Source organism: Neolamprologus multifasciatus, chromosome 13 (assembly GCF_963576455.1).
Source record: "Neolamprologus multifasciatus chromosome 13, fNeoMul1.2, whole genome shotgun sequence".
Taxonomy (NCBI): domain Eukaryota; kingdom Metazoa; phylum Chordata; class Actinopteri; order Cichliformes; family Cichlidae; genus Neolamprologus; species Neolamprologus multifasciatus.
In genome coordinates, this window is record NC_140451.1 from 29,111,277 (window position 1) to 29,255,455 (window position 144,179).

The 144,179-nt window shown below is 38.5% G+C and overlaps 1 long non-coding RNA gene across 1 annotated transcript; it reads right to left on the reverse strand.

Annotated features, from left to right (window-relative positions):
- Positions 1-22,273: 22,273 nt before the first annotated feature.
- Positions 22,274-102,770, reverse strand: LOC146505748 (uncharacterized). The gene is made up of 3 exons (XR_014877593.1): positions 102,222-102,770; positions 23,421-23,527; positions 22,274-23,280 (listed from the first exon to the last, which is right to left on the reverse strand). It is a non-coding gene; the product is annotated as an uncharacterized LOC146505748 (long non-coding RNA).
- Between the last annotated feature and the right edge of the window lie 41,409 nt (positions 102,771-144,179).

Consider the following 144,179-nt stretch of genomic DNA (forward strand, 5'->3'; position numbering starts at 1 on the left):
TAGGAGCTGTGGTCTTACAAGAAGCAACTACAAACTCTTTTCTTTGTTAATGTTCTGGTATTTTGTTGTGAAGCACTTTGTGATCTCTGTCTTGAAAGATGCAATATAAATAAAATTTTACTTTAATTATTTTACTTCCTCTGTCAAGATAATAAGGTGCTATTTTTAAGCTATGACATGCCCTGATTAGTCACGATTTTATATTCAATGAGAAAGATTTTAAATAAAATTCTGAATTCAGCAGGAAGCCAATGAAGGGAAGGTAATATCAAAGAAATACTGCCTCTTTCTAGTCCCAGTTCGTACTCTCACTGTAGCATCCTGGATCAGCTATAACATAGAATTAATTCTTTGTTCTCAAGACAAAAAATGTGACTAAATTACAATAATTCCTATATGAGTAAATATGGGTTTGGTCACTAGCCCAACATATGTATGTGTGTGTGTATTTTGTGGGTAGCTGTGATTAAGAGCTACAGGAAAATAAAGTATGGTGCCTTGATTTTTTGTGTGTTAGTGCTCAGTATCACTGCTGGGATGGGTTGGAGGGCAGAAATATGTTTTGAGCTCTGGGTTTATTGTCCTTTTAAGGAGCTCATTAACTTCTATGGTCTTACGTCTGTGGCATTATTTAAGTTTGCTAAGAGCTTGACTCATTTAAAACGATTTACATCATTTTTCTATTTAATGCAGTATTTCATCCTTATGCAATAGAAAAAGGGCTCTGGCTAAGAAATGTTTTCTTTATGTTACAAACCTTTGGATATATGTACTGAATGGACTTCTTTTATAACATAATATAACAAAGTTAAGACTTTATAGGTGTGCTTTGCTCTTATTTCTGAGGCTGAACATTTAGCATAGCAATTTTGTAATGATGAAGCTGCTCTTCTGCTGAAGGTGCAGTGAAGTGAGGGAAAGAGAGTGCTCAGGGTTATAAAAAGACAGAGGAAGACTTTAGATGTCAAAGTTAAATGCAATTCAGTCTCCGCACTCTGACAGGTGTGTAATGTATAGCTCAAAGAACACGATATGAACAATGGGCGTGGATAATCTAGAAACATGTTAAAGTACTGCACAAGACAAAAAGGTGAAGGTTAGGTTTTCAATAACAAAAATATGTAAGCTTTGTCATTCTATTTTTAGACTATTCAAACCATGAGATATGTTTTATTCTCAGTTCTGTTTTGACAGTGTTGTCCTTATGTTCCCGTTGCAATATATACACTTATGTTGTCATGAAAAAATTTAAATTGCAACATATGACAAACTAGTCAAAGCATACAATCATGGTCACACTCAAATCTTTTGAAAAGACACAGCAAAGACTGACAAGCATGTGTAAAAATAAAATACCGTGAATACATATGAAACAAAACAGAAATTTGGTGTAATTATTTTTCTATAAAGAAATTTTCTTCTTTCTTACCTTCCTCCTGAGATCTCTGACTGATCCACTTCCTACTACAACTCTCAAATTTCAAGCATAAGAATTAAATAAAGAGGTGAAATCCTAATATTAAAAATCTGATGCTCCCCCAACAGCGATTGAGACTTTACTACCTGCTGGGTTTCTCTCTCCAGCTCACAGCTGGAACAAACATTACAGCCAGTGTTTTTACTCCGGTGCCTGTGTCCGTATCTGTGTTGGCAGACTTAAAAACCTACGCTGTGCCAATCTGGCACATCAGACTTGGCTCCATAACATCAAGTTTTATTGCGGGCCCTGAGAATACTGAGAGACCCTGGTAAGAGTCTGTGATAAATGAACCTCCTGGCCTACGAGCTGCTAACTGCCAGCAGAATGTCTCTGAACATTTCCTATGTCATCAGGGCTTTCTAATCACAAGGTATTCACGCCTCGATCAGCGTTTAGCTCACCCTGTGAGCAGCCGACCAGGGCGCGCGGGGAGGCATTATTTCCTGACTAGTGCTTTTCTTATGTCTGGCCTTGCCAGCAATCAATTGGCATTTCCTTTGTCTGCCACATTAAAAGACTCTGAGGTGTGTGTTTTCCTGTGCGTGTGTGAAACCAATATGAACTGACTTGCAGTGCATTCACCTGCCTGTGTATCCATTACCTGTTCACGGTAAGGAGACCGTCAAGGTTAAGGATAGTTTTGCAAAGATTTGTGCTGATGTCCGATAAGCATCTGGAAGGCAGAAAGGACTGATGGGTAATGAACCTGGCTCAGTATCATGAGTTCACCATCAAGGCTAATGAAATGTATGTACTGGATGCCCAAACCAGTTGCTTAAGCTTAAGTGACTTGGGTGAGACAAAAAGAGTCCGACAAAAGATGGCAGACAGATGAAGCACACTTCAGTCAGCTTTTTAAATGCAAGAAAAAGAGGCTTTCTGATCTATTTATGGAAAGTGACAGGTACAATTTCTATTTTCAAATCATACAAAAATGCTTGATGCTGATAACAGGAAGCAGTCAGGTATGAGTGACTGCAGTTACTGTCTCAGTTTTCTTTGTGATAGTATATTTTCACATCAGATTACACATCGACTGACATCCTTCTACCTGTGTTAACATTCATGGATCACATTGCAATAAGTCGTGTAGTGAGTTAGAGGGAAAAGACTAAAGTGTAACTCAACCTCAGAAAGTACATATGTTCAAAATTTTGTTTGGCGCATATTTCACAGCCATGCCTTCAATCATAGCTGGACTGGCCATCGGGCATACCGGGCATTTGCCCGGTGGGCCGCTGGCGATATTTTGTTTTTATGGGCTGATCGATTTTTTATTTTTTTTTGGAAGGGTATAAATAATGAAAGGTGTTGGATTGGCCAATTGGTCATGATCGACTCTGGGCTGGACCAATTACAGCCGAGGAGGTCGGATGCACCCGCCCCCTTGTTTACCAATCTTATAGACGAACTAAAGAAAATGGAGAACAAAAAAAAGGAAAGGAGGTGCAGAAAAAATTAGGGCCAAAAAGAAACAAGCCCTTCAGGCAGACGCTGCCAAATGTGTAAAAATAACTGAATTGTTTGGTGGTAGCTATGGCATCGCTTCCACAGATTTAGCAACATCAGCAAGTGGTGGAGGCCAGCAGGTGGATAAGGGAAAGGGGAGGCAAGAGGAGGAGAGACCCGAGGCGGCTGCCGGCTATTGCAGTTAATAATACAACAGCTTCTTGCCATTTTTTGTGTTTCTTTTTATCACTGTGTAACTGAGTTCAATTGAAAGCCTGCGTTCGCTAGTACCTCTTGCCACAAGTTCCCAGAATTCTTTGCGGTTTTACCCCTGAATGACGTCACATTTTTGGTGGGCCAGTCTCTAGTCAAAATGCCCGGGCCGATTTTTTGTCCCAGTCCAGCCATGCCTTCAATTACATACAGATTTGTGTGCATTGGCAATGCAGATTCCTTCATGATTTTTTAAATAATTTACTGTCAGTTGAGGTAAAGTGTCAGATATTGTGCCAGAAATTACACACGCACTAAGAAAGAAACTTGGCTTCCAGTTAATTTAAGAATGATCAACACAGTTTAGAAAATGCAGGCAGTAATTTTGTCTTTTTACTAGCTGTGAAGCTTACTGCTATTTTCAGGTGAAAACAAATGAATCCCACACTTTCAGGAGTGAAAGATCACACTAAAAAGAGATAGTCAGGTTTCTTTTTTTTTGTTCTGTTTTTACACTCAGATTGTTGGCCAGAATGAGATGCAATCAGTTTTAGGATATTTAATCAACGACAAATCAGCCAGAGAGCAATGAAAGGTTAAATAACTGCCGACGATGCAAAGTTAGTCAGTCCCATTTACTCAACTTTCTCAGAGGTAAAGTTGGGTAAATGTTCACCAGTCTGCAAATACTGTGTCTATCAACTGTGGAACAATTTCAGAAAAAAATCATCTTCAATGCAAAATTGCAAAGAGAATATCACATCGTCTGCAGTACATAATATCATCAAAAGAGTCCAAGAATCCATGAAAAATCTTGTTGCACAAGTGACCAGACTGAGAATTAATGCCCAGGATTTCTGAGCTACCAGAGGCGCTGCATTAAAAACAGGCATGGCTGTGTCATGGAAATACCTGTATGGAGTCTGGAACAATTCTAGAAATCACTGTCTGTGAACAAAGTTTGCTGGGGCGCCACAAATGCAGGTTAAAGCTCAATCTTGTGAGGAAGAAGCCATATGGAAACATGATCCAGAAATTCTACCATAATTACTGAGCCAGAGCTCATTTAAAATGGACCAAGGCAAACGATGAACTGAAATTTAAAATCTTATGGAAAACATGAACACCGTGTCTTCATGGCTGAAGATCAGAGCGACCATCAAGCTTGTTATCTTGGATGTAATGGGGGTCATTAGTACCTATGGAACCAGCAGCTTGCAGACCTTGAAAGGCACCATAAACATTAATAGGTACCTAAAGGTTTCAAAGCAACATATGTTCCCTTCCAGAAATCTTTTTGCATATTTAAGCGAGAGAATACTACATCACATCTAAAACAACAGCATGGCTTTGCAGTAGAGAAGTCTGAGTGCTCAGCTGGCCTACCTGCAGTCCAGCCTTTCACCAACTGAAAACATTAAGAGCATCATGAAATGAAAAATATGACAAAGGAGACCCAGTGCCATTGTGCAGCTAGAATCCCATATCAGACAAAAATGGGAAAATATTCCCTTCCCAATAACCACTCTGCTCAGTTCACCTGTGTTTATAGAGGCGATGCTACACACAGTGCTAAACATGGCCAACTTTTCTGAGACTTGCTGCTGTCATCAAATTCAATATAATATACAATTTCTTCTTAAAATTGTACATTTTCTCAGTTTAAATATATTTAATATATATATTCATATATTTCCTCTGTTCTATTGTGAATAAAATATGGATTTGCAGATTGTGTTGTTTTTTTACATGGTTACAGAGCTTGGACTGTCTGCTAGTGACCAATACAGCACTATAGATGCTGCATCAGCTTATAGAGTTGTGGAATTGTACAAAGTCAGAAAAAATGTATTTACACGTGAAAATATTATGAAAAAGCAACTAAATAAGCAAAATATAAACATATTTTAAAGGAGGCAAAGTTGAAGAAGGGTCCAGCTACAATTCATTTGGACATAATGCAAATATAATGCACATGTTAATGACTGGTGTAAAGGGAGCCAGTGTGTTTTAATGACACTGGGTTGGCTGATGACATGCTCTTGCAGCAGTGACACAAATGTAACATATAAATGATTGTACCATAATTTTTAATTTCCCCAGGGAGGTTATTACAGTATTATCTAGATGTATATTCATCACCCTTTTCCTCTCTCTCTCCGGTGGCCAACATCTTCATTACACTTTTCTTCCCTTGATCTCCTTCTTGTCTCTATGCTGGCATCTTTCTCAGTGTTTTCACTTCATTCCACTCTCTCTTCCAGCATCCCCTGCTTGCTTTCATTTTCCCGTACCCATATTCACAAGCTCTCTTTCTCATATGTTCTGTCAGTATCAGTCTTCTTCCCCCTTCCTTCCCACAATGGCAAAGGTCACAATGGGTAGCAATGACATTGCTTATCTTAGTTATTTTGTTGTCATGGCACCCCTAAAGCAAATGGCATGACAGGCTAACAGAGTTCCAGATGATTTGAGCATTCATTAATAAAAACAGTTTTAATGGCTGGTCACATACAATTTTTTGTACTTCTCTCTTTTTATTTATTTATTAATTTACTCAGTTATTTAATATAAAGTCATAGTAAAAAGAAAGCACAGCCTCTGTTAATGAGAAGGTTTACATATCAGGACAAAAGATATGTCTTAAATTGTCCTTACCAGGTCTTTAAATGTCTTTAAAAGGAAAATACAACAACATGTCATATAAGAGTCTCCGTTTTCTTAAAAAGAAAAACAAAACATATTAAAATACAAAAACAGCAGAAAAACTAGACATTCTAGGTAACTAGGTATAGGTATTGTAGAGCTTATAGAGCCATCTTCAGCAGCAATACCCTAAAACATGTACTTGGGATCATCATTCTGTTAAATGGCCCAATTTTGTCCAAGCTTTAGGTGTTGGACAGATGGCATCACATTTAACTCCGGAAAACTTTGGTATATAGAAAGGTCATTGTTGACCCAATGTGCCCAAGTCCTGTCGCTGCAAATCTAAATCCCAAATCTAATCTGAGGGAAAGATCAGAACAATGACAAAAGGAAAACAATATTTACTGCTGATAGGCAACCATAGTCAACTATATATCATCTGACTTGACGTTTACTTTAGCTTTTATTCTTGAAAACATCAGCATTCGACTTTAATGTTTGCTCCTGACTGTTTAAAAAAACATCCAGCCACAGGAGCTATTTATCAGCTGCAAACAGAACTGTTTGAACAATGACAAATGCGTTTATGCTTCCTCAGTCTCAGATTATCCAGAAGATGAACATTGTTTAAAGCATGTGTTGTTTCATAACTCGTACATAATTTTCTCTGAAATAAAAGAGATACACTGGATCTCTTCAAGTTAAAAATAATGATGGTGTCAGATTGAAGTTATTACTGGTAGCCTGAGGCTATCCAAATTGGATTTGATGTGAAAAATCAATTAGTTTACCAATCTGTAAATCGTGTGGCTGCTTATACGGACAGACGCTATCAGGAATATATTTGAAGTGGTTTATAAGGGAACTAATCTGTAATTCAGTGGTCCGTTTTTCATGATTGAATATGACATGACTAAAAATGGATTCACCACAGAAATTAATCTCTTTCAGACCAATGGCATTTGCTGTAGAGCAATTACAAGTGATAAAAATGCTAATAGGTGAGCTAATAAGTATACTCATTAATAAAACATATAATAAGTAATATATCTTTTTTAAGAAGTCTTTTTTTCAGGGTTTTTTCTAAAAAAATCTGTAGTTCTGCAACATTCTCTGTATAAATAATGTAAAAAGGCTGATTTTCGGGAAATCGCCTAAAGCAATGCAATTAAAGTATAAAAAGAATTAAAAGCAAGTCCTTTCCCCGAGCTTGTGATGTAGCTATTCTATCACTTGTTTTATTAATGCCAGTCTTATCTGCTTCTCTGTCTCTGAATCACTTTGCGACAAACAGAGTTTGTTCTATGAATACAATTGACTTTCAGGGGACTTGTGAATCACAAATGAAAACAAGAAAACTTTCTATCAACAGCAGCTTGAGGGTGAGTCAGAGATAGCAGAGGCCCAGTGCACACTTAGGGCTGTTGTCTTATTCCCTACATAAGAGGTTATTTGGACACACAAACAAGTCAAAGACCGACTGCAATGTTCTCTGAGTGGAACGTTTTGATTTTTGAATTGGCTCCTTTTGACATATTGAGAATCTTGGAACAGGCAATTTTGCAAAAAATGATAGAAAAGGTTGGTGGGGAGTTACTGACAGAGGAGAGGCGGGTGGTGGTGAAAAGAGTTGTAAACAGAAAATCTAAAGTTACAGAAGACAGGGGGCAGAAACAAGAGAGAAGCTGAAAATACTAAATGGAGAAAAGTGGGACCAAGTAAAACTAATAGTAAACGTTGAGTGGGAATGACAGTAAAAACCAAGATTGCAACAATCAATAAATCCAGAAAAAGATGGATGGATTTATTGAATGGTAGGAGGTGTATACATCTCCCAGCATCTGTTACAGGTGCCTTTTTTAAGACTGTAATCAACAAAAGTGTGACATTCCCATTGATTATTACAGATTTTGAGAAAGTGAGCAACCTATTTTAGATATCTTTATTCATTATTGCGTCATCACATTGTAGCATCTCAAAATTATCTCAAGGGACTACATTTGATTGAACGCTGAAAAGCTGTAAACATTGCTTGAAAAATAATAAATAAATTAATAAATTGTGTCACCCTTGTAATGGTGGTGCAGGCTGGAAATGCACTTGCCCACATGAGAATGTGTAAACTAGGACATGAATCAGCTGGTGCTATTTCCAGTCTTACATTTTCAAGTAATAACATGTATTACATTTGAAGAAATGTTTAGCTTATTTGAGAGTTTAGAAATGTGTTAGATAGGATGTAGAATTATTGTAGAGACACTGACACTGCCCTGGATGTAATTAACGCCTGAGTGTGTCATAAACTTAGGAGTAGATTTTTAGGAGACCCTCCCCCACTTGAACTGTGAAAGTAAGACAAAAAGGAGTTAACCCTTTAAAGCCGGTCGGAGCGGGCACGCTCAGTTTTGCATAACTATTTTTAAACCCCGGTAGCACTGCAACCACGTAAGCTAGCGCAATAATTTTTTTTGCATATGAAACCTGAGGAGTTCTACTTACATCTTATGCCATCAGCTTGTCCTCGGTCACAGTTTCCTTCCACATATAGCTTTGCAAAAACTGCATAAAAAACACTTGCAGCAACAAAAACATAATATTCCAGAAACACGCTTTGCCGATCCGATCAGCTGTTTGTAACACTTCCTACGTCCATCAGCGTGAACTATCGCATGTCCGCCATGTCCTGCCCGAAACCGGAAGTGACGTCATTTTGCGGAAATGTAGTTTTTTACTATCAGGGCCTTGTGAGCCTATACTGGTGTTTTTAAAAGTTATGTTTGACTTTATGACTTTCTGTGTCATTTCTGGGATGCTTAGGACTCATATTGCACTGCTGGAAATAGTTTATTTTGATGCATATGCTGTTATTTTGCAAATTTGCACTATAATATTTATTTTCGTTTTTCCTGCAGTGTATAAAAATTGGTGTATTTCAAAAATAAAACTATGAAGACACTCAAAATAAATTTCCTGTGGTGGGAAACTATTTTGTGCAACTTTTTGTATTTACAGTTTTGAGGGATAAGCCTCTTAAATTTCTCTAACTAGAAATATATGTTAAAAAAACAAAAACGATTTTCAATTATTTGTAGTTTTTTGCACTTTTTTGCAATTTATGTAATTACTATGCACTTAATGCATACATATTATTAAAATTTGGGCTATAATGGTTGTATTGATGTATATCAACTTGAAATGCTCCCAAAAATGGCTCCACAGCATGTAAAAATATAATATAAGCTCTGGCGGACTTGGTTCTATGGTAGGTCCTAAAGGGTTAATGTTGAGTAGAAATTCCCCAGGGTGCTCTGGAAGGGAGATGGACCTTTAGGAAGTCACGTACGCAGAGGTACATACACATATATACACATGCACTCACACACAGGAATGCACACACGCAGGCACTCACGTGCTCGCACACACACAAACATGTAAACATAGTGCTTAGTTTTATGGCACCTCGCAGAGGGCTTAGAAGGGGGGTCACATATACAAAACTGTGTGTAACAGACAAAGGAGTTGAGATCTGCAGAGGAACTCCGGAGTCCTGTACATCTCCCTTCTAGAAGGTGTAATCAATGAGTGTCGATTAATAAAAGTGTTGTGAATTGACTACTGAGTCCCGGTGTTCTTTCTGGAGGCCTGAGGAATCTATGAACCGTGTGAAACTGCTTTCGTAACACATTGTATATAAAAAAAATGAAATTAAATAAAGGCTGAAATCAGTCACACACACACACAGATAGAAAAGACACACTGGCAAGAATCAGTCAAGCTGTTAAGGATAAATATGATTGATGCCAAGAGAGCTGCTTTCAGAGCCAGCTGACTGTCCCAGGATATTTGCGTGGCTGTGGCAAGTGTTTATATTACAACACACTACTAAGTCTTTCAGCTCCCAAAATTGAGAGTACATGCGTGAACTTATTTGCATGAGTATTTCTTGCAGGTGTATGGCCATATACTATGATCAAATAGTCAATACATAGTTAAAATAGGTGACTAAAAGGCATGTTGATGACTGTTTTTCTGCCATTATTTGCAACATCATTACACCAAACAGAGATATAGTGCTTTAAAAGTTATGAAATCACTTTAATGTATTGTTTAAATGAAATCTGAAAGGAAGGGTGTATGTATTCTAAACAGGTAAAGATTTTTTTTAATTAAATATAACTAACAAATGAATAATAATGACCAAATGCCAGCTTTCTCTGAGGTAGATAAGTGCAAGACGCTGGCTGAATACATCAGCACTGAGCAGTTTATTGTTTGGCCTGTCATTTGTTCTTAATGGATATTTTAATGGCTGTTTCATCTCCTCCACTCAGTTTTGCTATTACAGAGAGAGGGTGAAAAAGAAGGTAAAAAGGAGATGGAGAAAATAAAAAAGGATAAAGAAGGATGAAATGAATATTTGATTGGGGCAAAAGGAGAAAGATGAGAAGAGGGGAAAAAAGTTAACCATGTCTTCTCTTTCCAAGAGTGCTGTAAACTGCTGTTCTTTGCACTTGTAGCCATTTGGAGAATGGATTGCAGTGGTTTCAGGATCAGTGGTTTATTGTGAAATGTAATCATCAGTGGTGCAAACCGAGGGCTGGTTTATTTGACCACAGCTGACCAGGTCTGCATTATTGAAGAATCCTCTCGTTGGAAATGATAGTCTGCTAATTGGATTTCTCCAGACCCCACAATCCCCCACCAATTTAAAGCAGCCTCAGTACTGGTCTGTATGTATCTCCCTTGGATTGCAATATTATCTTGTTAGCCTCTTCCTTCCGGTTTATTTTCAGTTTCTCTTTTTTACACTTTATCTCTCATTATTCTTTATTCCATGTGTTTCAGATCTAGCTAACCAACCAACCAATCCTTATTATTTCATATCTTTCAGCACCTTTCTATCGAGAGCAGCTTGAGTGGGTCAGAGCTAGCAGAGGCCCGGTGCACACTCAGGGCTGTTTTCTTATTCCCTACATAAGAGATTATTTGGACGGATTAACAAGCACCTTCTTGTTTGCGCCATTATCTTCATTCATTTAAGTTGCAATGAGAGGCTTTTGACTGGGTCGAGCCTATTTGCCTATCTTGTACACAGCACACCTTACAGTACGTCTTATAGCCAGAAACTGTGATGGTATCTTTGACTACCCTGGAAAATGTGTATCCTTTTTAATCAGTGGTGTTGGTGAAACTGCTGAAATCCAAGTTTCACAACGGAAACTAATTTCCCAAAAGTCACGTGGCTGCATCCATCATTTTTTAGAAACTACCTATAGTAGATGTTTTGGGAAACCCGACAGTAGAACTGGCATCAAATTTAAGCAATGTACTGCTGTGGACAAGAATAATATCAGCCTCAAACTGTCTAATCTTCACCATGGCTACACTGCTCTGAGTGCTTTCTCTTATTAGGAATTTAGTCAATGAACACAAGCCAGTACCTCAGAATTGCTGAACATTACAAGGTTTTGGGTGCTTATTCATAAGTCTGACACCATTGTCGCATTCAACAGGGATTTATGGGGGTTAAATAGGGGTCAGAAGTAACCCATAAGAAATCCATGTACTTTAAAAAGTGCGATAACTGTGAAATATTATCTTGAAATTGAGACACACTTTGAACTTTCACAGAATGAAAGGGGACTCTGTGGTCTGTGGATACTAACTTTGATAGCTCCTACCACTGAATTTAATATTCCATATGTTCAAAACGCTGTTCAACTAATTATCCAAAAACAATTTTACTTCTGGTTTGGATTAAGTATGTTTTGATGCCCTTTTTTTTGTTTGTTTTGCTCAATTTTGATTCTGGTGATGACACAGTGATGCTAAAATGTTTGCACAGTTAAAGGCTGTGAAGTAATTGGTGAAACCTCGTCCACTCTGGAAGTTTTCTTTCCTTAGACTGAGAGGCTCCCATTGAGAAAAAAACATGATACCAGATGCAAAGAAACCCCAGTTATTATCTTTCATTTGTTTAATTTGTTTGTGTTGTGCACATGCACCACTAGTTTGTACCCTGGGGAGATAGTTTGCTTGTATTATTAAGAGAAATATAATGAAATGCAGCCAATATATGAAGTTCAAAAACTTTACCTTTTACATACAGTATTTATGTATACGACTTCTTATTAGTATCATTTGTATTATTATGTATAAATATTGCTTGTTCCAATTTGTTGGGATGCCAAAAGAGCAAGACATCTTCTTTATGTAATCCATGACCCCCCCCCCCCCCTTCTATTTCCGTGTTTATTTCTTTTGCAGTAGGTTACCATCAATTCAAACGGAGCCATCTTACATCCCAGCTTATTTTTCAACAGCACTCTACAAGATGGACGGTGTTATGAAAGGCTTTTTCAAAGGCCAAAAGTCCCTTTTATTGAAAACCGTTTGTTCTGTGAAATGTATTCACAAAACCTGCCACAGTCCCTCCTGTGTGCTATGAGCCGTGCATTCTAATAGATGGTCATAAATGAGAGAATTAATAATTGACATCCTGCATGAAGAAGCTTTAATGAGTGTTGGTCTGAGCCAGTAGCCCTTGGGGGAAAATAAACAACGTATTTATTAAATAAAATGGAACATGACGAAGGTTGTCACGCTCGGCCGGGTTCCTTTTTAGGATCCCCTTTGTTAATTGTTAAAGCTGATCATGTGTGACGTAACAGCTTGTAGGAGACACAAGTGATCTGGTTACATAATGCAAAACTGTTGAGGTTACCGTGATATTTTATAGATGGATCCATCAATACAGCCATGTATAGTAATCGTGGTCCAGTTGAAGGACTGACTGCTACAGTATGTATTTGTCTCTATGTTTGTGTTTCATACGCCTGAAATAGAAAGGAAACGTGTGGGTGTGTTATTGATCACAGACAGGTAATCACCTGCTGCAATCCTTAATTACATATATAGATTGGCTGAGGACATACAAGTAGCTGTGGTTCTACACCTTCCAATCTCAATTGCAAGGTCACTGCAATGACAGTAACACTAACATGTAGCTCCCTTGCAATGCAGTTAATATAGTTGAATATCAGCAACTGGCAAAAGCTTTTTCCCCCACAGCAATGCAAGTATAGGGTAAAAGAAAGAAAAGGATCGTTAAGATTAATAAGATTAATTAAGGGATGATTCCCAAGCTGTGTGATCCTCTGCACATCCTAGAAAGCTAAGCAAAAGCCTGCTTATTCATTCATTCATTCATTCATGTGTAAAATGAAAAAATGAGACAATAGTGGACTGAAATGTTTAGTTTTAATTTCATGATCTTCTCCTCTATGATTACATGTTTTCATGGAGACACGCAAAACCATGCAGATTTTTGGGAGAATCCATTTTCCATCCAGATTCCGTTCACACATGCTTAAATAGCTGTACCACTAAAAAAAAATGCTGCCTGGTATATCACTGACGATTCTGTGCTGCATTGTATTTTTTTTCAATGGCTTGGTTTAATAATGATGCATTGTGACGACTGTGATTTCCCCCAACACACGTTCTCTGTGCTTCTCTTGGTGACAACATTGCGGTGTGACAGTTTCTTGTTGTTCTGACGTCTGTGTTTCCCCTCAGCTTTCACTCTCAGCTTGTAAGAGTTTAACCAGCGGCTCCCTGTGAGCTCAAGTGTAATTACAACAGCAATAACATCAGCTCAGCTGTTTTGTCTGACAAGAAAACTACTTTGCAAACACAGACATACTTGTTATACTTAATTAAGGTTTGGATTTGTGTGTGTGTTGTACCAGTAAGGTTTTGCTGTCCGCGTCAGTGTATTGTATGTAAAGGTATATATGTGTAATTACTTTGTTGCTCTTTGTGTCTCCTGTATGACATAAATATATGAGCAAGAACATTAACATAGGAGCATTTATCTCTTTGTTTGTGTTCTCGCACAATAATTCATTAGTCACGGCTGCTGTAAAGGAAAACAAGATAATTATTATCTTTATCAGTACAAATATTTGGTCACACAGCACTTTTCTACTGTGCCTCAGCACTTTATACAGCATGCCTTTTCCAACCATTCACAAAAGCACTTTTTTCTATGTATTTTTTTTTTTCCATGAGATGCTTTGTGTCTAACACTCTCATTCATCGGATCTTCCTCAAGGATATTTGGCATGCAGGCTAACGTAGCCAGGGATTAAACCACCAACCTTTCAATTAGTAGATGACCTGTGTTACGTCCTGAGCTACAGCTACTGCAGAACTACTTTTTTTTGGTTTTCATTGTGTGGACAAGCATACAACATTGAATCACTTCTGTAAAATAAAAGACATTGATGGAGCAACCCTGCAAGCTAATTCAGTGTGTGTGTGTGTGTGTGTATGCATGCATGTATGCGTATGCATGTATGCATATATATATATATATTAGGGGTGCAACGATACACAAAATTCACGGTTCGGTTCGGTTCGATACTTTGGTGTCACGGTTCGATATTTTTTCGATACAAAAAAAATGTTCATGCCTTTTTATTAATTTGTCATTTATTAAATTTTCACGGCACATTCTGCACCACATCTCTGTGCGTTCATCATTTGTTTGAAGCCAGCTCACCTCCTGCAACCACTTTTCCGAGAATACGCGCTTCTTTTGTGGTTCGGACTCCTTCTGACATTTCTTTGGAGGTGGAGGAACATCACAGTAATTGCTTAAAGGAGCTTCTTCGACATCTTTAAGAGCTCTGTCTGTCCTCCTCCAGAAAATCTTAAGTACGCAAACACGCGTTGCAACTTCTTATCTTGTGCGGGTTTTTATTTTGACAGCGAATGCGCACCTGCGGACCACTTATGTGCAGCCCTGGTTATTTAGCTCGTCATATTGCAGCCACAAAAATTCTTTTGTCCATGAAACCATAAAGCTGCTCTTTCTTTTTGCCTTATAGTCTGATTTGTCATAACGTTTCCGTTTTGTGGTAAGCTTTTCTTTGGCTGTCACTTCTTCACCCTGACCTGTCTTATTTGGCTCAGCAGAACTAAAATATATATCCTGCTGCTTTTACACACGCACTAACATAACGCTCAGCGATTCTCTGCGCGATCAACCGCTCACATGTTTAAGCTGCAGGAGATTTCACTTGTCATGTTTGCATAGTAAGCTAACGATTGATAAGACGATGTCAGAGGAATTGGTGCGCAAATTATCATCACTCACCAATCAGTACTGTCGCTCTCTATACACAGTTCACGCGATTGCAAAGTGAAAGCAAAAAACAAGCGCAAATTCAAACGCGATTTCAGTATGTCACATATTGACAGTGGCCGATGCCAATGACATAATTACCCAGATACATTTCCGAAAGAATGCAAAAGCATTGACATATATTTTTCCTTCCTACGATAGGCCGACGGGCAGGGCAGAGATAGATTTTGGTAGCCCGACTGGAAAAAAGCCCCAGGACGTCGGGCTAGCGATTTTGCGAGCCCTGTATCTGATTGAGGAATCACTCATCTTTGGAAAAGAGAGTTTATTATGGAGAAATGTCTCTTTCCAAAATAAAAGCTATACTATACGCTTCTTCTGGGCTATATTCTCAGCAGCATATTAAACATATCAGGTCCCCATAAGGAGAATCATGTGCTAACGGCTGTCTAAATGACTCGGGTAACGTTTGTAGCATGCCTGCTTGTTTTTGTCTGCTTCCACTTGTCTTTGCACTAGGATGATGTCCGAGTAAATGTGCAGTCATATTGGTTGTGTTCCCACTAGTGCTGTCAGCGTTAATCTGAAATGACATTAACGTCACAACACGGCAAATCTCCATTAACGAGCTACCGCGGATCACCTCATGAGTGGGGCTGGAAGACGTCAACACATTAACGAGCTAACTGCGCTAACACACTAGTTCCCACCAATTGAGCATTGCTGGCACATCCAACATACTGTTTTACTTTTGTCCATGACTCGCTTACCTTCAGGGTCATACATCACATGAAAACCAAAATAGTTCCAAACGCCAGATCTGAATGAGGGTGGGGGAGGTTCAATTTGCCATGTTGCAACTAGCCTAGCTTCTGTCTCGCTAGCTTGCCCTGCGCTCAGTGAATCTGTGTTCGACTACGCCGCCTAGGCTGCACTGTCGAGCGCAGATCCACTGAGCGCTCAACACAGACAGCATCGTCAGAAGGAAAGTTGATAAAATAAATTAAAAATGTTGTATCGTTCGATACATATGCGTACCGAACCGAAAGCACTGTATCGAACGGTTCGATATCGATACGAGTATCGTTGCACCCCTAATATATATATATATATATATATATATATATATAGATATATAGATATATAGATATAGATATAGATGATATATATATAGATATAGATATAGATGATATATATATATATGATAGATATATGATATAATTATATATATATGATAGATATATGATATAATTATATATATATATATATATATATATATATAATTATATCATATATCTATCATATATATATATATATATCATCTATATATATATATATATATATCATCTATATATATATATATATATATCATCTATATATATATATATCATCTATATATATATATATATATATATATATATATATATATATATATATATATATATATATATATATAGATATATATATATATATAGATATATATATATAGAGAGAGATATATATATATATATATATATGTAGATATAGATATAGATAGATAGATATGAATAATCAGAAGGTAGAAAAGGTAAAGGGGAAGAGAAATAAGTTCAAAAAAGCAAAAGCTAGAATATGAAATATGGATATGAAAATATGGGGGAGGAAATACTCTTACAAAGAGAGGGAACCACTGAATTTTCCCAGAAGGCCTTTGAGTATGGAAATTTCATTAGTAATTGATCCAAAATGCACTGAAGCACACATGCTTAAAAAAAAAAAGAAGAAGAAAAAAGACTACATTAATTTTCATTGCAGACACTGTGGGGCTTCAATGGTTTCAGACTGAAATTATTTTGAAGCTTTATGCTCCCAGACATTAGTATTGAGTTTGGTATTACTTTTCAACTTTTAAGACAAATTACATCTCAATGAGTACTTACACACAAGTAATACCAACAAAAAAGAGAAAAGCTGTCAGGAAGTTGTGAAATCCAATGACTGTCAAACCTGCCATTTTGGAATTTGAAATAAATGAATAAATATAAGCTGTCTTTTTATTACTGATATTCTGTTTGTAAATGATTAACAAAGCAAATGGAAGTGGAGGGGCTGGTACATATCCACTGTAAGACAGGTGTGACCTGTTGTAGAAATGAAGGGCAGAAAGAGCAGGATCAGGCGATGGGCAAGGAAGGGAACCTTTTAGGCACAGACTGATGGGGAGATGGATATGATCCCAAAATCTATGCGTCAGTTTCCTTTACCAAGTTTATATATAGACTTATATATTAAAAACAGATGTAGAGTGTCACTGAAAATTAAAACAACACTTCAAATTGCCAAAAATTAGATTAAACACATGCTCTGAAAAAGATTGCTATGTGCAGGTCTGGTGTCGAAACTTTCTGTAGAGTTTTCTCTAAGCTCAGTTTTTCGTTATCTCAGATTCTATTACATGACCGATCTACTAAAGCTCCAAACAAAAAGTTAGAAAAAACTGTAAGGAAGTGGTTATTCCGAGCACAATGTTGTGTTGATGTAACATAATTAGAAAATAAAGTTTGATCTGAAGATATTTCATACACTTCCAAACTCTTGCCTGGCAGTGTTAACCCTTTAAAACCAGTCAGAGCGGCACGCTCCGTTTTGCGTAACTATTTTTAAATCCCGGTAGCTCTGCAACCACGTGAGCTAGCGCAATAATTTTTTTTGCATATGAAACCGGAGGAGTTGTACTTACATCTTATGCCATCAGCTTGTCCTCGGTCACAGTTTCCTTCCACATAAAGCTTTGCAAAAACTGCATAAAAAGCACTTGCAGCAACAAAAACGTAATATTCCAGAAACACGCTTTGCCGATCCGATCAGCTGTTCATAACACTTCCTACGTTGGAATAGACGTTAGCACGAACTATCGCATGTCCGCCATTACCTGCCCGAAACCGGAAGTGACGTCATGACGCGAAATGTAGTTTTTTACCTCCAGGGCCTATACAAGCATATACTGGTGTTTTTAAAAGTTATCTTTGACTTTATGACTTTCTGTGTCGTTTCTGGGATGCTTAGGACTCATATTGCACTGCTGGAAATAGTTTATTTTGATGCATATGCTTTTTTTTTTGCAAATTTGCATTATAATATTTATTTTTGTTTTTCCTGCAGTATATAAAAATTGGTGTATTTCAAAAATAAAACTATGAAGACACTTAAAATAAATTTCCTGTGGTGGGAAACTATTTTGTGCAACTTTTTTGTATTTACAGTTTTGAGGGATAAGCCTCTTAAAATTCTCTAACTAGAAATATATGTTAAAAAAAGAAAAACGATTTTCAATTTTTTTGTAGTTTATTGCACTTTTTTGCAATTTATGTAATTACTGTGCACTTAATGCAGACATATTATTATAATTTAGGCTGTAATGGTTGTATTGATGTATAGCAACTTGAAATGCTCCCAAAAATGGCTCCACAGCATGTAAAAATATAATATCAGCTCTGGCGGACTTGGTTCTATGGTAGGTCTTAAAGTGTTAACTGCACAGACTAGAACACACAGCTAAAAACTTCTGTTTATACTCATCCAGTTTCCATTATTGTGTAACATAATGATAGCAATTATCAGAATTGTCTTTCCATTTTTTTCTTTTTAACTTCCCCAGATGGATGAAAATCGCAAGAAAAAGGTCTGGGTAAGGGTCTCAAGTAGCACTATGACTTTTTGCAAAACAGCCAACTAGAATTAAAATATGCTGTTTGAAAATGCAGCCTGTAGCTCCATTAAAAAAAGCTTGGAGCTGCCAGTGGCTCTCGGTGTGAAGAGAACAACCTGGTAATGAACTGTCAATTAGCCTGGATAACAAAGCTAACAAGATGAGACATAGGGACGCAGACACGGTGGATGTGTGTATGTGTGTCAGCAAGGGATGGGAATTATATGTTTGATGTTTTGCCGTTGTATGCATTAATGTGTGTTATGAACAGTAGTGGGCAGGTGTGTATTTGTCCGTGTCTTTGTATCTGTCTGTTGACAGCCTGAGAAGCTGACCCAGTAAGTGTCAGACCTGATTTGTCAGCATGTTGTACAGTGTGAGCATATTTATGTGTCAGTATGATCAGAAAGAAAAAAAGGGAGACAGACTTAACTTGACTAATGAAGCTAACAAGACACAGCCTCCTGTGTGTATGTGACCAGGAAAGAACAGAGACGTAATATGAGCATCTGCAGTGCTTGTTATACACTGTAATTTGATTTATGCAGATAATGTAGGTGTTAATCTGACTATTCAATTTAATTTTATTTATATAGCTCCAAATCACAAAAACAGTTGCATTAAGGCGCTTTACATTGTGAAGTAAACACCCTACAATAACACAAAGAAAATAGAAAACCCCAATCACATGGCCCCCTATAAGCAAGCTCTTTGGCGAGAGACTAACAATAAGTAATCAATAAATGCAGAGAGGTGTATAAACACACAGTGAGTGAGAAAGTAACTGAAGAAGAAGGCTCAAACGCTCAAAAGTTTGGTTATACTTTACGAGAACGGATGACAACGGGGCAACTTCCAATACTTGCAAAGTAGATATTTCATTTAAGGGAGGAAACACTACGAATATGCAAAAGCATTTGCTCACAAAACACGCGATGACCTTAAATGAATGTCGTGTTTTCAATTCCGCTCCGGACTCGTGAATCTCAACCCAGCAGCAGCGGTAACGTTTGCACGTCCTCTCCCGTTAATGCGGCAGGTAAATAATCAACTAACAGTGCATATTACGTTAGCGCGATCTGCCTTATTACAAAACCTGCCATTACTGTGCATTTAGGTGACCATGATGAGAGAGACAGAGTCTGGCTCAGATGCTGGCAGTTCTCGCTGCAGTCTACCGGTAGCGTCTCCTTTCAGACCAGGATAGACGAATGTCACCGAGCAGTGACTAAGTTTGTGGTAAAAGGCTTGCACCCATTTGCCGCAGCAGATGCCCCGATTTTTGATAACTGAATGTGTTTAATTGTAGGCAGGGCCATTACTGGATATTCTTGTGTAGTTGCTACAGAATAATTTATGTTATACTTTGTTATTGCAACAGAAGAATATTTATTTTATTATTTTACATTTACAATTTTTTTTCCTGGGGACCCTGTGACACCCCATTGAAGAGCCGTAGGCTGTGGATCTCTTAAGATCTCACTGTTGGGTTTGTAAGGCCATGTTACTCCTAAATTTCTATCTTGTTCAAAGAGAAGATATAAAACAAAGTTCTAAGCTAATCGACCTTAGTGTTCTCCTTTTTTAAAAAGAATCGATAAGAGAATCGATAAAGAATCGAATCGTTAAACAGAATCGAAAATGGAATCGGAATCATGAAAATCTTATCAATACCCATCCCTACTAATGAAAAAGGGAAATTTTAAGCCAAATCTTAAAAGTAGAGATAGTGTATGTCTCCCATATCTAAATTGGAAGCTGGTTCAATAGAAGAGGGACCAGTAAACTGAAGGCTCTCCCTCTCATTTTACTTTTGAAACTATAGGAATCACCAGTAAGCCTGCAGTGTGGGACTGAAAGGCTCTGTTAGGATAATAGGGTACTATGAGATCTTTAACATATGATGGAGTCTGTTTATTTAATACCTTATATGTCAGGAGAGGGATTTTAAATTAATTTCTCAATTTAACAGGGAGAGAGACCACCTCTCTTTGTAGTCCCGGTTAGTACTCTTGCTGGATCGTTCTGAATTAACTGAGGGCTTTTCAAGGAGCTTTTAGTGCAACCCGATAATAATGAATTTCAATAGTGCTGCCTAGAAGTCTGAACTAACCAAATGAAATGAGAAAGAAAATGATGCTAAAGGGGGCTATTGTGTTAAAATATCATGTCAAAAAGTCCTGATCAAGCAACCATGAGGGATGACTTGAGAATGAGACCCCGATGTAGATCTCAGGTCAATGCTGCGAAATGGTGAAAACATGTACAGCTAATCATGGTGTAATCAAGTTGGTAGGCACAGGACAAACTGCAGCCAAATGACCAAAATAAGGTACTTTGTGACTGCAGTAAATATCAGTAGAACCACAAGCTGCCCATGAACATAAAAAGGCTACATTCATTCTTAACTGTTTTCTTTCTAGAAGGTTTCGCTTCAATCTGACTCAAATACACAATTTACCTTCAGTGCTTCAGTGTTTGCTTCCTCTAAATTCACTATTTGTTTATGTCAGCATCGCTTTTGTTTCTCTTCCATACCTTGTCTTTGCACATCCCTCATTCTTCTGTCATTTGCATGTGTGTGTTTGTGTGTCTACCAGATAACCTGTCTGAGGTACTATTGAGGTTAATGAAGGGAGACTGCATCAGGCTCCAGATCCCTTTAATAAACCTCGTCAGCTCCACCAGCCTGCTGAATGCCAATGAGTTACTCAAATGTATCGCTACACCTGTGTCAGGCAGACAGAAAAAGTCTGTGTGACAGGAAATAAGGTTTGAGTAAAGACAAGTTCAGACATTAGTAAACCGTCAGGTCATGACTGTTATTTAATGTTTAGTGATACTAAACTGACTATGGCTGTTCAAGTCCATATGGCATCAGTGTCTATATACATAACATTATTTTAGTTTTCAAACCATTTTGTCACGATGAATGATTGTTTTCTGCTATTTTACCTACTCAGTCATCGAAGGGTGTGAGGGGGCTGAGGATGATCCAAGCACAGAAGTGGCATAACTCCAGAACAAAAGAGACAAATCAAGTTACATTTCACATTAGGTTAGAGACTAAATTGTTGACACTTATATTTATATCACAACTCTGAACCAACATGGACGTAAACGATAGTTTTAGTGGTTGGAAGAGGCATACAATTGCAAGTTTGTACTTCCAGATGTATGTGACCCAGACCAGTTTTCAGTTTTATTTGTCATATGCAAGTTAGCACAGGGTCAACATTGCAATGAAATGTGTTTGACGAGCAGCAGTCACTCAGCAGCATGATACAGTAGGAGAAAATATGATAAAATATAATAAAGTAAAATAAAATATAAAAATATAAAAATAGTAAGGAGCAAAATATTAGAGAGACATGGTAAAAGAGAAAAGATGACTAAATATATATGTATCTATAAATATAAATATATGTACACGAGTGATTAAATAAGAAAATCTTGAAAAGAAATATGACGGGAGGGTAGATGGGATATTGCACAGGAATGAGCAGCAGAAAATTACAGTATTGCACTTTAAATATAAATATCAATGACAATAAAGTGAAATTACAGACTCCTGTAACGTCTGCCAGATGGTAACAAGGAGAACAGCTGATGTGCTGGGTGGCTCTGGGTGGTGGGTGACCACCTCTAAATCTGGGAATCATTTGTGTCTTCTTCAGCCTAGTACTTGCATCAATTTGTGACTGGATCACAGATGTCACACTTTTTGTGAGACTGCAAAGCATCTTTATCTTGTGCCCTTATGTATTATTTAGGGGCTTTATGTTATAATATAAGGCTCCTTGAGGCTACAATTGAATTCAATCTAACATATTGAGACAATGTCTGGTATTTTGATTGACTTTGGTTGACAAAAGATAACAGAAGAAAAGGATGGCTCCAAAACAAAAACAAAAAACAAAAAAACAAATAAGCTTCAAATTATCTGTAACTGGGTTGACCTCATAAGGATTTTAGTGAGATATAAATCCTCACTAATGACTGTGATTTCATGCCTGAGGTGCAAATATTGTAATATATCTATATCACTAAAGCACTTCTGGATGGATGCAAACTGCATTTCGTTGCCCTGTACCTGTGCATGTGCAATGACAATAAAGTTGAATTCTATTCTAAACTTGTATTTTCTGATATATTTAAGTAATCCACTAGCAGAATAAGTTAGAAATACAATTACAGACATGCAATTATTATAGGTCAATTTTTTCACGTTATGACCCAAAGGGCAGACAGAATTTCCCAGGTTGCCATTTAACATAGCATTCATATTTTTGAATCGTGGGAAGACCCTTAAGAACAAACATGTTTGTATTGCCAAATACATTTAGAATTGTTTCTGTTGGTCCCTGCCAATACGTATTATTATATTATTATTATTAAAAAGCAATTATGTTGCTTTGCACCATTTGCTATAAATGGTTACTGAATACCAGATTATAAATAAGATTATTTAAAGCAATGCAACCACATAACAATGCACTTTTTCTTTTAAGTTTTTTTTTATACTAAATTCTGGGAAAATGTTGCACAAAACATCAGTGGTATATTGCATAAATGCTTTTGTTTCTTTACCTTTTACCAGCATGAATTATTGGCCCTCAGTCAATGCTTTCCAATCTTGCAATCTTGTGTCTGGTAAAGCAAAACGTTTAAATAACTTGATGTTTTTCATAAGAGCATGTGAGAAACAGTCTCACACACTTTAATACTTCACGCTGCTTCCACTTTCAGTATTTCAATGCCAACTCTGGACACAGACAGGAGTAACTAACCTGCAGGTGATTGTTCATTTGACTGCTGCACTTCTCACTGCCCTGTGTGATTCTTCCCAACATGGAGGTATAATCTTAGAACTTCTTTTAGCGATGTGCTCCAGGGCCTGAAAAAGATAAATGAAGTGAAAAATAAAAGGTGACAGTCTTGGTGACGCACTGAACCACTCATACTATAGTGGTCAGAATGAATAAATAGCCAGTTTTTCCATTTGCAGTAGTAGCTGACAGGGACATGACAAAATCATCTGTCCCTGTGTGTACATCTGATTATGCACTTGCATTTGGAGTTAGATTGTGTTCAGCTGAAAGTCCTTCAGCACAGAAAGAGATTTGGTGGTTGCAAGAAATTAAAGAAGAACACGTAGTGCTTCTCATACTGGTGTCATCAAAGAACAGCTCTATTTTTTTCTTGGTATTTGCTACTCTCTTACTAGAGCATTCTGTATACCCTACACACACACACACACACACACACACACACACACACACACACACGTAAACACACCTGTACTTGGTGCAAGTTCCCCAATGAAATGCCTTCCTTGTACTTGAAGAAAAACTTTAAAGTAGCTCATATTTCTTTCTAGCTTGTATTCATATGAGTATAGATCTCTGCAGAGTCATACATCTAAATATGTACAGCAGACAGACAAAGAGAAAGGGAAAATAATACAAAGGAGGAGGAAGTGTAAGAGAAAGGAGGAAGGAGGGGAGAGGGAGGGCAGGAGGAAATTGTGATTGCATTCATTTTGTAGTCAGATTTATTTGTTCTGTGTCTCTAAAAGGGGGAAGGAACCATCTCCATTTAGATTGCTTTCCCTGGTAACAAAGAGGACACACACACACACGCAAATAAACTTATGCTAAGTTTCAGTCTTTTACCTCTGTTATACTGATCTAATGAAATACCAGAATACCTGTACAAAGTGTTATGTTGTGGTAGGAGGGAAAAAATCTCATTGACTACAAAAATGAATCACAATGAAATAAAAAAATCTCTCTCTTTCCCGTTTGACGCTGCGATGGACTGGCAACATGCTCGGCGTGGCCCCTGCCTTCGACTAATGTCAGCCACCCCAAATTATATATATCATCATTACTTTTTCCATATGTTTTTGTATCATGTTCATAATAGAAAATTTGGGGTAAACTTACAGTTCATGACCAAATTGTTCCATAGGAACACTGAACAATTTAGGTTTCTCGTGTGACACCATACACACATTGTTCAAGAGTTGTCCGCCATATTGGATCTGATTCAATCACCGGCTGCTATGGAAAAATCTGGAGGGTACTGGCTGTAGATGGGTGAAACTGGTTGCAAAGAAGTTGCAATCAAGGTCACTGACTGGTCTGTAGGTCTGTATGAACGGCGGGGTGTGCCAGTGGTTTAAGAAACAGGACCCTGAAGTAGACCCAGAGGAACACAAGGCGAGCCTTTATTGTGGCTGATGGCACAAGAAAAATATGAAACTAGGAAAACTAAGAAGACTATGAACACTGTGTTAACTAGGAATTCTATGAAACAGTGAAACAACGAGGAAAACCTATGAAGTCTGTGGTGTGAATAACAGACGACGTGACAATAACTGAACAGAAACACACTAACTAAATGCACACAAGGGTGATTAGGGGGAGTGAAAACACATGAGGAAACAGCTGAAAAACATGAACCTAATGATGCTACAGGAAGTGAAACTAAACACAATGAAGAAAGAACACAAGACTCTTTCAAAATATAACAGGAAACATGGAAAAAAATATAATAACCAACAAAATAAAAAAACTAAAATACACAAAACACTGGGTCACAGACCTAGTACAGTGACAGTCAGCTTCCAGCAACCACTTGTAAGCAGTCGAGAAATACTTTTTTTTCACGACTGATTTCACATTGTCACCTTGATTGGCACTTCTCCAACGCAGTCACATCACAACAAAACCTCAAAAGATCTCATATGCTGTTTTGAACCTTTATTGTATTTCCGTGTGCAACCATCTTTGAAAGACTAAATAATGGTTTTAAGATCAAATAATGCACTCAGTGCAAACCAACAAACACCCTGTTAAACTTGTGTCCTTGCACATGGAATGCACCTCTAAAAGATGCAAAATCAGAAAATGAATAAATTAATCTAACCAATGTAGAGTTGTAGGTGAAATGAACAAAATAATACCTAAAAGTGTCAGGATCATTTTAAAAATAAACAGACAAACAAATAGACACATTAAAGAAGCTAAAAAAAATTCTGCATTTCTTCTTATATCATTCAGCCTTTAATTAAGTCGTCATTTTTAGCGATTTCTTAATGAATTCTGTACAAAAACCTAAGCAAACCAAACCAAGAGCTGACGTGGAGCGAGGTCTATGATCCACTGACCTTCAAACAGACTAAAAGTATGTGGCGTGGACAATAACAAGCCTGACAATATTAATACATTATACCCATTGAATTTACAATATACCCCCCAATGTTGTATGTTGCTATGTTACTTATCAATATGTTACTTACCATTCACCTAGTAAAGTTTGGTAAATGTAGAATACATTTCACTTGAAAAGTCTGACCTTTGTTCTTCATAGTTACTCTACAGTGATTCTTTAATATAAATATTTCAAAAGTTTAATTTGCCATTCTTCCACATAAATAAAATAGACTAGGTTATCAAAGTTTTTTTTCTCTTCACTATCATCATTCCCCCACAGTCAAGCTTTCTTTTATTCAAGGTTTCATTAAAATAGTAAAATTGAGTTGTCAGTTGTCAGAACAGTAAAAAGGTGTCCAGTGTAACATCATTTAACTGAAGAATTAATTAACTCTCGCTGGCAGTATTTATAATATGTGAGGGCAGAGGGTTGCTCTGTAGTTTTTAAGTATCACAGAGTTCGTCTGCAGAATAATTCAGCTGTTGAATGAAGCCTTTTTTCCCCTCTCAAACAATGTCGATGTGTGTTCAGGGTACAGAGTGATTGCAACGAGAAAGCTTGACCTGAAACTGAAAGTAGGCAGAGAGCACTACAATTGTCTACATAGTAAAAAGCTGCAAAGTGAAAGAGAAGCAGATCCGGGGCTTTTCTTTCTTTCAAAGTATACTGTCATGACATGGATTTGTGATTTTACAATTGCTAAAATTAAAGTTTTCATCATGTTCAAAACACATACCACAAAAATATAATTGTATTTAGATATAGAATTATGAGTAAAGGTACTATAATTTGAACCATCACTAGCAATTTTTTATTATTTGGTGACACTTACTGAGGCTAAAATGCTGAGTTTTGAAACATGTTGCAGCAGTACTTGTATACATTTATCTTTCATGTGACATTTAGGAAAATTTTATGACTGGGGATGAATCTGAATGACAGGATTTCTTGAATTTTGTACTTGCAACATGAAGGGGAAATATTAGCATTCTTACACACCAAGCTAGCATTAAAGTAAACTTGTCTACTAAACATCGGAATAATAGCGATTGTTCCTAGACTAGAATAACTGTACTTTTAAAAACAAACAAACAAAACTGTATAAGATATCTTGATGCATTCTCAATCATCCAGGAAAATAAATCTCCAAAAGTTGATTCTGTTCATCTGGACGTAGCGTTTTGTGGGAGAAACGTTTCGTCACTCATCCAAGTGACTTCTTCAGTCTCAGCTGACTGCAGGTTTCCAATCTTATAAACAGTACATTTGCATAATGACTGAAACCAGCCCACTGAAGGAACAATGGGCTGTGAGGTCAGTTCCTTAATCTTAATTATGCAAATTCTCATGACCATTGATCAACAACCACTGACCAAAACCCACTGATCAAAGACCACTGATCAATGGCCATGAGTACCATTCACAGAGAGTTGGGGAATGGCTGCAATCACAGCATTGTAAGATGGCGAAAGATGTACCCTTAGGCCCCCTCCTCGATTCAGAGATGGTCTTTCCCTTTTCACGTAAATGGCCTCCTTGACTTCACGCTCAAACCAGCGTTCTTCCCTGTCCAGGATGTGTACATCCTCATCCTTGAAAGAGTGTCCACTAGCCTGTAGGTGTAAATAGACTGCAGAGTCCTGGCCTGATGAGGTAGCTCTTCTGTGTTGTGCCATCCGCTTCGCCAGAGGTTGTTTGGTTTCCCCGATATATAAATCCTGGCAATCCTCCTGGCACTTAACAGCGTACACTATGTTACTCTGTTTGTGTCGGGGGACCCGATCCTTGGGGTGGACCAATTATTTTTTTTTTTTGATTAAGGAACTGACCTCACAGCCCATTGTTCCTTCAGTGGGCTGGTTTCAGTCATTATGCAAATGTACTGTTTATAAGGTTGGGGAAACCTGCAGTCAGCTGAGACTGAAGAAGTCACTTGGATGAGTGACAAAACCTTTCTCCCACAAAACGCTACGTCCAGATGAACAGAATCAACTTTTGGAGATGTGTAAGATATCATTCAGATACATTGTGAATGTAATTTAAAAACACCCGTTGTTATTATTGGGCAATAAATGGCATGAAATTGGTTAAAATTGAGCTGTTAAGAGTTAAGGCTGATATACCCCAATGTCACAGTATATGAAACACAAAACGGAAAATTTTGTATTATTCATGCCATTTTCTGCAACCTTGGTGAATGACACAGGAAGCTGTTTTGTGGATAAAAGCCTGGATTGGTTACTTTATTTTTGCTATTCTTTCAGCATTTTATGAGGTCAATCCTTGAGAATCTAATGCAAAAATATTCTGATCATATGTTTCAAGTCATTACAGCTTTTCTTTTTAAACTGATATGTTCAGTTCCGTCAGTTCTGCCATCTGGATGGAGTTTCTAAAGGTACATATCAGCGAGAAAAGTATTAAATAATTTGGCAGTAGTATAATAGCGTGGGCCATTGTTGGATAATGGAATATCATGCTAACTGGTTTATTTGAGGCAGCAAAAATCTTCACTGGCAGAATTGTATCTAGTTTGTGTAAACAGTTTCATCAATTTAAAAACCTTCAAAATTCTGAATTACCGTGTTAACACAACCGATGGGACATCACAGAGAGGAAGGACTGGAGAGGTGACGAGACGTAGAGAGAGGAAAACGATGAGCGTGTTGAGAAGCAGATGAGAGAGGAGATATAATGATGCAAGTACCCGAGATAAGTGACTTCCATCTGAGGTTGGCAGGCCCTGAACGCACACACTGGCACACAAAACCTATGCACCGTCCTGCTGTGCAGAGCCCGTGTGCCACATGACAAATGTTAGCTCTTTTCTCAGCTTGTTTACAACACTGGCACTTTTCAATTAGCTGGGCAAATGGACACACATACACACACACAAATATGCACACGCATATATTACCATGCTGACAAAGAGGCAGGCCACACAATAGCACCACAAACACACTGGAAGCCTATTTTTTAGAAGAGAAAGCTATCAGTTGAGGATATAAACAACAGAGGCAATAGCGCAAATGAGCTGCTGCAAACAAACGGACAAACAAATTCCCTGAAAATCATCCAAATAAGGCACACACACACACACACACACACACACAGAGAGGTTTTGTGTATCTCTGTGTGTAAATTCAGTTCAATTCAATTGAGTTCAGTTCAGTTCAATTGTTACCTCAACAGGATTTATATTGTACGGTAAAGACCCTGCAATATAAAGAATGTTTTTTAAAGAGAAAAACCCAACAATCAAACAACAGCAAGCACTTGGCGACAGAGGGAGCAAAAAACTCCTTTAACAGGGAGAAGCAGGCTCGGGACGGGTGAGTCATCTACCATGACCAGCTGAGGGTGAGGGGAGAAAGAGACATGTCACAAATTCAAACTCATACGCACACACTTCCAAGTCCTTCCGTCTGAAGAACAAAAAGTCACACCATCCCACAATTACATGAATGAATTTGCGTGTGATAAAATAAAACTGCATAGCAGTCATTTGTGTGTGTGTGTTTGTTGCTGTGGGCATGTCATATATGGCCACGCAATGACATGAAAAAGTTTAATATATGTAGACATATTGATGATTGAGGAGATCATTAAAGAAAGGATGACAGGCAGAGCTTGGTTACTGCACGTGGCACGACATGATGGACGAAAAGGAAAAAACACTCTGTAATGATTTAAGGAAACTGCCTTGTTATTCAGCTGCCATTGTATGATAGCAGGCTGTTCTTTCCTTTGTCTTTATCATTGTCATTGAACACAACACACAAAGCCACAGTATGCATCTGTACGTATGCAATACTCTGAGCATGATGCACTGATCAAATATACACAAAATTAGAAACATATTTAATTGCTTGACTCTTGCACAGTGGGAACAAAGTGTGCCTGCTAGGTGTTACCCACAGGTAAGGTGAGATTCTTACCACTCTCTCAATGAAAGAGTACAGGCTACAATAAAAGGAAAAGATGAGGTTTTGGGGGTATTTTTAACTGTTTTTGACTCCTGATGTGGATGTGCTACATATCTGTATAATGTTTTATTATGCTTTTTCTTGTTTAATCCCAATTTGAAAACATTTTACAATATTAACATGACGTTATTAATCTTAAAAATTCATAGATCAAAAAGTGTTATCTAATGAAACTACCAACGAAATTCCATTAATAATCAATTTAATGGTAAATCAAATAAACATAGACGAACTTTAAATTGTCCTATTGCAGTTAATGTGTTTTTTTATTCACTAAAATTATGGACTAAGGTGTGAATTACAGAATTTTTAAAGAAAACATGGACACGACTTTAATCAAAACACTTGTTCAACCCCAGAACATCATAAATATGAATGTTGATATCATCCCAGCAATGACAAAACAATTAATGAACGAGCAGTTCATGCTCTCAAATCATTTATTTGTTTTCTTTCTCTTGAGATAACAGCCTTCATTTGTTCTGGGCATTTCAGCAGAGCCGTGTAAACTAGTTCTTACAAAAGGCATCAAACGTGCACCATTCAGTTTTACTTTGTTTCCTCTCCTCTCTGTTCCATTCCTCTCCTGCTGTGTCTCTAATCCAGTGCCACCACCACCCTCCAACCCCCCACTTCCTTTCTCCCTGCTCCCCTTGCATTCTCATCCATTTAAAAATGTATGTTTGTACAGCTGTGGTGATGTGGCTTTATTCTGGCTGGTTGGCAATTTTAAATTTAGAATGACCTACTTTTAAAATTGCATTTCCTTACCTATATGTTAAAAAATATATAGTGAAATAATAATAATAATAATAATAATAATTATTATTATTATTATAATTATTATAATTATTATAATTATTATAATTATTATTATTATTATTAAAGGCTGAGAGATGCCAAATTACAGAAGAACAGAACTGAAAATCTGTGGCAACTCATCTTACTTGAACCAAAAACGCAAAAGTTTTGGTTAAGATCATCAGTAAATATGAAGGTCAGAAGAAAGGCATAATAGTGAGGCTCTGTCATGGTTTGGAGTTTCATTTCTTCTGTGTTGTTTGGGATGAGATTTTGGTCTGATCTAACCCATATGGAAAAGATATATATAAATCTTATAAAGTTTGTATCTGTCTTGTGTGAAACTTGTATGAAAAGCATACAAGAGTAAAACCAGATATAAGATCCCTTGAAAAATTATATAATGAAACTTGTATGTTTTGGATACTTACTAAAACAATATATGAAAGTAATGAGAAAGTGGCCACTTTCATGAGTAAATCATGTAAGCCTTATATGATTTACTCATGAAAGAGGCCACTTTCATGAGTTAAGTCATATAAGTTTTTACTATTTCTTTTCCATATGGGAAAATTCTGTTTAGCAACAGCTTCATTGATCAGCATGACAATGATTTCAAACACACTGTCATTGCAGTAAAAGAATACCTGGATAGAATCACATACAAACACACACATCCACAATTAAGGCAGCATGGAGGGAAGTTAGCCAACTATTGGAGTTACACAAAGACGTGATGAAGAAAGGGATGCCTAAGACGTGCAGCAAGCTGCCCATATCTGAGGCCTTGGAAACTGCTAAGTGAAGACTCACAGCCTTGGCCAGCCGCTTGAAGAGGATAGAAGGATAGAAGGATAGAAGGATAGAAGGATGGAAGGATAGAAGGATGGAAGGATAGAAGCAAGAAGCCATTCCATCCAACGTGTACTCTCAGTGCCAGGGTAAGAATATGAGAACAGCAGCCCTATCAAGCTGGAGAAGAGCATATGGGAGAAGGACACAACACATTACAACAGTGCTCAGTGGCTAGTGGAGCTAAGAGCAGACCATAGAAACCTCTCTGATCCAGTAACCATCACAGTGGAAGACATCAACAAAGATCCATGAGTATATCAGTAAGATGACCACAACTGATCATATGCTCAGGCAGGAGAAACCTGAGAAAGAAGAGGAGCAAGAAGAGGGACCATTGTGAAAGGACAGGCCTCTGCTTGCCATGCACCACTGGCAGATAGAAGAAGTGGCTGATACTGAGAAGTTCTACCAATGGCTGGGCAAAGCTGAACTGAAGGACAGGACAGAGGCACTGATCATGGCAGCACAGGAACAAGCTTGAAGCACGAGATTGATTGAGATGCCATCTTCCTGCTTGAATTAGTATTGCATTTATTTATGGATCAAAAAGAGAAATTATCCACAAAGAACTAATTTAACCCCAAATGAATCACTCTGCACTTTAACATTCAAACTGTGACATTTCTTGTCATTTAAGGTCCCGCTGTTAAAAAAAATAATAGGAAAGCAGTAATTACAATTGTCCAAAAATCTGACAGGGTGTGTTATTTCTTATTAACTTATGTCTCTTTCATTTGTCCAAAAACTGACATCATCTGCTTTGCGAATAGCCTGTGTGATATTTAGGCTGACAGACATCATAAAACTCCAATAAGTGATCCTACACTGGGTGGAATGTTGATATGATTAGTATGCAAGATCCAGCAAAGCACATTCATGTTTTCCAGCTGCTTTTTCATTGCTCTTAGAAATAACTAGCACCTAACATCTTAACCTTTAAAATGATGTGAATCTTCATAGACACTCTGCTAATATTTATGCTTGCTTATTTATTTATTTTAAGCTGGGTTTAACAGTTTCAATGGTTCCCACAAATATCAGCATCTTTCACCAAAAGTAGAAATTACAATATCGCGCTCAAGGTATTCAAGACTTTTAAACCTTTGAGATGCAGAACATAGTTGAAATGTATTTGAAACTGAAGGGCAAATTTTTCTTCATATTGCCTTTATTAGTTTACCACACACACCAGCTGCTATTTAAGTTACTCGTTTCGGTCCATTATCATCTTAATGAAGGTCATTGTTTTAAAATAATGTGTCTGAAATTTCTTCCTATTGCCTTGAGTATACCTTAATAATTCAGTCACCAAAGTAAGAATAAATTTGTTCCATATTATGTGCCCTCAAACATTAACATTGATCCGAAAACTCTCAGAAAGACTTTAACCTTAAAATTTAAAAGTTTAAGATTTTGACATTTGATATTTTGCACTAAAGGTTTTCTTTGCCGGAAGCATTTAATTTCTTTCCTCACAAAATGTGATTTTTTGCATCTGATGAGATGAAATGTCTAAATGATTCAAACCACCACCAATAGCTTGTCTTTAAGTTAAATTAATTATACACTCCTTTTCTTCAAACAGTACTTCTTCAAAGTCATTAGCTGTTTCCTGCCCTCCTGTGCGTCAAACTTTGCTTTAAGTGTAAGTTCAAACATGAGGATCAGCGAGTCATGACTGATCATGACAATGGCAAACGCTGTGCTTTTCTGTTGTAATCTTCATTTTTATGCTGTTTCCACATCTAATATTCTGTGTGTATATATAATGGCTTTGCACACACTCTCCTACTATTCATCATATTTTTATGTTAAGGCCAATCCTGCTCTAATACAGTGACCTACACTCTCCATCCTTTGGGAGAGTTCATTTTCTCCATTTCATGAATAGAAGAAAAAAATACTTAAAGAAAGGCCGTCTCTCTGACTAACGTACAACAAATATGTGAATTCTAAAACTGAGAATCTGAGGTTTGTGTGAACCTGAACTTGCTCATTATGTGAAGATATATTACTGTTCAGCCCACCCCACACTGCAATTCTGTGACATACTGCTACTGTAGTATCAGAGGGATGTGCAAAAAGTTGCTCTTTGGTGTTGATGCCATCACAAACTGGCCGCTGTATTATTGGACACAGAGATAATGGTTCCCTTTTAAGCAATCTCCAAATGTGGACTGACTTTTGTTGAGCCAGTGTGGAGGTTGGAGAGATGGCAGCGGAGTAGAGGAGACAGTGGTTCATGTTTTACGTGCTTATTAATGTTGTTTGGACTTGGTTTTAGGCAGAAAAAAGAAATACATTAATTAAAAAAATGTTTTAATAGAGCAATAATGCAACACATTGCTTTACTACACCAAGTTTCTTCAATTGTCTGAATGACAGGCGAAAAACAAATTCATATATATTTATGTGTGTTTGTATGTGCATGTACACAAACAACTTCTGGAGATCTTGGACCTGATTGTGATTATAACGTGCAAGCTGTGCTGACGCTGCAAACAAGACCCTTTGCAAACATCTGCAACACAACATGCTAACACAGAGCTACACTGAAAGAATGATACTGTGCGTGTCCTCACGTTGTGTCAGTGAGAGACTTTAGCCTAAGGTTAATCTTGTTAACTGGTAATTAGGCTACATTACAAATGGCCTTCTCTGTGGAGTAAATGCATTACTTTAAAAAAAGTAACATCCCACACAATGTTCTTTATATATAAATAGCTGTGAGATAAGGCTTTTTTTTTCTTTTTTTTTGCTTTTGCAATAACCAAGGGTGTCATGACACAAACAATTATGGAACACCTTCAGAATATTTGAGAAATGCCAGTGGCTTTGAAAAAACAGCAGTACTCGATGACCTGGGTGTGATCTCTTCCTCCAGTCACATTGTGGGGTATCTTATTACTCAGTGGGCAAAAAGTAAGTCTTTAGTCATATAAACCAATAAATGTAACATTATGCTGGCACTCTCAAGCACAATGAGTGTGTGTGTGTGTTTGTTCAAACAGACATGCAATTATCTATTTATCTATTACATAGACAGAGACACAGAAAATGTCCAAAGCTCCCAACCTAGAAACGTTCCAAACACAGGAAAATAAGAAAATAAGGGAATTGCAAGCAGAGGGTGGGGTTTAAAAATACATCACCACTTCTACTGGGCCATTAGAGATGATTGTATGTTTGTATGTGTGTGTGATTATTTCACATACGCTGTAGCCACTGATTTTCCGTTGTGAAGGTCATATTTTTGTGGAAATCAAGGCTTTCTCCCAGCCTGGCTGTGACCTATTTACTGAGCTCACAGAGAATGACAGAGAGACAGACTCAGATGGGTTAAAAGTGTGTCAGGTGACATAAACAAGGATTTTTAGACTCAGTCAGCATTATAAACCGCAAACTATCATCTTTTAAAGTGTTTATTGAAGTACAAATCTGCATTGCGAATTCATACTTTCAAACTAATTTCTAAACACATCCATTCATCTTTCTTTAGTGAACTCACTAAAACAGATACATTGTGTCACAGCTCACTTAATCTTTAAAATACCCTGTGTTACTGTCTACTTTCAACCCAAACGACCTTGATGCACTGAATTGTTGAAACAGGAAAAAAATTTGGTTGGATGGGCTGAACACATGTAGTGTACTCAAATGTAGAGCAGAAGCTTACAAGTGCAGGGGTTTGTGAACCACTATGCTTTTCTACTTGTGCTCTGTCCTCTTCTTCCTGCCTTTTCCTGCCCTTTCGGTCTTCCCTTTTTCCTGCCTGTCAGCTCTGAAACAGCTATATTACTAGATTCTTAATATAAATGTGAATAATAACAGAAAAAATAATAATGATAGAAATGAATAAATAAATGGATAAAGGAAAAAATAAAAAGGATGTGAACAGAACACAACAGAAAGTGAATAATTGATTAAAAATCCATGTTGTTATGACTATTGTGTCACAGGCAACACTGACTTGTTTATTTAACTATAAATAATTAAGTTATGTTGTCACGTCACACCAGTTAACATTGGAATTGAAAGTCAAACGCTCAGTGACAGTAGCTTTAATTTGATATAAATAACTTCCTTAGCATATGTTTCAAATCACTCTTTTCCATCAAACACACACGCACTTATTTTCATATCTTAGTGAGAACATCTCACTGACATAATGCTTTACCTAGCTGCTTACCCTAACCCTAACCATCAAAAACGAATGCCTAATCCTAACCTTCAGCCTAAACCTAACCATAACCTAATTGTAACCCTGACACTAAAACCACATTTTGAGCCTCAAAAATGCCTTCAAACTCATGGGGACCGAGATTTTGCCCTTCATTAGTGATTGTAAATCCACGCAGGTACTGAAGGTTTTAATGACAAGTTTTCTTGTGTATTTGTGAATTTTCATGACCACATTGGCTACTCTCTACATTGGGCGATCACAATTGAAATTGGACCCTCTTTGCTGGCTTTCATAAAGACCACTATTAAATCTTTCCTTGTAAAGCTTGTAGGACGGTGTAGAGTAAAAATAAAAATGTTGACACTTCCACTGCATTTAAGAGCTTCAACTAATATTGCAGCCATGATTATCCCTCAGATACATTTAAAATTACAAGTAATGTTATTTACATTTTATATAGCACCACCTAGAAACTTATAATTTGCCCTACTGTTCAGTGTTTTGGAAGCCAATTTTAAACCTCATAAATTCACATTTTTTCACACAAAAACATATCAAATGTTTTAAGTGAGACAATGTATCATTTTAAGGGAAAAATGGTTTAACATAATTATTTGAATATCTTGAAAAAGTTGGCACAAGTGCAACAAAACACAAAAGTAATTGGTGACTAAAAAAAAATGTGACCAATTAGGCCAACTAGCAATTGGTCAAGAACATAACTGGGTATAAAAAAACTGCATATTGGAGAAGCAGAGTTTATCTGAAGTAAATATTACCAGAGGTTCCTTAACAAAATGCAAGGACTGAACCATTTACAGTTCATAATATCATCAAAAAAGAATCTAGAGAAATCCCTGTGTGCAACAGACAGGGCCGAAAATCAATAGTAAATGCTTTTGATCTTTAGGCCCTCGAGCAGCAGGGATTAAAAATGGGCATGGTTGTATGTTAGAAATAACCGCATAGACTCAGGAACGCTTCCAGAAATCTCTGTGAACACAGCTGACTGTGACACCTACAAATGCAATTTAATGCCATATGTGTACATGATCCAGAAACACTGCCGTCTCCTTTAACCAAAGCTCTGTCCATGCGGGAACTGCACATCTGGATAGAAAACCACACAACAGACCACTATCAGTCATGGATTGTCATGGACACTATATAACTCTACATTCATCTTGCGAGTTAAAAATCAAGAGAGTCAGCACTTTGACCAGTTGTTCTTTTTTTTTATATTTATTTTTTACTTACTGCATTTACTTAGTTCTACGGTTAGATTAAATTTAATCTACTTGTTTAAAAAAAGTTAATGATTTAAGTTCAAATAAACCTTTTTTTCCATTTGGAACAAACCCAAAGATATCTTCAGACTTTTAATTGACCACATAAACGAGTTGTACTTAGTCTACTACTTGTGTTGGTTTTCCAACACTTTCCACAATTACAAATAGTCATGAATTTAAGCTTGCCCCGTTATTTCTGGAGTTTTTTTGAGCTAGACTATCTCTACAGGTAAAGAGTATGAGCTAAGACACTTCCAAAGAGGGTTGGACTGCCTTGTGTTCCTCAGGCCGTGCTTCTTGATTCAAACCATAAGCTATTGTTGGAGCCATAGGTAGGTCACCTTCACTTCATTTCCCCACATTTGAGTGACAAGTCTGTTGAAGAAGTGTGGCTCCCTCGCGCCATTTGGATAAAGCATGGTTCCATAGTGAAAAATTGAGCTTGTTCATTTTAGATTAATTTATAATGCAAGTATGAGAACATTGAATGAACCTCACTAACAGTGTGAAACTCCAGAATGTCAAGAATATGCCACCTAAAATGCAATCGAATGTAATAGTAAATAGTTGCCACTAGATGCTCATAACTGAAATAGTTGGTGACTGAGAAACACATACGTGTGGTACTGCAGAAAATCCATCACCTGGTAAAATGTAGAGACTTTACAATTTGCAATTTAAATACCTAGAAGTTGTCATTTTTAAAATGCATTAATCAGAGCCCAACTTATAAGTGCTTAAGTCTACTGAGGCCTAGAGGTAAAAAAAAATTAATGTGTTTAAAAATTCAATTTCATTTCATTCTTGACAGAAGTTTGACCTAAACTCAGATTTCTACAAAAACTGAAACATTTAAATATGTTCTGCTATTTTATTATGTCAGTCACTGACAGTTTAATAATCGATTAAAATTTGCTCTATTGTTATTAAAAAAATAAGAAAATCAATGTCAGTGTATTTTGTATTTGCAGAACAGTTTCTGGCAAGGATGTAAATTTGCTCTCACACTTGCCTTTTAAGGTCTGATCCTTTGCAACAATTTGCAAGAATACAAAGTATTACATGCCATGTTAAACTAAAAATGTCAGCTGTAAATGGTTCCAAACAAAGGGTGTTTGACACGTATTTAAACCATTCCCCAAAAGAAAGCCCAAATCATGAGATTATTTTTAGAAATATACAGTATAGCATTTAACCAACTGACCACTTCTAACAAGCTTCTACTTTTTAAAGAACAAGGCTGTTGTTCCAAAAGGAGCTCAAGCAAAGTTTTAAAGGAATATTAAAAGATCAAACATCAAACACGTTTATTTATCATTCAAGGTGTCAACTGTCGTCTTTACCAACCTTTTACATTCTGTAGTGCCATTATTTTGGAGCATTTCAAGTTGCTATCCATTAACAGAACCATTATATCTCAGTTTTTAATACTGCGTATGTATTAAGTCCATAGTAACTACATAAATTGCCAAAAAGTACAAAAAAAAACTATAAAAATTGAAAATTTTTGTTTTTTTACATTTCTAGTTAAAGAGATGTCAGAGGTATATCCCTCAAAACTGTAAATGCAACAAAGTTGCTCAAAGATGTTTCCAACCACATGAAATTTATTTTGGGTGTCTTCATAGTTTCATTTTTGAGGTACACTAATTTTTACAAACTGCAGAAAAAACAAAAATAAATATTATTGTGCAAAATTTACAAAAAACAGCATTGGGCATCAAACTAACTATTTCCAAAAGTGCAATTTAAGTTCTAAGCATCCCAGAAACTATACAAAAAGGCAAACATTACTTTCGAAAATAAACTAAAATAAACCTTCGAAAGGCCCTATAGGGAAAAAAGTATGTTTCTATGAAAAGTCACTTCCGGTTTTTCCAGGTAAAGGCGGGGATGTGATAGTTTGCGCTGACATTTATTCCAACGTAGGAAATGCTATGAACAGCTGATCAGATCGGCAAAGCGTGTTTCTAGATTATGATGTTTTTGTTGTTGCGCTTTTTATGCGATTTTTGCAAAGTGAATGCATGCAAGTACAACTGATTTATGCAAATCAGAGCGTGCACGCTCCGATGGTCTTAAAAGGTTTACATCCATCCTTTCATCGTTCTTCTGCGGTTTGTCCACGTCTGGGTCGCAGGAGCAGCAGTCTACACAGAGCCCATATTTCACACTCCCTGGCCACCTCTTCCGACTCATCAAGCTAACGCTGGAATTTTCCCAAGACAGCCGATAGCTATAATCTCTCCAGTGTGTCCCTGTGGCAGGACACGTCTGGAACATTGCATCCAAGAGGCATCCTAATCAGGTGGTTAAACCACTTCAGCTGGCTCCTTTTGTTGTGGAGGAGGAACTGTGCTACACTGAGTCCCTATTGAATGACTCAGCCCCCCCACCCCCCTATCCTCAGCCTCTCTTCAAGCTCTATTAAATGAAAAATACATCAAAACGGGTTATGGAATGGATAATATTTAGCTAATATTAAGCTTCTGTAATGGCCTTCCCAAAACCCTGACCTCTATGCTACTGAAAATTCATGGACTTTGCTTAAAAGTCAGGTCCATGTCAGAAAACCAACCAATTTAAATGAACTATAAAGAAGAGTGGTGAAATATTCAGATCTTCAAAATAATCAGTATAATCATTCCACACTGGAAAAGCTCAAAGAAATTATTTAAAACATTATTAAAAGCTGATGAGTGCTTTTGATCACAGCTGTATATTACTATCAGAGAATGTGCTACTTTTTAAATTGCACACTTTAAATTTCTACTTTAACAACAAAGCTGTTTTCTCCCAAGGTCTTGATATAAATACAAACTTGTGCAATGTTATTTATAGAAATGAGACATACAAATTGACATTTTTTCTCCATAATGCCTTTGTGCCTGCTGCTATCTGAAGGCCTACTTTCTCTTGGCTGGGCTTTCATCCCATTCTACATCACTCAATGGGATGAAACTTCCATGCGAGCGCAAACGCTTTGTCATGGTATAGTGCGAGCCAATAGCAAAATTGGTTTCAAGTGCCATTGTTGCATCCTCTCTAAAAAACCTTTTACCTTGTACCACAAGCTGCTTGACCTCAGTTTTTATTTATAGTGTTTGGATAATTTCTTCCTTGAAGGCTTCCTTGAAACCTTTCCCCTCTATGCGATCTATTTTTATATTTTAATGCTCATGTTTGCCCTGAGAGTTAAACGATTTGAATCACCTGTCATTAGTAGTTAGATAATGCGATAAGTGGCTATTACTGTATCGTTAAGAAGCCAGTGGGTTCAGACACATGGCGATTAATAGAACAAAAGGTAAAAAGATCATAAGCCGGAGTTGCAAATGTTCACACGCTCATTCATTTCCAATATCTACATCTACACATGGTGTCACAGTGTCTCAACCTCACCTCCCCTGATAAGGATGAAATATTCTGCATGAATTAGGCTCCATTTTTCAAAACACTGTGCCACCTAGATGATTTATACGAAGCTTCATAGTCATAGACAACTAAATCTAAATTTTCTCTATGCATCTGCGACATTAAAAGTGCATGTGGGAAGAATGTGGAGACAGAATATTGTGTGTGTGTCTATGTGTGTATGTGTATCCATGGGCCTTTCAAACTTGTGTGGCTCTCGCTGAGCTGATAAGGATCACTCATTATGTGGTGAGTTAGTTCTCCACTGATGCGCGTCACAAACCTCTAGCCACATCACAACAAGCTCCTGATCTGTATTCATGGGTGGTTAACAGCTGGTGCACCTTCCCTCTGAAATATAGCAGGTGGACATCGTAAGTCTCGCTGCCTTCAGGGATGGAAAAATAAGGGTCTTACCTCAATACGACCCGCTTTAATTTGCTATTTAATTTTGATATATGATATTTTGAAATTGCCAACTATACTGTTTTTTTTAGTGAATTACATTTAGTTGCTAAATAAATCAAGTTTAGAGAAAACTGTTTCCAGATTGCCATATCATTGACTTTATCAGAGCGCTTTTTGAAAGCGACATCCTTTCTCACGTGCACCTTAGCAATGGGCACTGGAAAGTAACTGCATGACTGAAGAAGAAGAGCTTGAACATATGACTGACAACATGTGAATCAAGGGAGGCTTTTGATCTTTATAAAGGTGTTTTTTCAGGACTTTCCCCCCTCATTTATGCTTTCAGTGGCATAGGGTTTTTTCATAAATTGTAGCTGCATCTTTGCGTTTTTATACAGATAATTGCGTTTCTGCCAGTATTCACAAACTCCAGCTTTACCAGAGAACAATGGTAACTATTATCTTTGAATATAACTTAATAACAGGGGACAGTTTGAAGAACAGCTGTGCCCATAAAGAAAAACATGACAAAACACTCAGTTGTAGTTAGCAAGTGCAAAGCAAAAGGTCTGTGCAAAGTGGAGGCTGGTGTCAGAAGCAAGCTAAAACTTACATGCAGAACACAGTCCAGGGTAGGTTTGCATTGTTCATTTATTAACAATTTAACCATGTTGTAGTGAAACGGGCGATCGTGGCTCAAGAGTTGGGAGTTCGCCTTGTAATCGGAAGGTTGCTGGCTCGAGCCCCAGCTTGGACAGTCTCGGTCATTGTGTCCTTGGGCGAGACACTTCACCCGTTGCCTACTGATGGTGGTCAGAGGGCCTGGTGGCGCCAGTGTCCGGCAGCCTCACCTCTGTCAGTGCTCCCCAGGGTGGCTGTGGCTACAATGTAGCTGCCATCACCAGTGTGTGAATGGGTGGATGACTGGTTGTGTAAAGCGCTTTGGGGTCCTTAGGGACTAGAAAAGCGCTATACAAATACAGGTCATTTACCATATACCATGAAATTGATATATTAATTCATCCTTCATCCTAGATAGATTCCCTAATAACAAGACAGGCAATAAATGTGGAACTATGAAAAATTAGAATTTTTGTTGTGCTTTTATCCACCTGTGCCTGTCAGCTTTTTTATGACGCACAGCATTTCTGTAGGATTTTTGTTTTTGTCTTCTTTTGTCTGAAAGAGGACACAACCATCATGGAATACCATTTCCATAAAAGGGTGCCTGCAACAATGCCTATGTAGGTGGTGCATGGCAAAGTAACATTCACGTGGATGGCAGGAGCCAAGGTTTCTCAACTGAACATTTCCCAAAGCATCACACTGCCTCTGCTGGGTTGCCTTCTTCCAATAGCACATCCTGGTGTCAGGTGTTTCCCAGGTATGTGATGTCCACACATTCAGCCATTCAAGTGATGTAAAAGAAAATGCGATTCACCAGACCAGGCCACTTCCCTTCTTCCATTGCTCAGTGGTCCATTTCTGTTGCTCACATGTCCATTGTTGGCACGTTTGGCAGTGGACAGGAGTCAGGATGGGGACCTTGACTGGTCTGGGTGATTCAGTCCCACACAAAACAAAATGAAATCCATTATGCAATCTGACATCTTTCTATTAGAAGAAAGATTTAATTGTTGGATTGGACCACCACTGCAGATCGGCCATCAGCCCATCAACTTTGAGGACAAAATGTTCACTTGCTCACTCACTAACAGGTGTCATGATGAAGAGATAATTATTGTTATTTATGTCACCTTCCAGTGATCACAATGTTATGCCTAATGAGTGTACATTAAATCTAAGTTTTAGTCCTGCAACTAAGATGTGCATGACATCATGCACATCTAAAATTTATAATCAGGTCATGTTTTGTTCTTTCTTTAAATACTTTCTACTCCATGAGTCAAGAGTATTCAAAATGTTTTAATGTGAAATAAGTGAAAAAATACAATTTCATATTTTATGACTCTTGGGAGTTTAAGAGTCCTTCAGTTTCACTGCAAAATATATGAGTGGATTAATTTGGTTCTGATTATAGGATCATCCATCAGTGGCCTTGCTCAAGTGTCTTTGTCCAAGACACTTAACTCCTACCAGAACCGCTGACCTTCCTATGGTGCTGGGCGAGCAAAGAAATCATTCACTTCAAGGATTCAATAATATAAAAGGAAATGAAATATCTGTTAGCATGAAATAAAGCTAATTTTATAGTCAAACCCTTTTTAGTACTGCTTGTTCTCTCTCTCTCTATGTTGCATTTTTTGTAGAATCATATAGAATTTAGTATTGAGTCATATTTTCTATTTCTAAAGCTTTATACAGACACATTTTAACAGTGGTTTTTGTGGTAACCAGTGTTGGGCAAGTTACTTTGAAAAAGTACAGCACAACCTCACATGTCTGAATTTACACTTATGTTTTCATTTTGACATACTGTATTAACACAATTGATCTAAAATCAGACAAAAAACATCAAATCTGAGTAGAAAAAGTGATATTTTCACTGTAACAACCACAAACATGTTCATTGAATCATATTTCATAACCTTAAATGCAAATATAAATTGTGAATTTTAAAGTCATATGCACAAGTTTTGCAAACAACAGGTTATTTGCAGCCATTTACCTTTTACTCTTTTTTATAAATATTTCAAACTATTTACATAACAATCAGCTGTTCTGCATTCAGCAAGATGCCACAAAAAGTATTTGTGCCACTCCAAAAAAAAAATTTCTGTCCACTATAAAGGAGAACATCACAGCCCGATACCTGCAGGTCTGACAGCAGCAGGTGTATCACTCCTGTTTTCTACCTGGAGACAGCAGTCGCCTCATTGTTCTGACACACAATACAAAACTATCCACAACACTATACACTAACTACACAAGACAACACATTAACTACACACCCACATGAAAACGCTAAACGTCACAAATCTCTCAGCATCTCAAAACTCGCTCTCTCTCTCTCTCTCTCTCTCGCCGTCACTCCTAAAACTTCCCCTCTTCCCTAAACAACCAAATGTCATGTTGCCATTACGTTTTTTGATTGGTCGACATGGTGCATTTTTCCACCAACACGAACAGGCGTTTTTTGTTTTGGTTTTTTTTTACTTTTTGGTCATAAGCATGCTTGCTAGCGCTGTCCTTAGACAGCAAACGTGACGAAACTATTGAGGAAAAACACACGTATATATTGTTTATCATGACTCTGGTTTTATGTGGCCTATAAACACAATTTAAAAACTGATATATATCACCTTGTTGCTTCGTCATCTTGAAGTGGCCATGTGACCACTATATTATTCCTCAGTCAAACAGCAGCACTCATACGATTGTTTTCCCCCTAGCTCCTGGTGTTGTGCCATAAAGTGATTTGTCTACCAGAAATTGATTGCCACCCGCTGGAGCTCGCACAGCTGTAGCACCCAGATTACTTACAGCTACTTCCGTGCTACTGATATAAGCTGTGGTAACCTGAACACAGCGTCAGCCGTCTGTTTGTTGAAAAATAGTAACGCGACCACACGGCATTTTCTTGTTAGTAACAGCATTGTAACGATAGGAATAGTAATTAGTTAGATTACTCGTTACTGAAAAAAGTAACGCCATTATTCCCATTACTGCAATGCTAGTCAATAAAAGCTTTGATATTTCTTATTATGCATTTGCCTTTGCTGATGAAAGTTCACCCCCAAAAATATGTTGCTATATTCCATCATTACATTATAATTATTTAAAAAAAATGTATTTCCTATAAGCTATTTTAAAACGTGTTTGTTAATGTAATAAAAAAGATGCCTTCAGGGCAGATCATCTGGCCCATCAGTAAACCGTGTCTGATCCGTTTCTCCATATTTTATCTTCAGTTTCTCTAACCCAAATTCTGTCCCTGTCAGGCTCTAGCTGAATAATTAGTTTAAAAAAAAATAATGTAAAGTTAGGTTTTTAGCTTCTAATGAAAACTAAAGCTGGATAAAGGATCAGCATGGACATTATAAAAAATTATATACTTTGTATCAAAATTCTATTCTGTCTATGATTATGACAAAGTGGCCCAAGCTAATTAAAATTACAAGTTTTTTTTCCCCTCTTTCCATTTTTAAGATGAATATCATGATCAGCACTGATATGCTTTCATATTCATTATTATAAAAGCAGCACTAGTTCTCTCAGAGCAGAGACAAAGAAACTTAGGAGGGAATGATTCATGATCAGTTACATTTGATCAGAGAACAATTCTCGTTTTCAGAAACTTTAAATAAAAGAAATTTACCCCCCCCCCCCAAATAAATAAATAAATAAATAAAACCAACAACAAAACTTAACCAGCAACTTAACCCTTCCAACTTCCTGCTATAAAAAGTTTTGACTTTTTTAATAATCGTTCATATCCAGCAGAAATTTAGGTTTAATTAACCGCATATGTTATAATATTTCTGTTTTGTTATTAATTTCAGATATATTTATTCCATTGTTATGTCGAGCTCAGAGTGAACTAAAACATAGGGCTAAAGAAGAAAAAGTGTCTAAGGATGACTAGTCCAGTGGCAAAAATTAAATAGAATTTATTTAATAATCAACGACAGTTGAAAATGCTTTAGGGTAAGAACAACCAGAATAACAAACAAAACAGTATATTAAAGCAAGTTGTTAAACAAAATATTAACATCTAAGACGATTTCAATAGGAATAAAAATGTTAAATGATGTATGTTATGATTGTAAACTCTGGTAGAATAGCAATACTGACAAGAGCCACAATCTTTCGCTTACTGGAATACACAGGACGGAATTCTGGTAAACATGTGTAAAACTCCTGCAAAAGCAGAAGTCTTGAAAGCGATAGCCTTGAAAGCATAATTAAAGCTCTGCTCAAGTGTAAGGGTGGCATTCACCTTGTGAATTATTCCTACCACTTCAGACTAAGTCCAAACAATATTTAGGTAGTTAAAAACAACTGCAATGCACTCCAGTGCATAAAATAAAATTAAAAATCTGAATCTTTGAATGGTGGACCAGCGCAACATGTGATTTCACATTCAGGTTGTCAGGGGAAGAATGCAGGCTTTGCTTTGTAGTGGCACTAGAAAGGTGTTCCAGCTCTAAAGCTCTCTCTTGAGGTGCAATTTTTCACCACCAATTTGCTAATGAGCCCCAGAGCTCCTCAGCTGACATCCCTGGCATACTGGGCATCTTTGGGAGCGGCTGTGACACAAGTAATGGGAGTATCAGTGGGAGTAGTTGTTATGGCTGACACAAAAACTCAGAACTCCACATGGCCTCTTGCTACTTTTCCTGTAGATGACCTGCAAACAAACACCTTTCCCCAAGCTTTTAAACCACAAGCTGTTCCTTTGATGCATTTAATGGTAGTGGAGCATCACATTGAGTTAGCACCACATTTAGTTGAGCTCCATTGTGCCATGCTTCAAAAAACATGAATACAAAAAAAGCAAAGAATACGTCTATTGATCTATACTCTAGAGCTGACATAAGTCAGCATATCTATAGAAGCAGTCCAACAAAACACAATGGGGAAAATCGGAGCAGACTGACTTTCATTTCTTATACGTCACCTAGTACCTAAAATCTAGACTAAGTGCGATATTTATGATTTATATAAGCATGTCATAAAAAAGGGACTCCCTTCTTTTCCCATTCCTATAGGTTGTCGTGCCACAACACAGTTGCATTACAAAGAGTTGATTTAATATTGAATGAAGGAAGAATAGGCATAGAGGTGCAAAAGAAAAATAAAAAGTACCAACAAAGAAAACAAACTGAAATATTAACAGCTAGCTACCGTAGCACTGTTCTCAAAAGAAAACAAAAGTACATATACCCAGAATACCTGACTGCATTCTCAACATCTTAACGTGGGGAAAAATGTTTTTTTTATCAAGGTATAGGTTCTGTACACGTCAATCTTGTCCTGTGTGATGCTCTAGTATAATCAAAGACCTTTTCAAGTTGACAGTGTATAAACTAATCACCACCTGTAAAGCACAATAACCAGTTTGAGCATCGCCACCTTCTAGCATAGAGGTAAAAAAAACAAACAAACAGTCACAATCAAATACAAATAATAAAACAATATGAAAAACTTTGTAGATAAAACTGTTTCACTTCATAACTGATGTTTCCGTGATGTCCAACAACAAAGCCACTTAATACCTGATTAAACTGCCACACACAATAAAAAATAATGGCACTCTACTGCAGTAAAAGTATCATTGTACGATCATTTAGCATTTCATTATTGTGACAGAAGGAATTCACGGCCTGTTTAATTGTTTTCCTCTGCGATTCTGCACTCTCTCCAAACGTATTGCTCTTTATTTGCCTCCAAGACCATTTGTTTAACAAGTAAAGATGATAAACACAGCTAAATCTCAATAGCCAAAATAATATGGTTTATGGTTAACACTTCCAGCCTAACCATAAAAAAACAATATGGTTAAAAGCACCATTTTAAATGAGGTTTGGCTCAGAAGAGCATGTCTGGAAAGTGGAAAACTGCTCTGTGGTCAGACAAATTGAAATTTGAATTTTTAGGAAAACATAATAATGAAAGGAACCATGTGTTGTTATCAGCGTCCAATTCAAAAGCCTGGACCTTTGATGATAAGTGGGTGCATAAGTACCTATGAGTTTAGCAGCTTGAACATCTCAGAAAGTGCTAAAGCAACATACACCCCCCCATCCAGAAGAGGGCTTTTTCCAGGAAAGAGCTTGCATATTTCAGCAAGACAAAACTAAACAACATACTGTATTTATCACAAAAGTATGGCTTTATAATATAAGCCTCAAGAAAGCAATATTATTTTCCTAAAAGTACAGTAACTGGTCACCTCCATTCCCAGACGTTTACAGAGTAGTGTAAAAAGGAGGGATTCTACACAATCGTAAATGTGTCCCAACTTTTTAAAGATTTTTTTCTGACATCAAATTCAAAATGATTCAAAATGTTATGTTTCCTATGTTTGATTTTTAAAACAATATGGGTTTATGTGGTCATTGTATTCTGTTCTATAATTACATTTTATAAAGTGTAACTTTTAGGACACTAAAAAAAACTATAGTATAGTAACTTATATAACTAATATAAATAGACAACCATAACAGCAGGCATAAGAGCAAAAAAGTAGATTGTTGTGATTGTGAGTCTCTCTAGTTCCATGAAGTATTTTTCATGATGTTAGTTTATGGTCTTTTTGTTATCGAGTATGTTTCTTGTTTCTCTGACAATAGATTTAGTTTCCATTTGTAAACAACTATTTTACAAATTGTAAACAATTGTGAAGTGTTAATTGTTTTATATATAGGAATGGAAACCCTATGAAGTATGCACACTGTGCATTGACATGCGTTTAAACACAGCATGTTTTATCATTTACTGTAGTACAGAGTCATTTGTTCAGGCAGCCTTCTGTTCCTGCCCCAGTACCGGCAATTTAATGAAAATATTTTGTAATGTCCTCTATTATTTTCCAGCAAGTGTGGATATTATTGCTGATGAATGTGTTTCAGCTGCAAATTATTCCACAGAGAGAATTAAAAACTAAAACCTGCAGGCATGTTTTGTAATTTAAATAGGAGAATTACCTTCTAACTGCAACAACACTTTTCTCTCCTTTACTTCTACATTTGAAGCACCTACAAGAACTGAAGAGAAAAGGAAAGAAAAAAAAAGTATTCACACTGATTTATAGTATAATGAACAACTGTGCCGGTCTTTTGATGCTTTTTTTCCAGCTTTAAAAAAACTGATCCTTATGTTTAGTTGGATTCTATGGTGGGAGCAGACCTTTTTGACAGCTTGTCTCAACATCATGTTGGACACAGATGGGAGAGACAAGGGACGAAAACAGCAGGGGAAGGTTTCAATAAAAGGAAAAAAAAGAAGGAAATATAAGGAAAAAGGAAACATTGGATTTGATTTACTGTCATCTGCTGTGTAAAACATTGAACACTGCTGAAATGTAGCAGATTGTTACAATGTTCTTTCGCTGCTGTCTGCTTCTGTCCCCTCTTAGATGTTTTCCCTGAGTCACAACAGGATTTGTCTATCTACAGTATATATACAGAAAATCATCTATACCTATATCCAGTTTTGCATTATCTTCCACAACGATTACCTTTATAGCTCACAAAAACATTTTATTTAACCAGCAACTAAAGAACTCAAGCTTTCTGAGATCAAACAAGGTAAATCAGTAGCTGCTCCATCAGATATGCATACAGGGCTCAGATGTGAGGCACATCACTTGAAACATGCCATAAATAACTTTATCTTGATGTCCAAAACATTATAATTGCACACCATAGTAATCACATTAGGGTGTGATTAAACATTTTAAATCACAGCTGTACTTGGAACAGAGTTATCATTTGTGATCATCTTCTACTAATTAAGCTTGCAACAACAAGCGTTAGGAAAAGTGAGTGGGGCTCAGGCAGGCATCATATCCTTGCAAAAAAGTATTACACACTAATGCAGTATGGAGCAAATACAAAAACATAGACACACACAGCGTTTATAAAAATAAAAAATAAAAAATCTCCCCTCTCGAGCATGAAGGTCTCTATCCTTCAAGCTCGGGTCCTCTACCAGAGGCCTGGGAGGTTGAAGGACTGCGCTCTTCTGGACAGAGATCTCTGACGTTGTTCCTGGGATCTGTTGGAGCCACTCGCCTAGCTTGGGGGTCACTGCACCAAGCACCCGATTACCACTGGGACCACTGTTACCTTCACCCTCCACATCTTCTCGAGCTCTTCTCTGAGCCCTTGATATTTCTCCAGCTTCCCGTGTTCCTTCTTCCTGATGTTGCAGTCATTCAGTATTGCTACATCTTCCTCCGCTTGACCAGCACCAGTATGTCCGGTTGGTTAACCATCACCATCTTGTCCATCCTCAGCCCTCCTAGCTACCTCTTTGTGGTTCTCAAAGGAGCTTGCAAAGAAAAGCGTCTGGACTTCTTTAAGTTACTTGAAGACGTTTCACCTCTCATCCGAGAAGCTTCTTCAGTTCTAAGGTCAAATGGTGGAGAGTCCCAGATATAAACCTAGCGGGAGTATATCTGTCTACCAGTAGCTGGTGTTTTGTTCCTCTGGTATTCTTGCCAATTCCTGCCCCTCTCATGTATCGAACCATGTGCCTATTTATAACCTAGTGGGGGTTGACCTTAGAACTGAAGAAGCTTCTCGGATGAGAGGTGAAACGTCTTCAAGTAACTTAAAGAAGTCCACACGCTTTTCTTTGCAAGCTCCTTTGACTACGATGACCTGGATGACTGAGAACCTTCACAGACTCTTTGTGGTTCCCATTTGCCTTTGTGATTCCCAGCTACTTGTAGCTCTCCTCAATGACTGCAATGTTGCCTTCTGGTAGTTTGATCCCCTCAGTCCTAACTACTTTCCCACTCCTCATTATCATCCAAATACAATTCTCATATCCGAATGACATTCCAATGTCATTGCTGTAGATCCTGTCCATGTGGATCAGTGAATCGATGTCTTGTTCGCTCTTGGCGTACAGCTTGATGTCATCCATGTACAGGAGGTGGCTGATGATTGCTCCATTCCGTAGTCGGTATCCGTAGCCAGTCTTGTCAATGATCTCACTGAGGGGCTTCAGGCCTATGCAGCGGGGACAGAGCATCTCCTTGGTAGATCCTGCACTTGATGGTGGCTTCTGCTATGGGTTTGAAGTCGGCCTTTAGTGTTGTATGCTACATACCCATTGAGTTTCTGATGAAGGCTCTTACGGTTGATCTTGTACAGTTCTAGGCATTTCAATATACAGGTGTGGGGCATCGAGTCATAGGGCTTCTTGTTATCAATCCAGGCAGTGCACAGGTTGGTTGGTCTGGTCTTGCAGTCTCAGGTGACTGCTCTGTCTACCAGTAGCTGGTGTTTTGTTCCTCTGGTATTCTTGCCAATTCCTGCCCCTCTCATGTATCGAACCACGTGCCTATTCATCTTAGCCACTATGATGCCTGACAGGAGCATCCACGTGGTACTGAAGCAGGTTCTTGGCCAGTAGTTCGATCGGACGGGTCCCTTCTGGGGTCTTTGGGGATCAGGACTGCCCAGCCTTCAGTTAACCATTCTGGGTGTGTTGTGGACTAGCAGCTGGTTCATTTGTGTTGCCAGATGCTCATGGAGTGCAGTATTATATCTAGCTCATAGGGCAACTTTTAAAAAATGACCCTATTTTTCAGTCAAATCAGACATGGATGAAAGAATACTCTCATTCTGCTAGAATAAAATTGTACACGCTTGTTAGAGGGAAGTTTGAGGATCAAAGCTGAATTAAGCTGAAGCCTGTGTGTCAGAGTAAGAGTTTTAGTGAGTCAACTCTGTTTTATTGATTATTTTAACTACTATCAATATCAAACATTTATCCCGATGAAGCTTAAAAATGAAAATGCTGATTGTAAATTTGTGTGAATCATTGCGTGAAACCTGTTCTTGTCTTAAAGAATTTCAGCTATTTTGTACTACTGCCGATTTGTTACACAGACTGGGATGTGAGTTAATTGGGTGTTTTGGAGAACCATACAATGTTTGTTAACCTGTCAGAATGCAGGGGAGGAACAATCCGCCTTAATGCTGTGTCTGATGTTTGCAAAAAGAGTCAATGTGATTTGCTTTGTGTGAAGTCAGCCTGCAATTTTAAGGCTGCCAGCAAATGAGCAAATGCTGGCACTCACCTCACAGGTGAATCTCTTCCACACAAGCAAATACAGTACACATGCACACAGGACTTATCTGCCATGGGTGCAGAGGCATTTTACAAATGCTTGATTTTGTGATTTTCCTGGGCGTTTTGACAGCAGCTGCTCAAATCGTGACTAGTGAACACACAAAAATACCCAGCCACCCACTAACATTCACAGATGAAGACACACAAATTCGCATAAATACACATCAACGCGTGGGCCCACACACTCACACTGCATATGAATACACTCATATACATACACTAATCAACAGCTATATTCCCTGCATACAGAATATTCTGAAAATAGGCAGTTACAAACACACAGACAGGTTTTCTGTGGATCTTTATCACATACCTCAGTGCGTACAGGTTAAGTTGGAATATTGCTAGACTAGTTGGTGACTGATTGGCAACACTGGTAGGAAGAGCACAATCTGTATTCACTGACTAGTTGGCAAGTAACTCCTGGAGGTTTGTGGTTGTTGCTGGCAAGAAGGGTTCTGCAACAAAAGCCTATGTGTGATTACTTTGGTTGCTAGCAGATTTCTGCAGTCACCTGTAATTTGCATGGAAGGCACCAATTAGTCTGCAAACACTAACTAACCAGCCACGGAGCAGTAGTAAAACTTAAAAACATGTAAAATGCAAATGAGAGGTGGAGACCATTCACCTTTAAAAAAGTACCTTACCACTGGAACAGAATATGTTATATAAAAGGGCACAACTTTTATTCTAAAGGTGAAAGGTGCAAGTTTGATATGAGCTGCAGGAGATGGCAATCTGCTGACAACCAAAGCAAACACAACTAGCATGCTTCTTTTCGACTTGTTTCACCTAGCAAGAGCAAGCAACTTCTTGCAACCACTTATGGGTTGGTTGAGGATTACACATTTGTAACCTAGATACCAGTGGTTACCAGGTGGTCACTGTCCAGTCTTTCAGCCAAGGTGAGTGGGGCTTTATTAATCGATATCGCAGTGACTGCCAGCATTTTATATCGGTCTGTTTCTTTGATGCATTGAATTATAGTATTTTTGCCATATGGTAGTGACATCTATCCAATTTGATCCTCTTCTGAACCCTAGTGAATTAAATGAGGATATGCTATATTATGGGGGATAGGTTAATTGGAAAAATCCAAAGTGCCATTAGGTGTGAATGTGCGAGTGAATGTGAGCGCGACCTGTCCAGGGTGTACCCCGCCTCTCGCCCTATGACAGCTGGGATAGGTTCCAGCACCCCCCGCGACCCTGTAAAGGATAAGCGGAAGCAAATGGATGGATGGATATGCTATATTATATGAATTCTCACAGTAAAATGACACAGTGAAGCAGCTAATTGATAGCTCGCTCCCAAACTGAATAGACTACGTAGAAGAATGTTTACTATTATACTTCACAGTTTAATCGATGTCGATATAAAATACTAATGCAGTTGTAAGTGCTTGCTCTCCAGCAAAAACAGTGAAACACTATTTAATGCATTTGAACCATGACTATATCCTTCCTCCTGTCTTGCCCAGACTTTGCATTTAGGATTAACTAACCATGCTTTCTCAGTAAATATGCAAGCACAATATTTAGTACCTGAAGGCCAAACATTTTTCTCTGGGTGTGCTGCTCATATACCACTGCACAAATAAAACCAGTACACACTGCCTTAGTTTCACACACACGCTTCAGCTTAATTCAGCTTTGATCCTCAAACCTCCCTCTAACAAGCTTGTGCAATTTTATTCTAGCAGAATGAGAGTATTCTTTTATCCATGTCTGATTTGACTGAAAAAAGGGCCTTTTTTTAAAGTTGCCCTATGAGCTAGATATAATTTGGAACAAGACACAAAAACATGGGGAACATATGTAAAGGTATTATCTGATTCATATTAAATGAAACCTAGAAAACATCTTACAAGTTATTTACAGTTTTTATTCATAAATCACTATTTAATGTTATTATTGGGGAATAGAAGGGTCTGCTGGTCAGTCTAGCACCCTGGGCCAGACTGAAATATCTCAGCAGGCTTGATGCTAGTCTGATTTGGCTGTTGAACTCTGGCAATAATCGTTTTCAACTCGACCTGACATTTAAAGAATCAGACAGAAAACACTTGAGCTGGTGTTAGAGCACACAAAAAGTTACACATAACCAAGAAAAGCACAAGTAAGATGGTCACATACACAGATACACAGACAACCACCATTATGTCTAAGTAAATATATGCATCCACAAGCAGACATCTATACCGGCACAGGCACACAAAGACATAGACAGATGCAGGCAGTGACACATACACGCACAATTACCGACAGGCGGTCTCACACACAGAGAGGGAACAATCATGTCTACTTTGTTTTGCCTCCTCTTCCACCGAGGAGTGACATTTTCAGGGGCTCGGTGGGGCGGGGCTGAGGGCAGGAGGTTCAGCTATGAAAACACAAGTCAGGTGGTGAAAGAGCAAAACACAGGAACAGCAGAGAGAGAAACAGAAAGTCGGGAGAAAAAAAAACGGTGTTAAGTTAGCAAACAGGTAACGTGGCAGGTAAGACTTGCACTGAGTACAAGAGAGGCTGAGCCAGCGAGACACTCAGAGACGGAGAGAGAGTGAAAAAGAAGACAGAACGAGAGGAAGAAGAAGGGAGTGTATCAGGGGATGCCAGGTAGAATAAATTGGGTCACTTTAGCTGCCAACGCAGCAGAACAAAGTAGGAAAAGTTGAACATAAGGATATAGTAAGCTTACAGCTAACGATACCAATTACAGAATATTCTCTGTATTGAATATAAATGAAACCTACTTGAAAACATACACCATTTCTCCCATAGAAAGCATTTATACTTCAATTATCTGTGCCAACTCTGAAAGTTTAGTTGTTATACTTTCTAAGAATTACATTTTACAGAAATCAGAACAGTTTAAAGGTGGTTTGAATGACTGACATCTTCATAGCTTTGACAGAAGTCCAGATATAATCACGTCTTAAATATAAAGTGCCATTCTGGTGTGATGTTGAAGAAATCCATTAAACAAAATTGCCCGGTGTACATATTTCATAATCTTGCTATTGATCATAATTTTGCACTGTCCTCTACGTGCAGCTGCAGAATTATCCTGCAAATATATTTATGCTCATTTTTGGAAAATGTGTCTATCCTGATTTAGAGAATTGAAATGTGCAAACAGATCAGAAAATATTGCAAACATGTGTCATATAGATGATTCTGGAACATTTAGATGTCAAGGACAGTTTGTACAGATTGAGCGGGGTCTGGCTTCTGCACCCACCTACTTGGCTGCAACTGGGGACTTGCATGGTTTGCAAGATCTGAGGAGTCTTCTGACTGCTGGCACTGGAAACTGTCTTAAGAGCACATTTGTATGAGGCGTATTTGGAGCAGTGTATTCAAACTCTGGAGGTGGATGTCAACATTTCCCTGCCTGCAGTTATTTAAGCTTGGAAAGCTCTGCTTAAGAAAATGAAGAGGGGGCAAAGTCAGTCAAGATGAGGGGAATTTTTACATTGCAGCCACAGACGGTGTTCAAGTTTGGTTTCTCCCCTTTATAGATCTTCTAATGTGTTTTTCATTGATAAAAGCTAGAGCGGAATAACATTACAGTAAAGATCAAGTCCTTCATGCTTAGTTGAAAAACCTGGAAATTAATTGAAACCATAAACATTTTGTTTTGTAAGTGAGCAAACTCAGCAGAGCTCAAATAATTATTTACCCCACTGGATATTGCTCACAACCTTTACTTTTCCTCTCCTTATTGAAGCTTCTCTTTAAATCTGACTTTTTGTCTCCCTGTCCTTGTCTGTCTCATTCCATTTCTCTGCTGTATAACCCTAATGTTTGGACCTGTCTGACGAGGCCCATAGAGAACCAATTAGCTGAAGGTCTTTATGCTTTGCTGTAGAGACACTTTTGCAAAATCTGCACTTTCTCTCAGACAGTGTTCTCTGACTACCAAGATTAAAACCGGTGCTTAAAGGAAACTGGTTTGTGTGTCTAACAGATTAACAGTTTTAACAAACTGTTTTTTTAAATGAGAACCTGGAATTTATTTTAAAACAACATTTATTAGTTTCTTCAATAATTCTTTCTAATTTTGCCACCAATTTTTTTAATATCAACACTGGCAGCATGAGAGGTTCCTTTTCTTCTGAGGTTTTCTCTCCATTATTGTTGACTCTGTATATAAAGCGCATCAAGGTGACTGTTGTCATGATTTAGCACTATATAAATAAAACTGAATTGAAGTGAATGGAACTGATTTCTGTCCTCAGTTACCTCCTCCAAAACATTTTTGGGTATTATCTTTTTACCTTCACTTTAATCTTCTCAGTTTTTTTACACCAATACTAAAATACAAAAGTGTGACAAAAAAAAAAAAAGACCAGAGCACAAATGTTGTCTAAATCATTGCATTGCCTTCCACAAAAACTATTTAGCATCTATACTAAGTGATCGTGGCGATCGTGGCTCAAGAGTTGGGAGTTCGCCTTGTAATCGGAAGGTTGCCGGTTCGAGCCCCGGCTTGGACAGTCTCTGTCGTTGTGTCCTTGGGCAAGACACTTCACCTGTTGCCTACTGGTGGTGGTCAGAGGTCCCGGTGGCGCCAGTGTCCGGCAGCCTCGCCTCTGTCAGTGCGCCCCAGGGTGGCTGTGGCTACAACATAGCTTGCCATCACCAGTGTGTGAATGTGTGCGTGAATGGGTGGATGACTGATTGTGTAAAGCGCTTTGGGGTTCTTAGGGACTAGTAAAAGCGCTATACAAATACAGGCCATTTAACATTTTACCATACGTTAAGCAGTTCAGAAAAATCCGTGTAGGACAATGCGTGCATGAAAAAAATGTTGTCTTAACCTTTAAGTCTTCAAATTGTTCAGTGGCATGAAACAATTCTGCGAATCTTGGTGTGCAAAATAAATTATTTGAAATGAAGATATGTGAGGTTCTGCTGTACGTGTAAATAGGGATATTGTGCTGATTTCACCTATTACACACATTGTACAGACAACAGTCAAAAGCTTACACACACACACACACACACACACACACACACACACACACACACACCTCCCTTCTCTTCAGAACTGGGCCGCCTGGGTTCATACACTTTGAATTTGTTTCCAAATGGACTGATACCAAAGCATGTTAGACACACTAGGATGCTCTGTGGTGCAGCAACATACCTCCTGCTCAAGATTTTGTGAGTTTGACTCCAGCTTTTGGCAGCTGCCATCCAACTTCTCTCATCCCTGTTCTTTTCCCAATTTAATTTTTTCATTCTCTCTTTTTACCCCGTGTCCTAATTTTTTTTTCCCTCCAAATTTTGCCTTTCATTTCAGAGTGTTTCACTGGCACGATTCTTGTCTGCCATTGCCAGAGCCTCTTGTCTCACATTGCCTTTATAACCCTGTGTGTGTGTGTTTGTGTGTGTGTGTTAAACCGCAATCCCTTTAATCCCACTAGTAATGGTGTGTTTTGGGAGAGGTATCAGACATGACCACTGGGGTTGGTTCTTTGGCCGAGTTATATCCATGAAAAACAAGGATTCAACACATGTCCAAAAGCTTTTTGAAATCTGCTGTGGAGAATGTGTGTTTTCTAAGACACAAATTAATAGGGTTTATATTCACATAATACACAGATAACAGTTTAGAAAATAAGAAAATAACACTGATAAACTGTCGGCTTACTAAGTGCATAGACACGACTGTTATATCTGACATCTCATAGTCGTTGAGGCGTCTCCTGAAGGACATTTGACTTTTTGACAATCAATTCATCAATTTTCATAACTGTTTGACCTATTGAAGGTTAATGGGGGGACTGGAGCTTATAGCAGCTGTGATGGGGGAGAGGCCTAACACATAAAGACAAGCAGTCATGCTCAGATTCACACCTACGTCCAATTTAGAACAACCAATTGCCTAACATGCATGTATTTGAACTGTGGGAGGAAGCCAGTGTACCCCCAAACATCCCACTCAGGCAGAGGGAGAACATGCAAACTCCATACAGTGCAATGACCGCTGCTTAACTGAGCTACGAGCTGTTTGAACTGAACCTACACTTTGTCTATGCAGCACATGCAATGCTATCATCCATATGTTTTGGTTGAGTGTATGTCACCTTGAAATGGGACTTAAGAGATTAATCCTGCAGAATCTGTGCAGCACCTGTGTTGTGTTCTCATTAAATAACCTACTTAAATGTCTCTAAACTGGAGTTAAGATGTGCATGTATAAGTCAACCTCACACTTTGTAAGATAAGAGTACACTTCCTTTCTTAGGGGTAATTATTTAATCTCCATCCATCCATCCACTTCCGCTTATCCTTTTCAGGGTCGCGGGGGGCGCTGGAGCCTATCCCAGCTGTCATAGGGCGAGAGGCAGGGTACACCCTGGACAGGTCGCCAGTTTGTCGCAGGGCCAACACACAGGGACAGACAACCATTCGCACTCACATTCACTCGCACATTCACACCTAGTGGCAATTTGGATTATTCAATTAACCTATCCCCACAAGTTGCATGTCTTTGGACGGTGGGAGGAAGCCAGAGTACCCGGAGAGAACCCATGCAAACACGGGGAGAACATGCAAACTCCACACAGAAAGACCCCAGCCTGATGGTGGAATTGAACTCAGGACCTTCTTGCTGTGCGGCAACAATGCTAAAATTATTTAATCTCATTTTACTTAAATCTGCAAGAGGATCTTTGAGATCTCTGTGCACACGTTATGCGTATTGTCTATTTTTGGCTGGTTTAAAGGTCAGCATATTTATTTTATGACATAAATTAATTGTATATGTGTAAAAAAAAAAACTGGCCCTTTTTAAACCTTGTAACAAGAGATCTTGTAAAGTGAAAAGAAACTTTCAGAGCACCACTGTTGGCCAAAACAAATACAGTTAGAAGCTATGGCTAATGTTGTGTCAATGCAAGAGCATCAAGTTGTGTATAATTCCTAACTGATAATAATCTTTAAAGAAATACATGATTCACTCTTGCTTAAGTAACAATTTCATAATAGTAAGACAGCAGTGATCATTGAGCACTATCCATGAGTCTTCCAGGAGCTTTGTGTTGAGATAACATGGAAGTTGCAACGTAGAGAGAAACAGATTTTTGCACAACTACAGGTGTTTGCTCGCTTACCTAAGATGCATTTCAAAGATTCCATTTATGTATAAAAATCTGTTCTGGTGCTCAGAGTCTCGGGGTAATTAATGCAGTTAAATTAGAACAGTATGACCCAAAAGGCATCTGAAATAGCTTGATCGAAGCTTGAAAGAGAAATTGAGAACTTTTTCATTGTTTAAAATAAATACATATATAAGTGAATAGCTTATGCAGATCGCATTTTACCCCCCTTTTTGTAGGTTTTTGTTGCATATAGGTATTTTTGTGAATGTTGACTTTTAGAAGAGCCATCATTGATGGTTATCTATATGGATCATAATCTATGGTAAAGGTTATTTTTCTGAGCAGTACCATATGTAGGTGGTTTGTTACAGCAAGGTTTAGAAAATGTTTTTCTAAGAAATGGATGTCAGTGTCTTTAGGGCGTATTTTAAAAATGTTGTACACATATGTTTTCTGAAGTAAAACTCAAAAGCCTATATAATGAACGCATGACAAAGTTTACCCCAGTATCCGTGTAATCTTGTGGGTGTAGGTAGTAGATTTTTTTGACATATCTGATGCCAGTTGTACTTATAAAAGGCCCATATCTCACTCAGGAAAGTTTGACTTGTTCCAGCAAAGCACTGACATTTGAAAGTTGAGTTAACCTTTTGCCTCCCACTGTTCTGCCCTTAGGATTCAAGCACTATGAGAACTATGAAAAACTTCCACAGACTGCAAGTACTTGAAAGGTTACATGAATATGAACGTATAATTTATGTTTTTTATACAGATAAAAGATCCGCTTTTTTTTTGGTATGATAATTTTCAGAAAGCACAGTGCCAGCCCAACAACAATAACAAAGTCAAAGTGTAACTTTCAGAAATTAAATCCCACCTATACGGCTGGGAGAAAAACATGACTGTATGAGTAAGGTTTTTATAAAGTCTTTAGCAGGTATTGAAGTCACAAAACTGCACTTGACCAAGTCAAATTAAAGTCTTGGATTAAAAATACTACTCCTCAACTCCTCTTTCATTTCAGACCTGTTTAGCCTTTTGCTTTATTTTACTTACTGTATAATAATTGCACCCCCAGGAGATCGCATACGTGGCACATTGCTTCCTGCTCCATTATAATACAAGTATATTTGAGAATTTAGTTTTCATTTGCATGGTGCAATGCAAAGTTGATTAAGATTTGTGTAGCCAGGTCTGGGCTGGAATAAAAAGTCGGTTGTGGAATTTCTAGTCCAGGAGGGCCCAACATGATCAGTCGACTGATCCACCACACGTTTAACTTTTGCATAAACATGTTGCACAGTTTTGTGCAGTTCATTCAACCCGATATCAGTGTGTAATAGACACGCCGCTCAACCATGTCCATTTCACAGTTTGCCTCTCCAAAACGTAAAATGGACAAGCATGCAGAAGTTGCAGTAACAGCAGAGGAAGATATTTTATTTCAAGCCAACATGACAATAATCACAGGGAAAGACATTACTAACTCATTTGCATGTATATACATGTTAGCCACCTAGCTTAATCGTTTTTGGCGATTAAGAGCCCAGAAATGTACGTAAATGTACGTTTTTTGCTCACAACCAACTTTGTGGCTTTAAGTCTATCATCTCCCCCTGCTGGTAATGCAACTTGTGCATGTGTGTCCTTTTCACATTTTGGAGAGACAAACCGTGAAATATATTATACTAACAAAGAAAAAACGAACAGAAAAACTTAACTGACCACCCGGCAAATGTCCAGTATGTTCAGAGCTTTGCATTGACGATAGCGTACAATCATACCTCTGCCAGAAATAAGACTCTGGGCACAACAATAACCTGAATAAATTCTGATTCAGGTTAACATTATCCTTTCAAATCCTTTTTTTCTTTTAAGATTTAAAAACTTCAGTTGTAATGCTAAAAAGTAACAACAGCTTGTAAACTCCATGCAAAAACAACTTATATGGTTGATACAGACGAGATCTGCAAAGAGTGGTGCGCTCAGCCGAACGCATCATTCAATCAGAGCTCCCTGACCTGCTGTCCATCTACACCAAGCGGTGCAAGTCCAAAGCTAGGAAGATTATGATGGACCCCTCCCATCCCAACAATGGACTCTTCTCACTGTTGAGGTCTGGGAAGCGCGTCCGCTCCCTTAAGGCCAAAGCAGAGAGAAGGAGGAGGAGCTTCTTCCCCCAGGCTATCCGGGCCCTGAACCAGGTGTAGGACTGGACTCTGTAGGAGTAGGACGCACCACCACACATTTCCTATAATCCTATAATTCCTCTAATTTATAATCTTGATAATCTCTTTCTGCTATTTGCACATTTTTTACTGTAAATTTCTAAGTTAATTTGTAAAGTTTGTAGTAACCTGTAGATTGTAAGTACTGTAAAACTTTTTTTTCTGTCATTTAATGGTCGGGCATTGTACAGCTACAAGCATTTCACCCCCATGTCATACTGTGTATGGTTGTGTGTGTGTGACAAATAAAATTTGAATTTGAATTTGATATCATGGGAGGAAAGTCTTAATTGTGCAATTGAACTTATAGATTTTCTGTAGCTGTAGAATCTTACAACCACACCGCAACAGAGGACTATGCAATTACATACACTTTTTTTTAACTGCTACTTTGTTTCCACACAAAGATACAAGGAACATTTAAGACTTGATTTTTCACATCACAGTTGTTATTTTAATAGATTTCCATCTAACTGCTACCAGTTACATACTGTATGAGCTTTTTATACTTTGTGACAGGCCAGTGTCCATTTGTGATTTCAGTTCTCTCTTATATTGTATTTAAACCCATAAACACATTTGTATGTATGGACCTACTTGCAGGTGCATACGTCTATGTTATTCTGTGACAGATTTCAACTTGGCAGCCCAATAATTACTTTAGCAATGAAAAAGATAGCATTTAAATTAACTTGCAGAGCATTTAAATGGAAGTGAGAAGGCTTCCTCATTTTCTGGTAGTAATATATATCACTGTTCTTTACAGCGTAAGAGGTGACAGAGCATGGATGGAAAGAAGCAGCAGCACTGTGGCCAGTTAATGAGGCTCACCTGCACCTATAATTAAATGTCTGCCTCCCTATAAATGCTGCGGGAACAAGCGTCAACTGTAGTGTACAGCTGCTTGTCACATATTTAAAAAAAGAACAATGCTGTGCTTGTTATGCTTTTGTCTTTATCTCTTAAATATAGATGACTTTATTTGTGAGCCTTTTCAATTTGAAATATAGACTGAATATGTCTTTTTCTTTTGTTATTTCTACAGTTACTAAACTTTCCATACGATTTTCCCCCCCTAAATAGAATGTGCTCTGTCCATCATCAATTTACCATCAGGGGAAAGTTATCTGTCACTATTAGTTGATCTTCCCCTTGTCATTTTTTTTTTGAGTTTCCACCAGTGTTTCAATGACTAATAATTTTCTTCATAGTCAATGTGACAAAGTGGCTAGGACAGAAGTCATTTGCCATTTGTCACTTGTGTATATTGTTATTCTGTGTTCTGTTATCCTATAGTCTATCATAATGCTTTAATGTAAACACAGCACATGTAACCTTGGCTCTACATACTATCCCGGGTCTGTTTGTGGTAGCATTAGTTATATTCATTTCATCTGTGCAAATGTACTTAAAGCTAAATGTCACTTCATCATTAATTGATTTGAATCTTTCATTTGTTTATGTAGTTTGGTTATACTTACCATTGTGTGTTCCTCTGAACAGGTCCTATGTGTAAAACAGGTATGTGGGAATGGCCGCCCCAGTACTTCCTGATTTTATAGGATATGATGTCACTGATCATGTCAATTGGGTGTAACCAAATGAAGGGGTGTTTCTTTTGTGTAAAATTGTTTATTTCATTTAAAATAACCCCATGAGTCAGAGTAAGTGAAGAGATTGACTTTTCAAACTGTTTAGTTTGGTGAATGAGTTTGTTAAGTGGAAAAATTATTTTATTCCTGTTTCTTTGTCTAGACTATGTTATTTAGTCTACCCTGTTTTCCCAATGGTGGAGGTTAATGAGATCCAGGTGTGAGTAGAATTTTATATAAAGCAGGTGAGATTTTGACTGAGAGGTTCTTATGTTTTTGTGAAATATTTGTTGAAAGGCGACGCCAGAAAATAAAGAATACTTAAAAGAAACTTGAACAGTCTGCAGATGCTGTCTTCCTATCACCTTCCATGCTGCTTATGTCATGCTACCTCACAGTCAACAACTGGTTTTTTTTCTGACAAAAACAAGAGAATAAATAAATGAAAACTAATGCACAAGGAGAAACACTGATGAATAAAAACTAGATGAAAACATCCTGCCACTTCGCCTTGCTTCTTCATTTAAGACAGCGATAGCAGCCTGTCTAAAAATTATAATCCACTGACATCACCGCTAAGATCAGACATGAGCCAGTATGAGACATTCAGGTTGAATCCATCAGCTACACGTGTTTAAATACCTGAAACAGGGGGTTGTATATGTGCCAGACAGATATTAGCTGTCACAGCGTGATCGCATTGCAGTGGAAGTCATTTGAGTGTCAAAGGCTTGTTGTGCATAAGTCAGTATGAGGAGAAAAAGACATACGTGAAATGTTAAGCCTTCACATTCAGGCTACTTCTTATTCAGTCATAGTGAGTTTGTTTTTTGTTTTTTTATAAATTAAAAATTTTGTTTTCAAATTGCATGAATTTTCTTCTTTTGTGTGTTTGTGTCTGTGTGCGTAGCAGAGTGTCACCCCGAGAGGTGTGACTGATTCAACCAGACAATGACATTCATGTTCTAAGTAGTTTATTCTGCAGTTTCTCTTGCCTGACCCAGATAAAATGATTGTTGACCATATAATTACTCTCACTGACAGAGATTTGTTTGCATGCGTCTCTGTGTGTGTTTAAATTAGCTAACTATGTTAAATGACTGGTAAATGAAGCAGCAAATTACCGTCCTCTCCAGTTGCTCTTGTGAATTTACCCTAGCGCTACAGCAGAATTTTTTTAAACTAATATTTCTATTTTGCCTTACTGCATGTTTCACAGTATCACACTTTCCAGCAAACCTGCTGTACTGTAGAGGTCATGTAACTCATTGACCAAACAGCTCTGCTGGCCGGTCTGCCATTAGCAATATTCCATGTTAGTATCAAAAATGTATTTTGAGGGGAGAGCTCAAGTGCATTTTACTGCACGGTTGTTAAGAAAAGTCAAAGCACACTGCACTAGATTGATATGAACATCGCATTTATTTACAAAAACAGAAAGTATCAAAAACAAATAAGTAATACTGCTGATTTGTGTGTGGCAAGGTTCATTTGTTTTATATTAAAAACAAGCACTAGCTCAGGGGCGGGCAACTCCAGGCCTCGAGGGCCGGTGTCGCTGCAGGTTTTAGATGTGTCCTTGAACCAACACAGCTGATTTAAATGGCTAAATTAGCTCCTCAACATGTCCTGAAGTTCTCCAGATGCCTGGTAATGAACTAATCATGTGATTCAAGTGTGTTGACCCAAGGTGAGATCTAAAACCTGCAGGACACCGGTCCTCGGGGCCTGGAATTGCCCACTCCTGCACTAGCTAGTTTGTTGTTTTTTTTTGAGTAGAACCTTTTTCCCACCTGTTACGAACTTGCATGTTCATGTGTTTGTTTTGTGCAGGTGTTGTATCTTTTTATGTTAATTTAGCTGTGCCAGGGCCCTGCTCCGATTGGTGCGTGGATACACTGCACCGACGTGACTGGTTCCAGCTGGAGGACCCGCCCATTAAAAGGAGGCTGGAGCGCTACAGCCGGAGAGGTCCTCGCGTTTCTCCTCACGACCCAGCAGTATTCCTGTGGCAGCCGCTGGCTGCAGTGTGCTTGAAAGTTGTGGAAGTGGAGTGGGTAGGGGTGAGCTGCCGTTTCTTTTGATCACCCATTTTTCTCCTGTTTTGAGTTAGTTAAGGAGGTTAGACACTGTCTTTATTTTTGACTTTGTTTTGGTAAGGTCAGGGGTGCGGGATTTGTGTAGATTTGTTTTGTTTATTGTTTTGGCCTTGGCTCACCCTGAAGTGTTGACACTCCCGTTTTGGTTCCCTTTTTTTTTTCACATTGTAAATAAATCACGTTGAAACTAACAGATTTGTTTCCTGTGGCTGCTTGGGTCTTGGGGGGGAAGCGAGTGCCTCACTCATGTTATTGCCTGGCCCTAGACGGGTCGTAACACCACCTGTAGAAAGTAACTACTCTTATGTTATGTTTGCATTTTGTACAACATGACATGACGTGAGTACTCTGACTGTTTCCAAAGATGCCACAAAAGCTTAGTCGATATCTAAACTAAAGAGCAATTCATAGAAACATCTGTAGCAACAGTGATATTGCTGTAGAAACATAAAACATTGGTACACTGCTGAGCACATAGCCACAAGCCTGTTCTTCACTGCTTTTGTTATTTGCTGAAAAACAAACTTTGGCTGCCTGGTTGCAGTTGGCATACACTTGAGCATCACTCGCGGTCTTTTGCCATTTTTTGTTGGCATGATTGGAGGTGCTTGGGTAGATTTGATTTCATGTTTGCAGTAAATTGTTGTTTCTGACCTTGGTACAGTTTGCAATTCATCTTCACGCTGCCGTCTTTTTCCTGCAATAAATTGGAATTTGTGAGCATCTGAAATGCTATATTTTTACAGTCTTTCACACAAGCCAGAGCCAGGGGTAACACCATAGATTTTTTTTTTCCCATAACCCCGTTATGCAAATAATTATCCTACACAACTGACAGTGTCATTGTTTGATATGACACAATGATTGAAAACAATGCAAAATAGTTTTCTCAAGCACACACGGTTTGACATGAAAAGACAGAAAAAACTAGAGGTTGGAGGTGAGGAAAAAGCAAGAAAATACATTCAGCTTGGAAAGGAGACAGAGAGGAAAGACCCAGCCTACACAGAGAGAGAGGCTAGCTGTACCAACAATGAGAGGCATGGAGACACAGCACATGCCTGTAAGTCAGAGCAGCAGGTAGACGACCTCAAAGCAATAACGTTGGGAATGATAGCATATTTCTAGTATAATTGAATTTTTGTGGTGGAGCAACATTTGGATATACTTGGATTTTTTTTTAAAGTGTGTGGAATTCCAAAGACGTGTATGTGTAAGAATTTTAAGGTATATTTAAAGGGAAACCAATGCTACCATCTGACCAGCTGTAACTGAGAGATGAGGAAGCGCTACAGGGCTATAAAGTCAGCCTAGATTAATGAAAACATCCAATTTGAAATCCTAGTAGAAATACTGATTTGATATAGCGGCATAAATTACATCAGCTGAGGTTAGTGGTACGTTTGAGTTTATTGCATAGCAATGCTCAAACAAATCCCTGTGGCAGCACTGCTTTGTGTTATTACCATAAACAGAACTCAACGTAAGCTGGAAATTTACAAAAATAAATAAAAATAAAAAGACATTTAAAGAAAAAGTATCTCTGGAAAGTTACGAGTCATATCTTCAATATCCCCATATCTTTTTTATGTCAGTGATGTTTTTGAAAATTAAGATATTTAAAAAAACTGCAACCAAGATGACCTTGAGCAGCGTCTGCAGCGGGACACTGTGGCCAGTATGACTCTGGATAATCTCGATGTATGAATATGTAGAGAGAGTAAGTGCTCTGTTATATTATATATATCTGTTATCTTATATTATAAGTAACAGAAAAATAAGGAATTTATAATAATTCTGTGACAAAGAGAAACATTTAAATTACTTTCTTGTCTGACTTGCATACCTATCAGTAACTTCTTCCCAGACAAATGCAGGTGGGCTATATAAATAGAGAACATTTTAATAACAAAGATATTGTCATGAATCGCTGTGTGGAAGGCAGGAATTGGACCCAAAATGCAGGATCTTAGACACGAGGGATGAACTCAAAACCACAGCTTTATTTGCTGGCTTTATTTGCAGGGTCTGCAGCGGGACACTGAGGCCAGTATGACTCTGGATAATCTCGATGTATGAATATGTAGAGAGAGTAAGTGGGAAATGAGCCAACAGTGCTCTGTTATATTATATATATCTGTTATCTTATATTATAAGTAACAGAAAAATAATGAATTTATAATAATTCTGTGACAAAGAGAAACATTTAAATTACTTTCTTGTCTGACTTGCATACATATCAGTAACTTCTTCCCAGAAAAATGCAGGTGGGCTATATAAATAGAGAACATTTTAATAACAAAGATATTGTCATGAATCGCTGTGTGGCAGGCAGGAATTGGACCCAAAATGCAGGATCTTAGACACGAGGGATGAACTCAAAACCACAGCTTTATTTGCTGGCCGGGAAAAGCATACAAAAGCAAACTAAACTGGAAAATGACAAACTAAACTCACAGGGAGATCCACACAGCATGAGGGACGACGCGACACTGACTCAGAGAAACACAGGGTTTAAATACACTGGTTTAACGAGGGGAATGAGACACAGAAGGAGGGCACAGCTGGGAGAAATCAGAACTGACGAGACAAGGAAGCAAAGCAGGACACATAAGACACGGACCTTCAAAGTAAAACAGGAAGTATAACACAGAGACGCAAACTTGACACGGTGGAGACAGCAACTAAGAAACACAGACATAAACCATAAGGCAGAGGACTCTAAAAACCAAAACACACAGAGGGAAATACTCAGGAGACCCAGGATCCTGACAGATATTGCCTTTAATTCAAAATATTAGTTGTGGTGCCATTTCTCAGAGACAGAGGTAATGATCTGTTCCTAATGGAAATAAAAAACATAAACACAGAAAAGAGAAGTCAGATGAAAGACGAGGAAACTGAAGAGAGCACATGGGGAAAAAATAGGAACTACATAATAAAGAGAGACACATATATAGAAAGACACCATCGAGAAAGCCAAAGATTAAATGAAAACAGAAAAAAAAAGACGCAAGATAAAAAAAATCAAAAGAAAAAAATCACAGAGGCAAAAAAAAAAAAAAAATGACACCGACAAGAGGATTTGCATTCAGACTCTGTCAGACTCTATCAGCCTATTAATTAAAGCCCATCCTGATTGTTCTAAAAATGAACCAGCCAGTCGGCAGACAACGTCACATGTCATTAAGTCTCTCATTACATCTACATCAAGTCTACTGCTTTTCAAAAAACAGAAACGATTACAGCTCCAGCTATTAAATAAGGCAGAAATCATTACATGTGCTGTCAAGTCAACAGTTATTAAATAGGCCCGAAAAACGATGACAGTGATGCTGATTTTGTCTCTCATAATCGCAGCCAGACAGCACAAAGACGACAAAAAAAAAAAGAATGGGTGGGAGTAAGGGGAGAGAAAGAGTAAAAGAAAGGCTCAAAGATATGAAGGAAAGCACCCAGAAGTGTGAGAGAAAATCAAAGGCCTAACAAGCTAACAAAGTGCGATAGACAATTAGCTTTCCATGAATTCCAGACATCTGTGAGTGTCTTTTATTCTTTATTTCCACAGCATGAAATGAGACCAGATATTCCGAGCCAACATTGCCCTGCTAATTAAACAGCACAGACCGAGCTCTGGAGTGCTTTTCTCCCTTGCCATCTTTTTTCTTGGAGGCTTTGGAAACAAATATTCTGTCTGTAGCTTGTTATTTAAGAGAGCATTCAAGAAAATAACATGATGAGGTTTTTTGTTGTTGTTTTGGTTTGGTTTTTCCAAGTGTCAAAATTCTGTTCCTGGAACTAAACAGTGTTGTTGCTTGCATCTTCTCGCATGTTTGGCTTCAAGTGTATTCAAACACAGTGAATTATGGTAATTATGACCGCGAAAACATTGGAAAACATGAGTAATATTTAATAATATGGGAAGTAGTTTTATGTCAATGTGTATGAGTCATGTCAAGCATGGAGTGAATGTAATTCAAAAATGCAAAGAACAAGATGAATCAACTTCGAAAAAGAAAAAACCCTTGTGGAGATATAGAAATTCTTTTATTGCTGCCATATAATCTGCATCCTTATAATTGCATTGATAACATTCTTTACAGCATTATTTCATCTAATAATATTTCTCACAGTATTGATATTGCATTAAAGTTGTTTATTGAAGATGTCCATTTGAGGATCCTTCCATTATGTTAACTTTTATTACAAGTACGGTCAGAAGTATTTCATACACATTGCATATTTGTGCTTATTTCGAGTTGATGTTCGGTTCATTAAGGGTCTTAAGCTTCACTGGCGTGACTGTCCAGGTGATACATGCTGAGGGAGACTAGAACACAGAAGGATAACTGCAATGCATGCTTACAATACATATAACACATATAATCTAGGAATGTGTCAGGCCTGAGGCCTTAACTCATTTGGTGTCTCACTATATTTTACTCTACTTGGCAACAGATGACCAGAGTCTATAATTAGCCCCAGAGACCCTGAGGGCTTGAAGTTTATTACCTTGTATGGAAGATGTTATAGAAAAGAGAAGTTCTATGTCTGCTTATAGCTATTAAAGATGTACAAGATGTACGATTAACTGTGACTAATGTCTGGAACCTATTTTAATCTGTAATTGACGCCATGGGGGGGCGTGTACCCCACTGCGTTATAAGTATCCACAACATGTATTTTGGTCAGAAGACATATGCTGATGTTTTCTCCGGGCTGTTAATAAACTCATCGTTTGATTGCACTTTTCTGGGGCCTCCGTGGTTTGTCTCACTGCTCTACATTGATCGATTTCGCGACACCCTCTAAGGCAGTGGGTTAACTATACCCTTATTCTTTGGACCTTAGAGACCAGTATTGAAATCTGGTGACAATTTTCTGGGTAATTTGATGTAATAGTGAAGAAAAAAAAAATGAACAATGATCTTTTTAAATGCCCATTTCCATGCGTGTAACATTTCTTAGTTACTGATCACTCAGAGCTTTGGCCATCTCATATCTACAGAGAAAACAATGGCAAGCTTGAACCCAGGACCTGTCAATACTACATAGACAATAATACTGGGACAAACCCTGTAATGTCTGAATCCAGGTGTTTTTAGTCCCCTTGCAATAGTTTAATAAAATCAAGCACCGAGGTTTGAAGTCTGCCTTTACAAACATTTGTGAACGAATGGGTCAAGTTTCTGTGTTCAGAAATCACAGCAACTTGGCCATGAAGTAGTTGTTACAGTAGTAGTAGTTGCAGTCGCTGACTGCTGTGTTGCACAATGCATAATAGGTGCCGGTAAGCTGCTGAGTCAATAACTACAGAACTCTAAATCCCCTCTGGTTTTAAAATCAGAACAAAAACTGTGGGTCGAGAGCTTCCTGGCCGAGCAGCTACAGAAGGTTTAACGTGTAGGTGGCGAGGACTTTTGTCCATATTATTGCACGTGCATAATCATAAACCTGTCATTATGTAGTAACTGCTTCAATTACAGGTACAAATGTAATGAGTTAACTCAACACTAATAGCTAATAGTAAAACAAATCTCTTCCATAATAACTTTTTCCTATTTATATTCATATATATCGTACCAGGGATACAAAAGTCGGGACAACAAATGGCTTTGAACATAATAATTCAAGAAGATTATCGGTAATGAAATGAAAACTGAGCTCCTACAGTTATGAGGCCAGAAAACAATCATAATAAAATTTTATTAAATTGTATTTTTTCCTGTGAAAGTGCCACTCAAATATGTCAAACATATCTTGTGTGGCTGTTGACAGTTAACAACATCTCATATATTAAGCCCATGACAAAGCCAAAAAACGATTTTGCATTCAAGCCTAGTTTAACTATATAAGCAGCCTAAAGGCATGTTACTTGTTTCTTCTATTCCCCCATAACGTTTCTTTGAATAAGCAATTAATGTTTTTAGGAGGTTCTGACTAAATAGTACCTTTAGCAAAAAGGGTGCCTTTATAATTTCAAGAAATAAACTCACCAGGAGTATCAGTTAGTCTGCTGGTGCCAGTATTTAAGATGTTAAAGAGCAGCCAACAGAAATGTGGGCCAAGACTTTCTCTTCTTAATGCTAATAAGAAGTTCAATTATCATTAGATAATGGGTGATTGTTTCAAGATTGGATTTCTGCCCGTGTGTTTCCTCTTTTTGTCTTGAAAGTTTGCTAAACTTTAATCAAAAGTATGCCGACTACAACTAAAGTAGAAAAAGCTGCTAGTATCAAACTTGCTGCCTACAGATTCTGCATAACAATATCCCCACTGGTTGCTCTCAGGTATTATATTTGTAAAGTCTGTGGTATTTTAAGCTGAAACTTAAGAATACACATTCAAAAGAGACTTATTTAAAGAAGTATAATTTGACGCCTTTAATATCTCAGCCTACAGTGGGAAGGAATTTAAAAGTTTCACTTTTAGGCATCGCTCTGTAAACTCCTGAGTTATTGTGAAAGGTCGTAAGTGTTGAAGGTCAAAGTGGCTCGGTGTCTTGCTTATACTTGAATTCTTATTGGCACTTGAATGTGTGTGTGTGTGTGTGTGTGTGTGTGTGTGTGTGTGTGTGTGTGTGTGTTACAGAAAGCGAGAGAGAGAGAATAACAGTGTGTCAAGGTGAGAAGTCTGTCACACAGGAACGAATAAATGGAAACTTTGATGCCTCAGACCACAGGAGACACACACACAGAGGACTTCAAAGGTGCTCAGCCTGCCACTGTCCACACTCACAGTTTGTGTGTATGTGTGTGGGCAGTGAGAAGTAAAGTATTGATCCAGAAGGAGCAGTTAGGAATAGTGGTATGAGGGTAGAAAAAAAAACCCCAAAAAAACAAAGCAGACTTTAAGAAAAAAGAGGTTTCATCTTCAGTCACTATTCCACTGTAACAACTAATAACGTTCAGAAAGAATTCACACAGATTGGCATTGAAGGGCTTTTCTATGATTGCCTTCAGTTGAGGTCAAAATAGAAATCCATATCATTTTGAACTTTATTCTATTGCAGTCTTCATCTTTGTATCCCATTGAATTAGAATTAATCAAAGATGAGAACACAAACAAAACACAGCTGGGTCACTGGTTCTGATTGCAAAACAAGACCTCAGCAGCCATCCATCCACAGTGCAGACGTGTGAGGACAAAACAGAACCTGATAATTGGTAAGCACACGCCTGCAGAGGAAAGGAAATGTATTTTAAGTAACTGAATTATCAGCCTTGTGAGCCTATGAAAAAGCTGTGGATTATAAGGTCGTGGATATATAATAATTAGGTTCTAAAAAGGAAATATAATGATAGATACTGAGAAGTCATACAAAGTTAGCAAAGTGAGCTTTTCTGCAGTTACACTCTCACTGTATTAGATTCCTGGTGTACGGTGTGTGTGTGTGGTCGATAACACATGACCTAACACAAAGCCATGTCCCACCGTGACCAACAACAAAGGTAGCTAGAAGAGGAAGATGAGAGGGCAGGACAATGAGACAGAAGGACGATGACAGTAAGAGGAGAAGATAAAATGTTTGAAGGGAGAAAGGGGAAGAAGAGGAGGAAGAGAAAAGGGGGAAATGTGAGAGCAATTGTGATAACAAATGACCTGCCACAGAGTCCACATACCTGTAGCGGGGACTCTTGGAAGGAGAGAGACTTTGGACAGCAGCTATTATCACTTCAAAGCCTCACTGGGGAGTTGGAAAGTTGTCATTGACAAGGTGGATCAGTAGTTCTACAACTATTCAGTGGTGGACAGCACAGGCTTCTCATTTACCATTTAGCTACTGTGACAGGGGGAAAAAACTAACTCATATTTGGAGCACGATATAAAGCCTACGTTTGAGTGCAAGAAAAATAAAAGTAAAACAAAAATAACAATAAAATAAAGGCACTTAAAGTTACATTTGGTGCTGTCTGTATTTCTTCACATTCATTTATCTAAACCTGAACAAGAAAACTGTCCATATAGGAGCATACAGGGCACCATTATAAACATCTCTGTTCGTCATTGGTGCGTCAACACGTTCTCACTCCCAAAGCGTAACATTTTACGCTAGGTGACAAATCGTCAACATATTACGTTTTCGGCTACCCACCACGTTCCTAAATGACGACCTCGGAAAGATGAGGAAATATGAGAACCGTATGGACTCAATCTACACATGTTCGCTCTTTTTCTTCAAATCGCTTAGAAACACGCTATTTAACATCATTAAAGTTCTGGTTAAAGTCAGGAAAAAGGTTATGGTTAGGGCTAGGGATAAGGTTAGGTTTAGGGCTGGAATGCAGGGCTGGAACGTCTATTACCGCGGGAGCGTCATTGCACTGGATTTCGCCCATAACCCGCCGCGTACCATAAGAACGCCTCAGGAACGCCACGGGACGTGACAAAACGTCGGCATGTTACGCCTCGGGAGTGAGAACGGGCTGGGTGCGTCTGTGCAGTGCAGCTGAGTGGATACTGGTAATAAAGAACAGTTATAATTCAATATGACTCACAGGAAACTGCATAGCAATGCGTCACAGCAATAGTTTGAAGTAGAACCAAAGATTTTATTAAAGTTTAGTTAATATTCCATTGTCCTAAGAGCTCACCCATAACATTAAAACCACTGACAACAACTGAGTAATATTTATGATCTCATAACAACACAATGGTCTGCTTGAAACCTTGGGTACAGACATTGGTGTCAATGTTACTTTGTCACATACTAACACCTAAACACTATTACTATACTGCCATCTGCCATCGCTTGAATACAGGAGCCTCCCCCAGTAGGATAATGCTTCCCACCACAGCACGAAAACTAGAGGAATCCTTGGTGGTCCATGAAAACTTCACAAGACATTTAATCAGTCTCCCAACTCAGAGGAATACAAACTGATTAAGGAAATGCAGATTGCACATAAAAACGCCAAATCCATGGAGGCCCAAGCCACAGGAATCAAGAGAATCACTGTCAACATTACAGACACACACACTACAGGACAGCCCCTGAAGTCCTGTGTACATGTCTACAACTGCTCCTCAGTTTGTGAAGGTATCATTGCTTATATGGTCGTCATGCATAAAATAAGACTGTGTGTGCGTGAATCTGTGTGTATGTGCTTGTTTGTATCTATGTTCACATTTGTGTGTAATTTAATGTTTCACTTGCATTCACTCGCTTAGCTAATGACTCCCAGCAAAGCTGTGAAATTAGGTATGTGTTTAAAAAAACTGCAATAATAGGTGATTATTCATTGGATCTATAAGAACATCATCTTAAGGAAAACAAAGTTTGTAATTTCTGGAAGTCTTAGAAATGACTGCACCATTAGAGCGTAAAAGTGGTGGGAATTTAATTTTGCGACGTGACACAGCAGTAACAATGATTTTTACTCGCACTAATTTGTCCTTCTCAGTCAGCCGCCTCAGCTCTTTAAAAGTAGAAGAGCAACTTGTAAACAAATTTGAGCAATGTAATCCCTCATTTCAAAATATGTAATAAACAACAAAGAAAGTAAAATGACTTTTGGCACCAGTGTGTTTGTGTCACTTTTAGATCCTTGCATTGACATCATGTTAAGGCAGAGTACATGGACACATTCAACAAAGGTGAGCAATAGTGTCTAATTCATTCATTATATATGTCCACCCAAGCTGATCGCAATGGAAAGTGATAATTAAAAGGTATAAAAGTGCAAACGTCAATATTAATTAAGGCTACATTAATTTATTTAGAAACTTTAAAATACTGTGAAGAGTTGGCAAAAATAATTATAAAAGCTGTGAAATAAATTCAAACATAATCAGGTGATTTTTAAATTGTATGAATAAAGTGTCTATTGAAAGTTGGATGTGTGTGTCATAAACTGACTGTTCAGGCAGAATAGGACCCAAACGCAGACTCACTGAGGTGAAACGTGAACTCAAAAAACAAAACAAACAAACAAAAAAAAAGCACAGCTTTATTTGCTACACGAAATAACAGCACAAAACTTAAACTGGGAAATCCAATGGACTACGCACACAGGGAAGCACATGGAGAATCACACACACAACTATGAGGGAAATGGCAACACTGGACAGAAGAAAACAAAAGGCTTAAATACACATGACGAGGGAACAGGAAACTCATGGGGAACACAGCTGGGGCAAATTACCCACAACGTGACAAAAAACAAAAAAAACAAAAACAAAACGTGGCACACACAGACGGGAGACTACCAAAGTAAAACAGGAAGTAATGGGAACACGTGCACAGAGAAATGACTCAAAAGCTAAACAGAACAACCTAAGTACTATAGAATAAACTACAAACTAACAAGGTGGACTTAAACCATATTACAAAATGACAAAAACACAAAACACTGGGTCAAATATACCCAGGACCACGACGTGTGCTCTGAAACAATGGAAACAAAGTGGTCTGGGTTTTAAACAAACTTCCACAGCTTTTAGGCTGACAAATGCAGACTGCCTAAAACATTAAAGCCACTGGCAGATAACATGGACATTGATCATCCTGTTACAATGTTCTGCTGGGCATCTTTATGTGCATTGATGTGAATGTTTCTTGTGGATGTTCGTACCAACCTAAACAATCTTGCAGACCTAGCAAGAAACACCCTGTGATAACAGCCCCCTGCCATTCTCCACAAATATACAAACTGCCACACTACAAAACTTCAAGGAACCTGATAAAGAGTTCAGGTGGCTGACCCTTAGAAACTTAGACCCAGTCCAACTGAGTATCCACAGAATGAAGTTGAACGAGTAGGCCTTCATCACCAACAACTCACAGCAAAATATCAAGCAGGTGGTTTGCCATGGCTTATAAATGCAGTTGCCAACTGATTTCAATTTATTGCTTTTCACCCCTCTCATAGTTTTTGCACTAATGATCCTACATTCTTTCCCATATCATTAAAAATGTAGGAAAAACTAAAGGAGGGGTTACTTCCACCACCTTTTTCCAACTGGCTAGATATGGGAAACCTCAGATTTCACCTATCAAAGTTTAATGAGACTCATATTGCAGATGGCGTTATATCTGTTTATAATCATAAGCTGATGTTTTTATCCACTGTATACACAGACATCAATGTGACACTATGTTGGCTAAAACTTTAATGAATGAATGGATTTCTGCTGCCTGCAGCATAATGTGGTTAATTATTAAAGACATTAATTACAAAGAAGCAGAGATAGATGACGTCATAAATTGGCTGAAACGTGTCTTCATGCATCAAAGGCAAACCATGTCGCACTAGGAAAAGCAGATATAACGTACATCACGTCTACTAAAAATCTTTTTGTTCAGTTTAACACAGAATTGTCTAAAAGTAGAAAACAACAAGAACACAATGTTAAAAAGGAGATCTGCCAAGTTTAGTTGGGAGTGTTTCTTTTCTTTTTTGTGTGTAGTTAAATTTGTTGCTCCTGATTACTTTTTTAAAAACCCGTGTTCTCGGGCTATGTTACAAAGCTGCTGCCGGTACAAGTTCAGACCTTGAAAACATCGACTTACATAGGACAGAAAGGCTTGTTCAACCTTTTTGGCCAGGAATCTGAGGAAGTGAATTTGCCTCGCATCCAGGTGCCAGACTCATTAAAAAGATTTTAACATTAAGCTCCATAATAAATTTTTTCAACTGAGGACAAAAACTGAGAATATTGAATTTCGCAAAGCTCATTAAAACTCTTTACCAGTGAGTTTTACACAAACATACATTAATGAATGTAGGAAAGAGAGAGTTCTCTGAATTTAGAGATTGAACAATTGAGTAGATCAAACAGAAAAGATTAATGCAAATAGCTGACCTGATTGGCTACCTCCCTGGACTTTTTTTTTTTTTTTTGGGGGGGGGGGGTAACAATGTTTAAAACAACAATAACAATAATAATATTTATATTTATAACAAGGTGCAATAATAATTAATGTGCAATAATAACAGTGTGCAATACAAATACACTTATTCTTCTTTTTATATTACTAAGTTATTATACTGTGTTGTGTTGTTTGTGTTGCGTTGTGATGTGTCATATCGGGTCGTGTTGTGTTATATGTAGTGCCGACGTAGGACAGTTTTCCAATTTCATTGTACTATTGTACTATGTATGACTGTGCAATGACAATAAAGAGTTATCTTATCTTATCTTATCTTATCTTAATAACAAAAAAAGGTGAAGGGCTTTTTTCCCCTCTATGTGTTGTGTTTGTTTTTGTCCCTTTCTGTATGGACAGGCTGCAAATCAATTTCCCACTGGGGACAATAAAGTTACCATTGAGACAAAGAACAAAAACAACCAAAACAAACAAAAAAAACAACCCACAATCAGTCTTTATTGGCAATTCACATAATCTACATGTTTTTAAAAGCAAATGTTAACTCACTGGGTCATGGTGTAGGCATGACGGCACAGCTGCAGCATGTACCTAATCACATACTCTAACACAGGGGTGTCAAACTCAAATACACAGTGGGCCAAAATTCAAAACTGGAACAAAGTCGCGGGCTAACGTTAATATTTATTGAAAAAAAAAATCTTCCTCCAGATATAAGAATGAATCTTTTCTTATGGACTCAAACATGTTTTGCTGAAAAACTGAATGTGGAACAAGCAAAGCGTAATACTAAACAATATATATATTAGCTGTATCATACCAGTAGGCCAGCTCTGATAGTAATTTGGTATGGCTTCGCGGGCCAAATGTAATTAGGCTGCGGGCCAAATTTGGCCCGCGGGCCAGAGTTTGACACCTATGCTCTAACAGATGCTAACACATGCTCTAACAGACAGATTAAATACATTTTAGATAAACAACCATAAACAACTGGCTAAATATCTATTAGTCATTATTTTTGTTTTAGGAATCTCAGTGGCCATTTCTGTTCACAAAAACATAATTGAATAAACAACTTCTTTTTTAAAATCTCTTTTTTATGTTCTTTTATTTCTGAAGTTACCATATTTGTCTGCTGTAGGTCTCTTAGACTTTTTTCCTGTGTTGCTTCATCGTACTTTGGTTCTTTATTCTTTGTTCCCCATTCGCTTCATATGTCTTGCTTCATTTCTTATCTGCTTGTCTTCTCTCTATATATTTCCAGTCCTCCGATTTTCCAACTCTGTTGCTGTCACCTCTGTTCTCCGTTAGCCCTATGACGTATCCGTAAAAGTAGTTCTGTATATTGGACCACAAGCACTCAGCTAGTCTTTCATAACTGTCGCTCTATGTTTCTCTCTCACTCATTCTTTGTTTCCTCTCTGTCGCTATCTTTTCCTCTTCTCTGTCTCACTCTGTCTCTCCCTCTTTTCATCAACAGTGGCCTCCAAATAGCTGCAGAGTGGATTAATGATCCACTGGCTTTATATTGTGTGAGATGATGTCTGTGAGTTTTTGTGTGCATGCATGTGTGAATGCCGTCCTTGGTCAGGCATTAAGAGTTCATGTGGGAGTTGATATTAGTGTGGGCTGACAACAGCTATCCATTTCACGTGCACACACACACACAGGGATGTGCACACAGAAAGTGTAAAGGAACTGGGTTGACAAGATGGCACTAAGTTGGTGATTGCTTCAAATTTTTCATCCAGATGAAATTTTAGTCTTTACTTTGGGAATTCATTAGCTCATTTTGTGAATATGGGGATACTTCGGCTGTCATAAGTGAAATAAGAAACTCATTAATCAAAAGTATTGTATTTGCAGACGGTTGCAACAATTTAGACAATTTTAAGCCAAAGAACAATATTTTGTTGCAGTTCAAGTTTTTACGGTTGCAATGACATGAAAAAAGAAAAGAGAAAAAGATAACTGAAAAAAAACAAACAAAAAAAGAAATGGTATCTTCACCCTCAAGGAAGGTTATCTTGACTCATCTACACCCTTTATAATGCCAATAGAGCCTTATATATAAAAGATAAGAAAAAGCCAGTAAGCTTTGGCCAGAACACCTATGTGAAAGTCAATAAAGACAATGTTAAAAATGTTATTTGTGTCAAGTGTGTCAACCAGGCCCATGTATAGATAGTATTAGGAGGGTAGGATCAAATAAGTGCATCATTTTGTGGACACCATGCTAATGCTCATCTCAAGGGGGGATGAGTCGGACTACAGAGATGAGGTTAACAGATTGACTGAGTGGTGTTCAGTTAACAACCTCCAACTGAACACCACGAAAACTAAAGAACTTATTTTGGACTTCAGGAAGGGCAGAGCAGACCCGGCCCCACTCTACATTCACGGGAACTGTGTGGAGAGGGTACACTCCATGAGGTTTCTGGGCGTGCAGATCTCTGATGATCTCTCCTGGACTGCAAATACCATGGCGGTGGTAAAAAAGGCCCAGCAGTGTCTCCATTTTTTGAGAGTGCTCAGGAGGAACAACCTGGAGGAGAGGCTGCTGGTGACATTCTATAGAGCCACCATAGAGAGCATCCTAACGTACGGCATAACAACATGGTATGCAGGGTGCTCAGTTGCAGACAGGAAAGGACTGCAGAGGGTCATCAACACAGCCCAGAAGATCACTGGCTGCTCTCTGCCCAGTCTGGAGCCCATTGCAAACTCTCGGTACCTCAGCAGAGCTGGCAATATCATTAAGGACTACTCTCACCCCAGTAATCAACTGTTTGAACTATTACCGTCAGGCCGACGGTACAGGTCACATAAAACCAGGACAAACAGATTCAGGGATAGCTTCTTTCCCAGAGCTATCACCGTAGTAAATAAGCACAAAACAATTGAGCCTGCTTAACTATACCATACTTGCCATTGTCACTATATTATGCTGCTATTCATACTATCATTATATTATGCTGCTATCCTGTATATATCGTACTTATTATTGTCTGAGTACTTCGGTTGTTTTATTGTACTTTTTATATTTTACATTTATATTTATTATTGCATTTTGCACCAAGGGAGTGGCACTCCAATTTCGTTGTACTTTGTACAATGACAAAAGGCTATTCTATTCTATTCTATTCTATTCTATTCTATTCTAATAACGTTGTCTTCAGAAATTGAGAAGTTAATCTGTTTCAAGAATAACTCATGTCTGTTTTGTACCTTTGGAGTAATTTTGGCTGAAGCTTAATTCTGTTGAAAGAAACCACAGCAGTTTGTGTAACTTCTAAATATCTGTTTAAACATCGAAAGTCTTCAGAATGATCTTCTTATGCTTTCCAGCATCATGCAAATCATTAATTAATAAACTCTTTTTTGCAAGGGATTAGCCATCTCAGATGATGAGACTTCTTGTTAATAGCAAGTGTGTGTTTTTTAAGTCAAAGCAACTCTAAGTCGCCCTCAATCGTCCTCCAAGCTCACTACATACTGATAACTTGGTTGTGACCTGTGTGACCACATTGTAACACAAGAAAAACCCCCATTGGCACAAGTTTTTGAACATAATGTATGGCCCAATCCATACGTAACATTTTCCTGAATCCAACTAATTACTCTTGAGTGAAAATACGAATAAGTAGGTTTCACACCTATAATGCAAAGATTTGGACAAGATCAAGTTTTTTTCTCATTCATACTCTTTGTGTAATTTACATGTCAGTATAATTGCATTTTGAATCAATTTAAATAAAACTGTAGAAAGTTGACACTGCAGTGAAAGTAGTAACAGAAAAAAAGTTAAATAAAAACATTAAAACTGACATAAATCATCCACCTTGATCCTAAGCATGTGTCTCAGTTTTAAATATAGCGGTGTGTGTTTGCATTTTTAAATATCACTTTGTTTCCACTGTCCCTATGTACATCGAATCATTTCCGTGTGTAATCTGCATTTAGTTTCTGGTCATTTTCTATTCATGTCTAATTTTAGTTGTACATAATTGAAAGGCAGACCACATCTCCGAGTTAAGAGCGGCAATGTTCGCAAACACAAACCCGATGAATTTTACAACACCTCGTTGCACTTTACAGTGTTTTACAGCATACACAAAGACACGCATGGCTGCCCAGGGATATGCCTGCTCTGCTTGCCCTAGTTCTGGTAATAATTCCCCTCCTCTCCTCATTGGGAGCAGTCTCCCCTTCTGCTTCTCATAATTTGGCTTCTCTCTCAACTTCAACTTCTTTTCTCCTCCATCGATCGGTCTCTATTCATTGCTGTCAATTCTTTCACTCTATTTTCAACTTGATCAGTTTCATAAGGATTATGGGTCTTTTTTTGCTTTTCCCCCCCTTTTGTAATTGTGCATTAAAAACTTGTTTTCAATTAAAGTCAGACTGTAGTTACAGGGATATAGTTTTCCCAGTAATCTTTAAATAGCAAGTGATTATCATCAACTGCCCCCCAGATAAGTAGCAATGGTAATTAATCAATTAAAAAATAGCGATGGGGGTGGGTTGTCCCATCATATCTGAATACTGGCCGTCTTCCCTTTTGGCTAACCCCATTTTTCATATATGGCTGACAGCCACAGGAGGAGGAAAAGTTGAAGGCAGTGAAGAGATATCTAAATTTGTGTCTGCATCTTCAGACTCAAGATGTTTTATTGCCAGAAACGGCCTAAATCAAAGAAGAAAAAACACAAAAGGACAGACACATCGTCTTCCTTCTCACTTCAAGCCTTATCTCCTCAACTGAAGTCATGGCTCTAACACACAAAAATATGCATAAACAGGCTTATTTATGTGGATATTGTCACAATGACTTATTGTTAACAGATTAGACATGTGACCTTCCCATCTCCAGTCAGATGAAAACAGTTGGCTAAACAACAACAGCTGGTTATAACTAACATTGGTCCAGCTAATGTTACTCTCAAATGTCATAAAAAAATACAATAAAATAAAAATCACACTTTCCCCTCTAAAGAGTGAGATTATATTCTCACATTATATCAGAGTTCATTCACTAAGTGTCAGTTCAATAATGTTAGATTCACTTCAAAGACAGTTTTACTGATCCCAGCTAACAACAGGTAACAGAGGCTAACACGGGCCAGCTGCAGCTAACAGCAGCAATAACAGCAGCGCTTATCATTTGAAAAAGTGTAGAATCTACTTAACACCTCACTGCAGTATTATTGTGACTGGTTAGATGACACAGTTTGCCAGCTTTACGGACTTGTTGACTCATAACAGACTCCTTTCACAATGTTTTACAGCAGAGTAAATGTTCAAGCCGGCTTCTAACTCAGGATATAGACGACTGAAGTAAAACAGTGGGAACCCCAGTGGTGTCAGATTACTGTGTTGACAAGTCAATAAATAAGACAACACAACAAATAGGTCAGTGAATTTCCACCTCACCATGGTGGAGAAGCTTTTGTGTCCCAGTGATGCCAGGGACTATGTTGCCAGGGTTTGGCCGCCGGTAGGTTATTCCAAGGCAAACTGGTGCTGGGTGTGGGGCCAGGCAAAGAGCACTTCAAGAAACAATGAAGTGATCGTCCACGAAGTGATGTCTGACTTTACAACTTTTGCTGATGTGAAAATAGATCAAGCAGCACCCTTACCCAGTCCAATGGAATAGCTCTAGTAGCAACAACGTGTCAAAGGTACACTCCTGTTTTATGTTTTATGTGAGAAAAAGCAGCTTCATACAAAGTGGAAACAGCTTTACTTTGTGTGTAAACCCATCAAAACATTGTGTATTTCTTTGTAGTCTTACACTTCAGACACATCGTTTTTCTGGTCCATTCTGGTCAAGAAATGATGGAGTTTGTGTGGTGAATGAGTATGTGGACAAGAATGCTGAAATAGCAAATGCATGCCTGTGTGTTACAGCAGGTCAGCAGAACTTTTAGCTTGTTTTTGTGTGGTTCCAGAGCTGATGTGTATTCAGACTCTACAAGCGTAAGATTACAGGAAATTGACAGACCGACTACATGCAAAATAAAAAAATAAAAACTTATGTTTTTTGCTGCTGTTTGCTACCGTTAGTTGGTGTCAGTGAAAGTCCATCTAACATTGTTGGACTTGGACACTAAGAGAATAAACTCACCTGGTGAGTTGATATAATCAAACTGTTTCTCAGAGGGAAAGTCTGATTTTAGGACACTCAAACCTAACGTTAGCTTATAACCAGCTGTTGTCACGTCATTGTCTGCTGTGCATAGATGGGAGTAATGCGTGTCTAATCTGCTGACAATAGGTAATTGTGGCAATACTGGGAAAAACAGACACATTTTCATGTGTTAGAGCTCGGACTTTAGTTCAGGAAATTAGGCCTGAGATGAAGAGGATGAGGTGGAGATGAGGGAGAAGAGAGAGCAGTGGTGTACAAAATGAGCAAAATGTTAATCAGGCCAATAAAGTTTGAAAGAGCAATTTTTGATCTTAAATTAAAAGTAACTTGTGTTTTATGTTAAAAATCGAGGATATAATGTCCACTTTCTCTTTAGCAGTGAAATGCTGATAGTTGTTTGGCTAGCTGCACTGACACAGGGAAGTCCAACTGTTAGCCACAATGTTCAGATTTATAAAAACTTTATGAATGATGACTGTGTGGAGAAGAGTTTGTTTGAATCACCAGACCAACACACTTTACCTGGTGAGCTTTTCCTCAAGTGCAAGCAGGCACACAATCAGCTGGCACAGCAAATGTTCACAATGTGTTCTCAATGCAATAAAACCTAAACACAACCAGACAGTTTGCAACATCACAGCTTACTACACGTGCATCACACCACAAACATAACTATGGTTCTTACCAAAACACGATGGAAAATCCTAACATCCATCAGCATGTTTGCTGGGAAAGAAAAAGCCTCCAAATTACAGTCTCCTTCACTTCCTTTCCTCACTTCTAAAATGAAGTAATCCGGTCAGTGAGATGATGTTCGGGGGAAAAACAGTGCAAAATATCTGGATGTGCTTATTTTATTGCATTAAACAGCGCTGATCACATCAGCTGACTGTGCCGCTCAGTATACTCGGCCAGAGGAGGAAAGAAATCACCTGTCACCTGACTCAAACATTAGAGCTACAGTAACAGGTGGATTTTCCCATGTCAGTGCAGCTAGCCAAACAACTAGGAACCACTTACTCCTAAACAGACAGACAGTAAAAGTGTATACTTGAACACAGAGTTTATTGCTACAGCCAGTTTTAGTGTCTGTTTTCCCCTGAATTACTGGTTCTGTTACTAGTTTACCGAGTCTACCATTATTTACTTAAAGATGAGATAGCTTGGCAGGAAAACCACCTTTAGGGTCTTAGATTGGCAGCATTTCAATAAACAACCACTACTGTTGCTTTGTCAATGAGGACAATTGTAAGAATTTTCTTTTACAAACTTTATTGATTGTACTGTTATGAAATTATATGGTTTGAAAACTGAAAAACAACAAGTAGGCACAAACAAGCAAAAAATGAATAAAAAAAATCTTAAAAAAGGAAAGTTTTGATCTGTAAATGATGTAAATTTCACATCCTTCATGTTAAATCAGCTTCAACGGTGTGTCTAGACTGGAAGGGGAGGATACTGCCATGGCCTCCGTCTTTCTTGGATTATTAGCAGCGGTGGCTAACAGAGCAGAGAATGGAGTAGCCCACAGCAGTCTAGTGGTGTTGAATTGAAATGCCAGGCCAACCAATTATGTTGTCAGCACACACAGTGATGAGAGTGCACTACTGCACCACTGTGATCATTTTAGTCTGAGGGACACGGAAGGACGCAAACACAGAGACACACACAAGCGTGCACACACACCGGCCCACAGCCCGATAAATAAGGCTCATCTCGTCTCAGCGGCTCATTGCCCTGTCAGGCCAAATAAGGAGCCCTCATTTCCCCTCAGTGATGCGCGCACACACACACACACACACACACGGAAACAAACAAATACTGACATGCACACAGACTCATGCACAATAAGAAAGATTACATGTGGACAATGAGGAGAGCTGCTGAACACACAAACAAAGACACACACACACACACACACACAAGTGCTGAACCATTACATTAGTGGAGAGAGATTCAGCATGGTATACATGTGACACAACCATTACTCAATCCTGTACCCACAATGCACTGAAGTGGCAAAGGCAATCTCAAATTCCAGGGGATTGGGGCTTGTTTGTGTGCGGATTTTTTATTAAAAAAGAGAGAAGGAGAGAGAGATAGAAAGACCGGATGTTCATTTGTACTTTCATTCTTCTGTATGTTTTGTAATCTGTATCACTAAAAAAAAAAAAAAATTACTGGATTTTACAGAGCTGGCTGGTACTTGTGTGGGAGAAACTACTATAACATGTTAAAAATGCAAATCTATCAAATGTCCTATAAAAAAAAATGTCAGAATTTGACCATTTTGTTCGTTTTTCTTCTGAATGATCTTCTCGTCAAATTAATGGTATTCATAGTAACCTTAGTAAAAGCAAGTCATAGAAACCTGTCACGGCTGACCGGCTGGTGTGTTAAAGGAAAGAAACCCAAAAGCAGACAGAGAGAGGAACTGCAGCCTTTTATTGTGGCTGATAACATGAGAAGAAAAATAAAGCAAAGGGCAAAACAAACTAAAACCTGCACTGGGAAAACTAAACAATGATAACTATGACTGTGATAACTGACAGGAACATGATTCAGACCAGGTACGTGAACATGAACACGACCTGAGCTGAATCATGAAGAACGAGGAACTAGACGTGACATGGTGGGAGGGAAAACAGACAACCTGACACTGAACAAAGGAAGACAGAGGACTTAAACACACACACACACACAAACCCAGCCCCTGACAGAAACCAACTTATCGACAGGTGCATAATGCAAACTTAACTGTTTCTTTTTTTATATGCCCCAGCTCCCCACAGCAACCCTTTAATGTGTTATTCTGGAAATGGCATGCTTTAAGAAATCAAATAAAATGCATTGGCCTTGTAGCTACAGTACAACATCAAGCTTATGAACACTTTGGAATGAGAATGAATTCGGGAGACAGACACTATCTCTACTTTTAAGATTAGGCTTAAAACTTTCCTTTTTGCTAAAGCATATAGTTAGGGCTGGAGCAGGTGACCCTGAATCTTCCCTTAGTTATGCTGCAATAGACGTAGGCTGCCGGGGATTCCCATGATGCATTGAGTTTTTCCTTTCCAGTCACCTTTCTCACTCACTATGTATTAATAGACCTCTCTGTGTTGAATCATATCTGTTATTAACCTCTGTCTCTCTTCCACAGCATGTCTTTATCCTGTCTTCCTTCTCTCACCCCAACCGGTTGCAGCAGATGGCCCCGCCCCTCCCTGAGCCTGGTTCTGCCGGAGGTTTCTTCCTGTTAAAAGGGAGTTTTTCCTTCCCACTGTCGCCAAAGTGCTTGCTCATAGGGCGTCATATGATTGTTGGGTTTTTCTCTGTATCTATGAAGCGCCTTGAGGCAGTGTTGCCAACTTTGCCAGCTATATTTAGCGAGTTTTCAGACCCCGACTTTTTTTTAGAAAAAAAGTCGCTAAAAAAAAGACGTGAAAGCGCATATCGTTTTTACTCTCAACAAGCAGCGGGTGCTGTAACGCAGTCAGTTCTTCTTTTACTCTTTTACTCTTATGCTGTTTTGTGGATCACAAGGTTTAAAACTACTTATAAACACACACACACAAAGTAACTCCACCAGAGTGCCTATTTCGGGTCACTTTTGCCGGTCCAAGCCCGGGTAAAGGAGCAGGGTTGGAATTGTGACATTAAAAAACAATAATTGCTAAACGAAATTTAATTTGTAGTTCTAAATAAAATCTAAATGCATTTAGGACGTTTTTTACTCACTTTATGTCTCTTCCACGATGTTATTTATCTCTCCAACAACGTAGGTTACAATTACATTAGCATGACCAATTATGCAAATTAGGTGATGACATCATTTAGCGACTTCTAGCGACCTTTAGGACAGCCAATAGCGATTTTCCTTACTGTGGAGTTGGCAACACTGCCTTGAGGCGACTTTTGTTGTGATTTGGCGCTATATAAATAAAATTGAATTGAATTGAATAGAATACCAACTTATTAAGTTTTGAAATGGGGCCTTTACATGTCACGTAACTGTGCAATTTTGTGCGCTAAAGTCTTAATTAAAAAAATAATAAAAATGAATAAAAACAAATAATAAAATTAAAATGACTTAAAATAAGCCTTTTACATCAATTTAATTATCACTGGTAAAAATTCGCAAAAATTCTGACCTGCAAAATTACAAAAAAGTTTTTTAACAAAATAGTCTAATTAGCCTTTAGTTTGTTGTTGAGTTGGTTTCCTTCAAATCCTTTTTTCCACTCAGTGTCGATGGTCAATGTACATCTAAAGTTCCACAAAGCACAACAAGTTGAGTAAACGTATGTCTTAAACCTCCAACTAAGTAACAACCTAAATACTAATGGCTGTCTATAAATGTCACTGTGGATGTGTCTATATTCATAGAGGCAGTTATCGGCTTTTAGATGTGCTTCTGCCTCCCTAAAGCACTCTCTGCTTCTCTCTCTCTCTCTCTGCCGTAAGTGGTCCTGATGTGTCTATATTGATACCCACCTGTTTGGAGCCATTTCAGTCGCCTCTCTGTGATGAAATATGGATGCATGCCTCGCACTGTCACTTCTCCTCCTCTGAAAATGTCCCTCATGCCTATTTATTGATGTTCCCAAGAGTTATCAGTCAGCGGCTGTCCCTTTCCACCACTGTTTTTCAGATTTTTTTTTAACTATGTGTATTTCTATGTGATGAAATATAAATGCATGTCCTTTCTCTTTTTGTGCCCTTCTTTTTAGTACTTACCAGTTGTAGCTAAGTGTCTCCCTGATGAAATATGAATGTGTGGCCCCTCTCTTTTTTCTCCACCACTTACCCATTGTCTCATCTGTGGACCACTGGGGGATTAAGAAAGACGCCTGTCCACTCTTATAGCTGTGAAAGCAATCTGCTGGGCATTAATGTGGTGTTTGCCTTTGTGACGTTACCCGCAAGTGTGCATCACCGAGTCATTACATTAGCTGAACTGAAATTAAATTCATGAATCTCTGTATTGCCAAGCTATATAACCCAACTGACTGTCAACACCTGAAATTTGCTGGAAAAAAATACTTTATTTAAATTTGGCTCATCTTTCCTTCAAGTGCATCCACCAGTGTACCTCCAGATCTCTTCCAGTGGGTTTGCTACTTTTGGATTGCTGAGTGAACATCCTACTGTGCCACTCATGCCTCTGCAATGTCCACTGGCTCTTTTCCAGTGTGGCCGAGCTGCAAGTTGGCATGTTTTCATTTTGTTGATGTCGATAAACTGACAGGGAGCCCAATCTGGTGAGTGGAAGGTGGGGAGCAAAAGCTGTTTTGGTGTGGCCCAGGGGTCGGCAACTGCATGCGGCTCTTTAGTCCTTATAGTGTGGCTCCGCGTGGTTTGGGAAAATAAATTAGAAGTATTTAGCTGAAGTGTAATTTATTTATGTTAGTTTTTTTAACTTGTAGTTCTAAATTGGAAGATTATTGTGATATTGAAATATAAAAATACAATTATATTCTATTATTTTTTCATCGCTCAAAATAAGCGTCACACTCGTGGAAGCCGGTGTACCCGCCGAAACGCCGTGCAATTTATCGAGACTTTCAACCCCAGATAGACCAATTATGGCCCTTCGGATCCACATTATGTCAGCAGCTGTTCTCCTCCGTGAATTATGTTAAAAACAAACACCGCTCACGCCTCATAGATGACAGCTTACAGTCCTGTGTAAAGATGAAAGTGACTCCGTACAGCCCTGATTTGCAGACGCTGTGCGCAGAGGTTCAGGAGCAGAAGTCCCACTGTAAACATACCACAGCAGACCCGACGCTGTTTCCATGAACATGCTTTACAGCTTCTCTTGTCAGCGACCCAGGATCCCTGAGCAGTTATAATAATAATGGATTTATATAGCACTTTTCAAGGCACCCAAAGCGCTTTACAATGCCACTATTCATTCACTCTTGCATTCACACACTGGTGGAGACAGCTACGGTTGTAGCCACAGCTGCCCTGGGGGAGACTGACAGAAGCGAGGCTGCCATATCGCGCCATCGGCCCCTCTGGCCAACACCAGTAGGCAGTAGGATAAAGTGTCTTGCCCAAGGACACAACGACCAGGACAGAAAGCCCGGGGATCGAACCAGAGACCTTCTGGTTACAGATGCGCTTCCCAACGCCCCGAAGTTATGGACTTGTTATCGTGATATGTATTTGTGAGTCTATGCTTCTGTTCCGGTGTTCCACTTATTGTATGTGTAGGCGTCTGTAGGTATATGTGCGTATATATGTGTGTGTGGATGCCTAGCGCCTGCAGGCCCCGTGTGCGTGGTCCTGCTAGAGGATTGGCCACGCCTGAAGCCCCACACACACCTGCTGCTGACCAGGCTCGTCGGGGGAGCTATTTAGGAGACCGATGGAGCTCCCTCTGACACGGGATCATTGCGTGAGACTTCACGTCTTAGCTCAGTTAAAGTCTGTGAGTGTATGCCTACTGGAATACAGTGTCTTGACGGCTGCCTCTGTTATTTTCCCCTCAGGAGGAGCGTGGAACATCGGAGGGCAGCAGGCACGGTGTGTGTGGACACATGAGAGTGGAGAACACGGAGCACGGACTTTTTGAGAAGACACGACACGGGAGAGCACGGGGGTTTACTGTTATTGTTTCATTCAATGTAAATAAACAGACTGCGACTGGGTCCTCCTTTCCCCACATCCCCACGGTCTGCCAGCCAGACCGTGACGTCTCTTTATTGACCACTTTTCACACACGGTTGCTGTACGCACACAGCCGGCTGTAGCTTTTCAGCTCACAGCCCGACACATACCAACAACAGCATAGATAGCACAGACGTTAAGGCGGCGAGGCGTGATTGCGAGTGCCGCTTGGTGCCTCCCCTGCAGCGGCGCTGCAGACCACGCCCCGCCACACACATTAACCAGGTAAAATACATATTTAGGCAGAATTTTGCAAATATCTATTTTTCATCTTTTAGCAGCATAGTGCTTTTTTTCCAATTATTTTTTAAAAGTCAGGTCAAGGCTCTAAAAGCCCAAAGGCGATATAAGGGGGGCGGCTCACAACAATTTTTGTTTGCTGGATCATTTTAGTTCAGCTGGGTGTCTTTCCTTTTGTTATATTTCTTTAAGAGTTCAAAATGTGCATAAATAAAATGTAATTTTCTCATTAGCACTTCAAAGATTTCATAAGCAACACACCTTAGTTGTTCACACAAAGCATAAAGGTAAAAAACAATATATACAGTGTTATCTTCATTTTAGATGTCAAAAAGTATTTGCTGCTCCCAGTGTTTTCTTTTGCGTGGAAACCGGCTCCAAATGGATCTTTGGATGTGAAAGGTTGCTGAGCCCTGGTGTGGCCAAAAAACTCTGTTTTCAATGTGCTGTTTGTGACGGCTATCATCATTTCAGATAAATGTTCTATGTCAGACCGCTCAGGATGTTACAATAGAACTCCTTTATGACAAAACTCCCTTGGGTACAGATTCACAGTAAACAACCCCAAAACAGTGAGCATTAAACCAGCCCCACTGCTTACCTGATGCATCACCCCTGGGCTGGGTTGCGATGACAATCCACAAAAACAGCCACTGTCTGTTTGAAAGACAGTTTTGTTTCTACCAGCGGTGTGTGGTGACTTTTACAGAAAGGCAAGCAGAGGTGACACCCTAATGGAAAACCCCTGATGTCTACACAAATCTGGCATCTACAGTGAGATCACAGAGTGCACAATCCGAGTTCTGAGAAGCAAGAAAATATAGCAATTATTAATTTTATAAAAACTTCCCTTAAATATGAACGGTAAAGGGAATTTGATAGTTTTGGAGTTTAGATGGTTGCACTGTGCTTCAAGCTATTAAGTCATACTTCACTCTATTAGACATTTCCAAGACTAAGACTGAGCTCCTCAACCTTTCAGTTTGTTTTTTGTTTGCTTTTTAGTTTTCAAACCCACTCTTTTAGTAACATTTTCCAAACTCCACTTTTACTATGACTAATAGAGGTGGGAATCACCATACATCCCACGATATGATATTATTGCAATTTTTTAAAAAATATTTTGCGATATTCAGATTCTGTACATAAAGGTAAACTTTATCAATATTCATTTTATCTAATATCAAAGTCTCACACTCAGTCTTTCTCTCATTTCAGTTTTATTGTTGACAAACTGAACGGTTTGTATTACAGTCTAGTCCAACTTAACTGAATCAACCATCTGGTACAATTATAGCTATTCTGAACTATGCAATATGAAAACTATGCAGCCCCTTCAGCAACTAAAGAATTTGAAAGTAAATTAAAACAAAATATAATTTTACATTAAATAAAAAAGTTTTAAACTTAATTAAAATAAAACATGTCTTAAATTAAAATAAGTAAACTGTCATGTTTATTGCTGCCATAAAAAAAGTTAAACACATTTGGACAGTGAAGGAATGTCAGGATTCTTGCTCAGAAAAAGGAGCTGATCAACATGCTCTGAAGTCGGAGCATGTTCCAGTCCACAAAAACTTTTTTTGTAACAAAATATCGATTTCTGCTGTCCCTGTATTGATACATTATTAGCAAACAAAATATCACGATACTACACAGTATCGATTTTTTCCCCCACCCCTAATGACTAAGAGTAAACAACAACATAAACATAAATGTTAGCTGAAGCATATATTGCACAATGAAGTTGTGCAATATATGCAAAGAGCAGTAAACCCAGCAGATGAAGCACCACGAAATGTTAAGCGATTACACGACTCTTCGTAAGGAACACGTTTACCGGAGCTCAGTGTACAAAGACATTTCGGTATTTTTAGCCGAATTGTTTTTCCCTGCTCTAGTGCTGGGCCATATCTTAGGATTTCCCCCACCTCTTCAGTCCCCCTGTAACTTCATACCCATTTGGTTATACATTTTAAAGAAAGTGGGTTGTTGCTATATGGAGGGTTTAAAAAAATCCTTTTAAAAAAGGACACAAAAAGGACAGCAAAATGCCCACTTTTGTTTCATATGCCAATCTGGAGTGTCAGCAGTTTTCTCTGAGTGGAACTTCTTCCTTAGTCGACCCTTTCATCCCTGTTTTGTCATTTGTTACTTCGCTCTAGAAGAATGAGAGAGTTGGCAGTAACTGCAATGTATTATTAAATGGCCATATGTGTTTCTGCAATAATGGAACAAAGTAGAAAAGTGTTGCCTTTTTCCACGGTGCTATATCTAGATCTCTGTCACATATATACCCATCAACAGTGCCTGTAGGTACAAGGCTGAATCATAAACGCATACGCATTAATACACGCCTGATAAAAATGTCAAAGGTTCCAGCGAGATACGTGCATGCTTTTTTTTCTGACGAGATGTGGGAAAATGAAGAGGTTGAGTGAGGAAAAAGGGGAAAAGATCAAGAGAGTATCAAATAAAGTGACAGAAAACCTGCTATGTTGTGTTATTTGGAAAATGAAGAAAATAACAGCAGACTGAATTAAACAGCGCAGGTGGAAAGGAGACTTACAGAGGGTTTGAAAATCTCTATAGCAATGGAGAAATTAAACACCTAGAAACGTGAATCGATAGCTTGTTGATACTGGCAAAGAGTAAAATTTAATGTGTAATGCTAAAAGCATCAATTGTAATCCAGATAGCAATTTTAATTTCTTTTAGCTGGTTGTTTCTGAGCATTGCAGAGAAGCAAGGATAAATGAAAGAAATAAAACTACAGAACACAATTTTTTTGACATTAGGATTTTTTAATCTACGTATTTACATTTATCTTACAAAAATAAATGCAGATTGTTATGTGTGTGTAATGAACCATTTCCTCAACATTTAAACTTTTCAATTTCCTTATCAAGGGTTGTAAATGGCCTGTATTTGTATAGTGCTTTACTTAGTCCCTATGGAAAGCTCTTTACACTACATTCATCCACCCATTCACACACTGGAGATGGCAGCTACATTGTAGCTAGAGGTGGGAATCACCATACATCCCACGATACGATATTATCACAATACTTAACGCACGATACGATATTATTGCAATTTTTTAAAATATTTTGCGATATTCAGATTCTGTACATAAAGGTAAACTTTATCAATATTCATTTTATCTAATATCAAAGTCTCACACTCAGTCTTTCTCTCATTTCAGTTTTATTGTTGACAAACTGAACGTTTGTATTACAGTCTAGTCCAACTTAACTGAACGCAACCATCTGGTACAATTATAGCTATTCTGAACTATGCAGTTTATGAAAACTATGCAGCCCCTTCAGCAACTGAAGAATTTGAAAGTAAATTAAAACAAAATATAATTTTACATTAAATAAAAAAGTTTTAAACTTAATTAAAATAAAACATGTCTTAAATTAAAATAAGTAAACTGTCATGTTTATTGCTGCCAATAAAAAAGTTAAACACATTTGGACAGTGAAGGAATGTCAGGATTCTTGCTCAGAAAAAGGATCAACATGCTCTGAAGTCGGAGCGCAAAAACCTTTTTTGTAACAAAATATCGATTTCTGCCGTCCCTGTATCGATACATTATTAGCAAACAAAATATCACGATGCTACACAGTATCGATTTTTTTCCCCACCCCTAATTGTAGCCATAGCTGCCCTGGGGCACACTGACAGAGGCGAGGCTGCCGGACACTGGCGCCAACGGGCCCTCTGACCACCACCAAATCCACCAGATGGAATAAATTTCAGCGTAAAATGAGAGGATCTGCTGTGCCCTTGCCATCTAATGAATTAATAATATCTATATTAACCAGGTTTGATCTAGTTTGTGTCCCAAAATATAAGATTTCCTGTGATACAGTATGGAACTACGTTTCATGTGAAAGTGGAATGAGTCAGGTGAGATGCAGGGAAACTAATAAGTGCACAAAGGATAAACAGAATCACACACAGTTCAGTTTTGTTTTGTATAGTCCCCTCCTGGAGTGTCAGATTTAAATTTTGTACCATTGAGTTTCATATTTCCACAATGTTTAAAAGTAAAAGTCATCTTTTAAGTGTGGAGCTAATGCGAGAAAGGCCTCGAGGTAAATACGGGAAATTTTGCCCAATATTAGACTACACTGCTGTCATGATCATAGCTACAGTTTTCAGTTTCAGCAGTTGGCTCTCGTTTTATCTTTTGTGTTATCTGTATATCCAGTCCGTTTCTAATCTGGCGTATACATGCAATAACCAAGAATCTTAAAGCCAATTATGTCACAGCATGAGATGTCAGAATTCCAGTTTTAGAAGTCTTTGGATGGGACATAGAGAAAGTAGTTTGATCTAAGTAGCACATCACTAGTACTACTGTCATGTCTTTGTCCTCCAAGAGTCCTCCGTGATTCTCCGCTTTTATTTACATGTGAGAGGTTTTTATGTAGGCTGAGATTTTCTTTCACTACTTAAAATTTTAGGTAAACTTGCGTGGTACATTTTTATGTTTTGGGGACTTATCAAATCTTCATTGTGTCTGGTTTAAAATCCATAGTTGTTCAGATGTTTTGCTCCTAGATTTATCAAGAGATATTTTTTTCCTCTTCCACTGAGCGTTGCTGCTTGATGGGTTAAGCAGCAAAACAATTTCCATGATCAATTCATATTATTAAAAGTTTTGAAGCAGCTGTCTTAATTACAGAACAGCTATTAATGTAGATCGCTAATGGGTGAAAAGTTGGAGCGAATTTCCAGTGGTTGAGCGTCATTTGTGTGCCAGCCATCCAAATGACAGTAAAGGTCTTTATATGCTTTGCAGGTGTGTGCTCTAGTATTCATATTTAATCAAAGTCTTCTGAACAGATCATTTCCACCACATTTTATCATTCATTGTCTTTAATCAATGCCATTTCTCCCACTATCAATGCTCAGTGAGGCTGTCTGCATGAGCCCTCATTCACCCAAAACAGCACAATTAAAATTAGACCAAATTCTAATTAAAATGATGCTGCTTAATGGGAGCCTGTCAGTTCTGTCAGTGCAGCTAAATTAACCAAAATGAAGCGTTTATCACTTAAATGAATTACAATTGCATTACTTTAGGTGAATTAAGGGCTTGCTTTGTGTAAGAGTAGCATAACACTGCTGTTCTTTCTCATCCCATGTCTTTCAGAGACATTGATTAGCGCAAAATCAATGGGACAGTTTGTGCTCCTGCTGATGTACTCAGTCAGTTAGATTTAATCTAATTGCTGCCCGTGACTCATTTGTTAGTGACTTAAAGTCATTTATTAACACTTTCCCCCCCCTGTCATCATATCCCTACTGTATGTGTTTATTCCCCTCTCAACATCCTGTGGCTATTCATCACTCCGTCTGCTCTTATCACTGGTACTTCATCCCTCTATCCACTTTTTGCAGTGTGCAAAAAGTGCTAACACTGACCTCTAGTTATCGCCCTCTTCTTCTTCTTGTCTCCTTCCCTTCTTGTTCTCTTTCTTATACACTCCCCCCTTTGATTTCCACCTCACCCCCTCCCCAATAAAATTATGCAGTCATTACCAGGTCTTAAATTGAAGCAAATACAACCTCAGTTGAGAAACAAAACACATTACACTATGTCATTATTTACGTAAGTGAGACTAAGCCAAAATGCAGAAGCTTTGTATGAAAAGCCAAGTACGTGCCCTGATTCAATAGCTTGTAAAATAGAGGAGGAATACCTTGACATACCTTCCTGTGTGATTTAACAGTCTCTCACAGTATTGTGAAGGAAATTTGACCCATGCTTCTTTACAACACAGCTTTAGTTCACTAAGCTTTAACAGCATTCGTTTGCGAGCTCACTTAAAGTGGTGTCACAGCATTTCAATGCTACACCTTAATTCTTTTTCAGGCATTCTGTTGTAAATTGGTAGTGTCTGGTGCCATTGTCCTGCTAGATGACCCAGTTTTGGCCACGCTTTAGCACAATGGCCTCACAATTGAGTCTTGAACAGCGGTCCCCAACCCCCGGGCCTCGGACCGGTCCGTGAGCCGTTTGGTACCGGGCCGCGAGAGTTGAGGCTCAGGTGTGAAATGTATAGTTTTCAGGGTTTTTATCGGTTTTCAGCGTTATTGTGTTATCGTTTTTATCGTTTAGAATAGAATAGAATAGAATAGAATAGCCTTTATTGTCATTGTACAAAGTACAACGAAATTGGAGTGCCACTCCCTTGGTGCAAAATGCAAAATAAATATAAATGTAAAATATAAAAAGTACAATAAAACAACCGTAGTACTCAGACAATAATAAGTACAATATATACAGGATAGCAGCATAATATAGTGATAGTATGAATAGCAGCATAATATAGTGACAATGGCAAGTATAGTTAAGCAGGTTTCATTGTTTTGTGCTTATTTACTACGGTGATAGCTCTGGGAAAGAAGCTATCCCTGAATCTGTTTGTCCTGGTTTTATGTGAATTACTCTGTTTTCCTGGGTCTTTTCACGTGTGTTATGAATAAATTTTCTTTTTTTCGGTACCGGTACTAGTTTTATTTTGTTGTATTTATCCGCGACATCTTAAAGGCCGGTCCATGAAAATATTGTCGGGCATAAACCGGTCCGTGGTGCAAAAAAGGTTGGGGACCGCTGCTCTTGAATACTTCATGGTCCACCCAATGATTGCAAGGTGCCCAGGTGCTGTGACTGCAAAACCAGCCCACATAATCACCCCTGTTTCACCCCACTGAGTTTGGCAGTTGACATGAGGTGCTTGAACAGTGGTGAAAACCAAACACCATATCTGACTTTCACCAAACAAGGTGTTTTTTGTGGTGGATTCTCCTCTAAAAGTCTAGGATGTGCCAACATTTTTTTTATTAGGTTTATAGAGTTATTGAATTATGGTTAACGGTTGGTAGAATTTTTTTAACATTATCTGCCAATTACATCTGCCACCCTTCTCCAAATCTGTACCCCTACCTGCCCCCCCAAACAAAAATTTTCTAGACATGCCACTGATCACAAAGCATGCGTTTCAATTCAGCCCTCGCCTCAGTGCACACTGTGCATATTCTAAAGATCTAAGTCAGGGGTGTCCAAACTCCGGCGGCCCGCGATCCATTTTTAATTGGCCCGCAAGTAATTTTATAAATAGAATCGAATATGGCCCGCACTTCAACTTTTGCTTGAGTGTATTGCACTTCTTAGTTTTAACACCAGGGGGAGCTACTGTCGATCGAGGCAGTTGCTCCACCAAAAAGGACAATCACAGAAGAAATTTAGCCCAAGTTAGTTACTAAACATGGCAGAACCAAAGAAGCGAAAGGTAGAAAGTGAATGCAGAAAATTTCAGACATGGTGCAGATTTGCTCCTTGATCAAGTGACATTTGTCTGGATTGTTGGCACGAGTGGCGATCAGCACCGCGGCTGGATGTCCCGATTTACATACCCAGCGCAGCTGATACTCACCAGAATAATTTACTAAAATTATATGCACTCTTGTTATTAAATCCAGTTCAGTCTGCTAATGTTGATAACGGTTTCAAACGAACGTTAATAGGTGTGTTGCTAAGCCTAATAACTTAAATAACAAACTTGAAATGTGCCCGTCCCATTTTCCCCTTTATTGTTTTTTCTCTGTGCTGTAAATCTTCTGTCTAAGAAGAAATCTGCTGTTCTGAGAATGAGCTACCAAAACTTTTTCTGAATAAATCAATAAAGATCCATTTATGGAAAGCTGTGATGAAGGCAGTTTTGTCTTTAATTATATTCAACAATATAATATATTCGACCACTTGTAAGTGATTTTTCTAACTTTAATACACTAAAGTTAAGGTTATATACCTAATTTCTAGTAAGTGGCCCAGCCCCTCCTATATTTTTATGTATGTGGCCCTCAGTGAAAAAAGTTTGGACACCCCTGATCTAAGTAAAGGTAGTTTATCATGAAACCTCCTAAAATAGTTTGCATCTAATTGGAAACTTTTGCCATATTTTTAATTTGTTAGAAAATAAATAGAAAAAATATTTGAACCTAGTCATTAATCAGCAGTTAAACCAGAGAGCAGTGCATAAAAAAGTGTTTAAGGACTAAAGAAGATGTTCCAATATTTCCATATTTCTTTTGAGTAACTGGAGGTCAGACAGCATTCATCTTCACGCCTCCATGCACTACAGACACCTGAAGAAAAGTTGGGCTTTGTTTATGAAATAGCATCCGATAAATATACACCTACCAACACCCAAAGAGGTAAACACGTCAACACTCACTAACAAAGCAGCTGTAAAACTGCTTTATTTGACCATCTGGTGAGCCTGACGTGTTTATTGTGCCTCATAACCTGACAACTCTTTACTAGCGAACACAAGGCATTTGTCTCAGGAATACTCGGTGTGTGTGTTTGTGTTTGCAAAGTAGTCATACCACAGCAACACTGTGTCTGAGTTGATGTTATGTAACTATGAAATGTCATGTTCATGTAGCTAATGTCCTGTGACATGCTGGCTGGTTGAGTCCAGCACGGAGCCTAAAGCCTGCAGCTAATTTTTAATTCATTACTCTTACACACTAAAGGCTACGTATATTAATCAAACATTTAAAACCAAAGAGAAGATGAACTGAACAATAATTCACAACAACTTCATAATTTAACATAAAGAACGGTTCTCTGCAACACTTAATACAATCAAAAGACTCCACATGACATAAACTGCAACCTGCCAAAACACTGCAGCTTGATTGACACATGCCTTAGCTATAGTGTGTGTGTGAGTGTGTGTGTGTACCTGTGTATGTTTCCATCTGCACAAGGTGTTTGAGGGGGGTAATCATCAAGAAAGGAGCAATCATTCGAGGTTGTCTTTGTCTCTAATCATCCAGAGAACCCCCATAGATTCTGATGTGGGCATGTGTGGGCGCGCGCGTGTGTGTTGTGTGTCTGATTGCGTCCAATCAGCCAGAGAGCTCCCATAAACGATGTCAATGAGGCATCAATACATCAATCCACCACCACATATGCACACGGGGACAAACGTGACATCTGTCACTCAGGTGGAGGCACGGAAAATTTTCTGTGCAGATTCCCTTGAAGGAGACGGGACTTTAGTCTTTTAGTGTATCACTTGGGGACAGATTATTCTGTGAACCGCTGTGCACAATCATCAAATGTTATTTGTGCAACCAGCTACTTTACTTTAATAGCTGTATTACTTTTGATATCTGTGGTAAAACTGGGATGAATTATGAATTGATTTTTTTGTGTGTTTTTTGAAATTGAAAGGCTGATACAGTCTCTGTATTTTAATTTAAACGGAGAAAAGCAAATGACAAAAAAGTGGATGCTCTTAATTTGTCTTTTTTTGTAAGTAGAATAATATTTATTATTATTATTATTGTGATGATGATGATGATGATGATGAATAAGCACCAGATCCACTCCATGATCTTTTTACAGTTGTTTCCTGAAACTACAAAATTTGAAATATCTTTCTTTCCTTTATTTCATTTATCAACTTTGCCTATAACAAGCAAAAAAGCATATCCTGATCTTTATGGGTGATCTTCCCCTAGAGATCATCTCTTTGTGCACCTCTGGACTGGTTTACATGTTGTTGGTCTCTGGAAATCCTTTTCTAACTGGTCTGGATTTGAAAAGCCCCCAGTGTAAAAGTGTGAAGGCAGCGAGTCTGAGTAAATATTGCAGCTAATCAGGCAGACAAAGAGGAATTGTACTATAACATCCGGAATGAGTACAGTCACTTCAAATGTCACCTTGTTTATGTCATCCACTGGCAATTGCTGCTTGCCACCTTATCTTCTACATTTTGCAAGAATGTTGTTTTTGTTGGCTCTATTTGTTCAAAAAAAGAAAAGATTTGCAAAGAACAAACGGACAGAACAAACGGCAGTGCTGAAAGTAGCATGAAGTTGGATATTGCGGCTCCTCCAAAACCAACGGCTGCGGCAGGCTAAACATGGGGATACTGACGACGTGCAACAATAAACACATGAAATGCACTTCTTTTTGTTCAATTATACTGTCCAAAACCACACATCAGCACATGGGATCTAATACAAAACAAATGCACAGACCGCACAAAGAAACAGGACTGCAACTCACAAAGAGTTACAAGAATTATCATGTCAAACTGAGATATCCATGCGCAGAATCAAACTACAGCATCAAACGGTGTATCAAACTGTGCATCAAGCTGCAGTCAACAGAAAGTTTCACCCCATGCTCACTCTACCTTTCCGCTCATCAAATAGCAGGTGTGGTGATCAGGTGAATGCAACCACATTTATTATGTAATACACACCCATGAGTCATGCCCCCCAGCCGTGCACCAATACAGTGTGTGCATTAAACCAACTCCAACAAAGGAAAAACTCACATATGGCTCCTACAGTGCAGAAGGAGACAACTTTAAAGGTAACATCAACCTTTCTGACCTTGAATGCAACACATTTTTTAACGATTACTTTTTAGAGCATTTTTGCTTTTATTTTAGAGTGGCGCAGGGAAGCTTAGACAGGAAAGTGGGGAAGGAGAGGAGGGGAAAGCAAAGGTTCAGGCGACAGCAGGTCACAGGTGCCAGCAGGCCACTCTGCTGCTCTGGTAGTAGCTGAAGGATAATATTCGGTGAGACCAAGGATCAAGACTTTTGGTTCAAGTCAAAATGATTCAGACGACTCAGGAAGGGGAAGCAGCACTCTGCTCACATTGTATGTAACGGGGTGGGATGCTACTGACTAGGGCTGGGTATCGTCACTGATTTCTAGAATCGATTCAATTCCGATTCACAAGGTCCCGAATCGATTCAATCCCGATTCGATTTAATTCGATTCGATTTGAATCTGGGAAATTTTGACAGTCAGAAATATTATAATTCAGATCAGTACATTTACATATTTTTGTATCTATAAAAAGGAAGCTGACACACGCAAGACTTTATCAAAGGTGTGAGTGTCACAGCAGATGCCTTTGTGTCAAAGTAGCTGAAGATAAAACACAGAAAAACATGAAGGTGATTTTTCTGGCCTGGGATTGTATAAAAATATTCTGCAGTACATCAAAAACGAAAGAAAACCATTAATCAACACATGAACATTACCTCTGAAGTTACAGCGGTTTTATTAGACACGGCTAAGCGTTTTGCATTTTGCATAATTTTAAAAAGTTTAAATTTGTTCAATGTTGAACGGCAGAAATTGGGTTTTATTTTCGGAAGTATATAAAACGGAAAAAAAAAAACGTCGGCCGACAGCGCTGTAGACTTGTGCGTAACAAGCAAGCGAATAATGAAGAAAACAGATTTTTAGACGGGAAACTGTTCTTGAAGTACAGAGAGAGCTGTGCATCGTGGTCGAAGCAAAACAGTAAAAGTAAGAGTGAATACATGACGATGTTTATGTGAAGCGTAGTTTGGATCTTCTTTTGCTGCTGGTTTGGTCAATATTGTTTGCAGAGACATCAAACTAACAGCTTTAGAATCGGCGCATAAAGGGCGTGAACACAAAGCGCGGACCCGCCGACAGATTAGAATCAGCGAGCTGTCGGCTTTCAGCCCCGACTGTGAGAAAGGCGACATCTAATTGATTCTGATCCGCGGGTTGCGCTGTGTGTTTAAGTCTTTGTGCAGAATCCGTGTTCCTGCTCTCATTTACTGTCTTAGCTGTTTGGTGGTTGTTGGAATTTTGTGAGATTTCACCAGAGATTCTGGCATTTCGGGCAAAATAAATTTATATTAAAAAATCGATTCAGGATTTTAATGAATCGATTTTAATCGATAAATCGATTATAAAAACCCACCCCTACTACTGACCTCAACTGAGGATATAGTTGCGTGGTGGAAGGATCTTCTGTCTCCTACTGTCACACCTGAAATTGCATCCACATTGACTCGAAAGGAGTCAGAAGAAATGTGTTGCAATATAGGTACCGTACCTAACGCGTAATTGCAAATTTGAGATGACTACACACACTTTCCAAATAGCCATTGAAATTATACGAGTCCCCAGCTCAAGAACGCAAAGCAAATGTTCTGGGAGTAGATTATTACACCAGTCAGTGAATCAACCTATGCATCACAACAGCTTTTATTAGACTGTTTTATACTGTTGGAGAGGAGAAATCCTTCATGGTGACAGTGAGCGATGTGTTGATGATGTGCTATATGAAACAAGTAAACGGGCATCATGAGATTCACTTAAAATTAATATCATGTCAAGGGTAAAAAAGAAAATAAAAACAATCCTGTCCCAAGCTCCAGTGGCCACCACGTCAGGTCCAGGTATTCTTAAATAACTGCTGTCCCGAGTTGTTCACGCGGAACATTGAGTGGGTTTAATGAGAATGATGTGGAAAAACAAAAACAGTAAAACACACACACTCGCACACACCTCAGCTGTCAGTGTATACTAGGAAACGGGAAAGTATGGCACAGCAGACAGGCAAATAACAGCTCTGTGCAACAGTGAGTCCAAATGAGTTTTGATTTCTGTTTGACTCTTGTAATTGGCTGGAAATTACTTTGTTTGATCGGCAACATGTTTGTGTATGTTCACATAAAGGTACCATATTACTTAACAGACAAACGAATAGCTGCATGCCTTTAACCCTTTAAAGCCGGTCGGAGCGGGCACGCTCTGTTTTGCGTAACTATTTTTAAATCCTGGTAGCTCTGCAACCACGTAAGCTAGAGCAAGAATTTTTTTTGCATATGAAACCGGAGGAGTTGTACTTACATCTTATGCCATCAGCTTGTCCTCGGTCACAGTTTCCTTCCACATATAGCTTTGCAAAAACTGCATAAAAAGCACTTGCAGCAACAAAAATATAATATTCCAGAAACACGCTTTGCCGATCCGATCAGCTGTTCATAACACTTCCTATGGTGGAATAGAAGTCAGCGCGAACTATCGCATGTCCGCCATGACCTGCCCGAAACCGGAAGTGACGTCATTTTCGCGGAAATGTAGTTTTTTACCATCAGGGCCTCATGAACCTATACTGGTGTTTTTAAAAGTTATGTTTGACTTTATGACTTTCTGTGTCGTTTCTGGGATGCTTAGGACTCATATTGCACTGCTGGAAATAGTTTATTTTGATGCATATGCTGCTTTTTTGCAAATTTGCACTATAATATTTATTTTCGTTTTTCCTGCAGTATATAAAAATTGGTGTATTTCAAAAATAAAACTATGAAGACACTCAAAATAAATTTCCTGTGGTGGGAAACTATTTTCTGCAACTTTTTTGTATTTACAGTTTTGAGGGATAAGCCTCTTAAATTTCTCTAATTAGAAATATATGTAAAAAAACAAAAACGATTTTCAATTTTTTTGTAGTTTATTGCACTTTTTTGCAACTTATGTAATTTCTATGCACTTAATGCAGACATATTATTAAAATTTGGGCTATAATGGTTGTATTGATGTATAGCAACTTGAAATGCTCCCAAAAATGGCTCCACAACATGTAAAAATATAATATAAGCTCTGGCGGACTTGGTTCTATGGTAGGTCTTAAAGGGTTAAAAAGCTTTTAGAAGTAAGAACTCCCATATGGAAAAGATATAGATAAATCTTATAAAGTTTGTATCTGTCTTGTATGAAACTTGTATGAAAAGCATACAAGAGTGAAAACAGATATAAGATCCCTTGAAAAATTATATAATGAAACTGTTTTTGGATACTTACTGAAAAAATATATGAAAGTAATGAGAAAGTGGCCACTTTCATGAGTAAATCATATATATATATATATATGTTTTTACTATTTCTTTTCCATATGGGCTTATATTGCTTATAAATAGGTCATTCTTTTAATTGGAAGCAAAAATCACATTGTAATATAAAAACATTTAGGAATGTGACAGCATTTTTTAGTTCTTTCATTTTATACATAACTGCATTTGATGCCCTTGAAGATACAAATGCAGACAAAAACACTGATTTTGATGTGGCTCTGTTTTCATTTGCATGTGTTTGCAGCCTATGTTACCAAACCTTTGTGTCCTGCATAATTTTTGGTTTCCTGTCATTCTCTTTGTTAGTATCTTTGTACATATAAATGCATCTGCTTCCTTTGATGTTCATTTATGTGAATTTGTGTGTTTTCTCTATGACAAGCACTGCAAATCCACAGAGACCCAACCCTCCCATCTCCAGGCAGCATACAAATGGATGCTACATTTTAGTAATTGTCTGTCAGTATTGCTTTTATTTCTTATTGAATTTCATCCTATTTTTCCTTCTCTGTAATTCTCAGAGTCAAAAACGTTAATGTTACTTCATACAGCACCTTGTGCGTGTTTGTCTATTTCATCACCAATCCTGTGTGCACATATATAAATCTGACCCTGCAAACCACTGAGCATTTTTAAAACAAAAGGCATCAGCGATTAGTTTCTGATTTAACTAACCTTTAACTCACCGGCGGAATATAATATTAGCCTTTGGGCGTCAGAGCATTAGTCGATGATTGCATATGCAAACGTGCATTGCCTTTGTATCATTGCGTGATGTTTTAGAATATCAGTCAGGTATATTGTCACATTTGGCTTTATTACATTTACTAAACTGACCACAGAGCAGTGGCCTATTTGTTATTCATTTTAGATGCACTGCACATATTCAGTCATGCCACTTAGAATAAACATTTTGGTTTAAAATCTTTATGTTAGTAATATTAAGCTTGTTTAAAGCTTAAAAGGGTTACAGCTGAAAATATTTTATGTAAAGGTGATGCCTACAGCAACTGAGAAGACTACACTGTGCTTCAATTATCTACTTAGCTTAATACTATACTTTTTTAGTATCTACTTTAATTCACCTACCACAAATCATCAGTGGAGGGATACTGTGCCAAACCCTGAAACAGGCTTTTTTGTGAGTGCCTCAGTGGCATTGGCAGGGCTCAGCTGGAATGAGTCACATAGGTCTATCCTCCTGTGGGTCAAGCACACACAGGCGAAGCCATGTGACTCCAGTGCTTTGTGGATCAGGTAGTGGCCAAGAGAAGACGTCTTGCCAGTCCAATTCCCAGCTGCTCAGACTGGTTTTAGGGGCACAGAACATCACCTGTCTGGTGAGGAAGCAGCTCACAATTTTCCGTGAAGCTGAGAGATACTGTCTAGATATAGCCAGGGCTCACCTCATCACACAGCTCAAGTGCTGGAACCAATCTCCCTGAAAGGGGCTGAACCTTGTTCCACGCTGGAGTTGCACTCAGTGAGAGACGCTGAGCAGGAGTCGGTATATTAGTATTACCTCAGTTTGCTGCATGTCGATTAGGATTTTTCCTGGTAGGTGAGAGAGTTATTTCCCTGTGCAAGCAGGGAAATATACCCTGACATTTGCACTTCAGCACCAAATTTCATCTTGGATATGAGGTTCAAGACACACACAGTAGTTATACTGAAGCCTATATAGTCAGGTAAGATAGCTGATGTTAGACATCAAAGGCACAACTTAAGCTTTAAATTAACATATAAAGCAATTCCCAGATTATTCCCAGCTGCTTTGTAGCTAATCGGTCACTGAAATCTGATAGTGTATCAGTTGCACGATCTGATATCCTCGTGTTGGTGTTGTTCCCAGATCATCATACTAAAGGTTGTTCCAGGATCAACATTGCAAGTGACCAATCAGAATGTTGTGATGTCATACTTTTGCGACTTCGGGAAAAACCGGCGTAAAACAAAAAACTGTACTTAAGCTGCGAGAAACCGCCTTTGTCCGCTGATCAACGGACCCTAACCCTGACCCTTTAATAAACGCTAAGCAGAATTGATATTGTCCTTGCAACATTGGAATTTCATACATGCACGAATGGGCTGGTGCGCAAAAGAATAACGTCACAATAATGTGATTGGTCACTTGCAACGTTGAACCTGGAACAACATTTTCATGATGATCTGGGAACAACACCAACACGACGACATCAGATCATCCGTATCAGTCAGCTGTTTTCTACACATTGGTAGGATGTTAAATAGTTGTTTGCCTACTTTGTGTAACTTTTTTCCTCCGTTGCTACAAACTGCTAAGTTAAATTGTAATCCAATGACAGTACTCCTGTATGTATGCCCTTTTAAACCAAACAGGTATAAATGTCACTTTCGTCTGCTGTTCATTACGAAAGTGATTCTCGATTATTTTTCGAATGACTACTTCTTTGTAATTTACAATTTTGTCCATTTTCAGGCATTCAGTACAGACGCATTGCCAAAGTGAATGTAAAACAAAAACAAAGTAAGTGCAAAGCTAAATGTCAGTGTTTATGTTGCTTTTCTAATTTGTCAAGGCTGCGAAGAACATAATTTTGCTTGATGACTTTTCTTCTCATCAATATTCATGAGACTGTAAATGAAAGAAAAGTCATTCAGCGTAGAAGGTGAACGTATTTAGAAGGAATATAATTTAAACTAAACAATTCGATCCTGTTCTTCATTACATTCAATTCAATTCAATTCAATTTTATTTATATAGCGCCAAATCACAACAAATGTCGCCTCAAGGCGCTTCATAGATACAGAGAAAAGCCCAACAATCATATGACCCCCTATGAGCAAGCACTTTGGCGACAGTGGGAAGGAAAAACTCCCTTTTAACAGGAAGAAACCTCCGGCAGAACCAGGCTCAGGGAGGGGCGGCCATCTGCTGCGACCGGTTGGGGTGAGAGAAGGAAGACAGGATAAAGACATGCTGTGGAAGAGAGACAGAGATTAATAACAGATACGATTCAATACAGAGAGGTCTGTTAATACATAGTGAGTGAGAAAGGTGACTGGAAAGGAAAAACTCAATGCATCATGGGAATCCCCCGGCAGCCTACATCTATTGCAGCATAACTAAGGGAGGATTCAGGGTCACCTGGTCCAGCCCTAACTATATGCTTTAGCAAAAAGGAAGGTTTTAAGCCTAATCTTAAAAGTAGAGATAGTGTCTGTCTCCTGAATCCAAACTGGAAGCTGGTTCCACAGAAGAGGGGCCTGAAAACTGAAGGCTCTCCCTCCCATTCTACTTTTAAATACTCTAGGAACAACAAGTAGGCCTGCAGAGCGGGAGCGAAGTGCTCTAATAGGGTGATATGGTACTACAAGGTCATTAAGATAAGATGGGGCCTGATTATTTAAGACCTTGTATGTGAGGAGCAGGATTTTGAATTCAATTCTGGATTTAACAGGAAGCCAATGAAGGGAAGCCAAAACAGGAGAAATATGCTCTCTCCTTCTAGTCCCTGTCAGTACTCTTGCTGCAGCATTTTGGATTAACTGAAGGCTTTTCAGTGAGTTTTTTGGACATCCTGATAATAATGAATTGCAGTAGTCCAGCCTGGAAGTAATAAATGCATGAACTAGTTTTTCAGCGTCACTCTGAGACAGGATATTTCTAATTTTAGAGATGTTGCGCAAATGGAAGAACGCAGTCTTACATATTTGTTTAATATGTGCGTTGAAGGACATATCCTGGTCAAAAATGACTCCAAGGTTCCTCACAGTGTTACTGGAGGCCAAGGTAATGCCATCCAGAGTAAGAATCTGGTTAGATACCATATTTCTAAGCTTTTCAGCGCCGAGTACAATGACCTCAGTTTTATCTGAGTTAAGAAGCAGAAAGTTAGTGGCCATCCAAGTCTTTATGTCTTTAAGACATTCCTGCAGTTTAACTAATTGGTGTGTGTTATCTGGCTTCATGGACAGATAGAGCTGGGTGTCATCTGCATAGCAGTGAAAATGTATGCTATGTCTTCTAATGATGCTGCCTAGGGGAAGCATGTATAATGTAAACAGAATTGGTCCTAGCACCGAACCCTGTGGAACTCCATAATTAACCTCAGTGTGTGAAGAGGACTCTCCATTTACATGCACAAATTGGAGTCTATTAGATAGATATGATACAAACCACTGCAGTGCAATACCTGTAATACCTACAGCATGTTCTAATCGCTCTAATAGGATATTATGGTCAACAGTATCGAATGCTGCACTAAGGTCAAGAAGGACAAGCACAGAGATGAGTCCACTGTCAGAGGCCATAAGAAGATCATTTGTAACCTTCAATAAAGCTGTTTCTGTGCTGTGATGAACTCTGAAACCTGACTGAAACTCTTCAAATAAACCATTCCTCTGCAGATGATCTGTTAGCTGTTTGACAACTACTCTTTCAAGGATTTTTGATATGAAAGGAAGGTTGGAGATTGGCCTATAATTAGATTATAATTACATCCCAGCAGGTTACAAAGAGATAAGGAAAATACAAATGCCAAAACAGCAAAGATTAAACATCAACGTTTCTATTCGTTTGGAAATGCAACAGACTAAGTATGAAGTGGCTTAACAGTTTAATAATATTTAGTACCATTATGGAAACTTCAATCTCATGTGCTACTGCAGATTTAGCAGTTTGCCAGAGGGTAAGAAAAGTGATTCAGCATTCAGATGTGGCGTGAAGGGGTGGGTGGGTCCTTGTCCTACCTAACCACTCTCTCTTCATATCAAATAAATTCAGACAGACACCTATCTCGATCTAGTCAAATATATTTACTGCGGAGCTGAGGAGGCTGGAGAAGTATGATAGTGATCAGGTCAGTGGTGTGATTCATGCAGGAAATGAAATGGACACGTAGCCTACCAGACATGTCCATGTGCCCTGTGGTTAGTCACTTCAGCCACTGTTTCATTTACTAGTTCAAGTGTGAGTCTAGACAGTCTACGATTTTTATACCAAACACTCTTCAAACACTTCTTTAATAGTAATAACACATCATTTAAATAGTTAATTATGGATGTTCAGCTGAGGCAATGTAAAATGTCAACTGTGTATTTAGTTTGAAGCTCGTTAGGAGCTTTTGACAATGCTATGTTCTTTTTGTTGTGGTGAAAGAAATTTTGCAAAAGTATCCTACAACAATCGTTTTTCAATGCGTTGGTTTGACTTAACAAGTCAACAAGAAATTATAGTAATGATGATCGAGATTTCTTGCCTGACTTGTATATAACATATTTAATTTTCTCAACTCAGTCAGTAAAGAAAAAGGCACTGCCTAAATGTAAAGTCAGAACGGACGACTACAATGTCAACATGTAAGATTTGATAGGATTCACAGTGTAAAATGCTTAAATGGCTGTGACAGGTTTAACCTACAATGACAGACAACTCTTCACTCTCACATTCACATCTATGATCAGTTTAATATCTCTAGTTAACCAACTGACATGCACATCTCTGGATTTTTGTGAGTCCACACAGGCACAGGGAACACATGGAATCTCCACACAGAACCTTTCTTGGTAGATTCCTTATTTCAGTGTATTGGACACATACAGAACATCTGGACTCAGACATCTTTTATTGTTCTTAAAACCCCAGACTCTCTGTTTCCCTGATTTGTGTTATAAATTTGTATTCACCAGTCCTTGTGGTGACAAAGACAGAAAGAACGTTACTATTAGAACTGTTTTCACTGGCTCAGTAGTGCTTTATATTTCTAACAAACTGACTTTAATATTAAAATTTGGTCCCACTTACAGTATCTGTCGCTGCGATATGAAGCCAACCATGGCTTAGTTGTCCACAATATTTCACATCAATATTCTTTCCATATACAAGACAATAAAATTGTGGTTATATAATAGCAAGCGTCTGAAAAGAAAAGCAGTAAATTAACCGACAGCTGTCAGAAGCTGAGGCCATGGAAAGTAGAAGTAAGGTCAATAAGTTTAGTTTGACGTCCTGTCAAATATCACCTGCAGCCCTGAACTGGGACAGCGCTGTGACAGTGAGTGATAAATTGAACATCACTGCACTCAGAAGCACCTTGCAAGATCAAGTCTTAAAGTTCCAGCAGTTAAATGTAATACATGTACAGAAACACATTAAACTGAATCACTTTAATGTATGGGAGCACAGTGCTATCATACAGCTTCATAAAAGTGTTTCTGCTTCTAATTTAAGAAAAACTAATTTCTATTCTCTACATTTAAATATCCCACATTATAGTCAACTAAAACTGATCTGTTTGATAATGTCATGAAGGGTAAAGAGAAAGGAAATTCAAATGTAAGATGCCAGGAAGCAAAATATTACAAACTTCATATTTTATTATATTGATAGCAAAAGTATAATGACAAATCCCAGAAGGAAATAAATAAAAATCTAAATTATCTCAGAGAACCAGAATAAACATCGAGTGCACATCACGACAAACAGGATAAACAGATGCAGATATGTCAAAGACTAAGAGAAAGGATAGGGCTATAAGTACTGAGGACTAATTGAGATTAATGTCAGGAGTGGAAGGAGACACAGGTGAAAATAATGAACAAAGGGTGAAAACAGGCCAATCAGTCAAAACCAAACCATGGTTTCAGAAAAAACTTGGAAACAACCCAAAAGAAACAAAGTAAACACAGAGACAAGAAAACACTAGTGATGTTCGATTCGTGAACGAGTCGTTCAATACGCGAGAATCACTTTACTGACTCGTGAATCACGATTCACAAGCCCAACTGACTCACCAACTCATCCCTGTTGCTGTTAGCAAACTAATTCCATTAGTAGAAATATATCTAGCTTATAATTAAAATTGTGGGGTGGAAAAAAACAACAGCCAGTTTCTTAACAAAAGCATTTCTTCTCTGAACTGGAAGAAAAAACCCTGAGTAGAAGCTCACATTAAGAAAATAGCTCCTCGGTTCACAGTAGCATCGCTCTGCTAACATGCTAACAGCACATTTGAGCTACTCACCCCCTCCCTTCCTGTGCTGAATCGTAAGCGTAAGCGAATCACTCAGGACTCGCTCACCCCCTCCCTCCTGTGCTGAATCATAGAGCGAGCGAACGAATCACTCACTCACCCCCTCCCTCCTGGCTCACAGCTTCTTCTTCTTCTTGGTTGGCAACCAATGTTAAGGCGCATTACCGCCCCCTGACTCACAGCTCAGTGGACATTTAGATGAGAAAATATATATTTAACACATTTAAGGAAAATACTAATAAAATAAAAATAAACAAAATAAATGTTTATTAAGCAATTTTGATAGGAAATTGCTTAATTTTAGAAATGTTTTTGCTCGTTTTTGCTCTATAAAATAGTTGGGTTTTTTTTTTTTTTAGAATCATTCATCTTAGCAGTAGGATTTACATGAAAAGAGAAACAAATTAAGTTTGAGTGAAAATGTAAATTTTTTGCACTCTCTGGTCAACTGACTCAGTGAATCAAATGACTCAAAAAATCTGATTCACTTTGGTGAGTGACTCATTAAAACTCGATTCAATAAAAAGAATCAAATTTACCATCACTAGAAAACACACACTTTACATGTTGAATGATCCCTAAAAAGGAAAAAAAATAACTTTAATAAATGTATGTGAAACACAGTGGTGGGGCTACTCTTTAGAAATATTGTAAGTGCTGCTCTACAGCTATTCATTACATTCTGAATATTTGGGTGTGTATTAAAAACAACAACTTTTACCGAGAACTGCCGATGACATCATTTTGGCCCCATAGAAATGAATGTAAAACCACTACTGCGGTTAGTTGGTGAGGCAAATGTGGACGACACGATAAACTTTGACTGTTCTGCTTTTACAATAATTATTTAAAATGTCTTTCTTACATTTTTTGTGACCAGAAGCTGCTCAGTCTGTTTCACAGCAAACACTCAGAATGGTCTTCTTCTGCAATAATTAAATTATTTTCATGTGTTAGTTATTGCATTATCCGTTATACCCGTTATTTATTAGTTGTTGTTTTTTATGTCCTATTTACGGGTCTGTAATAAAATTACCTAAATCATTTATATAACTAACAAAAATCTCATAAAAAGTCATCTTAAATATCATTTGGAGACAGAGAAGAAAATTAATAACTTGAAGTCATTTGTTTGCTATTACTGCTGTTGATGCAAGACGGGGTCAAAATGAGTTAGTTGTCCTTGTTGCAGCTTTTAGGATTATCATAAATTAATGTTTACTTCAGGTTAGCTGGGATAAGTGATGATTGGGGAAATTTTACTGCAGTCATAGAAATCCTAAATGGGCCAGCAGGAGGAGTTCCACTGGATCAAAGCGGGTAAAAATAAGAAAATAAGATGGATTTCATTTTATAGGCAATGGGACAAAATATTGTAATGCTGCAATCGCAGGGTGATCTTCTTACAATGTGCTATAGTTTGGTCACTTCAGTAAAAAACAGCATTTTGCCAAGAGCAGCTCAAATTACTCTCTATAGTTTGGCTATCCACCATATAAACCTAAAATCTGTGTGGAACAGCTAACCTGTACAATGTGCAGAAGGACACAAAACATTATTTCCAATCGGATCATGAGTTATTATGTTAGCGTGCCATGTTGCATCTTTTTTATCTCTTGCTCATTTAGCATTAATCTGACATAAACACTAATTCATTAGTAGCAGACATTTCACTTATATTCATTACAGATTCGATAGCAAGAAATTGCTCGCTGTGTGCGCACTGCTGAGAAAAAGACAGCTTCCTTAAGTTCGTTTCTGCTGTTTCAGTACAGTCCCAGTGTTACTGAGGAGCAAATGGGGGCTTGCCTTTAAGCACTCAGCATGAAGAATGCTGAGTGCAAAAATCAAACACTCTTAGAAGTAACTATCATGACCACAACCTGCCTTAGACATGATTTTTTGGCATTAGATTTCATGCAATGTGCAAAATAAACTGTGTGCCGCAGTTTCTTTTAATTCGCATTCTCATGACTCATTTAAAAATTCTCTTCCTGAATGTGAAACTCTTACAAATACATATGGCATAAAGCCAGCTGCAAAAATGCTTCTGTTCACAACTTTCATTTGATTAACACTAAGCCTCTTTAATAAATCCAGCAACATTTTACCATGAAAAGACATCTTCATTGTATAAAACAACAGGGTTACATGTTGTGGCAAAGATGCACATTTTCTAGTTTGTCTTCTGCACAAGTAGTTTCAGGACAGCACACATCTGACATCACATAACATCTTTTTGATTCTCCTACTGACCTCAATGAAACATCATTCAGGTCAAGGAAAAGAGCTTAGGAAAACTATGTACACAGGAGACACGCAGACCTATCACATGCTACTCAGCCAATTAAATCATTCATTCAGAGTGCATAGAAAAGAAAAAGCTCTACATAGAGATGAGATGCAGAAGTGTGAAGAACTAAGTCAGGGAAATGGAGAGAAATAGATGACCTGAGATGATTTACATGTGAAATGCAGTTAAGGAAAAAAGGAGAAAACTAAAACGGTACCTTGTCATTATTTTTCTGTTTTTAATCAAGCACTTAATTTGAAGACAACCATTTTTATTTGACCTGCGAAAATAGATTTTTATTATTATTTTATTATCAGAATACCCTCCAGTTCTTGTACCCTCCAAAATATTGAAACACTGATTGTAGTCTTGAGCTTGAAGAGAAGGCGATTGGACTGTTTTGCCTGGCATCTAAGAAAAGGTTCTTCAGTTCTACAACAACTGTTTCTTAGTCCCAAGTAATATGTCTATATATCGTATATTAGACAAGATAAATCGCATATATAATTACCTAACAGGTATGACAGGCCGAGCTGTCTATCTGGGAGATAATACTTCTGCTTTGGGTAGATTAATAGCAGATTTCCCCAAATACTGAACTCTATCTTAACATAATAACAGGTATTTGCAGCATGGGGACGGTGTGTGAATATTCAAAAGGAAAAAGTCTGAACGTAAAGGTGACGTGTGTGTGTGAGTGAAGAATGAACGAGATGGTGGTAGAGACTTTCAAAGGGGAGGTAAGGTGTTTGTGGATGCTATCTGTCTCCTGTGTTATTTATCACCAAGACAGGTACAGATATGGAGTCTTAGCTTCCCAGCCTCATTACACATTCGCTTTCCTTTTCAAACACAAACACACACTTCTATACACACTGACGCAAACTTTGTCTCCTTCCATCTTTCACTTAATCGCTTTAGCTTTCCACTGTTTCTTTCTAACCCTCTCCTTCCTAACTCTCAGATGAGTGGGCCTGCACACACACACACACACTCGCACACACACTCACAAAGACACACACAAACAAACATATATTTCAATTAAGCCTTGGCTCAGTATGATGAATGTGGTTACCTTTTAATTTCAATTATACTGGCTGTTTAGCTTGCTAGAAAGCTGTTGTGTGCTCAAGCAACATCCACCGAGCAACGGTTCAATTACAACACACAAAGTGCACAAGCCGGCTTACACCAAGGCACAAGCACACAATGGCTGACACACAGGCAAATATACACAGCAAATGCACATAGACAAGGTACACATATGCAAGCACGTGCACGCACACAAAATTAGATTAGCTAATTTAGCTCTTGTCTGGACACATTTTTCACCTCCGTCTAGCTGACGGCTGTTCTAAAACCTATTTAGAATTTCCACAGGGCAGCACGACATTTTGCAGCAACTGACAACGTGTGGAAACGAATCATTATTGCCCCAAATAGAAGTGTTGTTTATTCATTTATAAGTAAAAGACGTCATACGTGAGAAATGAGAGGCGGAGGACATAATTATCTCACGAGATTTCGCTGAAATGGATTTATCGTAGGTCCTATTTATACCAACACAAGTCAAAAGACGTGGTGCATTTTGAGTCTGTAACCTACTTTAAGAAAATCAGCATCTTAAGTTCTCCTTTGTAAACTTTATTCACATGGGGAGTCTTTGCTGAGCTTGCATGTGCTGTTTCCGTAGCACTGCTCTACACTTAAGGTGCATATTCACACCTGAAAGCTGCGCCAGTACAAAAACTGCTTGTTTTATCTATAAAAAGAAAGTTCCAGCTGATTTTCCCATCCTTATCTTTCCTATGTTCCCTTACAGACCTTCCCACCTGAACCACATGATCACAAAGACAAGCCGAGAACATTTTTTAACCTGAACGTCAAATCTGAGCCTCTGAGAAACAATGTGACAAACCCAAATAAATGTTGCATGTTCCACACACAACTCTATCCTTTGCAGAAAGCCAAAAAGAAAAGAGAGCCCACAGTTTAGTTCAAGTCAAATCAATAACATAAAGTTGTTATGCTTTCATTTCTTTTGCAAGAAATATTACACAAATTTAAATCAGCAACATATCATGTTTAGATCTAATACCTACAGTGAAAGGACTTTCCATGCACGATTTAAACTTCCTGCTTATAAAATTGTACTTCCTGATCAGTTCTGCCCATAAATGTGCTTTGTGTTTTAATTGTCATTGTATCTATTAGTTAACTACTCTGGTGGAGTATGAATGGCAATGGTGAAGGTCTTCATTATTTGGAAAAGCTGTAAAACCTATGAAAATACAGGAGTTTTTGCAGAGACAATTCTGGACCAATTCTGGCCCCTGGCCATGTGTTTGACACTCTTGATGTAAGCCGGCCATGGGATAGCATTTATTGGATTGTTCTAGAGATTATAACTCATTGAATTATAGAAAATCTATGTAAGGGTTAAAGTAAATGTATTCATGCTGAAATTATCCTGATTTGATGTCTTGAAATATAGCATTCTGCAAAATCCTTTAGCAAACCTGACAGTTACTGCAATGCACCTATTTAAAATGAAACCTGAGAGAGTGAGAGGCAGCAAGTCAGAAGGGAAAGACTGATATATGCCTACATGGTGTGACAGGCAGATGGGAACAAAAAGGAGAGACAAAGTAAAAATGAGAGACTGAGAGAGAAAGGGAGACACCCAATGGTAGGAAACGGGTGTTCATTTCATCAGTTCCTATTTAAGTACTTTATATTGCTCCTCTGGCACCTGACAGAACACTCAAAAACAGGCAAATGGCTAGAAAATAGGTCAAATTTAACACATAGTGATATTCATACTCAAAGTACGTGCCATCACCTGAGGAGTCAATTGAAGAAGGTTGGAATAAATAAATGTGCGCACACACACACACACAACACCTCAGGAGTCAATCAGAAGAGGAATTGTCCTAACAAGACAAGTGCCTGAAGATGAAAGAACTCTGAAGGCATATTTTGCTATTTCTAACCCACAGTGTTGTGTGTCTCACATGCACAAATTATCTCTCTCTTTGTTTTATACACACAGACACATGTGCATGCACACGGTGTGTGTGCTCGATCCTCTCGGTGTGTTCCCTGTGAAATTTGACATGGATTGAAAAGTTTCTGGAGGGTTTCGACACAGCTTGTGTAATAGGAAGTGGTAATAAAGACGAAAAACCCATCTGTTGTCTCTTGTAATCACTTTTACACCACAAGACCTTGAGACTATGACAGATCACACATTCTTACTCCATACATTGAACTTGTCTCCATAAACGCATTCCTTTGTGCCAAACCAACATAAGGCACAAGCTGCAAAATATATGTAAATAAAATGTTTTCTTCAGGTAAATGATCCAAATTTACCTAAAAGGAAGAAACCAAGTAGCTGAGCTGTTCAACTAACAACCAGAGTTGTGTTGAGGTAAGTTGGGGTCAACTCATATGTCATTGAGAAAGTCAAGTTTCCAATTTCTACAAAGTACACTTCACGTTAAATACAGTTGTTTAAGGAAAGTCCAAGTCAAGACACGTGAGCTGGTGTCAAAGCAAAACATGAAATATTCCCCCAAAACTCTATTTGGCTACAATAACACTGATAGCCCCATTTAGTTTTTTTCAAAACACCTCTCCAAAAGTTGATTCTGTTCATCTGTCCATGCGATGTCCATGCGTTTTGTGGGAGAAACGTTTCGTCACTCATCCAAGTGACTTGTCAAAGGAGCTTGCAAAGAAAAGCGTCTGGACTTCTTTAAGTTACTTGAAGACGTTTCACCTCTCATCCGAGAAGCTTCTTCAGTTCTAAGGTCAAATGGTGGAGAGTCCCAGATATAAACCTAGTGGGAGTATCCCCCCACAGAGGGACAAAAGGACCCCCTGATGATCCTCTAATCGCCTGAGTCAAGGTGTGAAACTGGGTGTGGGTCGCAATCAGCCAGAGTTTCGGGTGAGTTCATTGTGAAACCTGGCCCCACCTTATCATGCGAATTCCTGAGGTCAGATGGCCCAGGATGTGAGTGGGCGTTAAGGCGTCTGGGATGGGAACTCAAACATGGATTATAGATGGCAGACAGTTGGTGTCGTAAACCACCGCCTCTGTTCAAAGATGGTCACTCACAGTGGACATAGATGGCTTCTCATGACCATTGATCAACAACCACTGACCAAAACCCACTGACCAAAACCCACTGATCAAAGACCACTGATCAATGTCCATGAGTACCATTCACAGAGAGTTGGGGAATGGCTGCAATCACAGCATTGTAAGAAGAAACGTTTCTCCCACAAAACGCTACGTCCAGATGAACAGAATCAACTTTTGGAGATTTACTTACCTGGATGATTGAGAATGCATCAAGACGTTTTTTCAAAACAGTCAGCAAAATTCTAAAACTGTATTATTGTAAATCTTTTCTGTTGAAAGTCTGTTTTATGTGAGCACCACATAGAGTTTCAAAAGACACCATATGATTCAGTAGCTTTAGAAACACTTCAGTTCATTGAGATTTGGGGGCATTTATGCCAAAATCCACAAGTGATTTGAAAGGAGTAAGAGGACTATTTGGAGATGAGGACTATTGGTTTGATGCCACAGGTTTTGTTTTGTTTTGTTTTTCATTAGAAGCATGGGGGAATTGGGGACAGCAATAAAGAAACCTGACTTATCATACCTGATGTTTCCTAGGAAAATGCTACCAAAGTAAGGCCCATAGAATAAATGAATTTAGTTTCTGATTTACACTCAAAATTAGTACTGCACATTCTCTTATTACCTGTGGAATCTTTTTATTCTGATTATTTAATGTGGATGTAAACACAGCCTGTAGTGTTGAACTAAATGTTGCAGAGCAAAGCATTAAATACGCATTTCGGTTATTGGTTAGAAAAAATGGTTATAAGCACATTTACACACATTATATCACAATCTACCTTAAAATACCTCATTATTGCGATCTGCATTCATCAAGTTTATCACTCCTTTAAAATCATAGTTTCCAAAATGCATCACCAACTTTTACTAGATTTCTAGAGTAAATGGGCAACATGTTACTGTGTTTATATGATTGTGTGGATGCCACATATATTCCACAGTTAGCCAGTGATCTTAGTGTTTGCACTAACTGCTCGTTTGAGTATTGATATCACTTGGAACTAGGGCTGCCACGATTAGTCGACTATTAAAATCGTTTTCGGAGACATCTGTTACCCACCAGCTAGCTCGATAGCTAGCCGGGGGCAAGGCTCACTAGAGCCGTGAGAACACCGGACTCCCGGCAAATCGTTTTTAAACCCACCGCCGTCTTTCGCTACTCAGGTTAAACATGATATATAAGTCGCTTAGATAACTTAAAAATGTTATTGTTTGCCTTTTTTTTAGTATTTTATTGGTTCCTGATTAAATCGGTTTGGCTGAGATTAAAGTTTGAGTTTTTACACAACTGAATAAACGTCAAGCAGATTAAACTCCATCGAAGCAATCTGCAAATGTCATTAAAATTTAATAAACTATCATCTTGTCTTTATTTTTAGTTAGCACATACCTTAAACACTTAAAGCTGTAAGCTAATGATAGTTATATAAGAGCAGATGCATGCTGGTGCAATAAGCTACATGTTTCACGTCTAATAGATGCATGATCTGATTAGTCGACTAATCGCAAAAATAATCGGTGACTAGTCGACTATCAAAATAATCGTTTGTGGCAGCCCTACTTGGAACAACAGTTTTATTAGAAATGAATATGAAAATCAAATAAACTTAAAAATCCAATCAAATAAGCGACTGATATGTCTGCTTACAAAGGTGGCATGTGCTGACTGGCTCAATTCCTTTATTACAATCAAAAACATGTGGGTTGGTAACTGGATCAGTTTAACTGGGTCTAATGTTTTACTCTGTTGACATTCATTTAGCAGGGACACTCATGAGTCACATGCTGCCATAGAAACATATTTAGTGATTCTCTGCCTCTAAACACAAACATATTGCAGTATGTGGTTGACAGTCATCACGTAAGCCACTGAATACTTACTTTCCATCCTCATTTCCCATTATGTTCTGTGATGCTTAATGGAGACATTCAAATGCATTAGCTGATAATAGCAACTTGATGGGTGGTGGGTGATTAATTTATACACGCCGTACATCAAAGTGAAAACACAGAAAGTATCAGAAAGAATGAAGGACTCAGGCTTTCTGTAAGTCTATTTTTGTTAATGTGTATATAGAGGATCATGGGAGGTAACCCATTTACTGTAGGTTAATCCCATCTCCATTAAATCCATTTTCCCTTTCTTTCCTCTTCTGATAACCAGAAAGATTCGAGTAGCTTTTATTTAAATTAAGGCCCTCGACTACGACAGTAGATGTTAAGGGGCCGGAGGGTGCAGAATGGGGGTTGAAAGTGGGACATAGCACCTGATAGAAGTACATTTATGTGGATATTATTCCGTGACTGACCTCTATAAGTCTGCCTTATTTTCTGGATCAATATTCAGAGTTTAAAAAGCTTCATTGTGATTGAATATAAAAACATCAAATGTGTTGGTGTTTGTTGTAACAAGCTATAGTATGGAATCAATACAAAACACTGGGTAATTAGCAAGAGCAAATTAATTATTTCACCAGTGACATAGAGGGGAAAATGTAGAAACAAACTAGCAAACAAAAAAACAACATTTGCTTGGGCTTAGTGCTATGCTATGACCTTGCATATATATCAAATCTCAAAAATATTTAAATCAATATTTTTAATAAAAGGCAGCATCTACTACAAGAAAAACAACCAAAAATCATAATAAACATACTTTGCCCTCAAAGTAAGTTTATTATTAATAAATTAATTAAACTTTGAGGAGATAGAGGGACAGAAAAAAGGCTCAAAAATATATATTCAGTTAAAGCCTCCATAAGACGATACCTAATGAACTCACTTGATCCATCAAACTAATCTGGGCTGTCTCTGGCTTGGAGAATTAGAACAACCTGTTTCATTAATAGCAGTTTGAGAAAGTCCTCATGCCAGCGCTCTGGCTTTCTCTCACAGTCCAAATACTGTGCAGGTTAGGTTAATTGGTGATTAAATTAGCCACTTTTATTAGATATATAAGGTGTTTGAAGTGTATAGATTGAAGTCCTGCAGAACTATACAGGTAAAATGAGGCTGAGTGGTGTTTAACCCTTTAAAGCCGTTTTGCATAACTATTTTTAAATCCCGGTAGCACTGCAACCACGTAAGCTAGCGCAATTTTTTTTTTTGCATATGAAACCGGAGGAGTTGTACTTACATCTTATGCCATCAGCTTGTCCTCGGTCACAGTTTCCTTCCACATATAGCTTTGCAAAAACTGCATAAAAATCACTTGCAGCAACAAAAAGATAATATTCCAGAAACACGCTTTGCCGATCAGATCAGCTGTTTGTAACACTTCCTATGTCCATCAGGTGAACTATCGCATGTCCTCCATGACCTGCCCGAAACCGGAAGTGACGCCATTTTGCGGAAATGTAGTTTTTTTTTTACCATCATGGCCTTGTGAGCCTATACTGGTGTTTTTAAAAGTTATCTTTGACTTCATGACTTTCTGTGTCGTTTCTGGGATGCTTAGGACTCATATTGCACTGCTGGAAATAGTTTATTTTAATGCATATGCTGTTTTTTTTGCAAACTTGCATTATAATATTTATTTTTGTTTTTCCTGCAGTATATAAAAATTGGTGTATTTCAAAAATAAAACTATCAAGACACTTAAAATAAATTTCCTGTGGTGGGAAACTATTTTGTGCAACTTTTTTGTATTTACAGTTTTGAGGGATAAGCCTCTTAAATTTCTCTAACAAGAAATATATGTTAAAACTTTCAATTTTTTGTAGTTTATTGCACTTTTTTGCAATTTATGTAATTACTATGCACTTAATGCATACATATTATTATAATTTGGGCTATAATGGTTGTATTGATGTATATCAACTTGAAATCCTCCCAAAAATGGCTCCACAACATGTAAAAATATAATATAAGCTTGGTTCTATGGTAGGTCTTAAAGGGTTAAGACTAGAAAACCATTATTTAATTATACTAGACATAAAAAAGAAAGAAAAGCACCATGCAAATATGAATGCATTGCAAGTGGCCAGAACTTTGCCTGTAATAGAGTTCTTTTAATATCGTTTTTATGTCCGTTATATGACCATTAATGAAAGAAAAGCATCGCACAGTTGTGGCTTAACATCCAAATGAAGCTTATTCAGATATTCCTGGTAACTGCAACCTTATCCATAGATATTAAAATGGATGTGGATAGCCCACTTCTGGGTACAGCTCACAAAATATAATGTTTTTTCAGAGGGCAAGCCAGTTAAAAAAAACAAAAAAACACTTGACTTTGCAGGAGTGTACTCTCCCCTGTTATTGCCTGTTTGCAGACGAGAACAAGTGTGTTTGCTGCAGTTAGAGCAGAAAACTGGCAGTGTCTGACAAATCTGTCACTCCCTCTCTGTCTTCCTCACTTCTCTCTTGCTGACAGTGACAAAAACATCGCAATGTTTCACTGATTTTCTCTACTTTGTCATTTTCTTTCTCCTTTCCCCTTTGTCTTTCACCACTTTCTTTCCTGCCTCTCAGCAACTGACACTTTATCTTTGTCACCTTACCACTCTCCCCCGGCTTCCTTCCTTACAGTCGCCCCTATTTCTTCTTCTCCCCTCTTGTTATTGACAGCTGTCCCATAGCATCAGTGATGCAACAGTCTCCAACCATCTGTCCTTTCCTCCCTTTACCCAATCCTACACCTTCTCTCCTCCTCATCCTCCTCTTCCTTATCCGTGATATTGACAGCTGTCATGGAGCACTGACTTGGCTTCTTTCTTTTTTTTTCCTGTGACAACTTAGCTTATTTTGGTCTTGCAGCCTTTGATTGGATCCCACAGCAGAACTGTCATCCAGTGTGATGATTCATACAGTGAGCATGCTGAGACAGTCTTTGTCTTTTATTTCTTGTGCACTCCGCTTTATTATTTCTCATTTTCTCTTACTTCCTCCCACTCCTCTTCTCAAGGGTTTAGTGCTATTAACTTACATTCACATTTAGTATAAATTCTGTGTGGGAATGCCGGCGTGTACGTGTGGAATGTTCCTCTCTTCACTTCTCAGTAATGCATCCTGACAAGGTTTGAAGTGAACTCAGGAGGAGAAGTCCCTGCACATCTACATGTCTCTCAGTCTCTCAAATATTTTGATCATGCAGCAGCTGAGGAGTTACTCAGCTACTAACGATAATCCTGCTGTTAAAATGGATAGATGCATCACTGCTACCCTGGGATTGGGGATTCCTGTATGTATAAATATATCAAATGAATAAATGGAAGCACTGATCTGCCTCTATCATACAAGCAAGTGTTCAACAAGTTCTGGCACCTGGTACTTTTGAAAAAAACAAAAACAAACACTAATATGATGGTCACAGCATTCATGGAAGTCTTTTATATCTATTTAATATTTAGACACGGCTACTCTTAGTATAAGTAACAAATTCAACAGGTCTTTGTTTCTGTTACATTGACACTTTCTTTAAAATTGTATGTGTAGCCACAGTGCATGCCTGGATGAATACTGAACATATTTACCTGGAGCAGGACACTCACCTTTAATAGATAAACTTAATTAGTTTTATATCTCTATGAGACACAAGAAAGAAATAGTGAATACATTGCAATGAATTAGTCATGAGCATTTTAAGTGTTTATTCTCAGACTGTGTGGATGTGTGTACACACAGTCTGTGCACTATATTAGTCATAACCACTTTACAAAAGTCCCTTTGTGCTGGTGGTCCAAAAGTCATACTGAATAAATTGTCCGAAATTTAAGTGTGTGTCACTTTAATTAAATTTGAGGCAAACACAGGTGGAGTTTACTTAACCCTGGAGATATAATGGGTAAGACTGCATCGCTTTCTGGCTCTGACACGGCTGCTGGCACTACTTGCTCCGGCAAAAGGCAATTGTTGCAATTTAATCAGATGCAAAACATAAATTTTGGAAATGCTGAACATTAGCGACAGGTGGGAAGTCAGAGAAAGGAACGGCATAGAGAATCCGATTAACTGTCAAAATGTAAGAACAAAACGCAGAAATGTTTTCTCAGTGCTGTTGTTGTGATCTGAAAAACAGATACACATCAGAAAGATGCATATCTGTTACATCTGTGAGAGCCTGAGCCCACTCTGTCATGACTAGGGATGGGTACCGGTATCCGGTGCCATGATGGCACCGGTTCTGACATAAACAGTAGTAACCAGACCGAAAAGCAGCGCACATTTCGGTGCTTTATTTCGGTGCTTTTTTTTTTCCTGAGCTGTGATACACTTTGAATTCTAGCCAATCATTTTACGTTTCCGAGGATAGTAGGCGGGTCCAGGTACGTATGTACTTTTAGAGCAGAGCTACAGATTAAAAATGTCCAAGAGGGAGCAGTCAAAAGTCTGGCTGTACTTCACAGCAAAATATGCAAACTCAGCAGCCTGCAACAAGTGCTTTAAGCTGATACTGTGATACTGTCAAAGGAGGTAACACCTCAAATCCGATGAAACACCTGGCAACGCATAGCGTTTTTTTTTTAAAGCAGAAAAATGCGCCGTATTTGATAGCTTGCTGCAAGGCTTCACACCGAGCGCATCTACTGCGGGTGTGGTCGTGACGGATGATGATGGCAGCAGCAGCCGTTCTTCTCTGCGTGAGTAGCTTCATGTTGTTCGTGTGTAATTTACGTTGAGTAGGCTAACCACGTTATTAAATTAATGCATGTAAGGTGAACTAGCAAACACCGTCGTAGCTACATGCAGCTGTCTTCTTGTTTGATGGCAGATACTCTCTTCACCCTGGCCAAAAAGGCTAAAATGACCAAAGAAAAAGTGGAAAACAGCTAAACATGAGAGGTTTTTGGACAAAGTTTGTGTTTTTTCCATTGATTAAGCACTGCTTCCAGCCAAGAATGATACCATATATGCCCCATAGCTGCAGAAAAGACTAACATTGTTATCTTTTTACAAAAACAAACAGCTGAACATGAGAGGTTTTTGGACCAATTTTGTGTTTTCCATTCTTTAAGCACCGGTTTGAGCACCGTTTAAGCACCGGCACCGTTTCAAAAGTACTGGTTTGGCACCGGTATCGGATAAAACCTAAACGATACCCATCCCTAGTCATGACCCTGAGTAGGTATAACAGGTATCAGTCACTGAGCAACACGTCATTAACTTACACCCAACGAACATGTCTGAACGACAAAGGGGTTCTTGAAAAAAAAAGGGGAAAGACCCTGACACCACAACAATTTAAAAAAAATAAAAAGACAAACCTCTAAAGAAAGCATTGGAGGCCATTTTTGACATTTTTTTTGCCTCGTGAACCATAGTGCTGTGTAACATGTCTAAAACGAATGTACAAAAGTGGTCAGTCTAATGGTATTTCCACTGAAATATGTGCCAGTGCACAACATAGCTGACATGGCACCACAAAACCACTGAGCTCAAAGTTGCAACCAGTGACATCAGTGGTTGTTGTGGCGACCTCAAGATTTTCAATGATCAACGTAGCAGTGTGGTTACACATTCTGTTCAGTGTTATTTAACTACCCCAACTTAAACAAGTGCTGATTCTCACAGGGCAGGAAAGCAGGACCTGGTTTCGCATCATCAACGGCACCACGCCTGTAGAAAAAAGATGAGGACAAATAGACCCCAGCAAAATGCACAGCTGGGATGACGAGTCCAGGTATTTCCTTTAATTTGTCTCCCATCTGTATAACACGAATTATTAATGTGAACAGCTTTGAAATCATTTATCAGGATTTGATGCACAAGAGACCTTCCAAGAAATTACATCCTAACTTATCCTATAAATTAAATAACTTGCCTCGGACGTTCAACCAATAATTTCACTGCATCTCGCAGTAATCAGTCTGTGAATGCCATTTCATTAGGCTCACATTGCTTTCACAAACATAATCATTATTTCTTTTTTTGTGATGTAGCACAAAAAAAAGTTGAAAAGTTGCCTTTCTTTCTGCTCGCTTGTTGCATCAGTTAAGCAATTTAGCTTAGTGTGTGAATGAAGCAAATAAACCAGCACAAGAGAACAGATAACGTGTGTGTGTGTGTGTGTGTGTGTGTGTGTGTGTGTGTGTGTGTGTGTGTGTGTGTGTGTGTGTGTGTGCGCGTGTGCCTGAGGCCAGCCCACAAAACCTTCTATCTTCCCTTTTCTTTCTCTTTCACAGAGTAGAAAAAAGGATGTAAAGCAGAGCGGGACAGGAGAGAAAGTGATTCTCTGAGTTTACAGCCAGTGTGAGCTGAATAAAAAGCAGAAAGAGAAGCTAACATCACTGCGTACTGGATTTACTGCAATCATCCCTTAGTGGTGGCCTTGTTAATTGTTGGTGGTGTATCAGTTTTAATTATTATAATTATAATCAGCAGCATCATGGAGGTTTTGTGTACTCCACACTTTAGGGTTCCCGTGATCTGAAAATAAGAAGGAGAGGATAGCAGAACTACACATAAAATAATGGTAACTCTTATTCATCAGCTGGACAGATATCCACACTAGGTGCGTAAGTAGACGCCCATTTGCTAACATGTTCACGATAAACACCCAATTAGCAGATGATGAGCTGTGTTTCTGTCTGTTGAATGCAGTGTCTTTCATTGCTTTGTACCACAGGTGTCTATTGAAGAAGTGGAGAACAGTTGCTAAGAAGATGCAACAAATGCTCTTACATTTAAAATTTTTATACTAATATAAACAGCAGGATTTTAGTTATTGATTATTTTTGTTTCCACTTTAAAAGTTCGAAAGAGCAGTTTTGGCTGCACCTGGAACGAGATGCAGGCCCAGGTGGGTCTGTTTAAAGGGTAGTGACTGTCAGAATCACTATCCAGTATGAAACAATGAACATCCATGAGTACATCAGGAAGATGGCTGCAACCAATAGTGTGCTGAGTAAATGCTCCAGGCATCAGAAACCCAAGAAAGAAGAGGAGCAAGAAGAGGAACCATGATGGAAGGACAGGCCCACGCTCACTATGTACCACTGGCAGATAGAGGAAGTGACTGACATCCGGACATCCTACCAGTGACTGGAGAAAGCTGGACAACGAGTGAAAGACAGCACAGAGGCACTAAGCATGGCCGCAGTACAAGTACAAGATCAATAGAAGCTGGGGTCTACCACACAAGGCAAAACTCTAGGTGCATGCTGTGTAAAGATGCCCCTGAGACAATCGAGCACAAAACAGCAGGGTGCAAGATGCTAGCAGACAGGACATACATGTAACGCCATAACCAAGTGGCCAGCATAGTATACAGGAACATCTGGGCCGAGTGTTGTCTGGACTACAGCAGACTACAGTGGCAGAAATGTTCAAAAGTGAAGATGGGAACAGGTTCATCAAGCAGGGCGTCAGGCAGCACTACATTAACAAAAAGCATGATTCATGGAAATCACTGCATAGGCTCAGGATTACTTTCAGACAACCATGCCATCCACAAATGCAGGCTAAAGCTCTATCATACAAAGAAGACAGAATATGTGAACATGATCCAGAAACGCTGCCATCTCCTCTGGAAAACGCAAATTTGAAATGAACTGAGGCAAAGTGGGAAACTGTTCTGTTGTATGACATTCACTTTTGAAAAACGCTTTGGACGCTCGATGCTTTGTATTAAAAAGGAGAGGTACGACTGGTTTTGCTATCAGTTGTCATTTCAAAAGCCTGCCTCTCTGATTGTATGAAGGTGCCTATGGAATTGACAACTTACATCTGGAAAAGCACCATCAATGCTTCCTTTACTGAAAATGCGATTGTATGCCGTCAACACCAGCGACACAAAAATGTCAAACAGGTAACACGATTAGTTGAGGTGATGCCCAGGAGACAACTACTTGTATCAGCACACTTGCCAACTTTAGGCACTTATCACTTTATTAGGATCCATTTTGGTGGGCGAAACTGTACTGCTGTTGAAGCTGGAAGCTATCCATTGAGGCTAAAACTGTAGCAAGTTCTAAAAGGTGGACAAATGTTGGCCAGTGGACTAGAAAAGTGGTGACTTCTACATAGAAAAGGGAAATATTTTAAAGTCTGGGAAAGCCATGCTGCCCCCTTCAAGCTACCCTTCAAACAGAATTTGTTGGGGAAAACACATTTTCCAGACACAAGACAACCAGTATCATCTACCCCACGTTGAACATAATTTTGGAAGTTTATGCGTTCAAAAGTAATTTATAATGACCAAAACAATTAAATTAACTTGTACACAACCCAGAGTGTACTAAGCTAAACTAAGGCTACGTCCAGACATACAGTGTTTTTGTTTGGCTGGTTTTAGGCTACGTCCACACGTACACGGGGATTTTTGAAAACGGAGATTTTCCGTTTTCGTTTTCAAAAATAATCCCGTCCACACGTAAAGGCAGAAATGAAGAAAAACGCTGCTAGGAACATGCCAAAGCAGCAGGTGGCGATATATTCCTAACCGTGTAGAAATGTTGGCCAATCAGAAGTCTAGAAGCCTCGGTGGGAAATAGTAAACAAAGCTGGGGCAAAGAAGCAGAACCGAGTCGTATGTGTGGAGGGACAGTAACTGTGTGTGTATATGTAAGCATTTAAACACTGCAGAGAGAACAATTAACAGTAACAGTATTGTAGAAATTCATTTCACCGAAACAATAACGTGGCGCACAGTGTGACGTCAAAAAAGGCGCACACCTTTGACGCTGCGTTTTCTCCGTTTTTCTCGTAAATGCAAAAACTGAGTTTTCAAAATGTCATGGTCCGCGGCCCGGTGTCCGAGGAGCTGATGGGATGCCCACGCCCACGGGTGTGGCTGTTAACTCCACACCTGCATCCCATCTCAGGCGATTATCAGGTGGACTATTCGATCCAGCCCAGCCAGCTGCTCCACGCCAGTCCGTTAGTCGTCTCACAGCGGTAACAGTTCGGTGTGTTTTTGAGCCACCTGCCTGTCCACTAGTGATGGTGAGATGAAGCCTCATGATGAACTGAAGCTTTCCACCCAATTGGTCGACTCATGGCTCGAAGCATTGTGATGATTCATTTGCTCTACTGCGCCATCAAGTGGACAATTCAAGTGAAGCGGGCTCTGTGATTATAATGATGTGTAAACCTCTAAACTGAATACATAAATTGTTTTCTTGGTTATTTATCCCGAATATTGTCTCAGTATGTGTGATACAAAAGAGAAAGTGGAAACTATCAGGACAGAGTTTTGGTATGATTGTGTAACTGTTAGCCTCAGACAGTGAGTCAATAGTATAATTCAGATCATAGATCAGTACATTTGCATATTTTTATAACTATAAAAAGAAAGCTGACACTTTCGAGACTTTATCTAATGTGTAAGCATCACAGCAGATGCCTTAGATTAGAATCAGTGAGCTGTCGGCTTTCAGTCCCGACCGTGTCCGTGCTGTCTGGTGAGAAAGGCGACATCTCACTGATTCTGATGCGTCAGCGCTTTGTGTTTACGTCTTTGTGCAGAATTGGTGTACCTGCTCTCATTTACTGTTTTAGCTGTTTGGTGGTGGTTGAAATGTAGTAATATTTATATTAAAAATCAATTCAGGATTTTAATGAATCGATATCACGTTATCCAAGCTAGAATCGATTTGAATCGATAATCAAAACCCGCTAGTACCTGTGTAATCATGCTTATGTACATCTGGATAATGACACAAACTAGTATTTGGCGCTTCACTTTTTAATAAACTAAAAGACAGAAATCAGATTATAGGATCTGTAGTGTTGTTTATTCATATTATGGTGCTTATCATTTGTGATATTTATTACTGTGTGCATATTAGGAGAGATAAAATAAAATAAAAAATCTCTTCCTTCCTGGTTCCATCGAAGAAGAAATGCTCAAGTAACTATGTAACACGTACGTAATTCAATTCCACAACACAGTGTGATGGGAAATCAGCTGTTTTTCTGCCCATTTTATTTTGAATCTGGCGCGAACCGGTGAACCAGTCCCTGAATCAGTCACGTGGTACGGACTGCCCGCGAGGCCTCGAACGTCACTGCATACGTAATCAAAGCAAGCCTCGATACGCGCTTCACAGAAACGCCCCCGAAATTACCCGACACACGATTCGACGCTTCGACACACAGGACACATCACTACTGTCCACCTGCTCGTCTGGAGTTTGGATCGTACCGATCGCCTCTACTTTCCTGGAGCTCCCCCGCGGACCCTCACCCCTCCCTCCGGCTCCCACGGCCCGCTTTGACTGTAAGACTCATACTCTCCCCCACATATGCTGCTATTTCCCCGCTCCCCAGTAACTCTCTTCCTCTTTCTGTTGCACCTTCCCACAGTCCCGATTACGGCGTTCCTGCGTAACTCATCCCCCGTCCCTTGGTTTTTCTAGTTTCTCCCGTGTTTTCCTTTGACCCTTCCGGGGCACCTTTAGTTGAAATAAAATTTATTTTTTGTACTCCTGTGCATATTGTCTCTGCTTCTGGGTCCAGCTTCTGTACTGAACGTCGGTCCATGACACAAAAATATCCACCCTGGCCGGAGTTTTTAGAAATCTCCGTTTTCCGTGACCGAAAACGCCGTTTATGTGTGGACGAAAGGTGCAAACATAGAAAAATCTGCGTTTTCAAAAATACCCGAGTACGGGTGGACGTAGCCTAAGCGATAGCTATACTGATACATGGATGTTTGACGATCTTCAGATTAACTTAATAATTGGCAGCACATTCTGAACTTAATTCCGGTTATGCTAATACAGCAGCATGCTATGACAGCATTTCTCCTGCCAAGCTAGAAGACTGATTTTTTAAACATCTTATTACAGTATAACTAAAGTTACAATAAGGACAGCAGTGAAAAACAGACATGCAATGCTTCAAAGGAGGCATGTTGATGAGAAACACTCATCCCTAATGAATGATACTAATTATAAAAATTAACTCCTTAACTAATCAACTTATCAACACTGATGTCTATTCTACATCGTGTTTAGTTTGCTCATATGGTGTTTAATGCTTCAGCGGACTGCAAAGGTTCAGTGGGTGGTACAATCATCTCAAAGGAGCTGCCAGCTTCTTCAAGACTTTTAATGGCAAAACAAAAAGCTAATCAAGGAATATTCTTATCCTAAGTACATGTAATGAAATGTCATGACACCAAGGGAGACTAGACTAGGTTTGTTTTTTCAATTTCCATGTTCTCCCCTACCGCTTTCTTTCCATTCAGAGTCGGAAAACTTTTGTGACTTCTTTTATCTTGCAGTTTGTGGGGTGTTTAAGATTATTTGTCCTCAGAGCCACAGTTCTCCCTTCACTTTCTTCCTTTGTTTTCTACACATCTTCTAGTAGAACACAACTGGCACTGAGGGATGGGAAAGAACAAGAGGAAAACCAAACAGAACCAACAGAACAGAGGATATGAAAAGAGTCCGTAAAAGACAAAAAACGCAAAGTAGAATACACAAGCAATGAGATGCAAGAAGTCAAGTAGAAGAGAGAGAGAGGAGGAGGGAAAACAGCAGCAGAACAGGTGGGAGGAAGCAAGTGGGTGAGAGATGCCTTCAGGTAGCCTATTTTCTCACCCTGCAGGATAGAGACAGCAATTAGGATAACTCTGTGTGTGTGTGTGTGTGTGTGTTTGCATGCACATATGGATGCGAAGCTTGTCATGAAGACAGCAGGGTTTTTGGGTTCTTGAAAGGCAGGGTGCAACCCACTACAGCACCCTTCCCATGTCTCATCATCACTTAATAAACACACATGCACTGTTAGGTTTTGTTGCTCAGGCATGTTGTTGCTGTGTTTTGACAGCTGAAGCACTTTAAGGTTGAACAAGTGCAGCTATCGCATTATCTGGAGCATACACACACATGCATATGGAAAAGCACAAATATGCTTGTATCCTGCTTCATCATCATTGAAAAAATCAAACAAATGATGAGATTGCTTATATATTATAAAAATATTATTTTTGCCTGTTCTGTCATTTTGATAGGTAACAAGATGTTCTTGATTAGTGACCTGTTAAAAGCTGTTCTTAAGACAAAAGTGTTGAGAGGTTTATCAGCTACCACTAAAATCCACAAAAACCTTGGCTTAATATGATTCTGCTCCATTTGTCTCAGGGAGCTCTATTGTTCGGCTGTAAGTGAAGAGAGTTCAGTGATTCCACTGAATGACTATCTCCAGATCTACATAGTCATTCAGACAGCAGGTGCTTCATCTGCCTCGTGGTAGGATTGTATCAGCCAACCCAACTGGTTACAATTGATAATTGTAACCAGTTGATTGATAAATTAATTGATAAATAATTGATACAATTGAAGAAACAACGTAAGAGAAAAAACTCTAGACTTGTGAATTTGTGGATTGTCTAGACTCATGAGTACTGCAAAATGTTGACTTTTTTTGCTGCCAGTTCTTAAAGCGACTATTAACCAAACTGACCATGCCTCTACTAAACTGAGGAAAAAACTGAAAGATAAGGTTGCAACCTAAACAAATACACAAAAATATCTACGATCAGGTTGTGTTTTATGCATTACTCTGTTTTGTAAAGGTCCAAGGTTGTTATTTTAATTTGTGAAATTCTTACTCGCTGGTACATTGACTAAAGTTGCAGTTAACTTAAATACTTATGTCTTATAATCATTTGCATGTTAATCATGTTAAGCTTCCCCTGAACTTAGAAGATTTAGTCTCTGTTTCTACATGTATCAAGTTCAGTCCCTGTTGTGGGAGTTGAGGCACTGTATCCTAAATTTGAGATTTTTGCATTAAAATATCAGTTTCATGTCAGCATTGATTTAAAAAAAATGGAATAAAAGTAGAATAAAAGTATAACTGTGATCCTATATCCCAGGTTTCACATTTATGTACAAGTAATACAGTTATTTGCCAAGGCACACTTTAACCACTGTGAATACAATATACTTTGAGTTCATATCTGTAAAGTTATAGCTCTAATCTCTGCTGTCATGTGGTATGTAGATTAAAAATGAATCTAAGTCTGACTTTTAAGTATTGACCTTTGAAAATGTCGTAAGAATCACTCTTAGACTCATATAATTACACATTTAGAGCTGAAATATGTAACTTTTATCTTACAAATCATAGATAATCTTAGTAAAAAAAATAGCCTCTTTTATGTGGATCAGCAAGCAGCTTTAAGCTTGTTGTTCTTGCACTTATTCTTAAAATGGATGGCAACATTTACAATATGCTTTGTTCTCTGTTGATAAAAATCTTTTAAAAAAAAATTGTGCTGCTGCTTTTGTCCATTCCACAGATTTTTATTGACAATATTTTGTTCTCTTTTTTTATGTTGGATCTATCTGTCTTGACTTTAACAATCATATTCTAAAGATACACAGGTAGATGAATGAATGACAAATAATGCACCAGAAATGTGCATTTACGTATATAGTCAATCATGGCTTGATTGATATGAAATCCCAGATTGGATTGGTGTCTGTAATACTTTAACAGAGCCTGAACCTCAGTACTAGATGTTGTTGCAATGGCTCCTTGAATCCTTGAAGTTTATTTTTCTAAAACACTTTTTACTTATACTATACCAGGGGTAGGCAACTCCAGGCCTCGAGTGCCGGTGTCCTGCAGGTTTTAGATCGCACCCTGGGTTAACACACCTGAATCAGGAGACAGACACTATCTCTACTTTTGAGATTAGGCTTAAAACTTTCCTTTTTGCTAAAGCATATAGTTAGGGCTGGACCAGGTGACCCTGAATCCTCCCTTAGTTATGCTGCAATAGATGTGAGCTGCCGGGGGATTCCCATGATGCATTGAGTTTTTCCTTTCCAGTCACCTTTCTCGCTCACTATGTATTAACAGACCTCTCTGCATTGAATCATATCTGTTATTAACCTCTGTCTCTCTTCCACAGCATGTCTTTATCCTGTCTTCCTTCTCTCACCCCAACCGGTCGCAGCAGATGGCCCCGCCCCTCCCTGAGCCTGGTTCTGCCGGAGGTTTCTTCCTGTTAAAAGGGAGTTTTTCCTTCCCACTGTCGCCAAAGTGCTTGCTCATAGGGAGTCATATAATTGTTGGGTTTTTCTCTGTATCTATGAAGCGCCTTGAGGCGACTTTTGTTGTGATTTGGCGCTATATAAATAAAATTGAATTGAATTGAATTGAATCAAATGATTAGTTCATTACCAGGCCTCTGGAGAACTTCAAGAAATGCCGAGGAGTCATTTAGCCCTTTAAATCAGCTGTGATGGATCATGGACACATCTAAAACCTCCAGGACACCAGCACTCGAGGCCTGGAGCTGCCTACCCCTGTACTATACCATATACTATACTTCCATATTGTGTATCTTCCATATGCAAGTTCAATATAAGTCACATGTAGAATAAAGTTGACATGTGACACAGCACATTTTATTATCATGCTTTTTTCAGAAGACCTCAAATTTGGACCACAAAATTGATCTGTGATTTTCACAGTTCAAAAGAAAAGATCTACTTTAATATCTTACAACCATCATATATTAAAAAAACACACCAAAACATCTTACAGTTGTAGCCATGCTAAACTCTGCATGCTACACTAACCCCATGGGGATATAGCCTTGGTCACCTCCAACTTAATGATGTATTATTCACTTTAACACAGAGCAAGGCTGGGCACCCATGATTACTCTCCACACAGACACGCTAAACATTTACCACCAGTTCTTAAGCTCAGGTCAGACCACACACCCTCTGCTAACATGCAATCATGTATCTGATCCACCACTTGAAAAGTGGTACACAAAGGAACCATATTATTTGGTATCGACCACCCGTTAACATTTTCCTTTATGCAGAAACCTGAAAATAACCTAGAAGACTATCTGCTGATCGATAGTATGATTCTGCTCAAACTCTGTGTAAAAATGTTAATTATAACTATGCGCATGATTTAAGCATGCACTCTAGATTAGCCTGTGTGATTTTAAAACAACATTGTTTCCAACATAATGGGACAGCATGTAAAAGACAGCAAAGCAATGTGGAAATCATTCAAAGCCTATTATTTATAGTCTAAAACAACATATTAAATGTTGACACTCAAAAAATTATGATTGTAGTTTAATGGAACATACACTGATATTTTTGTAGTGTTTCAAAAACAACTGCTCATTTGTTAAGCAGTAATAACTTTGAGGACCTACATAAACTAGCTGACTTTACTTGGCCACAAATAATCTATTCCTTTTACTTGTTTTTATTTAATTACTGTTATTTACACACTAAAAATATTGAATCATTGCAAGTGATTGTTCACTTGTCAAGCAAAACCTTCCAGGAGCTCATCTCATCTCATATTTCTTAAGCAGTTAATGCAAGAGTGAACCAAAGATTTAACACAAGTACCTAAATTGAAAGCTTCATCCAAAGTCACTCCAAGTTTCCTAGAAGATATGCTGCAAGCAGACCTAGAGCTTTCATTATCCAAGGTAGAAATCTGTTGGGAGCACAAACAAGAACTTCCGTTTTCTCTTCATTACATTAGAGTCATTTAATGTAGTTCAAGCAACTCTGCAAAATATTTAGCTTAGAAATATCTTGGGGTGTAAGAGAGATATACAACTAAATGTCAACTGCATAGCGGTGATACAAAATGTCCTTAAAAGTGCTCAGAATGTACTGAAGAACTGTACAGAATTAGATACAGTGGAAACAACAAAGGCCCCCAAAATAGAACCATGTGAACACCAAAGGAAAGAAACTTTAATGTTCCCTGGACAGAAGATTTGCAGTGTTAGTATGGCATACTGAGTGAGTCTTAGTACCCTACCACAGATGAATTTGATAAATGTGCTCCTGTTCAGTCCTCCAAAGTACCACAACATGCTTGATGTGAATCAACTACTGACTGGTTGACAAGCGGGCCAGACTAGGGACAGCAGAGTTCACCAGGAATAGGAGAAGAAAAGAAAAGAAAAACACACACTTAAACACACACACACACACGCACACACACAAACACACACACACAAATACAGTGTGAAAAGTACTAACAGTGGCGTTAGTGGACAATTTCCATTGTTTTTTGTTTCACTTTAGCTCTTTGTATTACATAACTTTGCTCTTGTCTTTGGCTGGTTGATAGACCAATGACAACACAAGCAAGATTAGCCTACAGACTGGTTGTACCACATACTGTTGACATACATGCATTCACGTACATGTAAAAACAGTTGCTTGCAGCAGGTAGTCAGGTGGTCCTTAGCTGAAGACTGCCAACATGCTACCAAGAGCGTCAGAGTGCTTGTATTTTGGCTATTTTGTAGAAGCTCACTTTCTGTTTTGAAGAACAAGAAGGAAAGTTGTCAAACTAGTATTGAGTGTGTTTAACAAATTAGTAACACATTTACTGTTCTTCTAGTTAAACAGCAACCTATATCCACAGGAGTTGTTCGGAGGTGTATAATGAAGATATAGAGGCGCCGCAGGGCTGCATTGTGACTACAGACTGGGATGTACTTTGTGAACCACAGAGCACATTTCCAGTTTGACAGGCTGCAATATAGAATATATTAATTTCCATGAATATGCCACATTGCCAACCCATACTCTATGTTACTCTGTGAACAGGCCCTGGATCACAAGTGACCTGAAAGAACTGCCTAATAAAAAGAAGAAAGACAGGAAAGAACCAGGTAGGCTGCAGCATGACCTAAGGGTAAGAAAAGGCAAGGACTCATACAGAAGGAAGCTGGCCAAGAACAGCAAGAGGGAATGGGTTTAGGGTAACAGGCAGAAAACCAGTGGACAGCGTGGAGAGTTCAAATGAGTTAAGCAACTTCTTCAACAAAATTAGTTCACAGAGCTCTGCTACCTCCTTCACCATATGCTGTGGCCTCCATAAATCCTCAAACTCTACCATCAGTAATTTTACTCTTCTTTACGTCTTCCCTCAAGTGAACTGTGTGGATCTGTGAGGTCACATGTGATGAAGATGCTTGAAAGACTAGTCAAAGGAGCTTGCAAAGAAAAGCGTCTGGACTTCTTTAAGTTACTTGAAGACGTTTCACCTCTCATCCGAGAGGCTTCTTCAGTTCTAAGGTCAAATGGTCCCAGATATAAACTTAGTGGGAGTATCCCCCCACAGAGGGACAAAAGGACCCCCTGATGATCCTCTAATCGCCTGAGCCAAGGTGTGGAACTGGGTGTGGGTCCCAATCAGCCAGAGTTTCGGATGAGTTCATTGTGAAACCTGGCCCCACCTTATCATGCGAATTCCTGAGGTCAGATGGCCCAGGATGTGAGTGGGCGTTAAGGCGTCTGGGAAGGGATCTCAAAACTGGATTATAGATGACAGAGAGTTGGTGTCGTAAACCACCGCCTCTGTTCAAAGATGGTCGCTCACAGTGGACATAGATGCTTCTTTCACTCCTCTTTCAAACCATCTGTCCTCTCTGTCCAAAATGTGAACATTGGCATCCTCGAAAGAGTGACCTTTATCCTTAAGATGCAGATGGACAGCTGAGTCTTGTCCTGTGGAGGTGGCTCTTCTGTGTTGTGCCATGCACTTGTGAAGTGGCTGTTTGGTCTCTCCAATGTAGAGGTCTGGGCATTCCTCGCTGCACTGTACAGCATACACCACATTGTTAAGTCTGTGTTTTGGAGTTTTGTCTTTCGAGTGAACCAGTTTTTGTCTGAGCGTGTTGCTGGGTCTGAAATGCACCGGGATGTCATGCTTGGAGAAAACCCTCCTGAGTTTTTCTGATACACCAGCTACGATGACCTGGATGACTGAGAACCTTCACAGACTTGAAAGACTAGTCTTGGCCCACCTGAGACAGCAAGAGAAAATCTGTCAACCCTCTGCAGTTTACATATCAAACAAATCTGGGAGTGGAGGAACCAGTCATCTATGCTCCAAAGAGCTTATTCCCATCTAGACAGTAATACGTAAATGGTGAAGATCACCTCCTTTGATTTCTCAAGTGAAGCTAACAGCATCCAGCAGCTGGTAGTGAGGGAGAAGGTACAGGAAATATCAGTAAACACATCCACCAGCTCATGGATTACTGACTATGTGATATTCAAACTGCAGTATGTGACATGGCAGTCCTCAAGAGAGCGTGTTGTCTTTATTCCTGTTCACTTTGTACATCTCAGACTTTCAGCACAATCCCGGGTCATGCTACCAGCAGAAATACTTTGATGATTCTCTGATGGGCAAGAGGAGGATTGTGTGGAGTGGTCTGGGAAAAATCATCTGCTTTTGAATGTGAATAAGACATAAGAGTGTGATTGACTTGAGGTGGAAGGACCCCTACGCGATGTCAATGTAGTGGAGGAGTACGAATACCAATAAAGAGACTGTATGCAGAATGGTTAGCAGGCTCTATTTCCCAAGGAAGCTGAGATCCTTCAGTGTGCAGCGAAATGTCGGAGAATTTTCCATCAGTCTGCAGGGAGAGCTGTGGTCTCATTGGAACTGGTGACACCATTAAACTTAATAAACTTATGGATAGTTTATTCACTTCCTAGACAAGCAATAAAGCTTTTTCTAGAAATCTCCATTACATTCCATAAAGAATCTGACTAATTTAGCTCCACTACCACAAAGACTGATATTTTTTTCAGACAATCATCTGTTCTTTCATTGTATTTTATTACCTTTTAAAATTATTTAAACAAACACTCTGTGAAAATATAAACAGAATTCAATATACTTACCAAGGTTAAGACCCTGCAATAATTCAGAGAAAACCCCAACAATCAAACAACCCCCTTTGAACAAGCACCTGGTGAGAGTGGACAGGAAAAACCTCCAGCAGAACCAGGCTCAGGGAGGGTCGGCCATCTGCCGAAACTGGTTGGAGGTGAGAAAAAGAAGAGAGAACAAAAATCCACATTATGGAAGAGAGTCGGAGATTAATAATAACTAATGATTAAATGCAGAGTGGTGTATAAACTCATAGTGAGTGCAAAAGGTGAAGTCTAAGTCTGTTACCACACAACTAAGGGAGGATTCAGGGTCATTTGATTCCGCTCTAAACATATGCTTCATCAAAAAGGAGAGTTACATTTTGAAAGTAGAGAGGGTGTCTTCTTATATGTGTTAACCAGATTGATTTTTTTCCCACTTCTCTTAACCAATCAAGAAGTCTTTGAATACCCGAGTTGCATTGTTTGATTGTTTGTTTGCTATTTTGTAAACCAGAGTGCCTCTAAAAAAAGGGATAACACCCTCAGAAAAAGAAACATGGATTTGATTGGGTCCAGAGTAATGAAATAAACAACAGCAGAAAATAATCCAATTCATCATGGAAGGTATAAAAAATACCAAATGATAATCATTCGAGATTAAAACAGAAGAGCACCACAAAAAACAGGCAAAGATTGTGTATTTAAATATAACAGATTACAAAATCAAGGCTTCACTCTCACTGCATTTCTCATAGGAACACACAATTTTATGTAAACGCATTATGTATGAACTGGTAATGTAATATTTATGGATGCATTCATGCTTTTGACAAGCCAGGAAGGGCAAATCACTTGCATAATGTGGAAAAAAAATCTACTACAGAGTTCTTGCAACTAATAAATTTAGTGTCTGATATGTAATCAACAGCTGTCTACTATGTGTGCCCATGTGAGATTAATGCTAAGTTAATAACAAAATAATTACTGTTTCCTTGCCTTGGTTTTGTAAGCAAGCGCTGTATGTATTTTATTTCTATTTCAAAATTGTATGCTCTGTACTTGAGTATACACACTAGTATTCACTCTGCACTGCACCTGTAGAAACCACCCCAGTAGCTGGAGAAAGAAGATTTGTGGTCAGACTAAAAATCTTTCTTTAGTTGGTTGGTATATTTGTTATGGAGCCCCGCAGGGGACATGGGAGAAAAAAAAATTAAGACGGACTTTTGCAAGATCTCGCAAAAACTTTTGCGAGATCTCGCAAAAAAACCTTCGCAAAAGTTTTAGCCGCATTCTTCGGAGGCCGCCAGCTCGAAGCCGACCGGGAGGTCGAGGCACGATGTGCCGGGAAAGCAGTGTTCCTCCCGGCTGTAGTAGGTCTCGACCTCCCGTTAGCTTCGAGCTAGTGGGTGTCAGATCTCCGAAAATGCCGGAGCACTTTTGCAAATATGTGATGTCTTGTAAACCGAGCAGGTATCTGACGTTTATACAACTACATTCACGCCTCAAATATCTTAAAAGTGTATATTGTGACCCAGAAAGAGTAATATTACAACTAAGTAGCTGCCGCCATTGTTGGAATTCAACTTTTGTGAGGTTTATTTTGCGAGATCTCGCAAAAGTCCGTTTTAATTTTTTTTTCTCCCATGTCCCCTGCGGGGCTCCGTAATTTGTCATTAAAATAGGAATATGAATAATATAAAAAATAGTAAAAAAATAGTAATGTATTAGAATAACCATCCCCCAACAAATAAGACTAAATGTGACAAAAATATGTTCTATGTCAGTGACATGACTGAGATGAAAAATAAAATATATTATTTAATATGTTTTTCAAATTTAATTATTTACTTCTAAACTGCTAAAGTCTCAATCAGGACAAGATGAAGATCATTTATTTTTTTGCATTGCAAATGTCTTTGGCACATTTCAAATTAATCATATTTTTGCAGCAATTATTTGCATTTATATTTGTATTTTATTTCACCTAGTTCTGAAAATATGCGATTTAAAGAAAAACTGTAACAGTCTCTCAGGATAGGAGGAGCCCTTTCTAACTTCCCTTTGCATTTTTATATCCTATTTTGAATGTATGCTCTGGACCGCGGAGAATAGATTCTGTGACCAGTGTGTCGAAGGAGAGTGCAGCTGACGTACACAATAAAGCAACAGAAGAAGTGAACACTTCATGTTTGATCAGAAGCCACATTTGCCTTTACTCGTTTTTATCTAATAACATCTGCTTCTGTCATACCTAAAAGTGTGTGTGTATGTGTGTGAGTGTGTGTGTGGGTGTGTGTGTCTGCAGTATAATGAATAATGCAGCGTGTGTTGTATGAAAGATAAGGAGGCAACATGGGGTTGCTTAGGGGTTGAAGAAGGTGATGTCACTACATTCACCCTCTACCCTCACACCAAGATGGTAGGGAGTGAGGACGGGTGAGGAATAGTTAAAGATAAAGGAATGAAAAAATATATATAAGGAGCGACAAAGGTCACGAGGTAGAGTCACACAGAGAGAGAGAGCTAAAGAAAAAAGAAAAATGAGAGAAGCTGTCATTAGTCCAGGAAGATGGTTTGCTTACCATACATTATCTCCTGTTTATTATTTATACTTTTCATAGACACAGCAGGGTGGCTGCTATACCCTTCCACACAAGGACACCGTGTGTGACAGTATGTGTGTGTTATTATGTTCTAGAATTTAAGCTTAGGAATTCAGAGTATCTCCATGAGACTTTGGCATTTCATCAGGTTTTGGCCCAAACTCATTAATCTAAAATCCTTACATAGACTGACCTCTGCATGGTGTGTCCTTTTGACATTTTAGCATTTATAGGTATCATTGGAGGCATTTAACTGCAAGTTTTTTATTTATTTATTTTTTTTAAAGAGAAAAATACATTTTTGTCTACCCAAAGTTGTATAACAGCCAATCAAAAGGAGTGACACATCTATCAGGAAATACAGAATATAATGTGAATGCTAAACAATGCACTTTTTGTCCATAATTTCTCAGTTGAAATTCAAATGATTCAGCCTGTAACGGTGAATGAAAATGTCGTCTAAAATCCATCTGGCTTCTCCGTGATGTAATTCACCGCAGCTGTAGATATAACAGTAACATTATGTTTAAAAAAAGAAATACAAGTCTGCATGTTTTGGAGCCATTCTTAAAGTAAAAGAAAGAAAACTAATTAGTGCTGTCAGCGTTAATCTCATTAAAATGACATTGATGGCATAACAGCATTAATGCGGCAAATCTCTGTTAGCGAGTTCGCGTGGATCGCCCTTTGCGTGGGGCTGGACGGTGCTAACTCGCTAACAGAGACTTGCCGCATTAATGCAGTTATGGCGTTAGCGTCATTTTAACAAGATTAACGCTGACAGCACTAAAATTAATTAATCTGCAGATTTACATCATATTTTACATGTAATTGTCATATCAGTAACCACCAGAGGAATTGGCATGTTATAGAGTTGCTTGCAAGGTCAATAGGTTAATAAAGAAAGTGCTTATGTTTCATTCTAGAGGGCAGTTCATTGATTTAAGGAGTTGGTATATTTGCTGACAGGAATTAGGTAAAAACATCTCAAGATAATAAATAGAAGAAGAGCTGCAGGAGGGGCCGTGAAGCCATGAGTGTTGGTGTTTTTTCAGTATGCCTTTGACTGCTGTGACACTTTCTAATCACCTCCTGCTATTTAACAAGTCACATGTGATGACACGAATCTACAGATAAGCTGGCCTTGTTTTTCTTTCTCTTTCTCCCTCGATGTATTTTCATCTACCACCGCCTCTCGCTTGTTTATCATCTGACATTTTGCCTTTCTTTATCTTTCTCCTCTGCTTACGTTCTATCTCGTGCTCTGGACCAAATTGCGTCTGAATGAGCTCCAAATTATGTTCAAGTGCAGCCAGAGACACTTCCAACTCTTTCATACAGTCATTCTGCTTGCTAAACCGTCATCAACACACGCAGATGCAGATTGCTCTGTCTGACAGTCTATCGAGAGCCTTTGGCACTTGCGCTGCTGTACTGTCATTATCCTGCAATGAATAATCTCTCAGTCATTTCCTTCTACAGAACAGAGTCAAGGAGCAGGAGAGAGAGAGTCAGACTGACACAGTGACTGACAGACATCATCATTTAATGTCAGACTGCAGGGCCAAAGAGCTTTTTTCAATAGTGTCTGAGAGCCTGTGACTCTACTGGTAGCAAATTGAACTGGGGACTCTAAGAACAGCTGGATGCCATTAGACAGCAATGAGCAGGCAGTGAAATGTAAATAGACAAGTGATTCCAAGTTGCACCTAAAATATAAGCTGGAGCTCTTCTTTCATCTTGAGACTTTCAGGATCATGCTATTAAACCTTCTAGATGTGTTCCTATAGACTTAATACCCCTGCCTCCCCCAAGGAGGTATTTACCTACCCTAAAGAAGGCCAGTTTTTGTTGCCAATTTTCTGCCTGTTTATCTGCTGATTTCCATCATATTTGCTGAAGAGATACAGCATGGGCAAAGGGAGAGCTTGATACATTTGCGATTACTAGGATCAAAGGGTTGTTTAAGGATTTTTTTTTACAGACTTTGAGCCTAGAGCTTGTGAGAAGGCATGTCAGGCATACATCATTGGCCTTCTATTGATAGCATCACCGTACCACTTGAGTTTCAAATGTATTCTTTTAGCAACCCGATCACAGTCTTTCCTTCAGCATGCTGGTAATGCGTGTAGCATTCACAATATATTTTGTATAAACAGTAAATGTATTACATAAATTATCAGAAAGATACAGTCACCAGAAAATGATATTTTCATGAATATTCATTTATTCGTTACCCAAAAACCCATCCACACATTCATTTTCTTAACCAGCTTGGGCATGGAAGGGCAGCACCTTTTCACAGCTATTGGACAGGTTGCCAGTCCATCACAGCGATGATAAATTCTCAACTTTTTTTACTAGTTAGAAAAGATCTATCCTCAGTGTTGGGAAGGTTACTTTTAAAATGTATTCCACTACAGATTACAGAATACATGCCCCAAAATGTATTCTGTAACGTATTCCGTTACGTTACTCAATGAGAGTAACGTATTCTGAATACTTTGGATTACTTAATATATTATCATGCTGTTTACAACTACATGAATGTGATTTATTACTATTACTGAAGGTCCGCAGATCATAGCCGAAAACTAGCTTTACTTTGTTGCCTGGGTCAAGTTTGCTAGCCACAGATTCATGCTAGACAGAGAGAGGCGTTGAAAGGCTGCTCCAAGGGAACTTATTATTTCAGAGGAAAACACGAACACAGTGTACAGTCGAGTCTTAATAGCAGAGATGGGCAGTAACGCGTTACTTGTAACGCGTTGCTGTAATCTGATTACTTTTTTCAAGTAACGAGTAAAGTAAGGATTACTATTGCAAAAACGGTAATTAGATTACCGTTACTTTCCCGTAGGAACGCTGCGTTACTGCGTTACTAAAACCGTGATTTTATTTGCGAGTGTCTCATGACAGTGACATAAGCGAGTGCGACATTCGTGACAACAGCTGTGTGCAGATCAACAATGGATCATATATCGAGTGCAGAGAGAGTATGAGCGTGCAGCGTTTAAAGCGTGGAAGTACTGACCTTACTTTGAGTTTGATTCCATAAAAAGTGACAAAAACATTAGTGTCCGTTGTGCGTGGGAAGAAAACTTCTTTTTATACCGAAAAAAACCCTAAACTTCCAAGCAAGCACCGAGTGCGCTACGACGTAATGGGAAACTCACAGAGAAACTCGCGGATTCTTCCACTGACCGCAGCACACCTGCACCAGGGTAAACCTCCGCCTACTCTACTCCTGCTTTACAGGTGAAAATAGAGCAAAAGGACCGCTAGTCTTTGACTTTATTTATTTTCTGCTGTGTTTTACTTGCATCTATTTGAAAGACTGAGTGTAAACACACACAAAAAATATTTTATTTTATGTGCTGGAATGTGCAGAAAATAGGTTTAAATGTTAAACTAATTTCTTCCAGTCAGTGAATGTTGCATATAATTAAATTTTTGCTTGATGCATAAAGTTAAAAGATTAAAACTAATAAAACAAGTTTTAAAAAGAGACTTTTCCATTTGATTACATTTTGTATGATGGATTATGCAGAAAAAGTAGAATTGGGCTGAAAGATCTATCACTTTATCACCTATTCAGGTTGTAAATCGTGTTTTTTAAAAGTAACTAAGTAACTAAGTAATTAATTACTTTTGCAAATAAGTAATCAGTAAAGTAACGGGATTACCTTTTGGGGGAAGTAATCAGTAATTAGTTACTGATTACTTTTTTCAAGTAACTTGACCAACACTGCTTAATAGCTTACTTACAACTGGGCTCGTCAGGCACTCTTTTTGGCTGCAGTGGTTATTATTATATTTACATGCTTCCAGCTCCAGTTTCTGCTGATGACAGCTCATACTTTTCCTTTTTCTCCCTCCTCGCGCTCACAGACACATAACGTGTATGGCAGTCCATTCTCCCTGCAGCACGGACTACACTGCCTATGATGCTACATTCTTTAGGGCTATGCCTGTAGCATTCTGCCTATTAGCTTAGCACAACAACAACAAAAAGGCCTCTCTCACCCAGGAAACACAGTGGCAGAGAGAGCGACACCCTGTAACCATGGCAACCGTAACGCTGCCACCTGGAACAACAGAACGTAGCTGTCAAACAAAACCTAAACAGTCCTGACCCGCGACAATATGAATCAGGAAAGTACAGCCGTGTAATCCATTTATTTCAACAAAGTAACTGTATTCTAAATACCACCTTTTTAAACGGTAACTGTAACAGAATACAGTTACTCATATTTTGTATTTTAAATACGTCACGGTGGTACATGTATTCCGTTACTCCCCAA